This window comes from Saccostrea cucullata, unplaced genomic scaffold (assembly GCF_032062105.1).
Source record: "Saccostrea cucullata isolate Sc308-1 unplaced genomic scaffold, CSIRO_AGI_Scuc_v1 ctg1620, whole genome shotgun sequence".
Taxonomy (NCBI): Eukaryota; Metazoa; Mollusca; class Bivalvia; order Ostreida; family Ostreidae; genus Saccostrea; species Saccostrea cuccullata.
Genome location: NW_026922889.1, coordinates 47867 through 192045, shown reverse-complemented (window position 1 = coordinate 192045; position 144179 = coordinate 47867). Strand labels below are relative to the sequence as shown.

General features: G+C 32.5%; 4 protein-coding genes, 2 long non-coding RNA genes and 1 pseudogene across 6 annotated transcripts; 1 reads left to right on the top strand and 6 right to left on the bottom strand.

Moving 5' to 3' along the window:
* Positions 1 to 34407: 34407 nt before the first annotated feature.
* LOC134262695 (uncharacterized) lies at positions 34408 to 37775 on the top strand. Its single transcript, XR_009991069.1, has 2 exons — positions 34408 to 34488; positions 37129 to 37775. It is a non-coding gene; the product is annotated as an uncharacterized LOC134262695 (long non-coding RNA).
* An 8961-nt stretch (positions 37776 to 46736) lies between these two features.
* LOC134262694 (uncharacterized) lies at positions 46737 to 49309 on the bottom strand. Its single transcript, XR_009991068.1, has 3 exons — positions 49218 to 49309; positions 47604 to 47734; positions 46737 to 46830 (listed from the first exon to the last, which is right to left on the bottom strand). It is a non-coding gene; the product is annotated as an uncharacterized LOC134262694 (long non-coding RNA).
* A 14733-nt stretch (positions 49310 to 64042) lies between these two features.
* Positions 64043 to 69345, bottom strand: LOC134262693 (uncharacterized). The gene is made up of 5 exons (XM_062745063.1): positions 69200 to 69345; positions 68587 to 68634; positions 67281 to 67369; positions 64994 to 65123; positions 64043 to 64306 (listed from the first exon to the last, which is right to left on the bottom strand). Exons 1-5 carry the CDS (start codon positions 69258 to 69260, stop codon positions 64203 to 64205), a joined length of 432 nt encoding a protein of 143 aa, XP_062601047.1. The 5' UTR covers positions 69261 to 69345; the 3' UTR covers positions 64043 to 64202.
* Positions 69346 to 70258: 913 nt separating this feature from the next.
* On the bottom strand, positions 70259 to 75894 carry LOC134262692 (uncharacterized). The gene is made up of 2 exons (XM_062745062.1): positions 75408 to 75894; positions 70259 to 70724 (listed from the first exon to the last, which is right to left on the bottom strand). Exons 1-2 carry the CDS (start codon positions 75565 to 75567, stop codon positions 70390 to 70392), a joined length of 495 nt encoding a protein of 164 aa, XP_062601046.1. The 5' UTR covers positions 75568 to 75894; the 3' UTR covers positions 70259 to 70389.
* Positions 75895 to 82864: 6970 nt separating this feature from the next.
* Positions 82865 to 93657, bottom strand: LOC134262691 (uncharacterized). The gene is made up of 2 exons (XM_062745060.1): positions 93389 to 93657; positions 82865 to 84124 (listed from the first exon to the last, which is right to left on the bottom strand). The coding sequence occupies exon 2, from the start codon at positions 84105 to 84107 to the stop codon at positions 83157 to 83159; it is 951 nt and encodes a 316-aa protein (XP_062601044.1). The 5' UTR covers positions 84108 to 84124; positions 93389 to 93657; the 3' UTR covers positions 82865 to 83156.
* A 17330-nt stretch (positions 93658 to 110987) lies between these two features.
* Positions 110988 to 112721, bottom strand: LOC134262690 (uncharacterized; annotated as a pseudogene).
* An 11695-nt stretch (positions 112722 to 124416) lies between these two features.
* On the bottom strand, positions 124417 to 128443 carry LOC134262698 (uncharacterized). The gene is made up of 5 exons (XM_062745066.1): positions 128431 to 128443; positions 128023 to 128081; positions 127237 to 127344; positions 125926 to 126136; positions 124417 to 125540 (listed from the first exon to the last, which is right to left on the bottom strand). Exons 1-5 carry the CDS (start codon positions 128441 to 128443, stop codon positions 124417 to 124419), a joined length of 1515 nt encoding a protein of 504 aa, XP_062601050.1.
* Between the last annotated feature and the right edge of the window lie 15736 nt (positions 128444 to 144179).

Genomic DNA, 144179 nt, shown 5'->3' with positions numbered 1-144179 from the left:
ATGAAAGATTCAATAATGAGAGAACGTCAAGTTTAATGTCATATGATATCTGTAATGCATGTCATATAGTTCAGGACATTATTTATTGAACAGCCCTCGTATCTGTTTGTCAATTTTGAGGACAAATGGCCAACCGGTGAAGAGCAAATGAGTTGTCATGATGGAGAGCCAATAAGATACAAACCAACGTTGGCCCAAAAATGTTTTCCTAATATTGAAAGAAGAATAAGTGGCCCAACAACAGCTCAATTATATCCGTTCGTTGGTCCGACAATAAGCCAACAAGTTGGTCTGATTAAGGGCCGATGAGCAAATTACCGTTGGCCCAACATTAATTGCTTACAATGGCCCAATTGTACAAAAATGACGTTTGCCCAATATTGAAATAATACATTGGCCCGACAGTGGCCAATTATTAACTGTTATATTGGCCCAACAATAAGCCAACAAGTTGGTTTGATTAAGGGCCTATGAGCAAATTACCGATGGCCCAATGCTGAATGGAAACGGTGGCCCAACATAAGGGGCATTGTTGGCCCAACAAAGGTCCAATATCATCTTGCTATTTGGGGCATCCCTTGAGTAATTTAAAGTAAAAAGAAAAGAAATTAAGGTATGTGTACCCATATATCTTTTCTGCTTAAAAATTAGGTAATGGGCTCAGTGATTACTCCAGATTCGGAGGGATTCTGTTTTTTGAGAAATAAGGAAAATCAATAGGGGGCCTGTCGGCCCAGAGCCTGTAGAGGTCGAATGTCTTTGCCTGAAAATGAATTTAAACATTTCATGTTTCACCCTACATCCACTTCTGTAAAACCCAATAAGGTCAGAGTTACTCTGGTAGTCGCTCTGGCGAGAGTTAGCGAGACTACAGCGAGATAGGGCTTTTGATTCACGGAAATGTGGCTCGGTAGTGACTAGCACATAGGGACAAGGTAAACAGAAAATATATGTTGCGTTCATGTTTTCATTACCCTAATATCAAGATTTTTTAGCTTCTTCTCTGCAACCACTCTGCAACCACTCAACCAATTCAACCAAATTTAATGTGAAGGAAAACACTGATTGTGAATTTATTAGTCCCTGCTATGTTATTTTAAATAAGACTGCCTCTTCCAAAATCATGAATTTCATGGCTCATTTTAGGATCAGGGGTCCTTAGGTGCTAATGCGGGGTCATATTGACTTTAAAGTGAAAATGCATTATTTCTTTTAAAATCCAACATTGTGAATTTCATGGCCCCGGGGACAGGGGTTTTGGTTTTGGGGCGGGGCTCTAATAATTATTTAGTGCAAATGCATAAATTGTTGGAAAATATTCTTCTCTGCTCCTGGGTATTAAACAAACTAACCAGGTACATAGTTAAGTTGAATAAGAGTGTCTCTTCCAAAATTGTGAATTTCCGGGCCCTTAGATTGGGTTCTGGTGTTAGGGTGGGGCTCCATTGATAATACATGAATTCTTTAAAAATCTTCTTGTGGGGTGCACGTTTGGTTATACAGTGGAAACGCATTTTCTCTTTGTTACTCTGATCTACCTCCGGGTATTAAATAACCTAAGTAGGCAAGCTAAGTGTATAATTATTATAAGCAATACTGCCTCTTTCAAATTTTGAATTTCATGGCCTTTGATTTAAAATACAAACCAATTTAATTGTTGGAAAGTTTTTACATGATACTTAGGTGACCTATGAAGCCCGTAAGCCTCTCGTTAATAAAGATTCTACCGATGACTCTGCATAAAACTTTTATTGTCATCGTCATGATTCTAAACAATTATTAACTCACTTGTTTCTGCATCACAATATGTCGTGTTCCTATGCAGGATGTAAATATGAACTCTTGGACTTGACTCTGTGCTCCGCATTGGTTCCATGCGTGTGGTGGCATGTGACACTGTGCTCCGCATTGGCTCCCTGCGTGTGGTGGCATGTGAAACTGTGCTCCGCATTGGCTGCCTGCGTGTGGCGGCCCTTTTATATAACAAAATTATAAGAAATTAAATGCTTAAGAATATTCTTCAAATTAAATAATTAAATTTTTGTTAATCCAACATGAGGCCTACGTTGCTTTTATAATGACCTAAGCACGTATACATGCTTACGTTCCTTATGTATATTTCCTGATCTGACCAACATTGCCCAACACAATAAGTAAAAATCAATTAAATTATCATCACTATGAAGAAACATTTTCAGAAAAAAATAAGAATAAGAGAAATTGTCTTGTGAAATTGATGGGATATCCACCAAGTTCAACATGAGAGATATTGTGGTGTATTTCTGAATCCTGTTATGCAATAGACGAAGTATGTTTTTTAAAAAGCAGCTGATATATCTCCCTAAGTATTTTATGATTGACAACATATACTAATCTCTCTAATTAGCAAAGTTCACTGTAGAAACCGAGTTTGCTTGCATGCTATGCTAGGTGAACAATAAATTGATTTCTTCATTTTACAGAAAAAACAGAATTTTAAGATTGATAAAACATTTGGATTGCTATTTTTTCGCGCATCCAATTTTCTAATTGAACATTTATTCATAGTTTTCCTAAAGTAATTAATACAACTTATCAATATGTTTTTTGTAATCAAATCTTCTGACAATGTTCAACATCGAAGTCAACAAGTGTTAGCAAAGAAAATTTATAAGAACTTTTTAAGATGCATCAGTCCTCTGCTTCAATGTATACCTCTTTTCCAAAATGCTAATGCTTATCCAAAAGAAATCTAATTTACATGTGTTATTCCCAAATCCACACAAGTTTAGCATACTTTGCTGATCAAAATGTTTTGACATGGTTGGCTTATCATAGTGATGATATAAACGTAATTTGTACTAGTTGGAGTTATCCCTCTGAGCGTATCAAAGACCCTTAATAAAGATAAAAGAAAAGGCGTTGTTCTTGATGTCAATAAGATGATAAATCAATCGAAGGAGTTATTTTTTTGAATTTGACCAGCAGCAATTGTTAATAATGAATGAAAAATTAATTTATAAAATGAAGATTGTTACCAAATAAAAAATGCTTACCGTAATGGAATGAGACAACAGCAGAATATCAATATGAACGCTGTTATCAAAAATGCTTTCAAAATTGTGTAGTCCTTATCTAAAAAAAAAAGTTCTTATTTAGTGTTCTCTCCCAAAAATCACAACTTTTCTAATGTGCTTCTTTTAAAAAAAAAATCATTACAACAAAGGATACTTTATCGGGTTCCAGTAAATATTCAAACAAGTTTCTTGATTGACATTCACTAGGATGTTAACAGTAGTCAAGTAGAAACTTTAAGATTACTATACAATTACATATTTAAGAAGTGGTCTAAATCAGATGTGGATACCTTAAAATAATAAGGAACTTCGGAAAACTTTATATAACATGATTGTACCAATATCAACAGCTAAAAAACTAATGAATTTTCAATTGTATACAGAATCATTCGACAGGAAAAAAATTAAAGTCCATGCTTCATGTTCTCAAAGACATCTGCTTAATTTTACTTACCTTCTCATTGCTCATTAGCAAAATATTTTGTAAGGAGAAGGTAACAAGTGTTTTGACAAAGTCTGCTTCATATGAATACAAAGTTAAGTTTACTAATAACGGAGCGCACTTGGGACCCATGAAAATTCCAATAATTTTTTGGCAGACTTTGTCAGAAGAAGGTCAGGCACCTCGGTACATTGATATTTCCGCAAAATGACGCCTCGGCTCCTACAGGTCGGCCCATTTATAAGACTCTTCTGCCCAAGCATTTAATTGTTGATTGATTGTATACTGTTTAACGTCCCTCTCCAGAATATTTCACTGATATGGAGACGTCACCATTGCCGGTGAATGGCATCAAATTTAGGCCTATGCTCGGCACTTACGGCCTTTGAGCAGGGAGGGATCTTTATCATGCCACACCTGCTGTGACACGGGGCCTCAGTTTATACGGTCTCATCCGAAGGACCGCCCCATTTAGTCGCCTTTTACGAAAAGCAAGGGCGTAGTGAGGACCTATTCTAACCCGGATCCCACGGACCATTTAATTGTAAAATATATTATTAATTTTCGATTTCAGAATTTGCTGCGACTTTTAAAATAAAACATTTAATTAAAAAGTAAGCAAAAAGGATAATTTTTATAAAGTATGAAATAAACTATCCCAGGTACACATATTAAAACTATATTTAAGAAATGAGATGAAGGTACTTTTTGATAAACAAACACGAAGCCGCAGTACATTCTTTCAGGTTGGGGTATCAAGTGCAAGCGAGTCATATTGGTGACGATGAGAAGGTAAGCGCCATTGAATATTGTCTCGAACGTTTCTTATAAACGCATTTAATGGATTCAACCATATTGTACATTAAGAATATTCTGTTTGTTTTGTTTTTTTAATTCTCACATCAACCTCCCATGCAAAAAAAAAAAATGAAAAAAAAATGGATGTATTTCATTCCATATATACCTATCCCACATGTTTCAAATTGTCGAAGAAACAAAGCAAAATGATACAATAAAATACAATTTATAGAAAATATATTTATTAAATCGTTAGAAAGATTTGATATTTAAGGAAGAAAACTGTTTAATTGTCAGAAAAAATAATTTTATAAAAATGTCAATTCAGTCTGTGACACTAGATGAAATTTTTTCTATCATAAAATTCCCTTGCAGGGCCGTAACTACCACTGAGGCAACGGAGGCAATTGCCTTTCATTTTCATTTTTTTTTTTGGAAATGAGAAACACAACACAAGCAGCTGGATCAAGATTGATCATTTATTTGTTTGATTATAGCCACCTGAGCAATTTTTTCAGCTATCCAGTGAGTGTCACCATTACCTATGCTCGGCGTTCAGGGCCTTTGAGCAGAGAGGGATCTTTATCGTGCCACAGCTGTGACATTGGGCTTCGGTTAACTTTATGCGGTCTCATCCGAAGGACCAGTCCCCATGTCCCAAAGCGAAATTCGGACTACGGCGATCGATCATTTTAGAACTGCAGTTAGTAAAGTGAAAACTATTCAGAATGAATCGACGGGAACGATCTTTCCCGATACCCCTATTGACTTAAATAATTTTATCTTTTTCTGGGGAAAAGTCAGTTTCGTATTTATCATTGTTTATATTTACATTCAGAAGTTAAAATTCAACTGAAGCATCAGATGAGTATTGTGAGTTAACGTTAGTTGGTTGGTTATTGATTGTTAATATAATAAAGTGGTAAGCATTTTCAAAATCAAGGAAATGGTCCAAAATTGAGCCGTTTGAAGCAATTTTTTTACGGCCCTGCCTTGGGCCAAGGTGTCATTTACTGCAAACCAACTATTATTCGCGTCAAGTATTATTTGGCAGTTTGAAATATCTCTGCGACGATTAATGTCGGCGACTAAGGAAGCATTTTCTACAAAATAGTAAGCAAAATGATTAGTTCGCGACGATTTATATACGCGAGTTAAAGTAGGTCGCGGAACTCGCGAATATTTCTCGCACGCGAATAAAAGTTGGCTTACAGTATATGGGCATACACACACATATTGCCAATCAGAAACTCAGGCATCTTTTTGGTGTCGACTTTAGAGTAGTTGTGTGTACAATCAGAATGTTTTTAACAAAATAATTTTGCAGATGACCAATGACAAGATAAGTAAATTTACGTGTTCCATTTTTATTGAAAAAGCAGCTGTCAATAATATCGAAAAGCCTGGACTGTAATTTATCATGGGGAATGGGTGTGTATAAAGTTGAAAAGTCGTAAGTTTTTAAGCTGCTGATTTTTGATTGATTAATTGTATACTGTTTAACATCCCTCTCCAGAATATTTCACTGGTATGGAAACGTCACCATTACCGTAGAAGGGCTGCACATTTAGGCCTATGCTCGGCACTTACGGCCCTTGAGCAGTGAGGGATCTTTATCATGCCACACCTGCTCTGACACGAGGCCTAGGTTTATACAGTCTCATCCGAAGGACCGCTCCGTATAGTCGCCTTTTACGACAAGCAAGAGGGTACTGAGGACCTATTCTAACCGGATCCCCATGGAGATGTTGATTTTTGTAAAATCTTGTGATTTCAAATCGTCCAAAAATTGTGTTTGTTATCTCCATATATTTCATATGTCACTTCTTGCCATTCGGAAGTTATTCCCGCCTTTGCAATTTTAAATAAATTTTAAACTTGGTAATAGTTTTTGAATGATTTGATATCAGGCTCTTATACTTGATTTGAGCATTTATTGTGGTAACAAATCCTGAGTATACAATATAATGTTTTTTGATTTTGACTTTGCCCAAGTTAGATTATGGTCCAACTAAAAAAAATACATTGACAATAAATTTGAATGAATGGTGCTCTGGTTTTCATCTTTTATCTGTGAAAGACGTTTCCTTGGGTATCCACCATTCTGACTTTTCCATTGACCTCTGAGCTTGACCCACTTTTGAATGATTGCCAAGGTTTGCATATTTTGAAGAACTTTATCCTCAGTCATAACATATAAACAGTTGGTATTAAGGGATTCTTGTATCATGGATGAGGTTTTTTCTTTTGAAGACCATTGTGCATTAAATTTTGATATCATTGCGCAGGCAGAGCTTATACATGTAATATTAATGTTTTAAAGAAGATTGATATATGTTTAAAGAACTACAAACATTTCATCCGATTAAAAATTATATACCCGGTACATTGTATATTTAAACTATGTTTGATTTGTTGCACAAGCACCGTGAAAGGTCCTATTTATCTCTCTTTCTGATCACCATCAATGTACAGTGTATTATATTTTAAACGATAAGATTTTATCCTTGTCCTTATTTTATCTTTATCTGATGTGATGATTCAAATTTGTCAAAACCCAAAACCTAATTGCTTTCCATTTTAGATGCAGTGTGTAAGATAAACACTCGTATAATGTATTGTAATCCTAAAAGAGTTTGTGTATAAACCAGAAATAAAACACTTACGAAAATGAAAATAATAATAAAAAAAAAAAAACATAAGACCAAGTTAAAAGCTAATTTCATTGTCTTTCCTCTTAACTGTAGATCAGTGTACCCGGTAAATAAAAAACAACTCGCTATCAATACGTGATACATACGTACGGAGACCTTGACTTAGTGGATAGCAACAGTGGACGTTGTGGTGGATGAAAAGCTCTTGTCTTCAAGAAGGAAATATGACTGTTCTGAACACAAGCTAGGTTAAAGTCATTCAATTCGAACATCTAAAAGATTCAGTCCGAATAGAATACATGAGAATAAATCTATGTAACATTTACAGACCACCACCTTCAACTCTTAATGGTTAAATTACCAGTCAGTTCTTTACAGAATGAGAGGGACACCTATATTGATTAGAATACTATATTTCCTCAAGAGCTAGTAATCACAGGTGATTTCAATTTTCACGTTGTCATTCGTAGTGATTCTAAATGATTAATATTTTATTGTTTAACGCCGATCCTCGATCTCAGCCATATTTCGGTGGCTAAAATTTGAATTCGGAATGAGCCTGCTCCTGATCAAAAACAAGAGAAACTATCTCTTACGTCTGAAGGGGGGGGGGTGAAATTCTTGACACGGGGCATCGTTTAACGTCCCATCCGACGGACACACAAGCAGGTTGGTACAATCCCTTAACGATTAGAACTATATACAACACGTGGACGAGCCGATCCATGTCGACAGAAATATTCTTCACTTTTTTTTACATTACGATTTAGTGAAATACTACATTAATGTCCTCAAATCAAAAATCCTATGTTGAGTGATGTGCAAGGAAACTTGTGATGTGACCACTGTGATATACATGCAACTTTTAACTGCAGAATGTCCCAACGACAATGAAAAGAGGTTACATTTAGAAGGCTTAAGAAAATCAACATAAATGAAATGAATAGAAATACAATGTATCAAAAACAATAACAAGAGGCATATGCACGAAATGGGAATCCGTCTGTTGACCATTTAGAAAAGAGGCACAACGAATGAATCTCTGATATTTTGGACACTCATGCGCCTTTTGTTAGCAAATCCATTCTTATAAGAGCTAACACACAGCGGTACACAGACGAGCTTAGGACAACAAAACAACAGAAGCTAATAGCGGAGGGACTTTTGCGTAGAACTATACCGGACATACACCTCCAGTTTTTCAAAACGGAATGTAAGCATTCGGGCCACTTACTTCACAATACCAAAGAGGAAAAGAAGATTTTATTCTTATAAAATTCAGGAATGTACATATGATCTGAAAAACGTCTTTCAAGTGACGGATTTATTGATGGACAAGAATCAGGAAAGTCCCCTCCTAACATCATCATCAGGTGAAGATCTTGCAAATGAACATTCAACATTCTTCATACAAAAAATGACGTTCAATAGAGAGACACTTAAACATTAAACAGGAAAAGACAGATTTTAAGACTCAGACATATATTATAATGAACCTATATTAAATGATTTTGAACGTTCCGCAGAAGATGCAGTAAGATACCAAATAATGAAGGCACCCAGTAAATCATGTGAACTTGATCTTACCGACAAAGACACTGAAAAGGTGCATGGATCCAATAATACCACTTGTCACAGGCATTGTTAATTCATCTCTCGATCAGGGATATTTCCCGTCTGCTTTGAAGGAAGCCATAGTTTGTCCACTTCTTGAAATTTGAACTAGATAAGACAGTGTTGAAAAACTATCGACCTGTTTCAAACTTGACTTCAATCTTATATATATTGGAGAAAGTTGTGGCTCGTAGAATTTATGTCCACTTAGATGCGATTCTTCGCGATCCTCTTCAGATCAGTAGGCATATCGTCTCAGGTACATGTACTCTTCGGAAACATTTCTCATCAAGATCCATAATAATATTGTAAACTCGCTGTACCAGCAATCTTCAGCAGTCCTTGTCCTTTGGATTTATCCACTGACTTTTTATGTCATTGATCATGAATCTGTTCCACTAACGCGGTGCTTTTAAGTGGATCAAGTCTTACCTCAAGAACAGAAAACAATGTGTCACCATTGGAATCGTCTGATCAGATTCATAACAGTTGCCTTTTGGGTGTCCCAAAGGATCTGTACTCAGACAAAACTGCCTCTTTTCCTAACCCATTGGAACCATATGCCATCGACATGGTATGATAAATGACTGCTATGCAGATGATACACAAATCTACATGATTATAAGGCTTCTGAAAATTGAAACAATTGTTTTTCTCGACTTGAAGCGTACCTTTGCGAAATTTGTTTATGAATGACATCAAAAGTACTCAAACTGAACCAAGATAAGACCGGGTTAATAATTTTCACCACAAGGGCAGCACCAGAAACATCTGTTAAAATTTTAAATAAAAGTTGGTGATATTAACATTGCAAGCGTGCAATGTGTGAAAAACTTATGCGTCATTTTCTATCTACAGCTTAATATGGAAAAACAGGTATCTCCGGTCATCATTTCATGCTATTTCCAAATATGCAATATTTGAGGTACATGTATACGGCGTTTTTTTCATATTTTAAGAAACCTGTAAAACCATGATGAACGCCGTACTCATTGCCGTATTGGACTATGGTAACTGCCTTCTATATGGAGTTTCAAATAAAAGAGAACATTAGAATGGATTCAAAAGTCCAGTATACTGCAGCTCGTCTAGTTACAAGATCATCGAAACGGGAGCACATAACTCCTATTCTAGCTGATCTTCATTTGCTTCCCGTTTATTACCGTCAACAGCATAAAATCCTGCCATATGTATACCAATATATCCAGTGAAATACTGTAATCTATACATTGAATAAAAATGATATCCTCTCACAGAGTGAAAAGATATCAAAATGATATCAATTCACAGTGTGACAAATATCAGAAGTGCGGTAAAACTCTCGATTTTTCCTTCCCATACCGAGTGTTGTAAAAAAAGTGTTTCTTACCTGCTATAAGATAGAAAGAAGTAAATAAACCATTTTGAAAGAGAACAAAACTGCCAAAATTACCCAAAACATGTTGCTAAATCTGTGTTTACAATGTTTTCACCTCATCTAGCTATGACGTCCCTTCGTGTAGCCCATGACTGTATTACAAAAAAGACTGAGGCAAAGGAAAAAATCAAAGAATTTTTTTAAATGTAATAAACAGAAAATTCAATGTTTTGTGGTTGAATATGGAATTTATTCACTCATGTAACAAGATTTTTTGCAAAATATCCTGTCCCACTCGTGAAATGAATTCCATATTCAACAACAAAACATTGAATATCCTCTATATATTTACCTGGTTCATATGGGTTCCGTAAGTTCTCATCTGTTAAAAAAAAAAAAACATTTCATTTAAAACAGACAGGCAGTTAAATAGACCAATAAAGTAATAGAAGTATAATATAAGTATAAAACCTTCGAATTTGTCTTTTTGGAATTAACGAGTGATACTTCACAATTGATATTGGCTGGACTCTGCTCCTTCAGTTAGCAGGAGTATTATTCCTTGTGATGTTGATATCTACAGACTTTGCTGCGATATGAATATGAATGAAGTTGGAATTTATTTCTAAATTAGATTCCATCTATATCAATTTTAGCGAAGATTTCTTAGAAGTTATCTTCAAAAATGATTATATTTCGTGTTATGGATCAAATCACTGAATATGTACTTAATAATTAAATGCTGAATTATTGCATAATTTACACATAGCTAATAACGTTTAATTATATGTTTATCTTCATTTAAAATAAAACCTTTTGTTTATAGGAGTGTACATTTTATTAGTTGCTTAATAAAATGTAACAAACGTAAAAGTAGTTTCTTTTCCAAGGTCACCGGAAAACTTATTGATTGCAGGTTTTTAATCATAACAAAAGAAAGTGGCAGTATTTGTCAGTCCGACATCACACTTACATGTACACACCAAGTAGCTTCTCTAAATATTATCAAGAACTAGTTTTTACAGTTTTATAGCTAGATAACGAGAAATTTATACTTAGGCTAATACATGAAATATGAAAGGCAGAGAGAAGTCCCTAATCAGTGAAGTAAAAAACTTTCATATTTCTTTGGTAGAAAGCAAGACATTAGCTTAAACCTGCAAAAAGCGAAGGAATTGCTAAATTCGAAAGAGATATATACTAGAAGAAGTTAATTATTATAGTTCTTAGCACTAACGAAAACCTCATTCAAAGAAGTACTTGAATACGTATAGAATTACTTGTTTGTGTTAATGAAAATGTTTCAGTTATGCACTGCTCTCTGCAACTGTACGTAATTGTATCTCGTGTTTGCTACAAATATGATACTATAGGGTTATTGAACTTATGTTGGTGAACATTGGCACTCCTTGGCTATACAAATGCACGAGCTTGCGAGTGAATTTGCGCAGCCAACGAGTGCCAATATTCACCAATATATATTCAATAATTCCTTCATTATATAGCTAAATATTTTCTCATAATTCATAAAAATTATTCCAACTAAAAAACTCAAATCAATGATTTTTTTAGTATCGGTATTCAAATTAACGCCTGTTCAATATCACATCATTCCGATAACCCCATCGAACCTTCGTTATGATTTGTTAATTTAAATTTTAATGGGTCTAAAACGTACTTAATTTTTAATATATAATTTTAGTTTATGTAAAGAATAAAGACATCTTACCTAGATGCCACTTCCTTTCTTTAGTTAAGCTCGAAGAATTTGACCAAACGACTTTTTTGCTTACAAGGGGGCGTTCGATGTTGATGCTCGTATTTGGAATGTTTCAGGCACACTTGTATACGTTATACAAACGCAGCGTTCAATAAATCGTCAAGATAATTAACGCTAAAATTCTCTAGATTTTTGGTAGTATTTTATAAGAGACTTTTTATTTGCTATATAATAATTGGACTTTAACGCATGCCCATTGTACATTTACCTGAAATTCATTCTAGCTATAGTTTGAATATATATTGAATCGAAATTTGAAGAATTTTTAAAATTTGTGACAAATAAAAATGAAAATCCTTATATTTTGAAAGTCATGGGGGCCGTTTAAAGAATAGCCGGCATTTGAATGGCCAACGATATTTCCTATTGATTGACGTGGTAGACATTTTGGAGGGGGATTATGCAGTCCATTTTAACGTTTGATAGAAGCTTGATTTATGAAAACTAAGGACCTCCAGTTTGTACTATATGCCCGTTGCACTATCTAATGTGTCGATATTGAATTTTAATGTTTTTCTTGGAAAACGATAAACTCATGATACAGCAGTCAAACGTCGCACCTTATGAAACAGAACAGAAGCCAAACGTTGACATTTTTTGCCTCATTGATGTTAACCAATACTAGCGGGTGTCTGAAACCAAGATTTCTCTATTCGCACTTTACCAGCAGTGACATTTAACAATTTTACATCGACAATGAACTCTTATTTCTATTATTGGCCCCATGAACTTTCAAAAGAGTGTTATCATTGGAAAAAAAAAATACCTGCAGGGTACCAGCGATCTGCATCTGAAAATTAACAACACCCTGTTATGTACTAGAACATACAACATCACTATTTTCATTAAGTTTTAGAAGATTGCAATGGGGACAGTATGCCAAAATACTACGCACACTAACTTTTGATTCCAGCCTACATTTTACATGTACACCCCTCTTTTGAATAAAAATGACACTTTTTTGAATTACCAACAAGAGTTACCTAGTGAATGAATTCTAATATCAATACCAGTGTCAAGTTGTTAATTGCTTACTCTTGCAACTCTTTGTATATCAATTGTAATCAGGTTTTAAAACATAAAAAGATTTACAAATATTTTTCAGATTTCAAAATTCTCATAGATATGCATTATGGCTAAATGATCCTTCTTTTTTTCACTTTTCACTTAAGTTAACTCATATTAAATAACATTTTTATCTGTAAACATACCCAAAGCTGTTGGTTGTCTACTTACACCTGATTTTAATCTGATTGATCAATATAGTTAATTGCAATCGGTAGCGTATCGTATAACAAATTGTAATTTTTGGCATCGTGATTAAAATGAAAAGACGTACAGTATTTATAAAAGTTTAAATGACTTTGGAACTTTTTTACTGGTCTACAAATGAAATGAAAAAGGTAAAAACAACGAACAGTTGTCTTTATATATATATAAATTATATTATATTATATATATTATATATAATTATATATATATAACGTCATAACGTCATAATATGTTACGTTTGTATGTAATGTTCTGCATATTATGACGTTATGACGTTATGTTGCTATGTTACGTATTATAAAGCTTCTGAAGATTTGAAATGAAAGCGCTTAAGCTAAACTAAAGGTTTTCGTGTTTCTTTTTTAAAAAGATTTACCTATATATATATACATATATACATATATATATATATATATATATATATATATATATATATATATATATATATATATATATATATATATATATATATATATATATATATATATATATATATATATATATATATATATATATATATATATACACACACACAAATTTGTGAACAGGTCAAATAAACACGGAACTCTGGAAATTCAAGAGATGGAAACAGGTGCCTTAGAGTAGTAAGTATTCCCTGTTAAATATCAGTGCAGGGACACACCTATCAATTTGACCCCATTTACTTTTAATAGAGTGTTATCATTGAATAAAATTACCTGCATGGTTCCAGCGATCTGCATCTGAAAATTGTCATTGTTAAAATCAAAGCCTGTTTAAGGATATAAAACAAACATATGAAGAATTTCGCTCCCAAAATAATAAGAAAATTATATAGTTTTAATACAAAATAAATTGCCCATCACGGAAGTTAATTTTTTTAGAGAGACAATTGTTTTTTCTCCAATTCATATTGTTATTTAAAAAAAAAGTAATCGTCCTAAATAGCTAACTTGCAAATAGAATTCATGGTATAAAGTTCTTTGGTCCCTTTCAGTTCTTTTTGAAATCTGTATTCTGTACGTGATATTTATAGCAAAATCGTTAGGAAGTTAATCGATTTTAGCGATACGCTATGATTATTTATGAAAGAAGATCCATGCATTTCTTTTTCGAGAAGTGGTTTGATTTCCTTTTATTGAGATAAAAAACTTTTTTTTAACATTCATCGCAATCTGTTTGGAACTCTTTCACAGCTGAGAATTCCATTTTGAAATTTGTAAATAAATGAAGCGACATTAAGATTTGCAGTGGAATACGTTTTACAACTTTACATGATTCATATCTAAACGTTAACTGCCTAAATATCGGTAAATATCGGTGAATATCTACAAAACCATGTGTGTATGTTATATCTTAGAGTTGAAATCGATCTTGAAATTTATAGTTAAGATATTATAACAGCAAATTTGTAAGTGACATGAAACAATGTTGATTGGCCATGTTTTTGTAGAATGAATGTTCCGTGCTCTAAAGATCTGTCCCTGTGTACATAACAACAATGATAACAAAAAAGGAAATAATACAAAAGAAACTTTCCAGATTTTTTAAAATTAAATATTACAATGTATTTTTATTATTCATTTTTATTAAGGAAGAACTGTCTTATTTTTCGATTTCATGATGTGATCAATCGATTGGTTTGCCTGATAATTTGCATAAAATGCCGAAGGCGTTTATGCATAAAATTTTAACACAAGCCAATCGATTGGTCATCGTTTTAGAATTATTTCATACTATAAAAAAAAAACAAAGGAGAAATAGACCTTGACAAAATCCTTTTTGGGAACCCAAACTTGGGTCAACAAAATAATATCAATATTGTTAAAGCCGTAGATAAGTGTATTAGAAATTCGAAAAGATTTTTTAAAAAAAACAGCGTAATCATTCTGGATCCTTTACATCCTTTTCCTTCTTTCATCTCTCCCTGCACTCCTATACCCTTCCTTTCTTATCTCTCTGCACCCTTTCCTTCTTTTTTGCATTGTAGATTTGTTTGTTGTTTATCAAGTGTATATAAATTTGTTTTTTTGTGTTGGAGAGGACATTCTAAGTTGGAATAACTTGTGTCCTATCCCATTGATTATGTTTCAATAAAATATGTTTAATTCAAATGAAATCGATCATCGTCATAAAATTGAAGAAAAACTGACAGTTATTCCTTATAATTACATGCTTTTGATTCCGCCAATTCACGTGCTCTAAGCCCAGCGTCTGTCTACATTTGTCCCGCCCCGCACGTGATTTTTCTTAACTGCGCCTATCGATGAACCAGTGCATTCATGAAGAAATAAAGTACAAGATAAAAGATTTTATTAGTCCAATTTGGGGCCCCGGAGGAGCAGAAAAGATTTACAAACAAAAGAATGAGGAGGATCCAAATGATAGAACAAACATGATATTATATATAATGAGAGCAATTGATAAAAACGTATACTGAATGTATATACATGTACATCTATTGTATATATGTTATAATATTATAGTCGAAGGCAAGAAACTGGGAAAAAAGTACATTATTTCATGTATTTCCTGAACAGAAAAATTGAGAGTAGCAAAAATGTTTAGGTTTTTTTTCTCTAGTTTTAGAAAATATCAATTAATTTGTTGTATCCCAATTATTTAGAAAATGCCAACAGTTGAAAAACTGTAATGCTGAAAATGCATCAAAAGATGCACATGGCCATTAAGGGGTTAACAAACGATACAAACAATCTGACTCAGTTATATATACATTTGGGATATCTTTCCATTATATAAACATACAGAGAGCAAAAATTTTGAATTCTGTATGAAGTTTGTCATAGGTTAAGGTCAAAACATTGTCGAATCACACGGCACAGTGATATCCGTCGGTTCATAAATATAGAATGGCGTGCTCTACTTGCTTTCCATGTATAAAATATGAACAAAATAAGCAAGTTGAATAATTGTTTTATTTACAACGTACAAATATTTCATACATGTTTTGGCGATCTATTTAACCTGTGTACACAGAGAATATACCGATAGGCCTAGTCTTTGTTTACAAGTTTTAGCCTCTGTCACTTTTGTCAGCTGCAAATAGTTTTTTACGTTTACATGTAACCTTTTTTTGGTAGACCTTAACTTAAATCTTCATGATATCGACTAAAACTATAATTTTTTCATTAAATTCTACTCACGAGAAAGGAGTAAATCTGTTAGAAAATATCAAGCATTGCAATCACGCCACGAAAAGCTGACAAACACCTCGATCGGCGCTTTTGTAGTTCAATGTAAGTTGTCACCAGTGTTTCCGTGGTTTTATTTACATCATAAATATGCCTTTAGTTACTGAAATCGTAGATTGGATGTTTTGATCAAATTTAATTCTTGATTGCGAATTAACTGGCTCGGACAAGTGTCTCCATCCATCGGATCAAATCTTCGGAGAAGACCATCACAGGATTTCATCAAGTGACTGACCCACTTCAATTCCCATTGAAGTTTATTAAATTGTTATTAATTTCTTAAGTAATCATCACTATCGCCGCATGACGTCAAAATCCTGAAACACGATGTGAAACGAAACAAAACGAAAGTATTGTTGCAGGGCAAACAAGACGGTAAATGACTCTCTCGGTCAATCGGGTTTTTTTAAAAAAAACAAAATTATTTGATGAATATCAAATAGTACAAAATTAATTTAGGTTGGATCATTCTGCAGACGCTTCATTAATTCTACCGGTACCATTGGCATCAAATAACACCACAAAATCAGAATAACTCAAATTATCAAACCTGACCTACCAGTTTGGAGAACTTTTTTGAAAGACTACAATGGAGTATCAGTTATTAACACCCGTTTGGTTGACAGCCACACATGTCAATTGTTCACAGACAGTGCTGGGGGAGAGCAGGGTGGATTTGGGATATATTTTGGTGGCAAGTGGGCTTGGGGTCTATGGCCACAACACTGGGGCTCAGTGGGCATTCTTAGAGACATGACATTCCTATAGCTGTTCCCTGTGCTAGTGGCTCTTACAAATTTATAACAAGTTAAATACCTACGAAACACCAGACTTCTTTTTCACATTGACAACATGTCAGTGGTACACATTATTAACAACTCCACATTGTCCAGAAACTTTACTTATTACAGTGCTATACAACATTTGAATTAATGCTTCAATTATCCGTACTAAAGCAAATTCAATTATCCTGATGCAATATCTCGTTCACAGTGGGCCCGTTTCTGACAACTTGCACCAGAAGCAGATTTCTCCCCCCCCCCCCCTCAGTTCCAGACCATGTATGGGATAATTAGAGAGAAGAGGCATCAAGGCTTTTAAATGGCCCTCTATCTGTCAACACACAAAAAGAATACAACGCAGCAATTGAAGGATTGCAAAGTTTTCGAACACAATACGGGTTAAATCAATCCTGGCAAGTCTCGGTAGACCAGCTTTCACACTATATAGCCCTTTTCTCCCTGTATGAGAATTTATACCGATAAGCCTGTTTGTACTTAAAAACCATTTCTCATCATCATTCAATCAATGGTCACAACGAGATAACTAAAGTATATGTAGTACCAAAAACACTTTCAAGAAGGCTTACGTAGATTAGCCGGTGTAAACAAAGATTTACGAATTCCCATCTCTCTAAACATTTCATGAAAATTATTCAGACCCTTCCAGTTGTGTGTCGATCTCCTTATGAAGCTTCACTTTTTGCTGCATCCTCCTGTTTAGCTTATTTTTGTTTATTGACAGTAAGCGAAGTTCTGTGCATTCAACTCTCTTATCTACATTTTGTTTCAACAGATCATCTCATAGTTAAAATTCAAAAGTCCAAACTGATCAGATAGGTCACTCAGATTTAGTCAAATTAACCAATCAACCTGAATTTAAGATCTACCTTGTTAATCAGATCAGAGAATATATCAAATCTAGGTTAAGCAACTGCAACATACTGCATGTGCATGTGAACAACTAATCCATCACACGTTTTCAATTTCAATAAGTCTTGCAAAAAGCACTCAATTTCTTGTAAGCCCCGCGTCATTATAGGTCACATAGCTTTTGCATAGGTATGGCCGCTGAATTGGCAAAACAAGGGGTATCAATCAACCAGATAAAATCACAAATGAGATGGAATTCAAATGCTTATCTAACCTACATTAGCACGGATTTTCAAGGTCTCATTTTGGAACAACTTAAAAATCATTAATTAACAATTGTATTATATTTCAGAATGTTACAATTTTTCATTATGCCTTTAACATGTTTAACACTTAAAACATTTAGTCTTTAATAATTTCAACAAAGCTTTCCAGGTGTGTCCATCTGGATTATTCGATCCTCAACACCATTAGCAGAAGTGGCAGCAGAACATAGGCCTGGGGTACTAACTTGAACTTGCCAGCTTCAATTACTTGGAAATCAATGTTGTAAGGGGAGTTCAGTGGCATAAGATTGAAAAAACCATTGCAATGATGTCTGTTAAATTTTCTCCCCCTGATTGGTTAATTTTTCATGTCGGATCAAATGATCTGAAATCTGGTGATATTACCTCAGTATCAGAATAAACAAGCTAATGAAAAAAGTTATGGTTCAGGAAGTACAGGGATCCGTTATTGATCATGATCATAATATTAACGCAACAGAAATTGACCTCTACCGTACTGATGACACACACTTATCTAAACTAGGCAAGCAAATATTTATTAATAATCTCCAAGCAGCAATGCAGTTGTTCTTGCTGAATAACCAAAGTATTTTTCCCGCAACAACCCAGTAAAACAGAATCATTTTCCTTTCCTATGTGCAAACAGTAGTAAAAACAAACATAGGATGGTTAAAGCATAGACATTTGTAAATAGTTACAAGTACATAATTTACCTATGTGTTAAACACAGAAAATTATTCATAATTTTGTGGGGGACATTGTTCAATGTCTGTGGCCGGGCTGGGGAGTGCGTTGCGGTAGCTGATCACAAATCTGCTCCAAAACCTGTTGTCTCTTCCCACCTGCTACTTAATGTTAACAATAAAGTTGGCCAAGAAGGCTCAGTACTTAAAGGTTGATAGTAATAGTGAGTGTTACAGCTAGGCCATTGCTGGTGCCAAATCCACCTCCCTACATGTACAAAGGGAGGGGATGCTACGGGTTGGGGCATGTTCTTTGGGAGGCAACTGCAGGGCAGTCTACTGGGTCCTCCCTTTCATGCAGTATACAAAGTACCTTTCAAGAGACGGGCGAGAAGGGCATGTATCACTACCCTCCTCAGAACGCGGTGGCTCTGGGCACCTATATTCACATCAGGTTCCCAGTGGGTCCCCTACGTTGGGTAATTAAATTGGAACACTGGCCGCCTCCCCAGTTCACCACAAATTTTTTACGCAATCTTTTCCACCTTATTTTGATTTATTTTCTGTGTCTAAACTCTTTGTCTATAAATTAAAATGTGATAAATGTGCAAGCTTTGTCATGTTGTGAATTCGGCTAAAAGGCAGTTCCACGGAGTCATTGTGCATTATTTCAATTAATACAGTTTTGTATTTTTACAGTAATTTTTTGGTGGTTTGAAAGACTGTAGCTAAAGGAGTAATGTTTATTTTGAAAGAGATTGAACAGCTTTTTAATGTCCTAACATTACATGTGTAGTACAAGATAAACGAGAATCCAAGCACACGGATGAGACCATGTCTCAATCATGGTCAATGCTTCAGATTTAATTGCACAATAGTCATCTAGTAAGGTCAAGTTAAAAAGTAGCCAAGTATATAATTAACTAGTGATTATTTATATGAGGTATAATAATCACTATAAAAAGCTTAAAGGTACTCAGAAGAGTGCCTTCCCATAAGAAATAAACATGTGGAAAATTCAAAACGTTGTTAATTTTCGGTACTGTTAAGGTTAAGTTTTTTCAGAAATACTTTACCGTAAAACTTGATCTCTTAGATCAAGACTAAAGGTCATGTACATAATGTATATTCATATAATTTTAGAAAATGGGGTCACACTCCTAGGTCAAGTGGTCAAATAAAGAACAAAATACACTTTGTATATAAATTTGGCCTAAGAAAATTAAGAAAAATGAAGTAGCAGCTAATCTGTCATTACCCCGCGAAGTCATTTTGAATCAACCCCCTTACTTGAAACATGCATAGGAAATAGCGCCAAAACGTCACATATCAGAATTATAAATTCCAAACTTTACCCGGATTTCAGTTTTTGGCAAAAAACTAAGAATTTTAATGCACATTTGTTAATATTTTTATATGAGCACATGCAACTCGATGAATAATATTTGTATATATCAGTGCAATTACTATGACTAGTCGAAAAAAAACTTATTTCGTCAATCGCGTTGCGTGTGCTCATAGTTAAATTTAAACACTTTACATTTCCGGAATATTCCCATGGCCTATACTTTTAATGAAAAATCACTTAAATATGTAACAAAGATACCTGCACGTTGTCTTATATCCAAAAGTACATATGTAACAATAATTTAAATTCTAAAAAAATATATTTAAATATATAATTCGGATTTTTAAATTTCGTTCGGCGGTTTCTGGACAAAAAGTTCTAGCTTGACGAGAACCCAAGGCCAAGTTCGACAAGTGTTGTTCAAAATGTGAATGTAGACTACAAATGATGTGATTGGGTGACTGTGTAACATTGTAAAGACTGTCGGTAAACTCAGCTCGACTACTGCTCTCCGGCTATCAATATGTGATTGTATTAGGTAAGGATGGATTGACAATACAATATCTCGATATCATATGCCTACATGTTGATCTACTAGTCCTAGTCCGAGATTCCTCTGACTCAAACCCATCCTTTTATCTGTTGATGTTTTGGCATGTGAGGGGTTTCATTAAAAGAAAACAATTAAAAAATATGAATTATCATTGCATCAGCTTATTACTTAACTCTGGCAGTCAAATATCTAAACACATGAAGCGCTAAGTGCATTCTGTGCTATGTCAAGCATGTGTCGATTTGTAAACATCGATGTATTTAGCAAAATGCCCTCGAGAATCAGTTATCGGAAAGTAAATGTATATAAAAATGATAATTGTCAAATGTCATTCAAGTCTGTGAGCTTTATTAATCCCGAGTACGGGCGATTGATTGGGGGGAGAGGTGGGTTAGGGTACTTTATGAAGATTTGTCAGTATGTCCCCTTAAAGTGAAACATTCTGAACCAAAGAGAGTTTATGTATTTGGCAATATTATGGAAATATCTGTCCAGTGATGTATTTTTTATAAAAATTTCTCACAATCCTGCAAAGTTAAACTATGACATCAGCCAGGTAGGTACAAACAAACACTCAGTATTTAAGGCATATGTGGCATGTTTCTGCTAGGTATGAGGGGTTAGGAAGATTCCACATTTTCAAGAGCAGGACTACTAGTATTTCTCGAGATGCATCCAATTAAAGGAAATAGTCCTGGTCATGGAGAACTCCGATCTTTATAATATTTCCTCGATATACTTTTTAACTTTTTTATTATTCCAAAATCAATTACAATTTTGTATTCCAATGCAAAAGTGAAAAGAAATCCAGAAGGATTAAGGATATTATAAAGGCCTAACTCAGATTTAGTTTTTGAAGCAAGGATTAGCTCCTAACATTAAATGTGTAGTACAGTTTTGGTCACGTGACGGTCAGGTAGATGGACGCTCTTTTTACCTGCTCCGGGTTTTTGACAATTCTGTAGTTATTTGTGGGACTTTAAAACCTTATTTTGTGTACTAAACAACATAAGAGGTATTGATAAACAAATTCAGCCAATTTCTATGCGATTTTCCGATGTGATTGTAAAATTTTGCATTTTGTATGTGTGTATACAATTGTTTACCGTGTCGTGGAGTTCACGAGTGAGAACTTCTCGGGTAAGCCTTTTGTTAACAATCATGACTTCAGACGTTCCAAACATAATGCTCAAGCCAATTTATCTGAAGAACAAGGATCTTCAATCTGATCAGAATAACAGGGTTACTGATTTTGATCTCTATGAGGCGATTCACGATAAGATCGGAGATAACATCCACTGTATTCAGCGAGATAGAGACCTTTGGCGTGTGTATCTTAAGTGTACAGAGAGTAGGACAAAATTGACAATTGAAGGATTCGAGCTTCGTAACCTTTCTATACAGGTATATGACTCAAATCCCTATACTACAGGGGCAAATAGCCCGAATGATCCAGTTCTTAAGGTCACAATCAGCGGCTTGCCATTATCTGTTGATGACAGCGCTATTATGGAAATGCTTGACAGCTTCCAAGTAGAATTGAAAAGTGACATTAAGTACGAAAAAATCAGACATCCTACGACACACCGCATGACAAGCGTGCTTAACGGCAACCGTTTTCTTCACATTAAGCCTCTGGAACCAGGAAAATCCTTGCCCAGATTTGTAAAATGTGGAGATATCAAGTGTAGATTGTATCATTATGGTCAGGAAAAGGGTGAATCTCGGGTGCAATGCTACAATTGTTGGGACACAGGACACAGGGCCAAAGACTGTACAAAAGAAATCGCATGTCGTGTATGCAAACAAACTGGACATAAGCCGGGATCAAAAGATTGTGAGCACTATAGCGAACCTGCTGATGGATTAGTGGTGTTTCAAGTAAAAGAAAACCCCCTATCCAATTTCTTTCCCTGTGATGTTAAGGTCTTCGGGGAAACCCACAAATCAGCTGAGCACGCCTACCAGCTTACGAAAGCTATTCGATCTGGAGACTTCAACGCTACCGAAAACATCCGCGTTGCTCCCACAGCTCTTGAGGCTAAGAGAATAGGAGATAAAGTGAAGATCCCAGAAAAGTGGCAAGATCAAAAAGAAACGGTAATGGAGGAGATCATACATGCTAAAGCTACTCAGGTACCGGAACTTCGCGAGAAACTGGAAAATTCAGATGCTAAAACACTATTCGCCGAAGCAACTAACGATATATTCTGGGGAACCGGGCTATATCCAGATGCTACCCTCCATACGAATCCGGAAAAATGGCCGGGCGAAAACCGGCTAGGACAGATTCTGGGTAGGATAACATCAAAACTTACAAAAAGACTCAGAAGTACCTCACTTCCGAAAAATAAGAACCCAGACGAAAATCAGACAAATCTGGACGGCTTCATTCGGGAGGCCAGGAGAAACTCAAACAGGAAGAGAAATGTAAAGGACCAGGGGTAATTTAGCAAATATAGCTTTATGTAAATGAGTACAAACTTACTAACATTCTATTCTATAAACGCTCGTGGTTTAAATACTTATAGTAAAAGGATTTTGTTGTTTGAATGGATTAAAGATGCAAAATTTGATATAATTTTCTTGCAAGAAACACATTTTATTGAAGCAAATGAAGTAATTTATAATTCACGTTGGTTTGGGTATAAAATTCATAGTTTTTCTGATTCAGTGTATAGTAGAGGTGTATCTATTTTGTTTAAAGAGAATCTTGATATCGAAATACTAGATAAACATTCTTCGATTGACGGTAGAAAATTAATGGTAAATGTTAAATTATCTGAACAAATTTTAACTTTGGCCAATTTTTATGTGCCAAATAAAGAAAATGACAAAATTATATTTTTAAATAGAATGTTGAAATGGGTCAATAAATATGCTAAAAGTTTGGATAACTTAATAGTTTGTGGAGATTTTAACTGTCAGATAGATATCATCGAAAATAATAGAAATGTAAAGGCTCTTAGAAACTTTGTGAAATCATTAAATTTGATCGACTGTTGGTCCTTTAGTGATAAAAATAACGAACAGGGGTACACGTGGTGTGATGGGGAATATAATCCAAAATCTAGAATTGACTACGTATTTACGTCAGAAAGTTTCTGCTATAGATTTGATCAAATTTTATTAAGAAAAGCTCCTAATTATGACGGGACAAGATTTAGTGACCATTTAGGTTTATACTTTGATTTTTGTACCGCAGAAAATATTAGAGGGAGTGGTTATTGGAAAATGAATACGTCACTTCTCAACAAAGAAAAATTTTGCAATGAAATGAGAAACTTTATTAAACAAGAAATATCTAGAATTCATGATCCTGATCCGGTTTCTTAATGGGAATGCTTGAAAAAATCAATTAAAAATTTCACAATAGGCTATTCTAAAGAAAATGCTGTATCCAAAAGAAAGCGAATTGATTTCATTGAGAATCAAATCAAAATATTGGAAAATAAACCCTACTCGCATATAAATATGAGATATAAAAGACAGCTTGAAAATGAAATTGATGAATTATATGCACAAAAATGTAAAGGGGCTTACATAAGATCAAGAGCTATCTGGATGGAAAAGGGCGAAAAAAGTACTGCATATTTCTTAAATTTAGAAAAAAAGCAACAGGGCGACAATACGATCAATAAAGTTACTAATGACGACGATATTGTCTTTATGGAAAATGGAGATATTATGAAAGCTTTAGTCGATTTTTATAATGCATTATATGAGAGTAGAAAAATCTGTGATCAAGATATTGAAAAATACCTTGAAAATATTGAATGTCCTAAAGTTAGTGAAAATGATAGAAATAACTGCGATAAATTACCGACCATGTCTGAGTGTAAGGAAGCCATTCATCATATGAAAAATAACAAATCTCCTGGTTCTGATGGACTTCCAGCAGAATTTTATAAAATATTTTGGAATGATATTAAAGATATATATTTCTCATGTTTAATCAAAAGTATTGAGATCGGAATTCTACCATTCTCACAACGAGACGCAATACTCTCCCTTATTTAAAAAAAAGGTGAAAAAGATAAATTAAAAAATTACAGACCTATAAGTCTCACAAATGTGGACTATAAAATTTTTGCACAGATTTTAGCTTTAGGATTACAGCCTGTTGCTAAAAAAATCATAGGAAAAGAACAAAGTGCATATATCAAAGGAAGATACATGGGAGAAAATGCGAGACTGATACTTGATAGATACGAGCACTGTATGAATCACGATCTTGATGGCATATTGTTATTCTTAGATTTCGAAAAAGCATTTGACTCTGTTGAGTATAACTTCATGTTTAAAACATTACGAAAATTCAACTTTGGAGAAGACTTTATTGATATGATCAAAACTCTTTATAATAATCCTACGTTCAAAATTAAAAATAACGGCTGGATTTCAAAATCTTGCTCAATGAAAAGGGGAATACGTCAAGGATGCCCGGTGTCTGCGCTTCTCTTTATTTTCGTATTAGAAATACTTGCTATCCAAATTAGAAATAATGAAAATATACATGGCCTATCAATTAATGAGAATGCCTCAAAAAATATTAAGATAGTCCAACATGCTGATGACTGCACAAATGCCTTAAAAGACACTAATTCATTGGCAACTACTCTTAATATTATTCACCATTTTAGTAAAGTTGTTGGTCCGAAACTTAACTTATCTAAAACTGAATGTATCTTAACTGGTTCCTTAATTGATGAGTATTGCAATAATAACGACCTATACGGTGTAAAAATTGCAACTGAAAGTGTTAAATCTCTTGGAATATATTTAGGTCATAATAAAGACGTGTGTTATGAAAAAAATTGGCTAAGTAAACTTGAAAAACTTGAAAAAATCTTAAGTGTTTGGCGAAAACGCAACTTAACAATATTTGGAAAATGTACAATAATAAATACTTTAGCGGTATCAAAGCTTGTTTACAATGCGTTTATTTTACCTAATCCAGATAAAGAATTCTTTAAAAGAACTTCAAAAATCATTTTTAACTTTCTGTGGAAAAAGAGAGAGAGGATTAAACGAAATACATTGATTGGTAAAATTGAACAAGGAGGAATAGGAATCGTTGATATTGAAAGTAAATTTTCTGCTGCAAAAGCTTCGTGGGTAAGAAGAATATTGGATAAAGATACAATCACACACTTTACTTTAAATAGTTTATTGGAAAATAGTAATTTATCTATAAATGATATCATTAAAACAACGAGTTGCAATTTGAATGAAAAAAAATTCTGGGAATTGACTAATTTCCCACAGTTTTATGTGGAAGTATTTTCAATGTTTAACAAGTGCAAAAAAATCAAACAAAACAACAAAATTCTGAAGGAAGAATTTTTATCCCAATTTATCTGGCACAATAATTTATTCCGATATGATTCTAAAACATTATGTTTTGAACAATGGATCAAGAGTGGTATATTATATGTAAAAGATCTTTTTGATGAAAACGGTGAAATGCATGCAATAGATTACTTTTGGGATAAATTAAAATGTAAAAACAATATTTACTGTGAATATATTATGCTAAAAAAGACATTAAGACCTTTTAAATCAAGGCTTGATTGTTCCTATGCCAATTATATTAACATTCATAATAATGACTCGTTTTTGTTTAGAAACAATTGTTTTAAATCGATCAAATCTCTAAAAAGTGATTTTTATTATTCGGTCTTAGTTCAATCCAAATTTCAGAATTCAATATATGAGAATAAGTGGAATAAGTATTTCAACATAGAAGATAAATCATTATGGAAGAATATATACATTTCAAAAATTTGTAATATGTATGACAAAAAGATTGCAGAATTCAATTACAAACTGATTAACTGTCTGTTAAATACTAATATAAGTGTAAGTAAATGGAATAAAGATGTATCACCAATGTGTGAGTTATGTAATGTATCAGAAGATAGTGAACATCTTTTATTATACCCGCACTTTCTAAAGAAAGTTCGGGTATATTGTTGTTACTCATGTCCGTCCGTCCGTCTGTCACACTTTTCTTCCCTAAACTCCTCCTACATTTTACACAGTAGCTTAATCATCTTTTGGGAGATGGTTGGTGGGGTCATGTAGATGTGCAGTAAGGTTTTGGAATTTTGATTTTGCCCCGGGGGGTCAAATGGGGGTCGAAAAATGACGTTTTTTATGCAAAAAGCCCCGTCTTCCCTGAACTCCTTCTACATTTTACTCAGCAGCATAACCAGCTTTTGGGAGATGGTTGGTGGTGTCATGTAGATGTGCAATAAGGTTTTGGAATTTTGATTTTGCCCGTGGGGGTCAAATGGGGGTCGAAAAATGACGTTTTTTAAGCAAAAAGCTCCGTCTTCCCTGAACTCCTCTTACATTTTATTCAGCAGCCTAATCATCTTTTGGAAGATGGTTGGTGGGGTCATGTAGATGTGCAGTAAGGTTTTGGAATTTTGATTTTGCCCCGGGGGGTCAAATGGGGGTCAAAAAATGACGTTTTTTAATGCAAAAAGACCCTTCTTCCCTGAACTCCTCTTACATTTTACTCAGCAGCCTAATCATCTTTTGGGAGATGGTTGGTGGGGTCATGCAGATTTGTAGTAAGGTTTCTGAATTTTGATTTTGCCCCAGGGGGTCAAATGGGGGTCGAAAAATGACGTTTTTTATGCTAAAGCCCCATTTTTCCCTGAACTCCTCTTATATTTTATTCAGCAGCCTAATCATCTTTTGGGAGATGGTTGGTGGGATCATGTAGATGTGCAGTTAGGTTTCGGAATTTTGATTTTGCCCGGGGGGTCAAATGAGGGTCGAAAAATGACGTTTTTTATGGAAAAAGCCCAGTCTTCCCTAAACTCCTTTTTCGTTTTAAACAGTGGTCTTATCCTCTTTTGGGAGAGTTCACTCTTTTGAAATTTTGTTAAAACATCAAGGTCAAGGGGTAAAAAATCATAGCATGTTGGGAAACATCTTGTTATGGGTAATGTTCACTTGAAATGTGAAAGTCGAATCTCTTCTCAATGAAAAGGAAATACAACATTATACATTTGGAAAGGTCTTATCACAGGTAATATGAATGCCCTTTCATTTATCTTTCAAAATGATTAATTCAAAGCAATTAATTTGTTAATGAAATTAGGTCAAACTTCAAGGTCATTGGTAATAAAAATCATAGTGTATTTAGAATGGTATTGTCCCATTTAATACTAATACACATGTTTAATATAAAAGTCCTGTCTCTTCTCATTCAAAATATACGACCATGATGACCAATTGCAAGGTTAAATTTATTGTGACAGATGGGCAGATTGACAAACAAATGAGATTTAATGTACCCTACCTTAGCGAAAATGGGGGACAATAAATGTCTTTGCTGTTCTTGAGAAGAAGATTTATGTTGGAAAAAGTCCCCTGCATATTTAAATGTAAATTGGTTGAAATTGGCCCAGTGGTTCTTAAGAAGTTAATGTGAAAAGTTTGCAGACAAACAGATGGACAACAGAAATCAGCACATTTCAGAAAACAGTATGCTTATAAATAGTTAATCAAGGTGCTTTGGGTAGCAAAATTAAGCTAAACTGGTATATCTAAACTGGTATATCTAATTCATCCGCAGAGCTTAGTATATTTTAATATGCACAACCTTTTCAACTCTTATCATAATTATTTTTTAAAATTTATATCACCATGTCTCATTCAAGGGAGAACTAGAGATGTGACCAGATGTATATCTGTTGAATATAAAATAATTAATATGTACATGTATACTGTGTTTTTTTAGTAATTTGTTTGTTTGTTGTGACAGCAACTGTTATGGCAGCTTTTGGCAAAGGTTGAAGTTTCTCAAATGTAAGTCAAACTCCAAGGTCAAGGTCAAAGGGTCAAAATTGTTGGTATCAAAGGGAAAGTCTTGTCACAAGGAATACACATGTGAAAAAAGAGAGAAATCCCTAGAACTTCCTCACCTGTTCAAAAGTTATTGCCAAGGTTAAAGTTAAATTGGGTTCAACTCTAAGGTCTAGGTCAAAAATAATTATACCTGTTGAAAGTTCACAATGATTACACATGTTAGAGCATGAAAGTCCTAGCACCACCTGTTCAAAACTTAGGCCAAGTTTAAGGTATTTTTCTTGTAAAAGTGGGTCAAACTCCAAGGTCAAGAGATTAAGAGGTCAAAATTGGTGGTACCCATTAAAAGGTTTTGCCAAAAGAAATTTACCTATGAAATATTGAAGCCATGTGTATAGCCCAATCCACTTAAAACTTATGGGCAAGGTTAAAGTTTCTGTGGACAGACAAACATACATAAACATAGGAAACAAAATATGTATATATAGTTAAATGAAAAAATTTTCTACTATTATGGAGTCATAAGATCAATTGTCATTTCAGGTACAGGGAGTCAGTGGCTAGGGAGATCAGACCCCCCCCCCTGGAATTAGCTGTTATTTAAATAAGACTATGTACTGCAGAGAATAAAAATGACTTTGGACATCCTTCCCCTTAGAAAACAGGGACTCCACCATCATTGTTTTTATTATTATTTTTTATTTGCTTCTCAGGAAATCTTGGGCTGATTTTTTTGACTGAGGTGTGACACCCCCCCCCCCTTTCTGAAAAAAAAATTCTGGATCTGCGCCTGTATATACTGAATGTCCGCAACGGGAGATAACTTGACAATGTGAAATTTGTCGACTGTGGCATGCGATGATCTTTGACCCTTTTTGAACTTCAACCTAACCATGTGCATTTATTTATTTTTATGCAATCTATACTAAATCTTGTACTTACCGAATGTCATAGGTCGTGACAACGAATTCATGAAATATAATCCATATTATCCAATTAAAACACAAATGATTTTAACTGACCACACTGCATCGTCAGCATACATGTGCTAAATAATCTCATTCGACAAAGCTTTGCTGATTCCGTTGCCAGTATGAATCGGCCGAGGTGTGCCGAGAGGTGATATCTATAAATATGATAATGGGTGACGCAAACCCAATGTGAATGTAGAAAATAAGATGTTCACAAGTAAAACTGTTTAGTACAAGAACAAATTTCAAACTATTATAATAAACTATGTTTTAACATAACTTTGCCATCTAGGTCTATTTTTTAAAAATGTGAGAGTGAGAGAGAGTGTGTGTGTGTGGGGGAGAGAGAGAGAGAGAGAGAGAGAGAGAGAGAGAGAGAGAGATAGGCATTGACAAATTAATCGGGTTGTATTTTCAATGGGTTTTTTACCCGACCAAGTACTAAAATCAGTTTGCACATTTTGATAAATTCATCAAAAACGCTTTGTACTAAAATAATATGTCGTTGAGAAAGTAAATTTAAAAAGTTCCAAATTATGGGCAAAATATTTATCTGAATCTAATTAAGTAATTTACTTCAATCATTAATTAAATTCTGTTATTTCAGACTGGTAATGAATTAAGTATTCAAAATACATATGTGAGGCTCATAGATCATATGGTCACCTGAAAATTTTATGTTCAAGAAGAAGGTATGATTTTAGCTTTATTGCGCCCTAAAAATGTAATGACATCAAAATGTTTTGAAACTGGCTTAAATTTTAGTTAAATAAATGACTCTGATAACTCAGGAAAGAATCTGGCATGAAGGTTTACCATCCTGCAAATATGACGTCATAAATGTGAAGCATTTCTCTATTTTCAACAGAAAAAGCCTCAAAATGGCACATTTCAAGGGTGATTTTCCTTTAGAAAACAGTGTCCACAGCCGTCGCCCACGTTAATTTTTTGATATTTTGTGCAAAATTCAATAACAAATCACATATCTCAAGATCTTTGTGGGCGATGCCTGTGGACAATGTTATCTGAAAGGAAATTCCATTGAAAATTGGTGTCTTCTGCAACTTTTTAAGAAAATACGGGAAAATGCACATGTTTATGACGTCATAATAAGCATTTAAAAACACATGTGAGAAAAACGACTTGTATGAATTTTCTGCATTGAATTTCAATTATTTAAAAAAGCATGAGTTTTCAACTTTCACACCAGTTTCATTTTTTAGAAAATCACAGGGCAAAATTTGTATGGAAACCATACCTTCTTCTTTGACGAATACATGTACGGTGATAATTATGGAATTATTTTGACTTCTTCCTTGGAAAGTCCAATATGAAGGAGTGTGTATTTAGAGGCAAACACCATAGTGCGGGTATTACTGTCTCATGATAGCATCTAGTTTTCTTGTACAATTACAACATATTTGTGGAGGAAAATCAGTATATTTCTAAAATTTAATGTTTCATGGAAACGTATTATGTTGGGATTTTTTAGTGATTTATCAGAGAAAACATGTATTTTGAATAATCTTATCTCATTTATTTGTTTTACAATCTATAAATATAAAATGAAGAGTCGATTCAATAATGAAAGAATGTCAGAAGTAAATTTGAAATCTTATGTTAAAAATTGGCTTTTTTTACAAAATTCTATTGTGAAAAAACTGGTAAAATAAGAAACAATATGTACACTGACGTAGCAAATTGTTTATGAAAAAAAAATTATGGTGTAGACATACCCAACACATGAAGAAACCAGTCTTCATGTGTGGTAGCTAGGGGTTCTCATTATGGACAGTGCTGGTGTTGAATAGGACTCCTTTTGCTACCTGGATTCAATATTTATTTATTTCTCCCTATGTATTATACATTCTATGTTTATACACTCTTAGAATAATTGCATTAAATTGAACAGATAAATTTGTGAATGTTATAAAAGAAAACAAAATGCTTGTTATATACCTATGATACGTATGATATATTTATATATTTTTCTTTCCTTCTCTATAAAAGTAATATAACTACTGAAGAGATAAATTTGTGAATGTTATAAAAGAAAACAAAATGCTTGTTATATACCTATGACACGTATGATATATTTATATATTTTTCTTTTCTTCTCTATAGAAGTAATATAACTACTCTGATATGAACATAAAAAACATTAATTGTGATGTATGTTACAATTTATATCCACTATGTTGTATATTGCATATGCTTTTAATAAAAAAAAATAATAAAATAAATGTGTAGTACAAGATAAACGAGAATCCAAGCACACGGATGAGACCAAGTCTCAATCATGGTCAATGCTTCAGATTTAAGTGCACAATAGTCATCTAGTAAGGTCAAGTTAAAAAGTAACCAAGTATATAATTAACTAGTGATTATTTATATGAGGTATAATAATCACTATAAAAAGCTTAAAGGTACTCAGAAGAGTGCCTTCCCGCAAGAAAGAAACATGTGGAAAATTCAAAACGTTGTTAATGTTCGGTACTGTTAAGGTTAAGTTTTTTCAGAAATACTTTACCGTAAAACTTGATCTCTTAGATCAAGACTAAAGGTCATGTATTTAATGTATATTTATATAATTTTAGAAAATGGGGTCACACTCCTAGGTCAAGTGGTCAAATAAAGAACAAAATACACTTTGTATATACATTTGGCCTAAGAAAATTAAGAAAAATGAAGTAGCAGCTAATCTGTCATTACCCCGCGAAGTTATTTTGAGTCAACCCCCTTACTTGAAACATGCAAAGGAAATAGCGCCAAAACGTCACATATCAGAATTATAGATTCCAAACTTTACCCGGATTTCAGTTTTTGGCAAAAAACTAAGAATTTTAATGCACATTTGTTAATATTTTTATATGAGCACATGCAACTCGATGAATAATATTTGTATATATCAGTGCAATTACTATGACTAGTCGAAAAAAAACCTATTTCGTCAATCGCGTTGCGTGTGCTCATAGTTAAATTTAAACACTTTACATTTCCGGAATATTCCCATGGCCTATACTTTTAATGAAAAATCACTAAAATATGTAACAAAGATACCTGCACGTTGTCTTATATCCAAAAGTACATATGTAACAATAATTTAAATTCTAAAAAATATATTTAGATGTATATTTAATTTTTATAATTCGGATTTTTTAACTTCGTTCGGCGGTTTCTGGACAAAAAGTTCTAGCTTGACGAGAACCCAAGGCCAAGTTCGACAAGTGTTGTTCAAAATGTGAATGTAGACTACAAATGATGTGATTAGGTGACTGTGTAACATTGTAAAGACTGTCGGTAAACTCAGCTCGACTACTGCTCTCCGGCTATCAATATGTGATTGTATTAGGTAAGGATGGATTGACATTACAATATCTCGATATCATATGCCTACATGTTGATCTACTAGTCCTAGTCCGAGATTCCTCTGACTCAAACCCATCCTTTTATCTGTTGATGTTTTGGCATGTGAGGGGTTTCATTAAAAGAAAACAATTAAAAAATATGAATTATCATTGCATCAGCTTATTACTTAACTCTGGCAGTCAAATATCTAAACGCATGAAGCGCTAAGTGCATTCTGTGCTATGTCAAGCATGTGTCGATTTGTAAACATCGATGTATTTAGCAAAATGCCCTCGAGAATCAGTTATCGGAAATTAAATGTATATAAAAATGATAATTGTCAAATGTCATTCAAGTCTGTGAGCTTTATTAATCCCGAGTACGGGCGATTGATTGGGGGAGGGGTGGGTTAGGGTACTTTATGAAGATTTGTCAGTATGTCCCCTTAAATTGAAACATTCTGAACCAAAGAGAGTTTATGTATTTGGAAATATTATGGAAATATTTGTCCAGTGATGTATTTTTTATAAAAATTTCTCACAATCCTGCAAAGTTAAACTATGACATCAGCCAGGTAGGTACAAACAAACACTCAGTATTTAAGGCATATGTGGCATGTTTCTGCTAGGTATGAGGGGTTAGGAAGATTCCACATCTTCAAGAGCAGGACTACTAGTATTTCTCGAGATGCATCCAATTAAAGGAAATAGTCCTGGTCATGGAGAACTCCGATCTTTATAATATTTCCTCGATATACTTTTTAACTTTTTTATTATTCCAAAATCAATTACAATTTTGTATTCCAATACAAAAGTGAAAAGAAATCCAGGAGGATTAAGGATATTATAAAGGCCTAACTCAGATTTAGTTTTGAAGCAAGGATTAGCTCACTGGACTAACACACAAGATATAGTCCTGGTCGAGGGGGAAATGGAATCTTGCTAACTCCCTCAGTGATATACTTTTTTAACTGTTTTATTATTCCGATACAAAAGTAAAAAAAAAAAAAATAAAGGGTTACAATTGACGAGGAATGGGCTTTCGGTGTGGGGATAAGCTCACATGACTAACGTACGGGGATTAGTCCATTTACGTATTATACTGATACAAAAGTAAAATGTAGAGGATTACGAATAACCAGTAATTAGCTTCTGAATAAGGGATTAGTTCATATGATAAATGCATGGGGAATTAGTCCATTCACAGTGATTTCTAGGGAATTATTCACATTTTACTATCTAATTTTTATATAGGGAAAAATCAGTATAGAGGTACATTAATCACATTTACATGTAACAATCTTATTTTTATATATGCAGTGAAAAATCAGTAGAGTTTTTGATAAACAATGTTAAATTGTTATTACACCAGATAATTTGTGATACATGTTTTAGTTCACCTGAACAAAAGAATGAAGTGAGATTTTCTAGTCATTTGTTTTTTTTTCTTATGTTTGTCTGATTGTCTGTTTTACCCTCCCGTTAATTTTTCACATTTTTGTTGGGCTCCACTTTTTAGCCCTTTTTATAAGTGGACAATTAATAAAATCAAATATATTATTTTTTACAGAAATCATGTTCCTGTGTTACCATGAAATGTTTAGAGGTTGGGATTTTATTTCCATGGTGATCATGATGAAATTGCAGCAAACACAGGTATGATAAAAAAAAATTCATAAGAAAATGGAATCATACATGCCAACATTTGAAAATTCCCATGGGGGATTTAGCGCGTGACGACAATTTTCAAAGCTTTAAATTCGCGACATTTTGTCGTGAAATTAAATGATTATGAAATGATCTTTTTTTTAAATTTATAATATTGATATTATTTATCAATACAACTTAAGAATTAATTTAACACAAAAAATAATGTTTTTCTTTCCAAAATTTAAATATTTCTACTAAAATAGGTGCCTCTTTCATTTAAGAAGGGGTATTTAGTTACATATGTAAACAACATTTTTTTTACCAGAACACATAATTTAGTGAAAAATTGAAAATTTTACAACTTTTAACTCATTTTTTCAAAGGCTAAAAAATATGAGGTTTTGATACTGTAAAGTCCTGTTTCTGCTGTTTCTGGACATATTTTTGAGATTTTTTTTATATATAATAGAAATTCTAATTAGATATTATCGCAAATCTTGCTTCAAAGTAAACACTTGGACCGATAAACTATTGCGTTAAGTGACGACACTGATGAATCTGACTGAAATACAATTTCGAAATCCAACAAAGAATCTGATGGGTGCTTTTCTATAGGCCCATGGAAACAGCTGTAAACAAGTGGTAGGCCTCTACTTACTGAGCGAAGTATATAGTGGCCCTATGTAATACCTTATTAAATTATTGTGAGTACGGGTAACCTGTATAATGATCTTGATTTCTTCAAATAAAATCCGATACAGGACTGGCAGAAGTTAACTTAAAATGATACACGATGCACCACGGGCATATTTTTGCAATTGAAAAACAGGGCCATTTTCCTGTTTTTTCTTCAGTACATCAATGAAATTAAACGTACTTAAATTTGGAAAATGTATTAGTGATATTAATTATTTTTTAGTGAACATATGAATAATATTAGCCATAATACAGTAAAAAGTGCACTGCATGAAAAAAAAACACACAAGGATTTTGACTTTTTTCTGATGACATGTTTTGATATTGCCATGACGACCATTAAAATAACAGTAGCACACACACATTTGTAACATTGTATTTTTGACAGTCGTGACATCAAAACAGACTTAACAGTAAACTTTTGAATAAATCTGATGGTTTACCACATATGAATATATATATATATTCATCAGGTGCTCCGGGTATTACATATAGCTGGGTATATGCTTACGTTTAGTACGCGGTGCAACACCGAAAATGAAAAATGCAGTGAATAGAAAATCGACAGAATTACATGTACAATAAAATGAAAATAGGTGTGTCATTGAAACGCTTTAAACATGTACAGTCTGTGAAAGGAATATATCACATGCTAAAAAAGTGATTTCATAGTTTGTTTGTGTTTTTGGTTCAAAAAGTCACCATCTGTTTTCGACAATCACAAGGCCGTTGGACGCTTTCCAACTTAAATAGGCAAAGGATACTGCACGAGACTGGGCGGGTCCTAATAAACCAATTAAGACGCTTGTTTTATAGAATGAAACCGGCATGATTCAAATTGTTCAATTGTCAGATCCAATAGTGTCAATACTCAAGGCAATGCTATTTCTGTCGCAGTGTAATACTTTCAGGCAAGATTTGCGATAAATTTACAGAAATTTATACCACCTATCTAAAAGAGAATTATTTTTTTTTTACAGTCATGAAATTTGTCAGGGTTGATGGTGCCATGTGCATGGTATTTCCTTAAGTCATGCACATTACTTTTGGGAGAAGGGAGGGAAAAGAAATTATAATTGAAATACACTTGATTGTTTCATCTTAATTTTTGCATAATATTTTAATTGGCAACTTAGAAATATTTTTCATTATAGGTAGATAAAATCATCAGCTATGCTTTGTAGTTTTCTACTTTCGTTTTCAAAAAACGATCTCTTTGGATTCCGATTTTATGGTTTAATTAGTATTTTATTGTCTTTAATTTATGTTTTTAATAAAACGACTAACAGTTATCACGTTAATCTATGTGTTTCACCTTGCATACCCCTTAAAACTGACAAGATAATCCCCTAATTGCCCCAAGCTATAAGCTACTCTTATCTGGACAACTGCGTGCGTTCATGCGTGAAGTGATTTCCTGTGGCTATTTAGTAATGAACACCTGGTTAGATAAACAATGAAACTTATCTGTGTGCATTGAATATACAATTCTGACATTGTTATCCCGATTGTCAAAATTCAGCGGTAGGGAAACTTTTAAAATCTGAAATTTTAAAGTGATTTTTTTTTTCAAATCGGGAAATTAGGGCAATTTTTGTCTCCCGATCGGGAAGGCGGGATGAAAGGGTAAAATCGGGAGGATCCCGCCTAAATCAGGAAAGTTGGCATGAATTCCAGGAATTATCTTATGTATGCAGCACTTGGAAGATTTGATTTGGATGTTTGAATTGAATACTCAAGTCATTATGCATGTAATTAACTATTTAAATATTATATAACTGATAAAGTGGTTGACTGACTGAAAATTTTCTAAATAAGATCTTTCATTAGTACATATAGTGTTCATATGTCATTTTACATTTTCATACTTGTACAATATTCATTGTTTGTATTTATTAATGACCTTATATATATATTTATGTATACCCCAATATATATTTATACTTCTAGAATGCCTAAGTTTTAAAAGAACAACACAACAAGACAGATATAAGATAAAAAGGAGCAAGCAGATTTTGTCATGAGGGAAGTGGTGCCGGTGGTGTGCGTGATTGGTGTGGTTTTGTTGAAGATGCTTCTGCACTTCCGATTGATGAATCAGAGAGTGAAGAGGAAAATGACGAAAGATGTTTCTTAACAGAAGAGGAGTGAAAATGAATCACAGGCTGTTATTCAGTCAACACTGCATAATAAATTTCAAAATTTTTAAGGCCTAAAAATTATTATTTTACATTCTATTCTCTATACACACATTTTCCAGTACATATATTATGATAATATGAAGGATCAGCCTCTCTGTTCTTTTTATGATTCACATGTATCTAAAATGTATTGGTCTGTTAATGAAAGTTTTATTTAATCAGTGCTTAATTTGAATTATATACAGTAACACAGTAACTCCAGATATTAAATACACTGTATTTATCTGTACACTTACCTGTTTTAAAAATGATTTTTCCTGAAATCTAATCAATGTATACAAGATATTTTGTTTAGGCTTTACATGTGAAGATGGATATTCAATTGTAATGTTCACCATGTATTGGGTAGTGTTATCATATACATGTGGCTGGTAAAAAATAAAAGAAATAAGTGAATTTGCATTGTCTTCAATATACCAGTGTATTAATTGATTTTTACAATATTTCTAGCCCACCAAGTGAGTTTTTCTTATCAAAATGTGTCCATCGTTGTTGTTGTAAACTTGTACATTTTCATCTTCTCAAGAATCACTTGGTCAATTTCAACCAAACTTACCATGTATGGAATTCAAGTTTGTTCAGTTGAAGTGTCACATCCTCTTTCAAGGGGAGATAATTATGATTTAGTGAACAATGAATGATGTCTCAAGAACCACTGGACCAGAAGAGATGAAGGATTGTTTGGTACGGAAGTCACTGTTTGTATGCTTGTATATCTTGTTCATTAAAAAGACCGATTTCATTTAACTATCTCATTAACTCATGATAGAATGATCGCTAGCTATCCGAATGAACTAACAATATATTGAAAACTTCCAGATGGTATGATTGGGTGTTTGATAACATCCTGGGGTGCGTTTTACAAAAGAACTTCCAACTAAGACCAAAATGTTATGCAAAAACTTTCTTTTTTCTATATATGAGGAAAGGTTTTAGTCTTTTTAAAAAGAATTTAGAAAGATGTATTTATGCAGGCAATTAGAAATACAATCAATAATATTTTGCAATCACCTAAAGTTTTTAAACTTAGTTGCAAGTTCTTTTGTAAAACGTATCCCTGCACCTCTAACTGGGTTGGTGAGAACTTCAGCAGACATTAGACAACCAAAAAAGATGACACGATTTGCAAACAATATAGTTTATAATCATTGAACCACATGAAAAACAATGCTGCGAGCTTTTCTTTAGTCAAAATGATGTTTGACAACTTTTGATATGATAACAATATTTACCTCGTACTTTGGGCTCGGTGAACATTAAACACCCCGGGAAGCCAAATAATGATCATATTGTTTCAAAAACTGCATAATTGTATATTGTCAGCTCAGATATCAATTTTAAAAAGAAGTTTTGCATTACTTTGTTGGATGAATATTGGAGAACAAAAGCTTTCATTGTAATCTAGAATGACGGCGTCAGAATTGTGCATGCTAACTTTCTTACCTCATATCTCAAAAACTATCAGTGATACAAAGATAATATTACTATACTAGTATATAAAAAGCCCATGTCCTAGAGAGTATTGGTGCAAAAAATTCAAACCTCTGAAAATAGGCCTCATGAGAAGCTAATTGTACCTTTCTTTATGTTGGTACCCAAAGACATGTCTTGTCACAAGGAAATATGAAAACTACTTTCAAACCTCTTATGATTAAAATTTATTGTAAAGTTTTTAGTTTTTGCGGACGACCGGACAGACAAATGGACGGGCCAGAAATATATATATATATATATATATATATATATATATATATATATATATATATATATATATATATATATATATATATATATATATATATATATATATATATATATATACACCCCGAATCCTCTATTGAATGCATCAACTTAATGAGGAAATAACAGGAAAATAGATACAATCTTTAGTATTATTGTTACCATAATTTTACTATTTTCATTATTTATAACAATGTTGAGATTCTTAGAAACAAAATCACATTCACTTAAGCAAAATATTTTTGATAATTCATTTCAAAAGGTCTGTTTACTTTTCATCAGAATCTCTCTCTCTCTCTCTCTCTCTCTCTCTCTCTCTCTCTCTCTCTCTCTCTCTCTCTCGCGTTTTAATACATAATGGAAAGTAGTTTTTCAGTTTTAAATGTAAACTTTTAAAAAGTGAAAAAGTAAAAAAAAAAATAAAATCTGTAACAAACCTGCTTTGGTTAGTAGGATTAGATATAAGAATAACAATGGTCCATTAAGAGTGTGATTTTTGGTTCCGATAAAAGTCATGATGCTCTTGAGAACAGTTAGTGAATGTATAAAGTTCCCCCTTTCCTTAGTTTATCAAATATTAAATATACGTAAAATATCAGTTCAGGTAGAAAAATCGATAGCACTATGTAATTACAGGTATAAAGGGTGCACGACGTCGACACAAAACTGCACTTTGAATGTCTTATCTGTTTATTCAAAGCAACAAATACATAATGCACGTAGCATCGTTTTCTAAAAACAGATAGTGGGAAACCAGAGAAAATTTTTTTTTGAAACTTTGACATGCAAAAAAGGAGGAATTGAATGTAGCTTTATGGTGTCATTTACGTGCGTTATAGTAGCTTCTAGATGAATATTAAGTCACTATTAGACACCATTAAGCCAAACGTATAGGTACGTAATGTCCGAGTTTTATTAAACTGCCACCAACTCGCCATTAAGTCACTATACGCAGTCAGTACAACTTTTTAATGTTAAAAAAATTATAATGGTTATTTCTCAAAAGTACGAGGGTTGATCCAAAAGTAATGTCACAACTTCGATAAAATCGCTATCCGTCGACGTAAAACAACAAAATTAATAATGACGAAATCTACATTTATTTCAAATCAGACCTGTAAATTTCAATTCAACCATGATTTTTACTTTTCAAAATATATTGGATTTTACACAACGTGCGATTATGTTAGTCGCCGCACCTAAATAACGTCATATGACGGATACGCGCCGTCATATATTTAAACGATTCCCTTCGTTTCATTAAAAAAAATGTTTGAGATTTCAGATCCACGAACACGTTCACAAATTTCACTTTCTTACCCTTAGTACCCATCGTACACTCACTCTTTTCATAATTAATTCTGTCAAAATTCATTGAACAGTAGTAAAAGACCAACTTAAAATTTCACATATCGCTCTATCCGTCTGTTTTTTTGGACAACAACGTCACGCACCATTGAACATTTCCGTCCGCCCTCCCATCTTTCGGTTTTCTTGTCTGCTGAGCATTTAATGACCCATCACCCACCGAAAATCGCTGAAACCATCTAAACAAGTCTCTTATTTACATTCTTTCCTCCGAAAGTCTGGTGAATCAACGTAACTGTCTCTACTGGCGATTTCTCCAGTTTGAAGCAAAAATGCATTACAGTTTGTTTTGGCTTTTTTGTCCATTTTGATATTTCTTTTTTCAATGCACCGGAATAAATCAACGATGTTTTTCATAAAAAAAATAGCAGTGATGTCATATAATTTTCAATTTAAGACTTGAAAATGATGTAAATTTTTGTCTTTTAAAGTATTTTACGTTTAGGCGCTTTTAAAAGATGCCTTTTAAGTGTTTGTCTTTTTTATACTTAAAAAAAGTACACTTTAATTTGTGACGTTTGGTTTTGACGCGGCGACACCCCCTATCTTATATGTTTTAAACATCTATAAAATAAATTCAGTTAAACATTATTGAATGAAAAATCAAAGTTTAATTAGATTTATATTTGTGCATCTTTTGGTATATAATATTTGATGATATGACGCCAAATATAAAAGATATGGACACTGTGACATTACTTTTGGATCAACCCTCGTAATTTATTTCGAGTTCACATATTTGTTGATTTTGGCAAAAATAATGTTAAGAAAGAAAATTGTAACTAAATAATACGTTCCCGACAGGAGTCGAACCCACAAGAGCGAACCTTTTATTTGCTAGGCTGTTGATATATGAGAGAAAAAAACATTTATTTCTCACAAAATCTGTTTAGACTTGGAAAAGTATTTAAATGAATATACGTTTCTTTATTCCTATATTGATTTATTAGTCAAAAACATAAATGATTGTATTTTTAGATTCTAAAAAAAGTTTTTATATAGTGTAAGTAATTTGGTATGAAACATCTTTTTGATTTTTGGAATGATTTCTCACTCCGTTATTCGCAGATTTATACGCATGAATTGATTGAAAATCAATATATATATAACACAAAAATATCCCCGTAAAAGAAAGATAGAAAAAGTAGATTGTAGTTATCTTCAATTAACTGCATATTTTTATGTCTTTTTGTCTAAATTAGTGACAATCGCTGCGAAACAGTTCCAATTTCAGTGTACGCTTACATTTGTTTTAGAACATCCTCAATTTAAATTATTTTTTATCATAGTGAGTATCAAAATAATTGTCTTTGTGCCTACTGTCATTATTTTTAATTTGGCATTTGCTTGAGTTAAATTTTCAGTTTTGAAGATATATTGTACATTGCATATAGTTTCCTGCTAGTTGTCCCGGGACTAGTGGGGACGCCGAATACGTAAGGTCTAAATGTCTAACAAGTCAGAATACTGTACACTGTTAATCTTACCCTGAGTCCAGTGGGTATTAATCTGGTCAAATATCATGTTTAATCTGATCAGCTGTTCCTCTTAAAATTGATTTTGAAAGAGACAATCATTGACCGACCAATTTTGAAAAATACTTATGCATAATCTTAAAAAAAAAAAAAAAGAAAAAAAAAAGTTATTTCAAATTTATATTATTTGTGATGAAATATTCAATGATTGACAATATATTCCATACCTATTCATTATTATTACATTTTTTAATCTTAAATATTTTTATATACAATGAAAAATTCAAAAATCATTGAACAATATATTTGCAATTATTTCGTTAAAACATATTCTGATTTTAAATACAAGCACTCTGACGTTGACCATGTTGACATAAAAAAGATGCTTGAGTTTCTGATTGACGATATCTAAGGGGTTTTTGGAGAACTGGTCTTATAACAACCGAATAGAATTCCCATGGTGTTAAATGCGCCCCGTTATTAGCATATTTATTTCCGTATTTATATGAAGCAGAATATATCCAAAATCTTACACATGAAAAGACGAAAACACTTGCTGTGGCCTTCAACTCGACACTAAGATATATCAACGACGGATTTTCCATTCTTATGTCGTTAAAATGCATTCAGGTTAAAATGAGATAAGAGATACCAAAAAATGTGACACATCTATTGGATATTTAAGTTGAAACAGGCGTTAATGGTAACCTAACAACCAAGCTCTATGATAGACGTGATAACAAACTTTTCAATCGTCAACATGCCGAAAGCATCAGTCTCATTATCTAGCGATGGGGTATACAATGAGAAACCAATGCGTTTTTTTTAAATAAAATTGCGTGGTTGCCGGCGGAACATCTATAGTAACCGGGCGGTGACTGAGGCCATTTGGCGAATCGGGGGGGGGGGGGGGGGGGGGGGGGTCGGTGGAAAATAAATTATAGTTACAAATCAGCGGTGTATCCCCCGATGTCTAAAATAATTCCTACTCGTGTATGGTGAATAGAAAGACAAATAAGTGCATCCACTTTCAAAAGAGTTTAAGACGAACATCATTTTATCATTTTTGCTTCACTCTATATTATAAATTCTCTGATACAGTGTTAACACCGAACATTATCATATATGCTTTGCTTCTGACAATAATTAATGATATTTTCTAGGAACTATTCAGCCGTATAAATCACTGGGAGAGAGGGGAATAATTGCATTTTTATTACCTGATGATAAAAAGGCCAGGTTTATGTGTCATTAAAGGAGTGATTTCCTATGCTTGACTCAGTGTTCCAGACGCCTGGTGTCGCGGGCCTTTCTGATGATTGTTTTCGCCTTGTCCAGTTAACGATAGGCTGAAAAAAGAGAAAAATCCTTTAAGAATTTTACTAAGAAACTAAAAACGTTCATCCATATTTTATTATTTTTAATGTAAGATTTAAAAAGCTAAGGATAGCGGTTAAGATATGAACTACCACACTGACAAAAAAAAAACAAACAAACAAAAAACGCATGAACATACGCTAAATATAGTATTTATTACATGTGTACACATTTACATTCAAGTTTTAGCATATGCGACATTCATGACTTCATATATCAGCTTCCATAGCTGATTTAGATCTGCATGAACTGATACAAATTTAAATCAATTTGGTAGATTATAAAATTTAAAAATAAAACGTACTTACGACGATGTACCTACTTTTCATTTGCATTTTCTTAACTTTAAAGAACGAACCTTTCATATAAAAAGCTTGCTTGTCAGTGATTGTCTATTTGTATGTACCTATCTATGGCGGTGAATTTACTCATTGCTCCTTTGTATTCTTAGCTTTTAATATATGTAATTCAACATCTCCTTTTTCACGCCATAAAATTCAGAACAAATAAATATGACGTCAGTATCTTTTAAATTTTAGCTTGTGTTTCCGATCCCAGCAAGAATTTGAGACATACCCAGCCGTTTTTGGACATTTTGCTAGAGAGGGACGCAACGTAACATTTTCAAGGGAAACAGTATGTATGATATCAAACAAAATATGATTAGATAAAAGGGATTCGGTTTGTTCAAATGAAGTGCAATTGGCTCTTCAAGGTTAAATGATGACGATTAAGTTAAGTATTATGTCATTTAAAAAAATCATTTTCTTAAGAACAACTGGACCATGCAGAAAAGTTGAAACGTATGCTTCGTTACAAAGTTTAGATGTAGGTTTTTTCAAATCATGATCCCCAGTGGTACGCTATGGGTGATCAAAATTTACACAGAAATATATATGAATAATAGAAAACTATAAGACTCCTTTAAAATCCTCTTCTCAAGAAACTATGAACTCCGAATCGTCTATTACTGGGGCATGGAAAAAAATTAGTCATATTTATATGGAAGACTCTTCATATAGATTAGATTCTAGTTCGCTCAAATATGACCAACATGGTCCGAAGGCACTACAATGGGCATGTAGTCAATTTATTTTTACATTGAGGTACAAAGGATAAAAACAAAGATTTTTCGTGAATAAAAACAGTATGATGGTACCTGATCCCACCTCTGATGTTTTGGAGGTCCGTGTTTGCTCTGCTCCTGTTTTGTATGGTTTTATGGACTTTGATATTGAATATTGTTCGTTATCTCCATATCCTTTATGATAAGTCATGCTAATGTAGAACCATCCTCGGATAGAATAGATTTTGATTTGTTTAAATCCTGACCCGAAAGAAAGGCCGGGACCATAGTAGACAAGCAAAGTTTTGTGCAAGTTTTTTTTTTAAATACATGTATATAGAGTCAATTGCAAAAAAAAAAAACCCATGGAATTGGCTAGAACCACAGTAGTTGATCAAATCCGTACAAAGGAATATAGAGTGAATAAATCTTTGGACGAGAATCCGCTAGATCAAAATTTGACTTTAGTTAGATCAGCATTGTGGTGTCTATATGCATCTTGTTTATATAAGGGTACACAGTTAGCAAGGCGATTCGGTGATCTTTATGGCCCATGGGCTATTTGTTTAAAAGCTACCAGTCGATATATGAACTGAGAAAAACATTAATTAAAAAAATCATCAAAATATTCTTTGCATTTTTGCGGGGATCAAATTTAAATGGTCGGGTGATTCAACAACCAACAATTGTTGATTGATTGATAGAATATTGTTTAACGTCGAGTCGGCAATTTTTCAGCCATCAATTGTAATAATAACCAAAAAATCTTCTGCATTTCTGATGGGATTCCCTGGAAACCAATCTGACTTGATCCAAAGGCAAATTCAGGATTTTCTGGTAAAGAATTGTGGCAGCACAGACAAATCATATGGGATTTTCTGAACAAAATGACAGCATCTCTGAGAAAAAAGTAAAGGGTATGATGAAAAGAATTCATGATGCACAGACCAAAAAATAATAATATTACCTTTTCTTATACAGTTCTTTATCTGGAAAACCATTATTGATGTTGTATCAACAAAAGATTTCCAGGGCCTATTGCTATCTGAAAAATTATCAGAAAAAGTCCTTACCAGTCCTGGAATTAAGGTAAAGTTTGTCCTCTTTTCCAGCTGTGGACCTACTGTATTCTTGACACACACGGAAGCAACACCAGAATCCATCACTAGCATCTATCCTACTTCATTCACTTGTCGGTCAGCAGCAATCATCAGTAGTATTCCTTCATCATTATCAAGCAAACCATTACCATATTTCAATCTTTGTATATCGCTTGGTAATCCCTAGTGTCTTCAAACCATGTTTTAGCATTATTGTATATACAGGCGTCTTCCCATCATGTTGCTTGCATATTTTAGTCTGTTTTATACCAACAGCTTAGAACTACAAATCCATTGCTGTCTCATGGACGAAGATCAACAACTCACAATTTCCCTTCCATCAGTGGACAACATATTTATAAACAATGTTACATGTAGTTTGAATGTAACTGTATTTTTTAGAGATTTAATTAGAATATTTTGACAAATTGTTGTGGTGTAATGTCGTACAAAGTTCATACTGGGCACTGTTATATGTCCTACCGTGTTGTCTCTTGCGGACTAAGATCTATAAGCAGTTATAATTAACAATTCTTTCTTTTTTGCCAAATGTTTCATGGGAATATTTTACATAAATACACCTACATATGTCACATTTCTTAATCATGTCCCCTTGAAAGAGGGTGAAGCTTTTCATCTGAATAAAATTTAAATTGAACCTTTTTTCGGGAAACACTGTTCCTATTTTGCAAATTAAAGAAATATGATGGGGAAAATCGAAAATGTTTAATTTATCAAATGATAATTGATGTTTATGACATTTCAAGGAAATGACATGCATATTCACGTGGAAAGATTGGCAAGGAGATAATTTTTAAGAAGTTCATGTTTAACCTTTTTGTTTTTATATTATCTGCATTACACTAAAACATCTCAATCAAAAACAAAACTAAAAAGCATTTGTTATTTTAGATTTATTGACTGGTAGAAATTTTGTATAAACATAAACATGTATTCTTTAATAAAAAGTCTATGAGATCAATATATGAAATGGATGCATACTCCAATTCACTGCATCAGTCTCTAGTTTAGCTCCTTACTATTGATTTAATCAAAACGAATACATGCACCTTGTTGTTCAAACATAATTTTTCTTTTAACAATATGTCAATTTCAAACGCTATTCATTGTTGAACAATTTGTATACCCTGAGTATTTCACAATCTACTGATTATCTGATGACTTCTGTATATTGCAGGCTTTGGGAATACCAATGTTATCCCTAGACATTATAGATTCGTACGATGGCGGTGGTTCGGAAAATGGTGCACTTCCAGAATGAGGATCAAATGGGGAAGATTGAACATTGTGGCTGTGCATCATATCTGGAAAAGACGATTTTAAAAACCAATACTTTCTGTTCAATTATTTAGGTAATATTTCAAACTGAATATAATTTTACAGGTTTATTCTCTTTAAGAGAGTCTTGAAGATATATAACGAACCATTATTTAGTAAGTTGCATCGGGTATGCCAGGGACATCAACGATAGTTGGAAACGTGGAATAATTTATGAATAACAGACTCCTTTTTTCTAAGTTTCTTATGTAACCTTTCCCTTTGGAACTTCATATCATAGTTTAACACTATATCCAACTTAAAGCTGATCATGACTCGTAAATAAGCATACACTCTGCAGGTCATTTTCTATATTATTATTATTTACCTGCTTACCTGCTTATCAACACAAGGGTGTACTCTTCGCATTGCATTTGTTACACCAGCTTTCTTGTCAGGGGTATCGGCGTAAAATGGTTTCTTATGTTTGTGCTGGATATATTGCATTACCTTTGTTTACTTTTTATTTTGTTTGTATACTGCACTGACCTGTACAACTGTTGCATGTATCTATGGTATTTTACTTTCCAGCATTAGATGTATTACAGTCATTTTTTCGCTACCAAGTGCTGTATAGCATACATATACATGTGCATCCGTCTACACCGGTGTCGACCGATTCATTGAAGATTGACTAAGTCAGGCCCTTTATAAAGGGGTCCTCAGATATAGCGAGAGTCCGATCGAAAATGGCGGACACATTCTTTTTACGAATCGTATTCAGCTTTAAGTGAACTCATTAGCACCAGCGTAACCTTACCTGTATCAGAGACTGAGTATGCTATGTTCCTATTGAGGTTGTAAGTTTGACTACCACCACTTGACTCCGTGCTCCACATAGGATCTCTACGAGTAGCTGGTGTCTGGGATGTTTCTTGTCGATTCTTATATCTTGTTAAAGGAAATCTCAAGATAAATTCAAATACTTTTCATAATATAACCTTCAAAAATGAAACTCATTTGTAATGTTTGTTCCCAATCTCTTTTTGGTCCAATGGATACAAATTTAAATATTGCAACTTTAATATGATGATAATTGTAATTTGTTTTCAAGACCTACATCTTTGGAAATTATAAAACGATATTTGAGGAGGTAAAATGGGTCAAAATATTTCCCAAATAATTCTATCAAGTTAATATGCGTGTTGATTTTTTTCAAGTACTATAGAACCCCTACATGTTTGCACTAGTTTCTTCCTTTTTTGTAAATAAAAGGGTATAAAAAGTCTTAAAGGGTCCGAATGGGGTTTCCACTGCGCAATATTACGCCATTGTAAAATGAAGCTTATTTACTTTTTAAAAGCATTTTTTTCACTCAGTTAAAAAAATTTAACAAAATTAATAAACTACAGGTTGAAAAAATTAGTTTCAAATTTTTCAAATTTATAACACTGATTTTTAAAAACGATTTTTCAACTGATATGTAGATTGACGTCGTAATGATGTATTTATGACGTTAAGATAACGATAAACTTTTAAAGAAGGGGCAATAAAAATGTTATAAAAGAAAAAAGTAATCAATATATGCTCTTAAAATTTAAAACGTAAAAAATTGATAATATCTTCATCATTTTTATTATTTTTTTTGTATAAATCCTTTGTATTTGTCATATCTCATAGTACTCTGTAAAAACTAGAACATTTGTTAGTTTTGTTTTTTTTTTTTTGAGATTTTATCCCCTCTGGAAACAATACGGTATAATTTTTTGTTTTTTACATATAATGTGCAATATAGTATTATTCATCATATATGATGGTTTTAGTATAAAGCCAATTGTAGTATTTGTATAACTTGCTTTAAAGTGCGAAAAATTGTCACTTTCCTATATAACCCACAGGCCTTTGGATCGCTTCAAAAAAATTGTGTGTATAAAAAAAAGATATTTTTACTTTACACCTCAATTTTTTTTCTTAATGATCTCAAGGCCTGTGATATAACCCTATGGTAAATTTACCTGTATTTTGAGACTGTCTCCTAAAAAAACCCTTGACGGTAGATTTTCCTCAAACTTGACATGTACACTGAAGTCTATATGTAAGTTATATATAGTATGGAAATAAAGAATTTTTCTCACGTAGTTTTCACACAATAAAACCCCAGTCGGTCCCCTTAAATTAATGACTACAATTGTTGAACCCTTACAAGGTATACTTCATTTTGTATTTAATTTTCTAAATCTTGGATAGAATTCGGGTACGACAATAATTTAATTATATATTCAATGGGGAAAATGACAAAATCATTTTTGATGAAAAAAAATTAAAAAGGTGTATAAAATTTACTTTCGTCAAAGTTAGCCTTCAATTTTTTCCTTATGAGGAAAGGAACTCTTTTTGTAATAAAAGTATTTTTTCTGTTACGTCAAATACTTACTTTACTCCTGTGCAAAGGCAGCAACAAACTATAATAAATATCACTATTCCTATCAGGGCGTATCCAAAAACATCCCACGAATTCCACTGAGAATCGTGATCATCTAGTTAAACAATTAAATAATAGATGAAGAAAATAATTAAAACTTAGACTAATATAAAAGCTTTCAAAATAACAAATTTATCAGTCGGTTGGTTTAATACATTGTAGCGAAAACGTGTATTGAGACAAATTACAATATTTCTTATTCTTATGATAAACCAATACCAGTCTGAATACAATCATAATTTGTTTTGTATACTGTTTTACCCGAACTATTTTTAATTTACATAGTAGGAATCAATATTATCTTTATCAAAGGAAACTAGAGGTACAAATAGCACTAGTCTCACTCAATGATAGCCCCTGCCTCCCATATTGTTACAGTGGCATAATGTATGTTTTGCTCTGGGAGACACTAAAAAGTGTCAAATCAAAAAGTAAAATAAAAGGTGCACAATGGCACCATGTAGCAAGAATCTGTAAAGTTTAATTAAATTTCAATTAGTTGTATAAGAGGAGTTAAAAATAAAAATGGGTACCACAAAGCGTGAACGAACTACGTTCAGATAGACGTACAGACATCCCGATTAAAATATACCCCCTGCTTTTCAAGCGGGAGTATAATGACCATCCTTATGCTATTAATGCACATATACAGAAATTAAGAATATCACTTGAAGAGAGTTCATTATACTTACGTGAATTTCCAGTGTTTCTGTCTATAGTGTATGTTCTTTTCTTATCTACGTACAGAATAGAAATAATAAAAAGTAAAGGACCAGAAAGGAAACAAAAGTAATTGGCGACTTTTAAAGATATTGTATAACTGAATTGCAAAATCATTTTGCTTAAACATTATTATTGAATGCGTATTTAATTTCAACATCAAAACCTAAAGTATTATTTTCAAAAAGAGAGATTAGTTAGCTACTATGTACAATTCTAGTGAATTCTAGTGGTTTTAAAAACGAACAAGGGATGGTTCTCATAAAAAAAAAATATATATAAATCCGTAAAAAGGTTATAAACAATTCAAGAGGTGGGTTCAGGTGCCTAGGAGGAGTGAGCATCCCCTGTTGATACCCGTCACACTTACTGTAATTCTGTTTGAGTTATAAAGTACAGTGAGCATCCTGTAGTCAAATACAGAACAGCAAAGATCAAACAATTTGTGCAATATAATTCTTGACTTGATCAACCAAGAAAAAGTCATAGTGATGGGTTATAGTTGCTAATAAAATCATAATAATGGCCATTAAATTAACAAATTGTTGGCTTTGGACGAGATTGATTGAATTCCTAAAATGAATTTGGGAGTAGCCTGCCTCAGTTTTAAAATCAATCTTACTGAGAGCATACTCTTGATAAGCATGTTAGTTATGACACATTAACACATTATGCAGGTGATAGCGGTAGGTATAACATTCCCTGTACATAAGTAAGGAAACTTGACATTGGCGATCTGATTTCATTTTGTTTGTCCTGCAGTCGGAATATTAGTTACAGTTGGCAGTTGTCGTCGTAAGTCAGTGAAAGAAGGATATGAGAAAATGAACAGTATTCAATATCAAAGTCCATAAAACAATACAAAATAGGAGCATAGTAAACACGGACCTCCAAAACATCAGAGGTGGGATCAGGTGTCATGGAGGAGTGAGCATCCCCTGCTGACCGGTCACACCCGCCGTGTGCTCCTTCTTATGAACGGGCTGTCTGGCTGAGGACTTCTTTTTACTTTTTGAAAGAAGTGCGAACAATAGTATTCTTCTCTCGCCTACCTCCAAATCAATTTTGAAAAGTTAGCATATTCTAATAACTTTTAAAACGAATTCTCTGTAAGCATCAACAAATTTACTATAGGGCTTGGAAACGACATGTCTCGGATTTTGATGAAATTTTCACCATAGGTGTGTCTTGGTACAAAACTAGTTAATATGGTGTCGGAAGTTCCACACGTGCACTCGGTTGCCATGGAGACGGATCCATTGAATTTGGCCATTTTTGGCCCCTTTTGACTAAATGAAAACATGAAAATGGAGGAAATGTAAATGAATATTTATCGGTATCTAATACACTCTAACAAAAATCGTTGGATCATATGATAACATGAAATTTTAAGGTTCACAGGGCATATAATCGTTTATTCTAGAAATATTCCTCCTAAAAGAAAGAGGTCATGAAAACTGACATGGTTTCTGAAAAATTGAAAAATGGGGAAATTGGCATTTTTTGAGATCTTTAAGGTTTAATAAGTAAAATTGTCCGCTTAAAATTTCCAAATCTCATGTCTGTTATCATACATGAGATTAAGTAGTGTCATCTCATGAAAAAATATTGGTGGGCTTTTGATCCTATTTTTAGTAACATGTATCTATAAATAGATATTTTTTAGAAAATGTGAAAAATCAAATTTTGGCAGAGTTTTAATTGTCATTGCTGCATAATTAGGAAGTTTAAATGAGATTTTAATGACAAGAACTGGATAACACTAGCTGGTGTGGACAATGGTTGAGGGGGATTCCCATTTTTACTTTTAGCATCAGGTGGCTAAATATAGATATGTCCCTGAATATTAGGAAAAATGGCAATTTTATGCTAATTGGAAGCTTAAAAGAAAGCATCTTAACAAATATAAAGCTTTCTACAACATGCCTTCAAAATGAACACATGTTTTTATAATAATTGCTAAAATATTGAGGATGTACTCTTGTTTCTTTTTAAAGCAACAATGGTCTAAAAATAGATTCCTGGAATAATCGAGAAAATGTAGATTTTTGCACTTTTCAGGCACTTTGTAGATGTCAAAGCTGCATAATTAGGAAGTATATTGTAAAATTTGAGATAGCAATGACAGTAACTGGACACCACTAGCTAGTTTGGACAATAGTTGGATTCCCATTTCTATTTTTAGTATCAAGTGCCTAAATATAAATATTTAGTCCATTTATAGAAAAAAAAACCCTTTAAAAATCTTCTCAATTGTTCTGTTAAGTAATTCCTGATTGTCTTAATTCTTGTCTCTGAGCAATGTACATGTATTCATGTATTTTCATCTACAAGTTTATTTTGTCCAAAGATTTTTGATTTTTTGAGACAAAGACCCAAAGAGCGTATTCTATGGCAGTTTCTGTGGTCTGCATATATTTTTATATTCACCATATTTCAAGAACCATTTTTTCATTTTTTGTCAAAGAAAAAAGTATGGTTTTAGCTTTATTGCGCCCTAAAAATGTAATGACATCAACAAGTTTTTGAACTGGCTTAAATATTAGTTTAGTATATGACTGTGATAAATCAGGAAAGAATATGGCATGAAGAATTACCATTCTGCAAATATGACGTCATTAATAAGAAGCATTTCTCTATTTTCAACAGAAAAAGCCTCAAAATGGCCCATTTCAAGGGTGATTTTCCTTTAGAAAACAGTGTCCACATATAGGGTTATTCTCAGATGACTGTTGAAGCCCTCTGGCCTCTTGTATAATTTTGTTTCTATAAATAGAACTGGAAATCCTCGTTGATCTCGCATATCTCAAATATAAGTAGAACTGAAAATCATTTTCATGCTTGTCAGTTAATGGAAACTAGTACATATACTTGTCAGTCACATGATTATTTTACTAGGAAAACTTTATTATACACATGATGACTGCAAATTTTCAATTGTCAACTTCCAATACTTATATAGCAATATACATGTACATACACTTATCACCTGCATATGGGGTTTTTATTTTACAATTCGATATGCAAGAACATGTTCTACCTTTAATATTTTTTTTAAAACGAGGCAAACAATTGACAAACAAGATGATGAAACAAGCATATGTTCAGTCTTATTTGAAGTTATCATTTCACAAGTCAAATGGTCGATACAATGACCTTGTCGGCAAATACAACTTATCATTATAATTAAGTCAAATGCTGACTGACTTTTTTATACAAATTGTTAGGCCATTATTTACACGCAGAATTGTCTACGGATTTTTCCGGGTTATTTCATGACAAGGAGCACACGGCGGATGTGACTAGTCGGCAGGGAATTCTCATTCCTACATGATACTTGATCCCACCGCTGATGTTTTGGGAGGTCTATGTTTGCTCTGCCCCCAATTTGCATTGTCTAAATGGACTTTGAGCTTGAATATTATTTTTTATCACTATATTCCATTCCGTTTTCACCATTCGCTTAGTCTACAAATTTTCAATCAATGATATCTCAAATAGTGAAAATTTACATAAAACAAAATCAATTTCTAGACAATTGTTGGTAAAATAAAAGAATCATGAGCCTATATTCAATGATATGTAAAGTGTTGTCCAAACACTTGTTCCTGTTATATATTGTAGATAGCAATATGTTTGTAAAAAAAATTAAATGAAGCTTCCTTTATACGAAAATGGACAAGATAAAGTAACAGCCACATCTGGTTCCTTATTTCATGTATTTGATGAAAAAATCAGAACACTCGTAAAATTGTAATAGTTTGTAATTAAGAACTTAAAATGGTGCTTGCTTTAATTAAAACCAGCACTTATTTGCATTCAATGCTTACAATTACAATAGGATGCAGAAGTAGGACATTTTCCTAAATTTTCCCAGTTCTGGTGCAATTTCGTCAAATTTGAGATACTTATCTCTTCGGAAAACATAGAGCACAACTTTGTCTCTCTGAGATTTTTACACAAAATCTGCATCTGATACCGGTGTATAAAATGTGTAAATTTGATAGATATTCAAGCTTTTGTATGGCAAGCCCTTTTGCTATTTATTCGGAAAATAAAATTTAACTTATAATTACAGAGATATCTCTCATTTTAGAGAGATATCTCTTTAAAAATAGAGATATCTCTCAACTTAAAGAGATATCTCTATGAGAAAGAGATATCTCTTAAACTTAGAGAGATATCTCTGATACTTAGAGAGATATCTCTGATACTTAGAGAGATATCTCTTCCACTTGGACAGATATCTTTTTTCTCCTTGAGAGATATCTCTTTCGTGAAAAGAGATATCTATAAACGTTAAAGAGATATCTCTTTCACCTAGAGAGATATTTCTTTTACTTTTGGAGATATCTCTCAAGGACAAAGAAATATCTCTTAAAGTAAAAGAGATATCTCTTTTAGTTTATCTTAAGAGATAGCTCTTAAAGTGAAAGAGATATCTTTCAAAAGTGTCTAAAAGAGATATCTCTTTCACTGTAAGAGATATCTCTTTGTCGCAAAGAGATATCTCTATGCATATTTTTTATTTAAATTCCATTCCAAATGACTTCTCCCTTTACCAGAAGTAAACTTTTTATTGACGGAAGTATAGTTTATTATTTCATAAGCTGAGAAAATTCGGTCCATTGCATATGCTTACTTTCGTTTTCGTGAATATTAAACTTTACGCATTTTTATCAACGAAGTTGCCATTATTATTTGTTGTTTCATGTAAGGGATCTATAGCATTTTTGTCTACACAGTACATGTATTATTCAGGGTAATTCCTTGCTCAGTCTTTTTTTCTTATAACATAGAAACTATTCCAGAGACTTTACTTCCTGTTTCACTTTCGTTTTAAGGTGGAGAATTAATTATTCTATTCTAAGTATCACTGGAAAATAGATATCTCTTTCATTAAAAGAGATATCTCTTAAGCTCATATAGATATCTCTTTTTAAAAATCTAAAGAGATATCTCTCTAACTAAGAAAGATATCTCTTCTAACCTTGTTAAAGAGATATCTCTCTAACTTGAAGAGATATCTCTCTCGCTTAAAGAGATATCTCTCTAGCTTATAAAGATATCTCTCTAAGTAAAAGAGATATCTCTCTTACAAAAAGAGATATCTCTTTTGTTTAAAGAGATATCTCTCTAAGGTATAAAGATATCTCTTTTAGATAAAGAGATATCTCTATAAACTAAAGAGATATCTCTCTATGTTAGAGAGATATCTCTCTTATTAAAAGAAAATTTTTATTTCACGAATAAATAGTAAAAGGGCTTGCCATACTTTTGCTCTGTGTTTTCCGAAACAAAATGTGCTTTAAAAAAGTGATGAAAATTTGCATAAAAAATGAGAAATTTCGAAAATCGGCTTATTTATGACTTCTTTGTTACCTCTGTGTATTTCAAAACTTAAACATGTTAAATTCAATGCTCATTTAATGGCAAGGGTGATAAGAGGTTTTTATGGATAAACTTTTGCAACATTCTGGAAGACATCCAAATTCAGGACCAAAAAGTGTCTTATCCTATCGTGTCCTTTTTATATATTAGCTCATGTATTAAGACGAATCAAAGGTTTCTTGTGCTAAAAATAGAAATGGGAGTTCCCTCGAGAAATTTCAAATTTAATCATTTCTTTCTCATGCTTGACAGTCAAATTTTGTTTCTAATAAAGAGTACTCAAAATGTCTATCCATAATGTCTAAAACAGTGCAAAATCTATATTTTCCTAAAACCCGAATGAATCTATTTTTAGACAACTGTTGCTATAAAAGTAAAAGAGAGTCCATCTTCAATAATGTGTCAAATATTAATTGCCCAGATGTTCTTGTTCATAACATATTGTATACAGCAGTATATTTCGTAAATACTTTTATCAGTGAAGCTCCTTTAATGGGAAATTGTCATTTTTCTTCATATGCTAAGATGTTTCTATATATGGGCGGATGTGCTATAAATAGAAAAGGGAACCCCGTTCACATAGTGTGCATTTCACTAAATAGTTTGGAAGTATTTGTCAGACATACATCGTCTATAACAGTCTGTATTTTTTCTTTCCAACATTGTCTGAAAAGGTGCAATAACCTACATTTTCTCGATTTTTCGAGTAAATCATTTTTAGAACCATTGTTGCTATAAAAAGAAACAAAAGTCTATTCTCAATATTGTATCAATTGTTGTACATATAAACATATGTTCATTTTTAAGGCATATTGTAGAGAGCTTTTCATTTGTAAGACTTTTTCTATGAAGTTCCAGTTAGCATAAAACTGCAATTTTTCCTAATATTCAGAAACATATCCATATTTAGGTACTTGATACTAAAAATAGACATTGGAATCCCCTCAACTTTTGTCCACACTAGCTAGTAGTGTCCAGCTACTGTCATTAACATCTCAAATTATACAATATACCTCCTAGTTATGCAGCAATGACATCTAAAAATGTGCAATAATTTACATTTTATCGATTATTCCAGGAATCTATTTTTAGACCATTGTTGCTATAAAAAGAAACAAAAATCCATCCTCAATATTGTAGCAATTATTATACAAACATGTGTTCATTTTGAAGCCATATTGTAGAAAGCTTTGTATTTGTTATGGCGTTTTCTATTTAGCTTCCAATTAGCATAAAAGCGCCATTTTTCCTAATATTCCGAGAAATATCTATATTTAGGCACTTGATACTAAAAATGGAAATTGGAATCTCCTCAACTATTGTCCACACTACTAGTGGTGTCCAGCTATTCTCATTAACATCTCAAATTTTACAATATACTTCCTAATTATACAGCAATGACATTTAAGAAGTGTCTGAAAAAGTGCAATAACCTACATTTTCTTAATTTTCCGGGAATCTATTTTTAGACCATTGTTGCTATAAAAAGAAACAAGAGTACATCCCCGATATTGTATTAATTGTTGTAAAAATATGTGTTCATTTTGAAGGCATGTTGTAGAAATCTTTATATTTGTTAAAACTCTTTCTATGAAGCTTCCAATTACCACAAAACAGCCATTTTCCCTAATATTCAGAGACATTTCTATATTTAGCCACCTGATGCTAAAAACAGAAATGGGAATCCCCCTCAACCACACCAGCTAGTGTTGTCCAGTTCTTGTCATTAAAATCTCAAATTTTACAATATACTTCCTAATTATGCAGCAATGACATTTAAAACTTTGCCAAAATTTGATTTTTCACATTTTTCTAAAATATATCTATTTATAGATACGTTACTAAAAATAGGATCAAAAGCCCACCAATATTTTTTCATGAGATGACACTACTTAATCTCAAGTATAATAACACACATAAGATTTGGAAATTTTAAGCGGACAATTTTTCTTATTAAGTCTAAAGATCTCAAAAAATGCCAATTTCCCCATTTTTCAAATTTTAAGAAACCATATCAGATTGCATGGCCTTTTTCTTTCAGGAGGAATATTTCTAGAATAAATGCCCTGTGTACCTTAAAAGTTCATGTTATCATATAGTCCAATGATTTTTGTTATAGTGTATTAGATACCGATAAATATTCATTTACATTTCCTCCATTTTCATGTTTTCATTTAGTAAAAAGGGGCTAAAAATGTCCTAATTTAATGGATCCTTCTCCATGACAACCGAGTGCACGTGTGGAACTTCCGACACCATATTTACTAGTTTTGTACCAAGACACACCTATGGTGAAAATTTCATCAAAATCCGAGACATGTCGTTTCAAGATTTTTTGTTGCTAACAGAGAATGATGTTAACGTCTTATTAGATATTTGTATGGATTTTCATTAAACTTAATTATTTGGGATAACTCTATGATTTTGGTAAAACTTGTTTTTTTTTTTACTATAGAAGTCAACGGAAAACGGAAAATATTTTAAAATCATCCAACCGTAAAACAAATATTCATTTTTACAAGCAATATAAACTGTCATTTTACAAAGAGGTAGGTTCACTAACTCCATAAAATGGCGCTGTCAATATACCAATTAACCGACCAAGTCCTATCCCATTTCAAACATCAACATAAAGTAGAGAGTTACTGCTTTCATTTCCTATAAAAGAAATCCCCTGAGAGTCCAAGTTTGGAAACTCAGGCTGTGTGAAACTACAATGTTCTTGATTTTTAAAGAAAATTGGGGAAATTACCCCGCGATCCAAATATTTTTCCATGGATTAGAATTTTCTGAAAGAGGTCTTTCATTTTATAATTAGAAATTTTAGATCAGAGCGTTGGGGCTACGCAAAATAAAAAAAAATTGGTCATTTTCAAAGAAATTTTGAAGATTTGAGGAAAATGACGAAATTCATGACGTCATAATACATGGACAAGAGAAAAAATACGTCATTTTTATATGATATGAAGTCACCAGGGGTCCAAGTGAAATTTAACATATTTTCAACTAAAACTGAGTAGTTCTGATTTTTCAGAAATTAACAGGGCCAAAATTGGACCAATGTGAACTTTGCTCTTTATGCCAAAGCTTTTTTATGTTTCACCGGGAGGGGGGTTTATATATTTATCTATATATATATATATATAAACAAAAAACGACAAAAATACTTATTTTTCACCAATTGCAAAACGATTTACAACTAAATAGTTGTATTCTATTTATTTATAGGTGTTTTATTTATTTGCATAAGACATAAGAAAAGATATAATATACATTTTATCATATTTAAGACTACATCAAAATATGATGATGTTTGAAAGTTCGATATCAGTAGAAAATATCGTCTACCCCCTTTTTTTTCAAGAGCTGGAATAAATTATAATTTACTAACTAGCCCTGAAATTAAATTGATCAATCAATTACCATTGAACTGTTCTTTGTATTAAACAAAGATTTTATGACCAAATTGCCATTAAAATTGAATTAAATTGGTGCAAAATGTAGGCGGAAATCAGTAGATAGTTCGTAGTTCTTTTTAAGTATGAAGCAGGTGTGGCAGAACTGTTTTAGTTGAATTATAATTTCTGAATGGCTTATTAACTTATTGATAATCTATAATACAAAACTTTTCGTTGAAAATGAAATCAGAAACCTAATTTAATTATAAAACTACAAAAAAAATACCCATTTATTACATAATCCAACAATTTGATTCTGTGAATAAAGCCATTTTGCTTTTTTTAGTTCTTTTATATGTCTGGTTAGAATCTTACCACAACGCAAGCCATACCACCCGTGTTCACAACTTGTACATTGAGATAACTGACAGTCAAGTTTACTGGAACAATGGCATGGAGTATTTTGGATACGATCTAAAATGGACAAGATACATCAAAAATATGCAACAAAGAGATGAATTAAATATATTAAAGCTATGCACATGCGGGGAAAAAAGACATGAATAAAATGCTTTAGAATTATTACTTAAATCTCCTAAAACATTGTTTTGTCGTTTTAACAAAAATCCGACTTTTCGGTTGTTCTAATATATCATAATGAAAGTTTATCACAAATGTCTAGAAAATGCTAGAGAGAGAGAGAGAGAGAGAGGGAAAGAAGAGAGATTGATTGATTGATTGTATACTGTTTAACGTCCCTCTCCAGAATATTTCACTGATATGGAGACGTCACCATTGCCGGTGAAGGGCTGCAAATTTAGGCCTATGCTCGGCACTTACGGCCTTTGAGCAGGGAGGGAATCTTTATCGTGCTACACCTGCTGTGACACGGGGCCTCGGTTTATACGGTCTCATCCGAAGGACCGCCCCATTTAGTCGCCTTTTACGACAAGCAAGGGGGTACTGAGGACCTATTCTAACCCGAATCACCACGGGACGAAAAGAAGAAAAGAAAAGAGAAAGACACAGAATACATACCACAATTTAATCCTTTCCAACCAGGCTCACATCCCCCAAAACAATAATCTTTCAAAAAATCCCAATCACCGTTGGTCAATTTAGAAAAGCATTCGCTCTTATCCAGGCAATTGCATTTTTCTGAAAAAAAAAATAATTGCACTCTTTACTAATATAAAGATCTTTTGGTGACTTCATATGTCCATATCGAATACAGCCGATCTGTATTTCAGTATACATTGTAATACTAAGTCGATAAATTACTTATCTATTAATCAATAACTTTATGTATGGAAAATTGATAATATTTCTCAAGGAATTTTGCGAACAATGTATATCAGGTTATTTTTTTATATTTGTCGTGATAATTAATGCAGCTTTTTTTAACCGAGACGTCTTTCTATTGTTGTATATGTACATTCATATTTCTGTTTCCTTGAAATCGATCTAGTTTTACATACCGGGGCTTAAATCCGATTAAAATTTGTGTAATTAATTGTTCTACATCATTAAAAATGGCTTTTAATATGCTTATAATAATTTATATTGATTCAATTTTTTTTTAAAGTTTAAAAAATATATATAATGTATTTTATAATATTTGATTTCCTTAAGTTCCTCCGTAAAAAATAAAGATAAAAACTGTAATAGAGAACACCAAACACGCAACGAACGAACGTATCTCGACCATATTTACCGTATTACTAGTTTATAAATACCATCACTAGCTTTATATTTACATGTGTTTTGTTTATTTGTTTTATTTATTTCAAAGGCGGATCCAGCGCCGGGCGTGTGCTCCTCCCCCATTTGATTTTTAATTTTGTATTATCTTAAAACCAACAGGAAAATACCTCTAATTTGTTATAGAGTTCTCAGTTTCCATGGGCGTTGTCTCTGAATCCCCAACAAAGCTTTGTCTTGGACCCACTGGGGGCAATTATCATAACTTCCCAGTTTTATTGTTTTGAAATTCTTGGATCCGCCGCTGTATAAATATTTAGACAGTTGAACTGCAAGGGCATATTTCTACACTTCCTAGTTAGATATGAACGACCAATATCGGGTTATTATATTTATGTCGGGTTCCTTATATGGACACCCTAGATGGGAACTTGCATCTATTGTTAAATTGTGCTCAGCTCTTGCAAAGTGTGTTTTGATAATTGTTACAACCTATAAGTATGGCACGCCACATTCACAAAAATGAGCTAAACCTATTTCACAATTGATAAACTAGATTTATCAACTGTAAACTATAGTTTACAAACCGTAAACTATAGTTAACAATTTGTTGACTATATTTTTCATCTGTAAAACTAAATGTAAGAGTTGTTAAACTATATTCATCAGATTAAGAGTTGTAAACCATAGTTTACAAATTTGAAACTGTATTTATTAGATAATCTATGTTTTGCAACCGCAAATGATTGTTTTCAGTGTTAAGTATAGTTTACAGTTCTGAAACATAGATTATCGCGTTAACTATGGTTTACAGATGTAAAATATAGATTAAGTAAACGTTCAACTTGTTAACTATAGTTTACAGTTCGTAAAAAAAGCTCCAAAACGGAGGTCGGATGAGGTGCCATGGAGGAGTGAGCGTCCCCTGCCGACTGATCATACCCGCCGTATGATCCTAGTAGTGATCGGGAAATAACGGGAAAATCCGTCGTCAATTCAGTGTGTAAATAATGGAATAACAATTAAAATGAAAAAAAAGTCAGTCAGTATTTGACTCAATGATAAATTGTATTTGCTGACAAGGTCATTGTATCGACCATAGAACTTATAAAACGATGACTTTAAACGAGACTGCTGATATTCTTCTTTCATGAAGTTGTTTGTAAATAATTTACCTCGTTTTGGAAATTGTTCATACGTAAAACATGCTTTTTTTCGTATCGAAATAAACTGAGATATTTTAACTCCGTATGCAGGTGATGAAGGTATATTGCTGGATTAGTACGGGAAGTTGAGGGTAGAAAAGTTAAAGTCATCACGTTTATCATAGAGCTTGTTTTTTAGTTACCATTTATTTATTTATACAAAATTTTATTCACATAAGTGAATGGGATTGGGCAGCAGGCAAAGCCTATTTATGTCTTTTTCAAGAAAAAAATCTAAGTAGAAAACAGATGTGTCAGACTCTGTGGTATCTTTTATCTCAAGCTCACTAGGATATATCTCATCGACATAGGATTGGAAAATACTATTGTAATTAACAGTACGTCGTCGATATATCTAAATGTCGAGTTGAAACCTACAGCAAGTGTTTCTTTTTTCTTTTTACATACTAGTATATGATTTTGCACAAATTCTCTTTCATGTGAATACAAAAATAGATCTGCTGTAAGTTTAAAGTATTTCATTGACCTCATATTAAGATATTGAAATAATTATGTTAACATAGCCATTGAGGATGTTATGAGCATATTACATTTGTAAGGAGTTCTTGTAAAATCATTTAGAGCAATTATATTTGTCATTTTTTTTCACAAAATCCATAAAAAAAATGAACGAAATATTTTTACGTAATAATGTACAAGTTAACATAATTATATCAGTTTATTACAATAATGAAAGACTTTAGTTATTTTCAAACATGATACAGGTTTGAAACGTAATGATGATTCTTAAATAGGTTATACTGAAATCATAGGTAGTAAAGGCAATTAATGAACCCATGTACGACAAGTCCAGTCAAAGTAACGTGATAACATTTCGTACATAATACTCGTAAATTACAAAAACGAAACTGAGTAAATAAGAAAAAGTACGTCCTTAAATGACATAGGTTATACTTAGTGGTATTTACAAAGGTAATAATAACCTGCAAAACGTGTTTTGTTAATTGGTAATTAATCATAAAAGAGACTACTTACAGAATATCAGATTTTTAGATTCAAAGTCTCAAAATTTTTGGGCTGCAAAGGACAGACAAAAAACAAATAGTTAGACACCTTCCAAGGTGCTTACCAATTAACGTGCCATCTGATTTGAACTCAGTATGCAGTTTAAAGAACAAACAAACTGCGTAGTTATTATATGTGATTACTGTAACATGACTTGACAGAAAAGTATTACGTGATGCTGGTCAAAAATCTATTAAATGTTAATCAACAAACCTGCTTTGGTGAATATGATAAAATCAAAAAGAACCAAAAGAGCGGAACTCAGTAAATTCATTTGTTTTCTTTTCTCCTTCTCCAAATTTATTTCATAATCAAATACCTCTGTTGTTATGTGACACACATTGACAGGTACACTGATTGTATACACAAACGACGTGACTCCGATATCTACACACTCCTATCAGAAAATGTAAATACACTGCACAACAAGGGTATTAATATATCTCTGAAGCAAGTACTGATTATTCATAAAATCTAATTTCAAATTTTTATTTTCTGTTGTTTTGGAATATAAATAGAAATATTCATGTAAAGTAAAAAAGTTTCTAATTGTCCAAAAAGAGCATTGCCTTGAGATTATAGATACCACAGTGTCTGACACATCTATTTCATATTTGGATATCTTATTTGAAAAAAACGTTAATGGAAATCTAACAACGAAGCTATATGAAAAACGTGAGGACTTAAACTTTTCAATCGTCACCTTCCCTTATTTATGCAGCAAAACACGTTCATCACCTGCATATGCAATTTATATCTCTCGGTTGATTCGATACATAACATCATGCTCTAAATATGTTCAATTTTTTAAAGAAAGTAATTTATTGACAAACAATTAGATGAAACAAAAATATCAACAGTCTTGCTTAACGTCACTGAATTGAACTGAAACACTGAACTGACAACAGCATTTTCCGAAATTTCCCGATCATGACAAGGAGCACACGGCGGGTGTGACCGGTCTGGAGGGGATGCTCACTTCTCCATGGCACCTGATCCGACCTCTGATGTTTTGGAGGCCCGTGTTTGTTTTGCTCCTTCTAATACTTTGGTGTTTTGCTTGATCAATGAGATAGCTTCAGGAATTTGCTAGTGAACACAAGAAAAGGTACTGAATATTTTAGTGATTAATATTTTAGCAGGATATCATCAAACGGTAAAACAAGGCAAAATTACCATCCCGCTACAATAACCTGCAATACGGCATTTTGTATTGTTTAATAGTTTTTGAGCTTGAATACTGTTCGTTCTTTCCATTCCATTTATATTTCATTTATGCTTACACAATATGTTTACAGAATATTTTTTAAGGAAATTTATTTAAAAAAATCATATTTACAATTATATAAAATATTATACGAATAACACATAGCATACATGTACATTTGAAAATACAACTAACTGAGCAGTGAAGTGATTATTATTCGATCAGTCTTCAATCAATATTCGGACACTTTTCAATCTTCGACATGGTCGATTGACAATTTCTGTCTTTTTTAATTCTGTTTGTTAATTTGTTCCATGACAGATTCGTAAGATGGTGGCAAATCAATAGCTGTATACAATGGTGCGGATGGAACTTGGCTCCTGTTAATGGTATCTGAAATTATATTTAAAAGTTATCACTCTTTGTATGAAGGATTATTCTACAGGTTTGCTTTAAAACGTGGATGAAACTGCTGATAGCACATGCATATATCTTCTGGTAAGTGGAAATTTTATAAGGAATATATGTTATATTTATGGCTTTCTCTACTTGAGTCTTTTTTTTTTTTTTTTTTTTTTTTTTTTTTTTTTTAAAAAAATTACTTTGCCAAAGTGTTAGCAAATCTTAAGAGCTCTTTATTATTCACTTTCTAATGAATATTTGCAAATTTTACACTCCAAGTTATAAATATTACTTGGATATTGGCAAACACTATTAAATTTTATTTTACATTTTCTTTGAAAGCCACTGAGAACACATCTTTAATGCTAAAGTAAACAACGTTAGCTAAGATTAACGTAAGGTTTTGATGGAATATGTTTAGATATGGACCATATGGAATTAAAAATAATTCGTACTTCTATAGTAATAAGCAACACAAATAAGCGCGTCCATAGCGAGTTTATCATGCACATCATTTTCTCATTTTTGTTCCATAGTGATTACAAATTCTCTGATACCTTGTTAATTCCAAACATTTTAATATCCTTTGCTTTGGACAATAATTATAGAATATATTTCAAAGAAAATATCAAGCCATATAGATTATTGGGAGAGAGGGGAATAATTGTATTTTATTACCTGATGATGAGAAGGCCGGGTTTATGTGTCCATTAAAGGAGTGATTTCCTATGCTTGACTCAATGTTCCAGACGTCTGGTGTCGCGGGACTTTCTGAAGATTGTTTCCGCCTTTTCCAGTTAACGAAATGCTAAAAGAGTAGAAAAGTCCTATTACAATTTGATTAAGAAACTAAAACGGACATCCATATTTTATTTTTTAATAAAATGATTAAAACGGTAGAGGTAGTGGTTAAAATATAAACAAACACATTGAAATAAAAAAACAGGAAAATACACTGTAATATATATTGTATTTATTTCATGTTTTTGCAATTACAATTCAGGTTTTAGCATAAGTATGTGACATGTCTCACGTCAATATTTAAGTTTTCATACCAGATTTGGATCTACAGGAACTGATACAGATTAAGATTCTATATAAATCTAAATTCAAATTAAATACATTGAACTTTAATGCTAATAAACGCTATAAAAATCTCCAATATTATGGAAAAGATATAGCTTTATCCAAGTCGTTATGTTAATTTTTATCCCCTCTCTGGCGCTGTCGGAAAATTAAAAAAAACGCAGAAATCTTTGGATAACAATTTAATTCATTAACAATGAGCTCGGTTCTCATCCGGACTATAAAGAAAATTTCTATATACATATATGAATAAATCAATGTTTGTTGTCTTTAATCAGTGATAATGTATATTTTTTGATGGCAGGCAGCAGTTTAGGGCAATTTTTAAATGTTTTTAAATGTTATGTTTTTAAGGGGGTCAACTTAAAATAGATTTATACAGTAACTGTACCTAGTGAAAGACTAAAGGGTTGGAATTCTTATTTCAGTCTGAGTGACCCCCTCTTTTCCTATGGACATCATTTTACAATTCTATTATTGTGCTGGGTGTCAAATTGTGCAATATTTTTCTTAATGTGTAAAACTCTTTATTTGAGTCATTTTTCTTCTGACCCCCCATTTTTTTTAAAAATGCATTTTATGTCTTGCGTCATTCACGTTAATAAATGACACTTCTACATGATCTTATTTGTTTTTGACTGGAAAATAAAGGAACATAAATGATTTACAGCATACGTTTCTTGCAATTTAGCGATATATGTATATGCATATGCAGCTTAACAAATGCATTGAATAACTAAAAAGTTTTCAAATAGTAAATTGCAATATTAATCAACTTATATGTAACTATACGTATATATTTTGAGAAGACTGAGAACTGATATTTTCCATGTTTTAAGAATTGTCTTTTTTCATTTTCTTAAGGTAGGACAAAACACCTGTCGATTATATTTTAACTCATTTCTTAAAAAGTACTAGAGAAAAAAAGAATAATAATACTATATTGACAACAATGAATGATCCCTGTAAGAAAAATATTAAGTTTCATCATGTTTGCGTCATATTTTGTGAAAAAATCAGAGAATCCTATATATTGGTCACTTGGGAGCTTACATTTTGGAATGTGTTTACGCTATCTAAGTGCAATAAACAAGCATGTAACAGTCTGTTATAAAATGCAGTGTAACTTTTGTTCCATAAATAGTAGAGGGCTGATATTTGGACACATATATAAGGAGTCTCCATTCTTTATGTACTACAAAGGTCAAGGTCATATCAAGAGGTCAAAGATCAAATATTGTGACGTCATCTACTGAATCTTTTAGTTTTTTTGCCATTGAAATTTTTTAATAAATCGCCAAAACATCTGAAACCACCGATTCAATTTTCTTTATTTTTACACATTTTATTCTAAGATCCATTTGAATCATTCTGTTGATTTTTTGTAAAAAAAAAATGAATTACACATTTTTTCTTAAGAAAACTTAAACTGTCGGATATTAACATGTGAATTTTCAATTCCGACGCTATGTATGTTCTATTTTTACTTAATGTTTTTGCTCAAATTTCCCAGTATCGATATGACTTACTGATTTAAAGTAACAAAAAAGTTATCTTTATTAAAATTATTACACAAATTTGCAATTGATCAATTGATAATTATAAAATAAGGCTAATTCTCAAGTCGAATGTCTGATTTCACAATCTTCTTACAGGGGTCTGATAGGCATTATTTCAGACAATGTGGGCAAAAAATGTGTGGTTGAATTTCTTTCATATCATCTACAAAGAGAGATACTGTATCCTAGAAAAAGATACCAAAGTTTCAGAAAAATTGAATTTGAGGAAAAATTTGGCCTATCTATTGTGTCCTACCTTAATTCTGCAAGGTAGATCATATTTTTATAGCAGTCAATCATTATTTTTACAGCATACTTACTGCGCAAAAGCAGCAACAGAATGCGAAAAATACAACTCCTCCTATTAGAATATAGATGACTAGATTCCAAACTTCCCATTTCGAGTAATCTGCGAATAAAAGAACAAAAAAGGTTCTAATTTACAGGTAAGGCCCAAGTAAGTATTTATTTTGAAATATGTGGATGTTTTAAATTTGTAAGCGCCTGTGAATAGCTATATCGACTTTATAATGTAAATGAATTCGTTTTCTTGTTGTATTATATACATATATTATAAACACCATATGTACATGAAATCTACAATCAAAAGTCCCATTTGTTTAAAAAAAAGTTTAATAGCAAAGTCCGATTCTCTTTATTATGAAATAATCGAACAAGGGTCCTTTCGGCATGGGACAGCTAATATACGTATAAATGAAAAAAAAAGAGATTTGTTCAAATCATGACCTCTAAGGTTAGCAAGCTGGAATAAAGAGTTAGGTTTTTGGCCTAGTCATATTGTTTTGCAGACTTCCTTGTCAGAGTTAATCAAATCATGACATAAGATAAAGTAAGGCATCACCTGAGTGTCCGTTTTTATAAACAAGTTTCAGTTGATATGACAGGTCTTTTCAAAACTCTCTCATCAAAATCGACAGGACTAGATCAGTATATGAGTCTATTTACTATCACCAAGTACCGGTCAAATGCAAGGCTGTCGTAAACTTCTCAATGAATCTATTTTATCAGAAAAAATATGAAACAATGATCTTAAAAACCAAGGAACTTTAACATATTTGCACTTTTCAAGGTTATAGTACCAAACTTCATATTGATATACTGTAAAATCATATATTTTCGTGGGGTAAAAATTTCATGGTTTGAGGAAAAAATATTGGTAAGAGGGGATTTGATTTCGTAGATGAAGAATTGTTTAGTAGTTGTGCATATGTAAATTTACATTTCGTGATGGACATGAATTTGTGGGTCTCTCCACACCTCGAAAACAACAAAATTAAACCCCCCAAAAATAAGTGTTTCACAGCATACTAATGAGGAATTGTTAGAATAATGGATCGTAATTTTGTGATCACAAAAAGTGATGAATTTTAATTTATCGACGTGTACGTGTACTTTGAGAAGAAGGGTAACTCTAATGAGTCTTTGTTATAGTTGTCTTCATACTCGTCCCTTAGCCCTCTAGATAATCAGCTATAATTCCTACAAATGCTTATTCTAAGAACCGATGCGCAATTTAAAACAAACTTAAATTTACGTATAAATACATGTACATAGGGTGTTCCGGTAGAAAACGTACATGAAGATTAGTAGCAAACATTTACGTACCCGTTTTATCTGAATCTTGTTGACACGTGTCAGGTGTGCTTATCGTGTCTAGATTAATATAAATAAGAAACATAAGTATATATATAATTATATGCATACAATTTACTTATATGATTTTTTTTAAGTATAAATTTAAGTATAAATCATATTATCGAAAAACTGAATTGCTAGGTCTATTAGCAAAGCTATTAAGAAGAATATTAACAATTAAATTTTTTAAAAAATCAGTGCAACGAAGTATTTTCAAGGCATTTTTTGTCAAGCGTACACATAAAACAGCTTTGTACAATACAGAAGAGAGTTATTTTTGGCAATTAAAAAAACATAGATTTAATGACAACTTCGGGAAAAGAGGGATTGGTTATTTTCAAGCTCCTCTGTATATACAAACGTAAACAATTAATAACAACAATCTAGCAGATAAGGATGAAAAAAACTTTTAATTTTACTTTCAGTTCCTTTTTCCTTAGTAAATTTAAATTCCTTGACCGTATGCCGTAGAACGCAAAGTATACAATGGAGAAGTGAAATGACCTTTATATTTGATTAGATCTAGATAGGCTAGAACTGAAACATGTCGATCTACGAGTAATATTACTATTATAATACAAACCTGCTCTGACCAAGAGGATCAAGTCATAACACACAACAAGAAATATCCGCCATTTGTCCATAAGATCTTTTCTTCATGTCTTATTTCTCGTGAAAATTTCCATTAAATCTACACATACCTGTACTAGATGACTAATCGTATGAAAAATATACAGGTGATGTAAACAATCTTATCTGTCAATTTAAACACGGCAAAACGAATGGGTCTAGGTAAATATGCATGATTTCAGTGAACGTGAACTATTTTTGTTGAAAAATATCAAGTTATCATTATTAGATTAATATTGAATAAAAACTAAAAAACATAAGATATCGTCAAACTTTTTGTAAGACCGTCATGGTTGAAATACCTTGTGTTATGTGTGACGACCAAATATTTAAACGGAAAAAGAATCAAATAGTGAAAATCTTACCTCCCTTTAATTGTGCCAATTTGTGAATTTAATGCTATCTAAAAAAAATAGTATTTTTGAAGCAAATTAAGGCTTTCTTGGAAAATATAGTTATTACGGTTTTTTTGTTTTAATTAGGGAAAAATAACTCTGATGTATTGTAAAATATTTGCAAAAATACTTTAAGCAAATATTTTAGATATAAAAAAGATGTGGAAATATCATATCAAAAGTTTGCATAGTAAAATCAGACATTCCTTGGAAATAAGCTGTAAATCTTATTCATAAATGACAAATTTGGGCATCAAAACAAACTTTCTTTTAATATCGATTGTATTCACAGCATATATAAATGCGAGTAATATAGTACATTTATTTCTGCTGTGCAAAGCAACAGTAACAGATTTTATACTGAAACATTAAATTCATCTTATTGCTGTGCATGCATCATTACATCGTCTTTTATTATCAATACTTAAAAATAGTTCGAAACTCACTAATACATGTGCCTGACTGTTCATATAGTATAAATAACAAGTTGCAAAAAATAGATTTTAAAACATGTAAAATGTTTCCTTCAGATATTCACAAAATACAAAATATTTTGAGTCAACAATCATGTACTAGTTATTCTTTCAAACAATTTCATTCTGGTAAAAAGCGCTACATCAATCTTGTTTCATGACGTGCTCAGTTTGTCACACTCATATGAGAATACATGCATTAAATGTCTCCTGTCTCTCAGGAAAAAAAAGACGTTATCATGCTTAATTGTAATCCATTATGTAGTGAACACGTTCTACTTGAAATCTTTCATTCGGATTCTTCTGTTTTCTTTGTGCGCAGCACTGACAATCACTGCAAGTTCCCATTTGTTTATTCCGCGTAAGACATTTAAAAGTTGATCCACCATTTTCTTTGTTGACTTCCGGCCCCGCCAGGCCCAGAGTATCTGAAAATTCTGAACTACGATTGGTTCATGTAGCCCCACGACCTCATCTACCACGTGATTCTTTATTCTATTTATAACATGTTTGGGAACGCCAAGTTTGAGCCCAATCTGTTCAATTGTTTGTTGGTTCACAAAGGAGCTAAAGATCATAAGGCTGGAATGACTGAGAACCGAAACATCCTCTGGAAAAAAGTACCAGTCTGTTACTATGTGTTCCACTAAATGAATTCTTGCGGCATTTGTTTAAGTTGTATCTTTATTTGAAAGGTATATGGATGTCCAAATATATGTAGTACCCTGTCTTTTTAAATGTGATTAGGTTTCGTCCTCTACTTATATAATCTATCCTTTAGGTGATGCAAAAAATACTAGGTAAGTATGCATAACTCTTCTATGTATGATCAAAAAGAAAGCAAAGTGCGTGTTTATGATACAGATGCTTTAGAATTGTGCACGAGTAACAAAAATAACTCTATAAAAAAATTTCGTTTGTATAACTCTGATACATTCGATGTCAGGAAAGACGTGTATGCTGTCATCTGGAACAAGTTCAACTCCAAGATCAAGGTCAAAAGATCGTTACTGTTGGAATAAAGTTCTCCTCAGTCAAAGCATATGTAATATCAATACACTAGCACCAAGCATTGAAAAGTTATGACCATAGTTAAAGATTTTTTAAAAAGGTCAAATTACAAAGTCATGGACAAAACAGTTAGTAGCCAAGAAGCTTTAACCCAACGATCATAAATGTGAAATAGGAAAGCCGAAGCTTCAACCGTTTGCATTCTTGTGGCCAATGTTAAAATTTTTAAAAGTGAGAAAATTCTTGAAGTAAAGGTCAAAATTCATAATTCTGAAGATTTTTGTTATCAGAGGAAACACGTGAAATATAGAAATAAAAGTAAACTAGAAACTCTTGTTGCTATAGCAACAAAAAAGGTCTTCCGTTCTCCTCTATTTATCTGTATGAATGAGCTTTTATCTATGTTAAAAAGGCAGATAATATTTACAATGATTACAGGAAAACAAACGGCCGGAGGTATAACTCACTAAAATTCTTGACGTTACTTTAGACAGTTTTAGTCTTAATAACATTTATTAAAAATCATTTTCAATTTTTTAGCACTTCCTGTAATGACTGGAAGTGACAGAGGACGCATTTTACCCTATATCTGTTACCCAATCTTCACATGTTTAGTGCCTTGGTCTGTTACATTTTAAGAAATCTCGTAATGTTAACTTCTCGTTTTGAGGACAAGAAATCACGTGACCGCGAGTAGATTTTAAAAAAGATATTTTTCGTTACTTTAGACTTTTGCAGTCTGAATAACATGTCCTAAAATCATTTCAAATACTCTTTTTATAAAAGATATTTCTGGGATAGTATGATACTCAATTTATGCAGTTTTTTCTCTCATAACTGGAAGTTGTCGTTTTCGTTTCTACTGGGACTGACATATTTCGAAATAACAAATAAGATGCTGTAATATAATATTAAGAAAGATTCCACAAAGAAAAGTTGAATTTTTTGATATATTTGATCACTTCATGTGACAACCGGAAGTGACTGCGGACGATGTTAACTCAAATCGATTTCTCTACTCAGCATAATCTACCATTCCTATTCCTTTGGTGTCTTAATCTCTTACCGTTTACGAAATCTAGCCATGATAACTTCTTAGTTTTAGGACAGAAAATCACGCGACCGGAAGTGAATTTTATAGAGATATTTGAGGTAACTGTAGATATATTGAATCTGAATAACATACCCAAAAACCGTTACACACTTTACATATAAATAATATATATTTGAAAGAAAAATACTCAAATTATGTATTTTTTCTCTTATAACCGGAAGTTGTCGTTTTTGTTTCCGGTGGGTCTGATATATTTTGAAACTAGAAATAAGTTGTTATCAGGTGATGCAATAAACTTTCCATAAAAGAAAAGTTGAAATTTTCGATTTCTTTGACTACTTCCTGTGACGACCGGAAGTGACGGCGGACAATCTTAACCCACACAGTTTTGCCTACTCAGCAAGATCTACCATTTCTATAAGTTTGGTGTCTTCATCTCTTACCATTTACGAGATCTCTTTATGATAAGTTCTCATTTTGAGGACAGGAAATCACGTGACCGAAAGTGAATTTTAAAAAGATATTTGAAGTTACTGTAGACATTGGCAGTCTGAATAACATATCCAAAAATCATTTCAAATACTTTATCTATAAAAAATATTTATGGGAAAGAAAAATACTCAAATTATGTAGTTTTTCTCTTATATCCGGAAGTTGCCGTTTTTGTTTCCGGTGGAACTGACATATTTCAATACTACAAGTAAGATGCTACAATGTGATGCAAAAAAAAATTCAAAAAAGAAAAGTTGAAATTTTCGATATTTATGAACACTTCCTGTGACGACCGGAAGTGACGGCGGACAATCTTAACCCAAATGGATTTGCCTACTTATCAAGATCTATCATCCCTGTAAGTTTGGTGCCTTAATCCCTTACCGTTTCTGAGATCTCACTCGGATTAAATATTTTTGAAAAAAGCGGAAATCGGACATATCTGACGACCGGAAGTGAATTTTCAAAAAATGAAAAAAACTTCTCGGGGTATTTTCATTTTCTATCATCCCTGAAAATTTCAGGAAAATCCGTCCAGCCATCTCTGAGAAATCCTGCCGACAAGATTTGGGGAAAAAAATAATAATAAGAACTAGAGCAAAGCTCGTTGCAAAGCAACGAGGAGGTCTTCCGTCCGGTTTTGACTGGAAGTGCCGGAAGTGACGGAACAAAAGAAAGCAATGAGCTAAGTAGTCTCCGGTGACTTTATAATTTCAATTTTGCATCAAAACCTTTAAAATAAGCCATTTTTTGCTACTTCCGTTTGACCGGAAGTGAGGACGACGGACGGAAAAATTACTTTTTATGCTCCCAGAGACATATGTAACCCAAAAACTTATCAAGAACGGCAAAAAAAAGCGTTTTCCGACTACTTCCAGTTAGGCCGGAAGTGACGATGACGGACGTATTTTGACGACTCCAATAGATTTAGCTTGACATTTTGAACATTTTTGCTTCTTTGATGTATTACAAATTCTAAATACTTTTTGAGATATAAAGGAAAAACATTCGGCCCTTCTCGGCCCCTGATTTAAGGGTCCAGCCCTTTTTTCGAGGTATCATTTGAAAGATCGTGAAATTCTACACCATTTTCGTTCTACATGTTTTAACAAAATTTTCTAGGTTAAAAGTTATCGTTGAAAAGGTGCTTAAAATTTTGAAGTTCTTGATAGGACTTTTTTCGGGCCATAGCGAGCGTCGGCGCTTCGTACTTCCGGTAGTTGTGATATACTTAGTGCACTTCTCCAAAAGTTGCTCTAAGCATCGCTGAAAATTTCAAGCTTCTGTGTTAAGTGCTTTTTGAGAAAACTGCCGGACAAAGTGACCCTCTAAAAATCACTAAATCGCAGAAAACTCCGAACCGGAAGTGACGTCATCAAAATAAAAAAATATATATCTAGATTTTTTGATGTTCTATCAGACCTGAAAGTTTCATGAAAATCGATCGAGCCGTTCTCGAGAAATCGCGCGTACAAAATCGGTAAGAAAAAAAAACAATAATAATAAAAATAGTGGAAAAGAAACCTAAGAAAAACAATAAGGTCTTCCGCTGAAGACGGAAGACCTTAATAAGAAAAAACAGTAGAATCACTATAAGGTCTTCCGTCTGAAACGGAAGACCTTAATAAGATCATGTACTTTTTTCAAAAGTATGACAAACTTAAAGGTCAAAAGTATGACAAACTTTAAGGTCAAGTAATAAACAAATCAAAATAGTCAGTACCCAAGAAATGTTTTTGCTACAAAAAAAAAATTATGTGAAATATGAAAGCCCTACATGTAGAATCAAGATTTCTGATCAATTTATTTTTTTTAAAAGAAGGTTGTACTCCAAGGTTCAAAGATATGAATATTTGTACTGCAAGAAAGGAAAGTTTTTTCACAAGGAACTCATCTGTTAAGTATACGAAAGCTCTTTCTCAATCCGAATAAATCGGCAGAAAGACGGACGGATTGAGAAAGAAATCAACTGATCACGAATACTCCTTTAACTTCGATTACGAGGGCATAGAATTTGTAAGTGTTTGATGCTTGTTGCATGTATTGAAGCAATTAGATTAACTATTGATTTGACAGTCTATTTTATGTATTAACAAGAAGTTCATGAATTTCATGAATTTAAATTGCTAAATAAATTGATTTTATTCCTCGCATGTATTGCTTTAAGAGGTTTTTTTTTTTTGCATCTGTAGAATCACTTCACGGACATCCTTCAAATCCTAGTCCTAACACTATTACATTTTACAGTTTAACAATCTAAGTTTCCGAATTTTATCTCTCTCTACGCAGTACTTCAATATTCACAATGAATATAATGTTATCGGTACCTATTGGTTCAATTATTTCAATGCCGTCAGCTGTGGTTTCATTTATCGCTAATATTCGTGATTTCTTTTAAAGCCCCATCCAAGCAACAAAGTTATTTCGGAATTATGCCCTGTTATGAATTATAGGAGTCTATTACATTTGTTCTGTGAAGAATTTCATTGAAATAAACTTGATTTTTTATGTTTAAAATCTAAAACCTTTCTATATATGTAAATATCACTTACAGCAAATTCAGTAAATAATATAGCATTATAAAAATAAATAATCAATACCTTTATATCAAAACAACTGTAGATAATTGTAAATTGTCTGTATTTCTAAGAGAGTAAAATCCAAGAGAAATAATAAATAAATCTAATTCAGAGAGAGAGAGAGAGAAGAAAGAGAGAGAGAAGGAGGAAGAGAGACCTTTTTTGGCACTGCTAGCTCTAGTTGATGAGACACTCTTGGGCCTGACTCCGTAGAGCTTCGTATTCATCACAGACCTGGCCCGAGCCCTCGGCGAATCCGCCTCAACAATTCCACGGTCCGCTCCCGGGTTATCACCATCATCCATCACAGAATCCATAACAGCCTCAGTATTGCACGGAATACAACATAGTCAAAAAATAACAGGATCTTAAACTATTTTGTTTACATATTCATCGTTGCAAACATCATAGACGAGGTATTTCATTTGTAGTGTATAGGGGAGCGTTGTATTAATTAATCCTCTTATTAATTTAACCAAACTAAACGACATTATCCCGAGTTTTGGCTGCCATCAATTGCACAGATTTAATGTAAACATGCAACAATGTAAACGGATCTGCAGTACTTAGTGTACTTATATACTAGACGTTCATGCTCTGTCGGACAATCTATTAACATTACAAATCCTCTTGAGCGCGTTTAAAAATTTTTACCTACAATAATCATCGGAAGTGGAGAGAAATCATTTAAATTCAGACCCATTGATAGTCTATAAGGAATGATTACGTAAATTAATTAAATGTTGTATTTGTAATGACTTCGATGTTTTCAATATGAGAATTACAAAAGTTTAAATGTCCTTAAACTAATAGCCGTCAATGACTCTCAGTGCGTTATACTGCATTGGTTGTACAAAACTAAAATTAGGGTCTTAATAACGTTTCTTTTATTCGGAGTAATCGACGGAAAGGTGATTTATGAAGTATTATATTATTTACAGTATAGCTCGAAACTACGTACATATTCCGTAGTATAAACTTTAGTTACCATTTTTTTCTCAGAGTTCTTTGACTCGAGCTTAGAGGAAGGGAAGGTAGATTAAGAGAGATCTTTTCATAGTAAAACAGAAACAAACAAAATTTTAAAACGCAAACGATTGCAACATGTCTTCATGTTTAAGATTGACTGTTTATGATATCTGTTGAATGAAAGTAACAATTTATTACACATATACCTGTATAGCCTTTTCATCTTAACATTTTTCAATTTAAACCCTTTACCCTTCCTTTCATTTGTTGAACACCCTACACTTGTGTTCCGAACTTTGATTTGTGGGTTCAGTTTATTTGTTGTTGTTGTTATTAAACGTCATTCTCGAGAATATTTTTCACTCATTTGGAGACACCCCCATTTACAGGTGGACAGCTGCAAATTTTGTCTTATACCTAGGGCCATTAAGCAGTGAGGGATTTTTTTTTCTTCCAAGGACTTTTGCGACATGACAACTCGATTTATGCATGCGGTCTTAATAGAAGGACCGCTCTCCACGTCCCACAGTGGTATTCGAACCCACGATGTAAGGATTGCCTTCTTACTCCGAGACTCTAAAGCAGACTTCTTACCTCTATGTCACGCAGGCGACTTTTTATAATACCAAAAAAAGTTCTCGATACTTTAGGCGAAAGCGAGAATTCAGAAAGACCATTGGACCTATTAAATAAACGAAAAATGACTGCAAAATACGTATTTGTTGAAATGCCTATCACGATGATACATGATGATTGTAAATGCCGTAAAAAGGTTTTAACTTTCACTATAAATTATTGTACGAAGTTTGGCCCATAAAAAAGCAAACTTTGGGATATTTCAAATACTATTCAAACAAAACTAATAATTTTTCTATGCTTTTGGAAAATAATCTTTTAGATATTTTGACAAAATGTGATAGGCATATGCATATAAAAACAGCATTGATGTTTAATATCGATTGTCGGCGCACGACAATTTTTGGACTTTTAAAATTACATTGTAAATGAAGATTTCGCTGTTATCAGGCTATAAGGCAATATTAAAAATTTTATCCACATAAATACTCTATAAATTGGTGTACTCGTGTTATAAATTTCATTTATTTGACGTCATTAATGACAAATAAATGACGATATATGCCAAAGCGCTGTAAATTACACATTGTAAAAAATGGTGACGTTAAGCGGTAATGTGGAGCAGCAAATTATATCAAGTAACACTATGTTGAGCGGGATATGAATCCTGAGTTTAGAGGAAAGAGATGTTAACGATGGAAAAACACAAACATTACGAAATACGTCTTGACGTCAGTGTTGCGCTTACGACTGATTTGTTAGATTCGTTTACCTGAGAGGGAATTTTTTTATGGAGATAATTTACGGAAAATTTTAAGTATCATTCAAAAAATCCTGCTCATGATGTATGCCAATTTTTAACTTTATAGTCGTAATGAAATAAAAAATATTGAAAATGTTCGTGTTGTTCTGGGACATCCCTCGCCTAGGGAAGTATTAAACTGAATTCATTCCCCAAGCTCTATTGTTATATAATATGTTGATCAATTACTATGGTTCTAGTTTCATTTAGCGATTGTTTATAGAAGAATAATTATCATATTTTTAATAAAAACGAAATTAATGTATGCATACATGTAGATATAATGTAATTTGTAATGGAAAAAAAAACAACAACATTGTATTACTACAAACACTTTGGCAAAATTCCGTTACTATAGAAAATCATTGTCCCACAACCTGAAACCTTTGAATAGATTTTTCAAAAAATAATGTTATTTTTTCAAATGACAATCTGAACTTGAATAACTGTATTTACTGTCATTATGTACATGTATTAACTTTTTTTTCAGGTAATGTACACATGTGTCTATAGTTAAAGAAAGAGAAAAAGAGGATCGTTATACATTAAATATATATAAAATCGACCAAGATGTTTCACATATGAATCCTGAAGGTTTAAACTTACTATACTTGAAAACTCAGTTAAAATGAACATGCTTATTTCGTTGTTTTTAATTTGAATTCTTTTGTTAAAATAGCATCTCATCAAATGACAAAGGATAGCAACTCTTCATCCAGTCAGCAATTATAGGACTGTTTTTGAGAAACCTCATCAATCTAATTCCTTATAGCATTAAAGTATATCACGAAAAGCGATTATATTACAAGCGATAAATTTTAATTTTCTCATGGGTATGACGTACCGACCTGAAAACAGCTCGATTTTCCCGTTCGTGTATCATTTTAAGAGGCTTGCAGTCCTCATGTAATTGCAAAACTTTCGTGTGAATTCCATCTAGAAAACGAGGACTTATCATGTATTTGTCTCCGAGTGCTAAGCCTCCGTTTTAAATTGAATATGATGTAATGTGTTAAGATTGGAAAATTATTCTGCGATGCAGTTATAAATCATTCTATTGTGTGGGCTGTGTTGTACATCATATCAGGATTCGTGATGCCAATTCCGATATCTGACTGGGGACCAGACAATATTTATAACCAGGGCGGGACCGGTGCGAAGTAGAACTACTTGCATCTTACAACGGAACCTAATATTGATATTTTCAAAATTATATAGCTAAATTTATATTAAAATGGACTTACACTTTGCAGTCATATATGAAGAATCATCAAAATGAAATAACTTTTATTTCATCAATGGTTCCTCAAGCTGCTCAAGGTTTTTTGACTGCGCATGCGTCTTGGTAATCTGTCTTTTACTGCACTTTCTTTCTGGTAATTGACATTTTTCAGATTAAAAATTCAAAAGAACATCCTATTGCAAGAAAATAACTTATTTCAATTTTCTCATATTACATTGGAATTTAAAAAGATGTTGTGATCAACAAAACTCACCAATTTTCTCATTTGTATAATGTACGGGTCAAATAAAGGTCTACTTTCCCGTTTGTATACTAGTATCATTTAAAAAGTTATGCAATTCTGATGTACTTGCAAACTTTTCGTGTGAATTTTTCATTGAACGACGCATCATATATTTGTCCCCGCTTTCTTTACGAAACATTACACAATGTTGATTTGTGTTTTTTATTTATAAAAGTAGCTGTCTCCTTACAATGTCAAGAGTGAATGTAATTTTTTTTAATCTTACATTTAATAAATAAACGTATAAATGGTTAAGAAACTGAAACTCATTTAACACTATAGCAATAGCAAATAATTTAGACATCAATAAAGCAATAGCAAATAATTTAGACATTTGCCATAGTAACACACGACATAAACAAATCTTTATTACTAATTGTATCCATGCGCAACGTCAACTATCACTAAACAATTTAAAAGCACTTTGAAATAATCATTGTAAATAACATATGAGGAAAATGTAAAGTGAAAAAAAACCTGATTTTATCTAAGATATACGAGGGGTGATCAAAAAGTTCGCGAACAAGTTGAATAACTTCCACAAAAGAAATAATATTTGATTTTAATGTTGATTATATTTTAAACTAATCCTCCCCGATTCTAATGCACATCAACCACCGTTCTGCGCATGCGCGAATCACGTGATATTGGCGGTCACGTGACCCCCTCCGTAGCGTTCTGTCACAATAGTTGAAAGATTTTTCTGAGTTTTATATTTCTTTTCATGTGAGTTAATTTTTATGACAAGAACAGTTCATTTGTCAGAAATGGTCATATCTCGGCAACAGAACGGATGGATAAGAATGTTCTTTCCAAAAATAAGCATGGCGACCATTAAAACAAATCTTCTGTCTCGGGAGAGACCTTTATTCAAGGTGGATAGAGAATGGGTGCCTCCTTTTTATCATATCTAATATGTTTAAAATCTAAAGTAAACGATATCTTAGGTATTTAATACTTATATTATTGTTCAAATATTCAACTATTTTTCAAAGTATTGATTGGAGGTCTTTGATAGCAAATTGCTAAATTAAAATTACATATCTTTTCAAACTTGCTTTCACTGACAAGTATCATTTTTAACCATCTGCTTTCTTTCACTAAAACGATCAATCCAATCATTAATTGAATTTATAGGAACTCATTTATCTCAATAAACTGTGTACAAATTATTATATGATAATGCAGAGGGATTTCTAAGATATACAATAAATTGTACAGTCGTTTGTTGAACGGGTTCGACTGAGACAACCATTTTTCGTCACAGGTGACCTACGTAGTGACGTCATTTTCACATTGTGACGTCACAAACAAATAGAAAAACTTTATTCAGCATATGTTATTTATAGACCTTGTGTATGGCTATGTGTGTACCGAATTTCATTCTAATCTGAGTTGTGGTCTTGTAGATATAGAGATAGTTCGCGAACTTTTTGATCACACCTCGTACAAATTATGAGCAGAGCAGGCACGGACTTCTAAAACATTAGATGAAGGATCATGTGCCATGGAGGAGTGAATATCCCCCGCTGACCGGTCACACCCGACTTGTGCTCCTTACCATGCATGTTCGGGACATTTGCTGATATTGCCATTGTGTCGTATTATTTCATGTTCTGATCCAAAAGATATTTGGCGGTTTCGTTGAGCAGACTTTGTCTTCGCAATATTCTCAGAGAAAAGCCGTGAAGAGGTTTTTTTCTTCAGAGTTTATAAGTGTGGTGCACACAAACCCCATAATTTGCGTTATGAAAGTAAAAAAAATGCTCATCGAATGGTGATTAATATTGTTTTGATCGGACAAAACCTCAAAATGCAATGGATTTTTTTTTTTGTTAGACCAAAAACCCCCAGTTTTTATGAAAATGACAGTCTCGAAAGAGGAGTTGTCGAGAAAAACAAGTCGAGCAAACAGTTTTCAGACGGAATGCAATTATGTCTGTATTAAAACCCATCGATAATGTGATATCGTAGAGACATTAACTGCAAGGAAAAAGAAATGACATTGATAGAAAAGTGAATGATATGTATATATATTTTAATGGTTTTGCGTTCGCACCTATAACTATGGTATTACTTTAAGCTGTCTTCACAAATCATTTATTTTTTTCAATCATTTATTTTTTCACAACTGGATCCCAAAGAATTGCCTTTTCGGACAGAATACATGTGTAACGAATTGCATGAATAATACTGGAGAATATAACCTGGTTAAATATATTGACCGGTCTTCGTCTGTTCCAGTTTTATATCAAAATAATTAAATAATGACAGACAAGTTTCGGCGTGGGCGTTGTAAAAAATAGGATGGAAATTTTAGTCAAAGTAACTTCTGGGAATAAGATGAAAAGTACCTATCAGTTTTGTTTGAATACATTGATGGCATTCTATTGATCATGAAGGATTTTTTCCCCTCTTTTCTTTAATCTGACTATAAGTGCGTCGTCAATATGTATAATCATCTAAACCGCAAGTCAATTAAAATAACTGTAGGCTGGATTTTATTTGTTATTTTTGCATATACAATAGTATGTCTAGGTTACTATGAAAAGCAATATGAGGTTCTACATGTAACACTTGCATCAAGATTTTGAATCTTAAAGATACCTTAAGACATGGTTTTAAAATTATCTCCCCCTATATTGTATGAGGCTTATCATTTGCCTAGAAGACTAAAAGCTAAAGGCAAACTGTAAATTCAACAAAAAAAGTTCCATGATAATCTTTTTCAGTCTTTTTTAGAGGGTTTTGATTAAAATCAAACATGTCCTTTGTTGCAAAGAGAAAAGTGAAGTTTATAGAGAAATTCCAAAAAATTGGTCAAGGATGGCATGATTGAAATAAGAAGTTCCTGGTCGAGGGCTGATTATGTAGGTCATTCAAAAAATTCGTAGACTTTTGTCATAATATTTAACGTCATATTGCAACCAATTTAGTAAACAATTATTATCACTTTACAATGTGTATAGCAACACCTTCAATATATGGCTCTTAAACGAAAAAACAATTAAATGTGTTAAGTATTGCTTTTTTACTTCATATGCTAAAAGGTAACGAAATACATGGCTCCCTTCAAAAAAGTACTTATTTTTTAAGACAGATATACTTGATTAAAAAAGGAAAACAAAAATAAACATCAACAAATAAAGAACAAGAAAACATGATATCAAAGATTGAATGTGATGTTGAAATGGGTATGTTTTTCTTTGTTAATTGCCTTCGCTATCAAAGGGTTTCTGATACGCTTAACTCTCCTAATTAACCCTTAACATATGGTGCTATAAAAAGACGGGATTGTTTTCGTCACGTGAACTCGAATTTTGAACAGGTACACACAGATTGCGTCATCAACAAAAATAAATAACGTATATATTTAAATCGTGAAAGTTTTTAAAAGAATGATTAATAAGAAGGCATTGCAGGATACCATATCTATGAATACAAACGCATATGATCGCTGTTTACATGCGTTTTTCATTCCCGAGGATTAAAAGTCAAAATATGTCCCATATGAAGATATCTTCATGTACAAAAACAATATCTAATTGGTCGATCAATGTCAATCCAGTTCGATCAAAACTGGTGAAAAAAATCTTTTTTAATACCGTATGCCAAGAGTTCATGAGGAGAGTAGCATATCAGAAAGCCCCGGAAAGTGAAAGTGTATGCATGTTAATAAGAATTGCAGATCACTAACTTACTCAGCCAGGTAAGAATACCCAATCTCAACTAGACAAAAAAATTTCAAACTTCTGCTGTATACCTTTTATTTCAAATATTTTATCAGAATAAAAAATGAAGCACACAAGAAGTGAAGTGTATGAACCGTGATACTATTACATTATACAATACTACTATAGAAAAAACACACGAATTCGGCTAGAGGATTTCGTATATGGTATGGTAAAAAAAACCAAAAAAAAAAAACTCGCACCATACTTCATGAATGATTGTCTAGATGGGATTTTTAATGATATTCGCCAAATGAGGTAGAAGTATCGATACTGCGTTCTGGATTAATACGCTGAATACATCACAGTTTGGTTGAGATCATCGGTGAGGGTGGGATTTGTGTACTGATCAAATCCCTCCTGGAATGCCTATGTCTTCTCACATGTACAAGTTTCCTATATAATGTTCGAAATAGCACTCGGGCTTTGCTTGTGTAGATAAAGTAAATTATAGGATTGGCTGTAACATTCACGAGCCACATAATTCTTGCAATGATTAAAATATGTTTGCAATCTCGTTCGTCTTCACACACCTTGTTGTAATTGAGTATAAAACAGATGGGAAAGAGCAATGCTGATAAAATGTAAATGAAAACAATCACGGAAAGCATGCGCGACATTCGCCGGATGTGACGATTAAGGCCAGGTAAGTTGATGGCATGATGCAACTCGTTCACTTTTTGAACGTGAAAAAATACCATGAAGCACACCGGTACTATTAACAAATATCCTCGAAAACTAAGAACTACAACTTGTATGTCAATTGTAGGAATGCTAAATCGAAACACGTGATAAAGAGCACCAAACACTGCACTGAATATCCACAACGCGATGGACCACCTGATGATAGCACCGGTTTGTATAAGACGTGCTTTGATTGGATTTCGAATGTAAAAGTATCGAAGCCCAAGAAACAAAATCACGTGAGCAGCAGACGCATGCGTTGTCGTGTATGTCATTGCCATGAAGTATTCTCCATACTCATTTCCTATATTCTTGTTAATGTTTTCAACTGCAGCATGGACAATGTATTGAATCAAACAAATAAAATCAGCCAAAACCAGGGTAGCCAAAACAATATATGTAGGCTTATGAAAGGAAGCATCGCACACAATCTTCAGCATGGCTATGATATTTCCAAGTAACCCCATAGTTGTCAAGATGACAACGACTACTGCATACTCCAATTCTTCCAACTCCAGGTACACCGGTATGATATGCTCTGGTCGATTGATGTCCGAAGTGTTCATCATCACACTAAATCAACTGTCTGTTTTATCAGAAATAAAAAAAAAATATATTATGACATGTCAAAATTAGTAAGGCAGACAATGACAACTTAGATTCAAATAAATTATGCAAAATTAAACAGTTATTGACTGGGTATTGGAGCAACATATGATTTTTTGGACCTGTAGGTGAAAATAGTACCCTGGGTTGCAGCCCAAGGGCAACATATTTACCTTTAGATCAAGCAAATCATGTTGCCCGAAATCCAAACCCAATACTTTTTTTTATATCTTCCACCATATTACCAATAAAGCACTCAAATGAAAATCTTTCAACAGATATACCCAATATACATGCATAAACATTTACTTGAGTGATATTTTGGCTTTATCAGTTAAAATGATTAAAAAAAAAAACAAAGAATGAACAAAATCATTACAATATGAAATCACATAATCACAACAGAATTTTTCACATGACACGATCTAACATATAACATACAGTTGCTTTTGAAACTTTTAGTAACCCTTATTTCTGTGTCGCCAATATTAAAAGACGATTAGTTACTAGTGACGTAGCATTGACGTTCTTGTCTAACAATTCGTATATGGGACAAATAGACTGGTAAACGATGAAATTGTTAGACCGATGCATTTTTTTTGTTGCAGTTTTTATTTTTAATAACTATATGAGACTTTTGAAAAGGGTTTAATAAAATGAATTTATAAAAATGGCTCGAGAGCAACAAATGCATTTGGTTTGATGCCTGAACAAATCGCCTACAGTGCCTTAGAAGACTGTCAATAAATACGTTTTGTTTAATGTTTTGTCAATAAACATGTGGAGATAACGAGCAGTATTCAGCTAAAAAGTCCATAAAACAATAAAATCGGAGCAGAGCAAACACGGACCTTCAAATTATTAGAGATGGGATCATGTGCCATGGAGGTATCAGCATCCCGTGCCGGCCGGTCCCACTCGTCGTTTGCTATTTGTCATGATCGGAAATAACGAAAAAGCCCGTCGTCAATTCAGTGTATAAATTATGGACTAACAATTGCTATGAAAAACATCAATCAGCATTTGACTCAATGATAAATTTTAAAATCATACGTTTTAATTTTCATTTGACATTTTACACTGGACTCCATCTTAGCAATAATTGTAAGGAAATAGCTCATTCTCCCTACAGTGTGTCTTATCATTCAAAAAAGTCATAAAGGTCCAATGTCTCATCGAATAATTCCCATAATTCACTCTTTGGTCTTACATCGATTTCTTTTTTTGACTTTTTTGACCTGCTCACAGACATTGTAAAATTCATATAGTTTTTAGCTCACCTGAGCGGAAGGCTCAAGTGAGCTTTTCTGATCACATTTTGTCCGGCGTCTATCTGTATGTCTGTCCGTCTGTCCGTCTCAGGTAGTGTAGATTCAAGTTTGTTTAAATCATGACCCCCGGGGGTAGGGCGGGGCTAAAATGGCCGACCAAAGTTTTACATAGAAATATATAGGAAAATTGTTTAAAAATCTTCTTCTCAAGAATGACAAAGACATAATTCATCATATTTGTATGGAAGCATCCTCGGGTAGTGTAGATTCAAGTTTGTTCAAATCATGACCCCCGGGGGTAGGGCGGGGCCAAAATGGCCGACCAAAGTTTTACATAGAAATATATAAAATCTTCTTCTCAAGAATGTCAAAGCCATATTTCATCATATTTATATGGAAGCATCCCCAGGTAGTGTAGATTCAAGTTTGTTCAAATCATGACCCCAGGGGGTAGGGCGGGGTCAAAATGGCCGACCAAAGTTTTACATATTAGAAATATATAGGAAAATTCTTCAAAAATCATCTTCTCAAGAATAGCAAATCCATGATTGGTCATGGGACTACTTTTAGATTTAAACTTTCAATAATAGACCAATTTCTGTTTTTCCTAGCCATAATGCTCAGGTGAGCGATGTGGCCCATGGGCCTCTTGTTGTTTGTATTCGCTTCCTGCTGAATGCACGTCTACATAATATGTTAATGCTACATTTTATTGGAGGATTGTGGGTGATACCAATATACGTTTCGGGATGATGTCCCTGAAAAGCTGTAACATTGTGTTTGATACTCGTAAGTTAGGAGACAGCCTTGTAGTCCGTAATTGAATCATTTGTATAAAATTTGACTGATTTGGTCGTATTCATTTACATTGACACATTTTTTTCTGTGGTGAATATTCTTCATATAGGATGGTAATGCTGGATTATGGAGGATAATGAAATTAAATCGTGATATCTAAAAGGAAGGAAATTGTATTATCGTCAAAAATAATGTAACTAAGCAACTGATATGAATCGGATTGTGAATAACGTGATATCCAGGTCACAAGACTATAATTTCACTGTAAATCAACGTCATATATATAAATAAACTCCTGATGATACAATTGAAACCGGTAGAGTTTTAATCGGCGTTCTGTTATTTTTTACTAAATAATTATATATATATCTGTTATGAACTAGTTCCGTTGTTAGAGAAATAACGTCTATCATGTCGTGTCACATCTGGCGTGGTTTTACACATTCGCCAACCAAAAACATAATTCTACTCAGAAAAAAATGATTTGATGAATCATTTAGAAATCTGTTGCTGTAAATACAATTGTTAAATAATATTTTTTTTCTAATAAACAAATGGAAGTCTATCATTAAATATTTCATTAATAACATAATACGTTTTACTCATCGTGTATTTTTGGGCCATGTGAACTTCTTAAAAAACCCATAGCAAAAAATCTCTTTAGTAACATAATACATTTTATTAATCATGTATTTTTTTTTTTGGCCATGTGAATTTCTCAAAAATCGAAATACTTAGTTCTTATCTACAATTTAATGCTTTTCTAGGATATTCACAATTGCAAAGGTTTCAAAAACCCTTATTTAATTTTTTAATATCGCAAATTTATTCTGTTAAATACAAAAAGTGTTAATTATGATTTTAGAAATATCTAATTCATAACATTATTATGTAATGAAACATATGGAAATAATTAATAGTATTCGAGCCCAGAAGTCCATCAAACAATACAAAACAGGAGCAGAGCAAACACTGACCTCCAAAACATCAGAGGTGGAATCAGGTGCCATGAAGGAGTAAGCATCCCATGCCGACCGGTCACACCCGCTGTGTATTCCTTGTCATGATCGGGAAATAGCGGGAAAATCCGTTGTCAATTCAATTTGTAAATAACGGACTAACAATTTGTATGAAAATCGTCAGTCAGCATCTGACTCAATAATAAATTGTATTTGCTGACAAGGTCATTGTATCGATCTTAGAAGTTATGGAATGATGACTTAATGGAGACTGCTTATATTCTTGTTTCAACAAATTGTTTTTCAGTTTTTTACCTCGATTTAGAAATTTTTCACACGTAGAGAATACTCTTGTTTATCGAATTAACTGAGAGATATAAACCCAATACGCAGGTGATGCAAGGTATATTGCTGTAAAAGATAAGGGAGTTGAGAATTGAAAATTTAAAGTCATCATGTTTGTCATAAAGCTTGGTACCTAGATTACCATTAACGTATTTCAAGTAAAATATTCAAATATGAAACATATGTGTCAGATTCTGTGGTATGTTTTATCTCAAGCTTACCAGGATATATCGTTTTTTCGTGTAAAAATTAGCATCCAAACCAATGACCTAGAAATTGTTTTTAAATAGGTCAGCCAAAAGGCACCCAATAGATCAGTTATATTTACTTAAAAACTAATAATGACCATCATAGTATTTAGGAAACGATGCCCTTAAAAAGACCATTGAAACCCCTGTAATATCAACTTCTCTGTTCTCGACTTAAGAAAACAATAATCCACAGCATTTTGGTGAGTATCAAATAAGTTGGGAGGTGTTAACAATTTAAGCAGGTGATATTCGTGTATTACAAGATAAATTAGGAAATCCACGACAGAATGCTGAGATGTAAGTTGACCTTTACATGTATCGTCTTAGAAGAAAAAAATGACCAAACATTGATCAATAATGCAGGGTATATTCAATGTACCTCTTTTTTTCACTAGTTCACTAGTATATATCTAGTATACATAAGAATGAAAAGTTCTTCATTTAATTGATAATTTGTCTGATATATTTTTATGTCGAGTTGAAAGCCAAAGTAAGGTATTTTTCTTACTTATATAGAAGTTTCAGAGCAAATTCTGCTTCAGAAGAATATGAATACAGATCGGCTTAATGAGTAATAGCTATGAGCTAGTGTAATTAATAATCGGTATTTCAAGAGATAAGAATGACCTAGCCTCCAAAGCGTACATAATGGTGTCAAATGTCATAATGGAAGAACATTAAGATTTTTTAAATAACAATTAGAAAAGTTTCATTTAAAAAGGGAGTGATTTACATATTTTCGAAAAATATGTTCATCCTATCAACATGTACTATTTGAAATAATGTTGATATAAAAAGAAGGGTTCTTTAATTTTTCTTGGTAATGTGTGGGTCTTCTTGTTGGAAATCAGTGTAAAAACTGAATTGGCCAATTAACAAATATACATGCATGGAAATTTGCAAGAAAGTTATACAGTTTGCATTCAATGTCATTTCCATTTCTTGGCCATTTTAATATATCAGAAACACTATGGCTACCGCGCAAATGAAAGAGCTTTATCATTTTAACTTCTACATATCGTTTTTTATTTTTTGCCTTTTACTCCCCTTTTAAAAAAATGCTTACCAATAACACCACTGCATAAATTTTCTCGCACATTTTAGCAGACATTAATACATGTATAACATTCATTTGTTTTTACAGGTTTTTTATACACTCCATGTCCATTTTGCGTGCTGTTTCATATATGCATCCTTTGATTCCAAGATCATATCTGAAATGTGATGATTGTAAGCAAAGCCTTTCCATGTTTGTATCATTGTTACACAGGAATAGAAACCAGATGAAAATGCGTTTCTCTCTAGAGGAGTCCTTGTCGCATTGTCAATCTACGTACTGCAAAATCTTGCTTTATTGAAGTAGAATTTAATCATGATACAAATGAACATGGATTTGTGATATGTTTTTCAAAGCATGAAATTAACCCAAAAAATGAAGAGATTATCTATCATTGATAATTCCCATATTTTAATTAATCAGGTTTGTTTGTTTAATTATGTGTCTTGAGTGTTTTGCTTTTTTCTGTTCTTTTAATTTTTTTTTTACAAATCTTATTTACACTGAAGGATAAAATGCGAATGACAAGCCCAAACCAAAATGTTTAAGATTAAGATAATAGAAGATGTATTTAAAGAAATAAAAAAATTCATAACCTACAAGGTTTTTTTTCCTGATACCAGTCTTTTGTATATTCATTTAATTGCATGTCTATTTATTATTTTCTATATAACTATTTTCATATTTGAAATTAAACTTCAATTGACTTTGTAAAAATTCCTTGATTTTCTGGACCCCTGAGAAATTTTAAACAATATTGTACGGGTTGATTGCATCAAACGTATCTCTAGATCACTCACATAAACCGTCGCAGATTCGAATCCTACCGTGGGATGTGGAGAGCAGTCCTTCAGATGAGACCATATAAACCGAAGTCCCGTGTCGCAATAGGTGCTGGCACGAAAAAGATCTCCCTGCTCAATGGCTCTGAGTGCCGAGTATAGGACAAAATTTGCAGCTATCCATCGGCAAGCGATGGCATCTCCATATGAATAAAAAAATCTCGAGAGAGACGTAAAACAACATACAAACAATCAAACAAACTCATATAAACCATATAATGTGTACTTTTGGGTGTCAACTTCTTACTTTCTGCTCTCTTACATGAATTATGTCAACTAAAGAAGGGTCCGAGTTGATATGTGCTTCTTAAAAAGAGTTTCGACAGTGCGTTGACTTATGACCCTAAAAGTTTCTGGCATCTAACAATTTGAGAGACAAACAAGCGCACACATCAAAAATTATTATTAACTTAGTGGACAATACTACGTGCATGAGTAATAATGTCAAATAATGTGAAACTTTAATGCCAAACTAAATCGAAAATAACTACCTAACGACGTGCTTACAATTTTATAAAGAAAAGTAGCCCAGTGGTTCCCATTAATGTTAATTTTTTTTATAAATTGAGAGCCATTTCATATTAATGGTTAAAATGATGAGTAATAATGATAATGGTGTAATTTTATGACATCTGCGCACGGAGAGGGTTGTTTCATGACAATACATCTGCCAAACACACATTTATAATTTGTGTATTGAGTATCCCCTCATATATATGTATAACCGTGGACAAGACACAATTTCAATACGAATCTGACCCTGTATCATTCTAAAATTAAGAAAAAGTGTTATAAATTAAAATCCTACGCAGTAAGAACATACACAAATATTTTTCAAATAATCTCCTAAACGCTAGTTGTGACGTCATGAACATGTGCATTATCCCCTTATTACTTGAAATGTTGTAGAGGACATCATTTTTATGTTATTTGAAGCAATGAAATCCCACGTGGTAAGAAAATACAAATAATACTTTTTATCTTACTCCTAATTACTAATTATGACGTCATGAATATCCAAAAATTGAAGTGGGCTACAGCTGTGGACACTATTTTGTGAAAGAAAATTCTCACAGAAATAAGTCATTATGTTGCTTTTCTGCTTAGAACTTGAAATTAACCAAATTAAAAAAAGTCATATGTCAAGAATGGTCGTCCTTCATGACATATGCTTTCATGATTTGTTATGTTCACCTACTATATTTAATCCAATTTCGTAACTTTTTAAGAACTTTTATTTTTTTAGGACACAATAAATCCAAAACAATACCCACAGAAGCAAATTATTCTCACATTTTTATATTCTTAAGATTGAAATCTCAAAAAACTGATTTATAAAACTTTTTTACCGAGAAATAAATACCTTGTTATTTAAGCTTTACAAGATGTCAAAAATCTCTGTCAAATACACAGGAAGTGTGTTCGGTAATCAGGGTCAACATTACGTGTTTTGTGTCTAGTTTTGAGTGAAACTACGTAAAATAATCATTTTAATATGAACTTTATTTTGTAATTTGTCATTTTGAAGGAAAAAAATATAAAGATATATCGTTTTATAAATGTTTTCGATAAATTAAAGAAAAAATCACGAGTAAAAACAACAAAGAAATAACATTTATTTTTTTAAATCTTCAATAAAAGAAATCACCATAATAAAAAAGTCTGAATATTGAAATAAAAATAATTAATCCCTTTATCCGTCGTGCATGTGAACATTTACCATGATCGGATTTTTTTTAAATACAATTTTCTGGCCAACAATTTCCAAAATATTCAATATTTTCGATTGTTCGTGTGTTAACAAATTTTTATCGTTAGAGAGATTTCTCTCTTCACTATTAATATTATCTCCAATTACAATATAGATGACAAATTTAATACATTAATTCTGACATAAATTTCTGTACTACATCGTGCAGACTGTATAGCTTTTACAAATCTTTTGATTTCAAATTGAATGTTTTTCTTATATCCTATTTCTTAAAAAATAATTTTAATATTTTCTTACAAATTGATTCTGCTAAAGGTCTTTTTTCGGTAAAAAATTACAAGTAACAAACAACAGTGAAGATATAAAAGAAATATTTTATGATGTCAATGTTTTAATAATATACGTACTTTCACTTATTTTTTGAAATAAAATTCAAACGTATGGAGTTTTCCAACCCGCGTGTATATACAAGGCGGGTACAGAAGCAAATTAATTGTCTTCAAAACATTTTTATATTCTGTCAATCAAATCAGAAGCTATTGAATGATCTGACAAAAAATTGAAACAGGTAGATTTTGGGGGCGTTAACATAAAATTGGGTGTTTAAGTTAAATTTCCTTCTGTGACTAAATATGTTTTTAGGCAGCAGCTTTTGGATTGAGAGCATATCTTGTGTTTCATAGTAGGCTTTTACCTTTAGCATCTCGTTGTAGTTAAAAATAGATATCTCGATCTTTCCCGCTTCTTTTAATTTTTTTCTCTCTTTCTCTTTTCCAACGATCTTTTTAAACGCTCATGGATAGTTAATTATTGTTCCAAATTCATGTAAATGTTATCAGCTCTATTTTGCATACATACAAACTTAATATTCTTAAATTTTAATGGGAGTAGAAAATCATTTCTGAGTCCTTGACTCAACATTTTAATACTACATGTAGAATAACCAAAAAATTTGTTTAAGCAAGAAATATTTCCATTCCTATGTAATTTTGACAATTCCATTGAACTCGAAATAACAAGAACACATTCAGACAAACCTATTTCATATTGTGATGTTTGATTTCGGGAAACAAATCGATGACAAGCTTTCAACTTAACTTAAACATGGTTGACTTCAACTTATCTATCATCCTACATTACATGTAATGCGATATACCTTCATCATCTGCATATGAAAATTGTATCCATGTTTTGTGCATATTTTTTTTTAAACTAGATAAACGATTACTAAATAAGTTAATGATACAAGGATGTCGACAATCTTGTAAAACAAATCATTCCAAAAGCTACGTGGTTCATACAGTGTCCTGGCATGCAAATACAATCTGCCGTTAGGTAGAAGGTTTACTGTATGTCCGGTATGCAGGGGATGCTTGCTTCTCCGTGACACATGATCCCATCTTTTTTTTCAGAGGCATGCATGTTGACGCTACACCTAAATGTTATTGTTTTTGCAGACATTTGTGAATTATCACTGCTCGTTATCTTATTTCTTCTAATACTAATAATATAAGTCCTTAAAAATTATTTCATTTCAAAGTTTAATTTCCCCCAACTTGTCTGAAAAATATAGGTTATTGAACAAGAACCCAAGAATTAAACGATATTTCAAAGAACGTAAACCCATACAGAAATTGTTAGAGACCGCGTAGTTAAAACCTTTTTTTATGAAGGGGGGGGGGGGGGCTTTCGTAGAATAAAATGTAAAATAAACCTGACTTCAAAGATTCTTTCAAAACAATTAGACATTTTATACGATGAATGAGACAATTCGAAAATCATAAATTTGAATGAATTTTTCACAAGTTCAACTCCAATAATATATAACCAGGAAAAGCATATTACAATTATATCCCGACGTGACTCAAACCTAAATAATTAAGATAAATATGGTATAAAGAAATAAGTGCAAACATGTGCTATTCCAGGAAGTTATTAAAAAATCCAATAAATGGAGGGAAACATGTTTTTTCTATATTATAAATGAAAGAAGTTACATCAAAATCTTACCTTCGTAATCTAAATTACACAATGTCCAGCATTGCTTCGTTCTGCAATAGAGATAACAAATGCTGCTTGAAGCACATTTACGCAGGCCTTTATACATTAATCGATCACACAGTGTGATTTTGCAACAGAGCAACAAATGAAAGCAGGAAAGTTTAACTGCAGCTGTAAACGCAGTCGATATTTTACTGTCATTTTGACTAAAATTATGAAATTTAAGGACTGAGATTTGTCCCGGATGTTTTGGAGACAATGAGATATCCTGATGGACGATCTGTGTCACGAAATAAAAAGACCAATAAATGATTGGACGCCATATTTATTGTCATGTGTACTACAGACATACGTCAGAAACGGATGTTCAGAGTGTTCTATGTGCACCCGGATCTAAGATACTAGTAGTTTTCTCAAAGTATTTAATATATATTGCAGTTATATGGTACTTTAACCCACACATGGGAAATCATTAAAATATTCACAAACTTGTTCAATCGAAAGTATTAACTTGAAAGAAAGTTATATACCTTTGTTTTGCATGGTATATTCCTCAAGCCAAAAGGGATGATGATATTTGACTGGCCACCAAAAAGCAAACAAAACATTGATGCCAAAAATAAAAATATGTAATGAATAAATAAATACATAACATAAAGTGACATATAAACATAAAAATATATAACAAATAGAACAAAATTACAAAAGTATATATTCTGTGACATGTATCTTTCAACGTAAAAATACACAAATCATAGAAGAACATGAACAGAAAAAAATACCTTCTAAACCATGTAAACCATGGATCTATATATAAAAAACGACTTTCGGTAGCTTGTTTAAAACAAACTTTTGAGTCATATCGTACATACGGTGCACTGTTGATAATGATAATCATGAAAAACAGTTTCATACTTTAATAGGAAACTGTTAATTCGTTAAACCATTCATCCAGCTCATGGGACCTATTCCTAACTTTTTTTTTGCAGAATTTTAACATTACTTACTTAAATCTTATCATATCATTTAAAGGGATGAAGCTTAGGTCTACACATTTCATCTGTGTATTTTTTATATACTGTATGTGAGATTGCAGAATGATAATTTAATAATCAAGCATGTCAAAAATAGATGTAAGAAATTACAAGACGTGTTCTATTACGACATGAAGATGTGTCAAATGACCTGTTTAAAATACGAGCAAGCGTTGCATGCTGGTTGCCTGCAGAATGCAACTTTGTCATCGATCATCGTCCTACAAGTCAAAAGATTTCTAAACTTTATCTTGTTCCTTCACCCAGTGATACAGACAGGGGCAAAGAAGGTGAGTTGGTGCACTTTGATCTAAATCTATAACACACAAGTTAAGCTTAATTAATGTAAAAATGAATCAAAATGATTCTGTGTCTATTACATATACTGAACATCTGTTACGATATTTTACTCTTCGTATCATTTATTTTATTTCAGGAACAACGAATTTCCTTCAAAATGTTCTCAGTTCTATTCTTCTGCCGGACTGGTTTCAGGTATATTGAATTTTTGCCCAGTTTTTCAACCTTTTTTTTCTGTAAGACTTGCTTCCAAAAATTTCAACCAATAATTTTTGGTAAGTTAGAAAAATGGATTTGATAATTCACTTAATATGTATTGCTTGTGAAAAGAGTTTCCTTTGAGGGTTTCAGCATACCGGTATTTGTCCTGCTTAACTTCACAGTTAAGTTTTACCATCTGTTGTTCCTAAACATCACAGATACGATCAGGTGCCATGGAGGAGGAAGAATAACCTGTAAACTGTTTACAAATGCCATGGACCTCTTGTCATGATCGGGAAATAACGGAGGTATGTCTAGTTCACAATGTTTTTTTCGATATTGTCGACATCGCTGTAAGAATAACTATCCTCTTAATACCATAACACATTCAACATAACAATGTTGGATAACACCTTTCTTTATCTCTCTTTATATTACACTGATTAACGATATTGAGTCCACGTCTTGTTAACATTGCCTTCTCCTTCTCTGTTGTTGACATCGTTCACATCGTCGACATCGCAGTGTTGGTCGATATCAAGTCGACATCTTGATAACATTGCCCTCTTATTTTTTCTTGTTTACATCGTGCACATCGTCGACATCGCAATGCTGGTCGATATCGAGTCAAAATTCTGTCAACATTGTCTTCCCCTTTTCTGTTGTTCCTTCTTATTTTTCTTATTTACATCGTTCACATCGAGTCGACAATGTATCAACATTGCCTTCTTTTTATCTTGTTTACATCGTTCACATCGTCGACTTCGCAATGTTTGTTGATATCGAGTCGACATCGTTTCAACATTGCCTTTTTTAAAATCTTGTTTACATCGTTCACATCGCCATGTTGGTCGATATTGAGTCGATATTGTGTGAACATCAAATTCTTTTCTTTCTTGTTTACATATTTGTGTTGTCCTATATGGAGTCGATCGACCTCATGTCAACATTACGTTTCCCTTTATGTCTATCTATTTTAGTAAAATTATTGACAACTCATTAAACGCATAAAATTAAGTAGACTTCATATTGATAAGGCAAATAGACGATATAAACGCAAAATCTTTTCAACATTGTTTACAATGCGATGTCGACATACAATGTAGAAAAAATAACAATGAAGACTATGTAGACGCGATATCGCATCAACATTGTTTACATTGCAATGTCGACGTCGACGATGTCGACATGTATAAACAACACCAATGCAGACGATGTAAACGCGATATCACATCAACATTGTTTACATTGCGAAGTCGACAATGTCAGCATACAATGAGAAAATTATAACAATGTAGACGTTGTAAAAGCGATTTCGCATCAACATCGTCTACATGATATGTCTTCATAATGAATGAAAACAATGAAGACTATCTAATCAAAATGTCGTGTCAACATTGTCGTCGTTTCGATGTCGACATTGTCGAATTGATAAAGTGAACTGGACATGCATGAAATAAAGTGAAAATCCGTCGATTTTCCTCGTTTTAGAAATTGTTCCTACATAGAACATCCTCTTGTGTTTCAAGTCAAATGAGAGATATAAACCCCTTATGCAGGTGATGAAAGGTATATTGCTGTGTAAGTAAAGGTTCGAAAAACTTGGTTACTAGATTAATATTAACGTCCTTTTCAAGTAAAACATTCAAAAATGTAACAAAAGATATCGGACCCTGTGGTATCTTTTATCTCAAGCTCACTGGGATATATCGACACAAGAATGGATATAACCATTTGCAATTGACAATTCGTCGTCGATATATCTACACGTAAAGTTGAAAGTCAAAGCATGCGTTTTCTTCTTTTCACGTATAAGATTTTGGACAAATTCTGCTTCATATGAATAAAAAGATTGATTTTCTAAAAAAGTAAAAATATCTAACAAATTCTAACATAGAAAATGCAATCTGGGGTGTTTGTATTGCTGTTCCTTCCCTCTATACAAAAGATTAATAAAACTTGGCACTCGAAAAAAAATAAATAAATGGAAGTGTGGGGAAAACTGAAGAAAGCAAAACGTTTCGAGGTGTGTTGTTTAGCATGCACTCTAATGATTATTTTATCTGGAATCATCGTTTCTTCATATAAACTCGGTCAGTTGGTCTCCTTCATCAAAAGCATGATACGTGTGTCCTCTGAATGTCAAACAGCCATTAAAGGACGAGCTCTAAATTTGCAGAACCTAGCAGACAATGTTTGACCAGTAATCAATGAACAGGAGTTCAACACTCCCGCTAACGAGTGGAAATCGTTTACAGATCGTTAAGTGAACATGCAGACAGTCAAAGGAAATAATCGGGTTTCTTGATAACTCATTGTGCAATCATGCTTTATCATTGCGTAATATATTACTTAATTATTTTGATTTTAATTACAAAAACGTGACAATGCTGGTTATTTTTACTTTTTCACTCCCAGGACGAAGTTTATAGTCTAACTTAATGCGTATTTACAATGCAATGATGGACTGGGTACAAAATTATATAATTACCAACAGAGGCATTCATGGTATCCTCCATTTACAACCGTATTTAGGTATCTGGGGGTCGTAACATAAAGCATGCTAAGTTTTTGACTTAAGTACTGTCTTAAGTACGCGTTAAGCACATTTTTAGGACCTAAATAAGTATTACTTATGTATGTCTTATACCTTAACATAAAGCGAACTAACCTCGGTCTTAGCTAAGTCATACTTATGCATTGAATTAAAATATTACATGTACACAGTGTGAAAGTTCATAATGTAGCGTTGGTTATTACATGTAAGTGTGATATTTACTCACAGACTGAATATTTTTTACTTCTTTAATCACGCCTGGCTATTGTCACAATTGTCCTTAGGGACTTTTAGTCTTTAAAAATTCCGTAACGTTTTTTTTTTTCACTGGGATTTACTGAAAAAAAAACTACCAGTAGCGTAAAATCTCAAGGCAGTTAATACCTGTGATGAAACACTGATAGCTTCATTTCTCTCTGTTGGTCTTTCCAAACCACCTCTTACCAATTCACACACATTTTAAATTAGATTTCTGTCTAAACGATACCGCTCTATCAAATATTGGTCGTCATAATCATGTAGATTTTCTCTTGTTTTAAAACTTCTTCTTTTCCTCCCACTTTGTAGAAATATTTAAGCCTACGCCATTCGTGTAATAATTGTGTATTCGAACCTAACGTCTAATTTCTATTTTGAATATTGTTTAATTATGTCTTTATTTACATACCTCTGAATACTTAACTCTCAGTTTCTCTGTGATTACCGGCCAAGTTAATCTGTCATTGATTTCTAATCATAATCAATGTACACACATGTATATCCTATAGGGTTATCTTGCTTAATGTACATGTTTAAATTGCTGTATACACATACACAAGACATAATTGCTATTTACTGACTTAAAGAGGTATTAGAGTATCTTATTAATTAATAACAAATGAAATACTTACAATATTCATCGTTAAATTTTAACAGTTTTACATATAATCTGTTCATGTTATGTATAACACGTCACATATCTTGATCTTTTAAGTTTTGCTAAGATTTGTATTTCTTGAACCCCGTGGGGATCCGGGTAAGAATAGGTCCTCAGTACCCCTTTGCTTGTCGTTAAAGGCGACTAAACGGGGCCTGCTCAAAGGCCGTACGTGCCGAGCATAGGTCTAAATTTGCAGCCCTTCACCGGCAATGGTGACGTCTCCATATCAGTGAAATATTCTGGAGAGGGACGTTAAACAGTAAACAATCAATCTTAGCATCCTTTATGATACGGACTTAAGACACATAATGTACTTATGTCTTACTTAAGTAGGGTCTTAGACTTAAGTACTTTTTATGTTACGACCCCCTGGATTCTAACTTTAAATTCTCTCATTTGAGGGATATATCTGTTGCAGTTGCTGTCGTTTCTTCTCAATAATTATTTAACCAAACTAAGACCATTCCACAACAGTTAACATGTAGATGCATGTATATATTAAGTATACCGATTTCCAATTCTGTTTGTGGTGTCCTGCCCATTGGAGCCGTTTGTGTTTCCTTTTATCTGAAAACAACTGCTTTTGCAGGAACATTTCTTTAAATATTTCATATATTATATAACTTATAAAGATTTGCTGATTAATTTTCTTACGAATGCCATGTTTTATTTTAACAATTCTCTTCAATTTTCAGAAGAATTTGCCTTTAGTTCTGTAGATTTCTCTCTTGACAATACATGGAGGCGACTCTTTTCTTTCTCGCCTCTACGCGGCACCTCTTGTATTCCCTGTTCATTAAAATAAATCTTAGGAGCGAGAAATAATATTGTAGTAAATCTTTCCATATAAAAATAAATTTGCAGAGAAAGGAAACAATCTGATTTATAAATTCACAAGAAATCTGACTCACTGAACAATTACAGAGTTTCAAATTATAAAATTTTTAAAAATTGAAACGATTCCAATTTGGAATCAAGTAGTGGTTTTTTCACCTACCTTATATGACATTGCTTTCATCTTCAGACGAGTTTCTTTTTTGTGCAATATTTTGATATCAAAGTACTCAGAAGTACTGAAAGCCGGGCTCATTTGTAGGGTAAATGAACTATGACCGCGATGACAGTATAAAAACATGCCGATTCAGACATTGAGAAGTCAATTATATATCTCTATGTCATATATAGCATTAAAAAGTCTTAAAAATTAATTAAAATGTAGCTGGAATTTAACAGCGTAAAATATTTGTCACGTGTATCGTTTCGGGGTTTTATATACCAACAGAAGTTAATAAACACTGATGCAGCAAGATTATTTAAGGTCAAACGATTAACACTGATGCAGCAAGATTATTTAAGGTCAAACGATTATGCACAGATGTGTCCCAAGCGGGGAGTTATGCATCAAAGCGTACATCAAGTCATTAATGATGTTCCCCCGCATTTGTGATAACCTGATAGTACAACCTTTTTTTTATATGTAATATGACGCAGACAGGGATACCTGGGGCTCGTAACGTAAAGCTTGCTAAGTTTTTGACTTAAGTAGGGTCGTAAGTACGTTTTAGGCACAATCTTAGGACCTGTGTAAGTACTATTTAAGTATGTCTTAAACCGTAACATAAAGCGAACTAACCTCGGTCTTAGCCAAGTCAAACTTATGTTAAAAATATTTCATATGAGTCAACCTATGGTTTTTTATTTTATATAGATATATTGCTAAAAGTGATTCAGTGAAATTTATTACATATTGAAGTTGACGTCTTTACCTATTGGTTTTAGTTATGATAGAATATATTTCGTATTAAAATTATCATTGTGTTATAAATTAATCGGAATGTTTGGAAACAAATACAGCACGGTCAGAAAGTGGCGATTTGTGGTTCATTGTAAATGTACGACAATTGTTTTATCACCTGAGATGTTTTCAGTTTACCTTTTGTAACTCTTTTGTTTTGACAAATGTTCACTTACCCTGTCATTATCGCAAAGAAGAAAAGATAATCGACCACCTGAGATGTTTTCAGTTTACCTTTTGTAACTCTTTTGTTTTGACAAATGTTCACTTATCCTGTCATTATCGCAGACAAGAAAAGATATTCGACCGTCTATCTACTTAAAATTGAAACTCTCCACTTATCAGCAATTCTCTCTCTCTCTCTCTCTCTCTCTCTCTCTCTCTCTCTCTCTAACGAACTGTAGTGAGCTTTGTCTAAATCCACCCTTGTCACGTTCTACAGATATTTTTTATAATATTATTGTTACTGTCATCATCCTCTTTCTTTTCTGTTTTAAACAAATCATTTCAACTCATTTTTTCAAAGTGAAAATACAGATCCATGGTTTATTACTGTGTTCAATTTATTTCTATAGCCAAGGTCCCACTAATTTCAGACATATCCCTAAAATAAAATTTTGTATTTACATGTATGCTGTGTTGGGAGTGATATTGGAATCAGTGATCAGCACCCCCCCCCCCCCCCCCCCCCAACGAAAAAATAAAATTCTTCAATCAGCGTCAAATAGAGATAATTATTTTCTTTAATGCATAATATGAATAGAGGAATATTTTAACATCGAAAGTCAACATTAAAGAATTCTAAATTTAGTACAAGAAAGTTAAGATATACTTAAGTCACCTCTACCGGCCGCCTAAGTTTTGCTAAGATTACCAAATCTTAGCACGCTTCTAGTTATGGTCTTAAGTTTTAGACTGTACTTAAGTCCTACTTAAGCACGGTCTTAGACTTAAGTTGCCTTTATGTTACGACCCCCTGATGAATAACCTTCGCATATTTTAAGCAAATAATTAATATTAAAAAAAATCAAGACTTGTATGCTCATTGAGTAAAATACGTTGAAGAATAAATGAACTGTAAAAAAGATGAAAGGTGCAAACGGCGGTTTGACTGGTCGACGGGGTTGCTTTCTTCATGACTCTAGATCTAACCTCTCATCGATGTTTTAGGTGTCCGTTTTTTCTCTGTCTAAGCTCTGTATTCTTTCAATTTTTTTTTAACTATCATTCTATTAGTTATCTCTTATTTGTTCAATAATGTATGCCTTATTTTATCTTAATTGAATGCCTTATTTAGATTCAAATTTAAATCTCATTTAAATTTGACTTCTTGTTAAGCAGTTCTTCAATGGGAAAAAAAGTTAAGTGTCAGATTCTGTTACTCTACAAATAAGTCTTCTTTTTTATGAAACTCGTGAGTACTTAACATATATTATGGTTGTGCATTTAAAAATAAAGGGCTTTTACTAAGTCAAACAAGAAAATATTGCTTTGAATTAAAAGATGAAAACATAAATACTTTTGTTAGATAAAGAACATAATGAGAATGTGAACATTTTAAAAATGATGAAAGATAATCATGGAAAAATATAACAATGTTTTTGATACCTTACAGGCATCTGATATGTACCATATGCATGGTGGTTCAAAGGAGAGAAGTATTTTTTTTTCATTTATCTTCATGAAATCCATCTTATTCTATCAACAAACAGTACAATTCATTTCTGTAATAAGCTAAATGAAAAGGACGTACGAATAATGTTAACATTTCTCTTTCAATAAAGCACTCTCATCAATTTAGGTTTTCAGTACAGGGATGTACCTAACCACAGTTAATAACTCTCTCAAGTGATTACTAGTTACCAATTGAAAGCAGATTGCAGATTGCTCGTCACAATGAAATATAAAGATAAACAAGAGGCCCACGGGCCTTTTAGGTCACCTGAGTATTGTGCAACAACTTTCAAACAATTAAATTTGGTTCGTGTTTTAAACCAGAGGCCATGAAATTCGCAACTCACAATTTTGAAAGAGGCACCATTGCTTATCATAATTATAGACTTAGCATGCTTACTCTATTTACTTGATACTCAGAGGTAGATCAGAGTAACGTTAAGAGAAAATGCACTTCCACTTTATAACCAGTTATGCACCTCATCCCAAAGGAACCACTGATCCTGGGGGCAAATATTCAAAAATTTTGCAAATTTTATCATAAAATGGTTGCTTAATACCAAAGAGCAGATTTCAAAGCATTTATTTATTTTCAGACTTTGAAAGTCTAATTCAATGTTTGTATTGCCTCAAAGGTGATCACTCAAACGTACTATATTCTTACTCGTAAATTTACTGTAGATTCCTTATTTTTCACGAGTGCTTTTTTCCGTGAACTGGCTCTTTAACGTCAAATCGCGAGAATTATAATTCGCGACTGGACGGTTGATCAACACAATTTACACAGATTTCAGCACCATAAAAATAAAAGCGAGTATTATTTTTTTGAGAGTGATGCTTCTCGTGAAATTACGCGGAAATTAATTCCTCGCGTGTAATTAGGAATCTACAGTAATTTGGCGGTGATGAAGCAGCATTTCCGGTTGAACACCGTGGCAAAAGCCAGGCATTGCTCTACGAACAATGAGCCCGGCTAAAAATCAAGACTTGTTTGATCATTAAGTAAAATGCGTTGAAGAATAATTGAACTGTAAATAAGATGAAAGGTGCAAACGGCGGTTTGACTGGTCAACGGGGTTGCTTTCTCCATGGCTCTGGATCTAACCTCTGATCGATGTTTTAGATGTCCGTTTTTTTCTCTGTCTAAGCTCTGTATTCTTTCAATTTTTTTTTAAAACTATGATTCTTTTCGTTATCTTTTTTTGTTCAATAATGTATGCCTTATTTTATCTTATTTGATTGATTGATTGATTGTATATATTGTTTAACGTCCCTCTCGAGAATTTTTCACTCATATGGAGACGTCACCGTATGCCGGTGAAGGGCTTCAAATTTTGACCTTAATTTACTCGGCACTCAGGGCCATTGAGCAGTGAGGGATCTTTATCGAGCTGACACGGGGCCTCGGTTTTTAAGGTCTCATCCGAAGGACCCGCAACTTTCACTTCAAAGTGCCGAGCGCATGGCGAAGGAACAGTTGCTACCCATTTTATCGACTAGGTCATCGCGGCTGAGATACGAACTCACGACCTCCCGATCACGGAGCGAGCGATCTACCGACTGAGCTACCGTGAACGGTTTATCTTATTTGAATGCCTTATTTAAATTCAAATTGAGATTTAAATCTCATTTAAATTTGACTTCTTGTTTATCTGTTCTGCAATGGAAAAAAAGTAAATGTCAGATCTTGTTACTCTTCAAATAAGTCTTCTTCTTTTTTATGAATCTCGTGAGTACTTGACATATATCATGGTTGTGCCTTTAAAATAAAAAGCTTTTACTCAGTCAAACAAGAAAACATTTCTTTGAATTAATTAAAAGATGAAAACATGAATACTTCTGATAGATAAAGAACATAATGAGAATCTGAACATTTTAAAAATGATTAAAGATAATCATGGAAAAATATTACAATGTTTTTGATACCTTACAGGCGTCTAATATGCCATATGCATGGTGGTTCAAAGGAGAGAAGTATTTTTTTTTTCAATCATCTTCATGAAATCCATCTAATTCTATCAACAAACAGTGCAATGCATTTCTGTAATAAGCTTAATGAAAAGGACGTACAAACAATATTAATATTTTTCTTTCTATGAAGCACTCTCGTCAATTTAGGTTTTCAATACAGGAATGTACCTAACCACAGTTAATAACTCTCTCAAGTGATTACTAGTGACCAATTGAAAGCAGATTAAAGATTGAAATATACGAGGGACGTTCAATAAATAATGTCATTAGCTCGATGACATACAACATAGAAATCATATAACATTAAGCTAGATTTTCTCTCATTATTGAATCTTTAATGAATTGATAACAATTTATGTGACCACTTTTCATCACATAGTCTCATCGTGAGAAGCTGGGAAACAAGGGCTATTCGAGACGCTGCATTATAAATGAATGGTAAAGAATCAGTAAACTATAGAGTGAAAATAAAAGCTTCATTAAAGCTGCTGTAAGACGTGTTAAAATCACAAAGAAATTTTGACTGAAAAATGTGACATTTACATCAACCAATGCCTGTTTTATAGACAAATAAGCAAGTGGATTTCATGTACTATTTGCCCAATTTCAACAAATAATAGCTGATGATGTATGACTGACTTTAAGACACATAGCAAAGGATGATGTGTCATAACTGCTATCTGGGGCCCCTTTTTCCACGACGAATTATATTTAATCTACAACGACGTTGGTAGTTTTCAAACATGAGTGAAAAAATATGACGCCTTTTGAATAGTTTCAATAGTTCAGACCCATTTTAATTATAAGGAATTCTGCATTATCTTTAATTTTTTAGATCATATTACAGCTAAATTCGGTCAGGTTTGTGCGAATATTTTCTTTTATGGCAAGATAATGGGCGGATCTTAGTACAATAGAGGGATAGCGTGTCCTAGAAGACCTTATATGGCTATTGTTATTATTTCGCACTTAAATATTGTCCAATCCGATGACAGAACATTAAAACATGCTGGTTTACTACGTTTACAATTTATCGCAGACACGTGGTTTTGGTCAATTTACCTGTTGTCCTTTTCTACATTTCAAACTTTTATAATGGTCAGCCAATGCTGTTTATACTTTATAATACGCAAGGATTTTCAGCATTTACGGTTTTGAGGACAAGAAATGCACATGAAACTTGTATTCACCGATACTCAGGAATACGTGTAGACCTAGCGAATTGCTCACCAAACACGCTACAAAACTTTAAACTAGTGTATATCATGTATATTCTATCAATTGTTTGTAACTGTATATAAATTTTACTGTGGTCTCGGAAATGGTACATATGTAGATCCTTGTCTCATCTGTGACTAAAATGCATAAAAAATATCGGAAAGCAGTAAAACTCCAAGCATGTTTTCATAGTATTTTTGTGGTACTCACTCGTAACGAATTTCATTTAGCTGATTGGTCAGCTAGAAAGTATCGCCTGTGCCTCGATTAGCATATGAATTCATTCTTACTTCAGAAAATCTAGTTCCGTCGATCTGTTTATAATGGGAAAGGTCAACTCCATTTTACATTTTTTTAAAAATAGCATGCGAGCGCAGTTAGGTACAATTTTCTCCTTTCACATATCGGTAGATTTGAATAAAATACAGTGACCAGCCAAAGGAGAAAATTGTACCTACCTGCGCTCGTATATTTTAAGGGCTTCAAAGAGTGGGGCGGGGTTAAAATGCAATGGGAATTGAATGTAAACATGAAACCCCTACCACAATAACAGATCTATATCTTTCAAATCACGTTTCTATTTTTGTTAAAAATAGTATTCTATAAAAGTACACGTATCAGTGATTAGTTACATACAAAAAATTGAGTAAAATTTAGACATTTAATTTTTTGTCAGTATAAGAGGGGGCGCAAGTCACCTCATCCAAATTTGATATACATCATATCGGGAGTAGTTTACAATGTTTTTAAGAAACGTTTGACGGTAAAAAAGCTTGGTACTCAAAGATCACCCTATATTTTGAAAAAATGAGTGAAAACGACAGCGTGTAGGAATGTCTTAACAATTATTTAAAAATATCAGTAACTGTAGTTATACAAGTTTGTTTCATATTCAAACAGATAATGGAACATGAAACTATTGCTTAAAACACTCAATACAAAATTTACCATAAGATGTACTTGATAAAAACAGCAATGGTCCGACAAGAGCAAAGGTATGCAAGAACACAAAGACAGATTTATATGCAATTTTCTTAAATATTAGTGGTACTGTTGTTCAATTTCGTATTCGGGGAGACAGTTTAATTTTTGGAGGAGTCTAGAAAGCATTTTTTTGCAAAAAAAAAATCGAAAGGTTTATTAGAGGAAGGACCTAGAATCAGGAATCCACTACATTAGATTTCTTCATGAAAGCGTCCAAACCCTGCACCCCTGAAGAGTAAAGGGGTTTGCGGGATAAAAAGAAAGTTAATATTAATATTTTTTTTTCACATTAACAATATTCAATAGATCTTTTACCTTTTGACTTGTTTCTATTTCCAAACTTGAAAAACCACCTTTCAAAAAGAAAAAAGAACAAGTCCATGAAATCACTGGATCTGCTACTTTCCAGTATATTTAGGGTCATACACAAAAATGTGTTCTAAACACAGTCAGAAATTAAACAAAATCAATAACGGAGATCTATTTTAATCAAAAGAGATTAATAAGTAAAATCATGAAGACTAAATCATTAAAAAGCGTCTTTTGCTTCTTTCCGAGCCCCGATGACGTTATTTATTGAACGTCCCTCGTAAAGATAAAAAAAAACAGTATTCAAGCCAAAAGGTCCCTAAAACAATACTCAATGATAGATTGAATTTGCTGACAAGGACATTGTATCGATAATATTTTCTGTATATGCCCAATAAATAACTTCTAAAAGAAGGGCTCTGTCTTTCTAACCATCTTTACGAATCGCTGCCTTATCCACTTTAGTCAGGGATATGAGAGTTGTCTATCTTTGAGTGTAAGTAGTTACAAATAATATTTATACTGTATAAATCATATTCCCTTCCCCCATTCAAAAAAGAAGTGCAATTTCAGACTCTTTTTCTGTAGATCGAACTTTATCATGATTTTTCATTATTAACATGCTGATTTCATTTTTTGTCTTCAACTTCCATGAGAAAGGCAAGTTTCTTAAGGTGAAAATAATTGAAAACTTTCTTACATGTATTTCCTATGGAGAAAAATGATAACTTAATGATGAGAAAATGGTAAATGAAAAAGGATATTTGATATCTACGAGCAACTCTAGGTACTACTGTACATGTCATGAATGCTATAAGAACATATTACACAAGGGTATCTATTACAAGTAAAATAATGTCCAAACATCATTACATTATGATTATTTTTTTTTTTTACATCAAAATAATTTAGATTTTTAAAGTTACACTAACGCGTGCTAGTCCTACATATATAGCCACCAATGCGTTCGTGTGACCTTCTCGCTGCAACTGGACAGATTGACTGTATATCAAATACCCCGTGTCTAAATATGGAAATAACATCAAAGGTGATCTGGAATCTGGATCTGGATCTCTTGATCCCGGGGTCGATGTGCAGACCTTGGAGTTTTTATATCAACTGGTCGCTTTACTGTTGTTTTTTCATAGATACTTTCTCGAGGAGTGAATGTCCACTAGTAGATCTCTATCAATGTTCCCTTGTTCAAAAGACCACGATACTATTTGCTTCCGAAGTTATCTGGCGAATATTCATCCATTGCCATCTTCAAATTGCGATTAGCCAGTACTATTTCTGCATCCGATCCAGATTTTGATTTCTCTGCGCAAATCCGTCAAACATTCTCTAAATAAATCTTGTCAGATTCTGCCTTTCCAACTGTATTTCTAGATAATTTGACTTTATACTTACAACTCTGTTTCAGTTTTCTTGTATGTCCCGGACAATGGATATTATTTTGTCGCCCTGAGCATCAATCCTTGCCAACTGGTCGCTTATATCATTGGTAGCCCTTTTGGTATTGGAAATACTTGCCGACAATAGGCGAAGGTGATCTCTCTGAATTTGTTGCAAATTTTCGGAGAGTTCGTATTTTTTTTGTGGCAACAATATCGCTTACTTTACACCAATCGTGTGATTTGTGAAGATTTAAAATACAGTCCATATACACTAATACATCACAAGATTTACAAAAAACAGTTCAAGATCAAGGGTTTATGAACTTCACATTTTATATCCCCAGCACTTTGGGTGTCTTGAAAAATTCTTTTTACGTATGCCATGTTCTTCTTACAAACAAGTTAGCAAAAGTTTACCTATGTCTTTAAGAGAAAGCAATGTGAATTGAAAAGGGAACATACATATACGAATTAAAACAATGGTAATACATGTATTGGTAATTTATCTATCACAATGGATGGTCCCTTTGTAACCCGAGCGTGTGCAAGTAAGTGTTAAAAGAATTCATATTAAACATAGAAATTTAAAAATATCACATTCATTTATAAAAAGAACAATAAATCTCTACTGAACAATCTTTCAAAAAATAGAAACAACTCGTGCAATGGACTTTATTAAACACGTTTCAGCATGTTTAAAGCCCGTGTCACACTGTCACGATTTTTGGCTACGATAGAGTACGAGTTAAAAAATCGCAGTAATTCGGCGTTCATCGTAGAGATAGTCGTAGGATATCTTCTTAACTCGTGTTTCATCGTAGCAAATCGCCAAACGCGGCGATTGTTTTGAGCATGTTCAAAACAATCGTGGCCACGGTACGATTTTTAATTATCCGTAAGCGATCGTACAGAAATCGCAATACACTCGTACACATAATCGTTGTAAATCTTCAACGTTCGTGGGACACTCGTAGAAATTCGTAGAATTTCCGACTCTGCGAGTTTCCTACGATTTATCGCGAGTGTCCCACGAGTTTCTTCGAGTGTTTCTCGACTCAAAAGGAATGTCCTACGATTTCATGCGAATATGATACGAACACATGCGATTGACGGCGAGTGCAATACAAGTACCGTGCGAGTGAACTGCAAAAAAGAACGATTGTACGCGTTGACTGATTGCTGATTGCTCCTTATTCACGGTATGGATTATTTTAAGTTATGATTGGTGTTTTATGTTATTTTTATTTTCTTTACAAAGTACATTGTACTGTAATGATTATCATTAAAGTTACTGATCTACATGTAAATGTACATGTAATTCAGTTGTTGATTGTCAGGCTTTACACATATGTAATTACGAGTGTTTGCATTTTAAGTTTGTGTTTTATTTCTTATTTGTTCAGAGAATGAGTATTAACATTGTTCAATGCTTCACGTTTATTGATATACAATAAATTTAAAACAATATCCTGATTCATTTATTCATTTACAATATGGTACATTTAAATAAAACGGCCGTCAGCAGAATCATCAGAACACACATACAAATCTTAAAAATCATAATCATTATATCATGTCATTCTGCCAGGGAACCGCCCTAGCAGGTGAATTGTAGTAGTGCTTCAGGTACAGCCTCTGGGTCTTCGCTGCTATAGTTGCTCGATTACATCCACCAACGTTATTCAAGTCTGTAAGGTTTGCACAGTCTCTCCAAGCTCGCGGAACCACGTGATGATTTTCGTTTTGGAGATTTGGAAATCTCATTCGCATGAAATTATGAAGACAGCAACATGCTAATACAATAGATGAAAAAGTTTCTGGTTCTTGACGCATTGGAGCTAAGAGGCATTGCCATCTGTTGGCAAGTATTCCAAATGCATTTTCTACAACGCGCCTTGCTCTGCTGAGTTACGCTCCTCATTGGTCAATGTCTTTCTTGCGAAAGGTTTCATAAGCCATGTCCTGATAAGGAAGGCGTCATCACCCACGATGAAATTCTGTTATCATTTGGTAGAGGGGCATCTTCTGGAAATCCAATATTATGATTTTCGACATCTTTTAATTCTGAGTTGTTAAACACTGTAGCATCTGATGTAGAACCATTTGCACCTACGTCAACCCAGATGAACTTATAATCAGCATCAACAAGCCCCATAAGAATGAGGAGGTGGAACCCTTTGTAGTTGTAATAAAGTGATCCTCCGTTTCGAGGGCATTTTATAGCAATATGTTTCCCATCCAAAGCACCAAGGACACGGTCCAGGTTCCTTCTATTTCTGAACTGCTCAGCTATTTGTTGCCACTCATCTGTAGTTGTTGGACATTTAATTACTCCATCAGCATATTCCGCTACTATACTTTCAAAACTTCACGAACCAGCAAGGAAATCGTATTATGTGGAACTCGAAATCCGTACATCAGACTTGTGTAAGACTCTCCTGTTGCTAAATACCGAAGTGTAATGGCCAACTTTAATCCAGGTTTCAAAGCCTTTCTGAACCATGTGTCTTGTTTTTGTTATCTAGGACTCAATCTGTCTACAAGCTCTCTAAACATACCTGGCTCTACTCTGAGAAAGTCTGGCTCTACTGTGAGAAAGTTTTTGAATGACAATACCTCCTCCGTTTCAAGTTCTTTCATCAAGCGATCGAAATATCCATACTGAGTCCGTCTGGTGATCCATGGTCTTATCCAGTATCTTCTTCTTTGCCTCTGTGGACGCCCGTTATGTAATAAATGGCAATTGCCTCGTCATTTTCTGCAATATTCTGATCAAGTTCGCCCAAATATTGCAGCAGTTGAAGCCTCCGCACGGTAGCTACTGCCATAATCATACTACTTCGAAATTAAGCAACCCTTTCCCTCTATATATATATACTCAAATCAAGTATAGTCGTAAGAACTCGTCACTGTTCGTGGGAATATCGTGTGTGCATCGTACAGACTAGTAGGTATTCGTAAGAGCTTCGTTTAAAATCGTGTCTTATCGTACAAATTCGTGTAAAGATCGTATTGCGTTCGCTATGTGATCGTCCTTGTTCGTACATAACTCGCCAAAACTCGTTCTGTTATCGTATAAGCCTCGTACATTGTTGAGCGGACATCGTAGTCGTATCGTGACACACTGAAAAAAAATCATCCTCTGTCAAAAAATGCTAGGCTAGCGTGGCGATTGTCGGCGATTTATGGTTTTTTGTAAGTCGTCTGGAATCGTAGCAAAAATCGTGACAGTGTGACACGGCCTTAAATAACATTAAAAGAAGAAAAGTGCATACGCAAAACAGTACATGGAGAGGTAGAAATCGCAAAGCATCAAAACTGATCAATCCAGTTTAGTTGGTCAGGAACAGTAAGTTGATAAATTTCCTTTTCTATGATCGAATCGCAGCCAGAATCATGCAGCCGAAATTGACCGCATTCAGAACAGTTCTAAAGAGATGTCTACTACTCCATCGCTCTACCGCGTCTTCCAACCACTTCTCACCTGAAAAATAAAAAAAAAACTAAATGTTTGGAAGATTCCATCGTTGATAACCTCTTTGTGTGCACAGTGTGCGGTCATATTGCACTATTCAAATGGAGAATATTTAATCCCAGCCCCAGGGATGTCACTTGTAGAAACGCATTTACGTTCTATATTCTGGACTTTTTACACTTTAGGGTTATATAAAAATGATTGAATAAATAATTATTAATAATTTTTAAATACCCAGTAATCAAACATTTTTGACGCTTGCAATTGATTAATTATTAAAAGTACACTGTTACATACAGAGTATGGATTCACTTAGACAAAAATAAATGATACAAAATCTTTGCAAGATGCAGATTTAACCCCTTAATTGTTCATGATTCAGATATAGAAGGAAAGTTGCATAAAGCCTGTCAACACATTTGAATTTATGACCCAAAGTTTTTAAACAGGTTTTTATTCATCTGAAGGAAATGCACATAGATAATTGTTTATTTATGATTTTATAAGCTTAAGCTGAAAACAAACAAACCAGTTAAAAATACACCTCCCCAAAACTCAATTTACGTTACCCCTAACACACAATTGAAAATATATTTTCTTTATATAAAGTGCAAGTTTCCACAATTAAGCAAACGTCTTGCCGTTGCCATGGTTCAAACAAAATTATACAGATCATCAGACATACAATAAAAAAAAAACGACTGATATGCAACACTATGAAGTATACTAACCGTCCACTTTTTTAAACAAAGAAAACCTTCTCTATGTTCCATTGTATTTCGACATTTAACATCTTTTCTAAAAGAAATTAAAATTGTTGTGCCAAAAGCTTGGATAAAATGAGTAGTTACGATAGTGGTAAAAGAAATCAAAACCTTTCTTCTCTATAACGTTCTCGTCCAAAATAACGTTGACCTCTGGGATGATAATCGTGAAGGTATAGATGGACAAAATGAGAAAACAGGCAGGGGACACCAACCACAAGTTCCGGGATGGCGACCTCTCAAGGGCGAAATTAAGGTATAGGTAGGGGCGGCGGCCGTGAAAAGGGTGGAAGCCAGCTGAAAGAGATTGAACAGATATATTGTATAAATGTTTCATATGGATTAGCATATTTAGCTAATTGTATAAATCAGAAATATCCAATTAAATGATATAAAATACATCAGTATCAACAATGATCAATACCTATTGTTTTCATACGCAGTTGAATTAAATAAAGTTCTAGATAACCAAATATTGCATACTTTTATAAATATCGAACTCGGTATACTCTTTTTAAAAGGCGTAAATGCATTTAGCGTAACTTGAATACCATTGAATTGGCCGCAATTTTAAAACTTCTTGTAAACTGCTGCCACAATGCTTTGGCTGGCAAAGATCGTCTGCTTTGAACTTCCATCAAGGAAACGTAAATTCCAGCTCCGGCCATATATCCAGTGGAAAAAATAGCCGCTATCTTACATCCCTCTATCAGATCTAAAGGTGCCATCCTTAATCTTTAATAAGATTTTGAAAAAAAATAAGGTTGACTTCGATGTGCACACCTTCCTACACCTGGTTTTCAGCTGATCTGCCCTACTTTACAATGAGTTACACTTTGCTGCGATTATTATGATTGAAACCTCCAATACAAAAAATGAAATTCGAGGATTGCAAAACTAACGCTTACTTCTTTATTTCCTTTTCAACGTTTATTTAAACTTTATTTCATTTAGATAAAGAAAGAACATTTGCCCTTGTTAAATGACAGTTATAATAGGAACAATAAATGAAAAAAGAATGATGAAACGAAAGCAAAAAAAAAAACAAACAAACAAACAAAAAAAAAAAAAAAACAAAACAAAAAAAAACAAAAAAAAAAAAACCGGTGTCTTTGTGGGTGAGATGTCATTTTTTATGTAATATTGTGTCTAATATGAATACCCTATCATATGTCATTTATTGAAAAATTATCACTAAACTGATTAAAAAGAAAATAAGGTCAATAGTGAAGGTCAAGTTTTCAATTTTTGAAAGGTATGTCAAACTCCAAGGTGAAAGGGTCTGTCAGGGAGTTGTTGATTTCTTAAGAAAGGTCACAAGTAATACATGTATATGTAAAGGATGAAAACCCTAACCCTAACCGTTCAATAGTTATGGCCAAGGTAAAAGCTTTTGAAAAGTAGGTCTTACTCCAAGGTCAAGGTCAAAGGGTCAAAGTTCTTGGTATCCAATGAAAGGTCTTTTCACAAGAATTAAATATGTGAAGTATAAAAGCCCTAGCCCTTACCATTCAAGTTATGATCAAGGTTAAAGTGTTTTCATAAGTGCGTAAATCTCCAAGGTCAATGTCAAACTGTCGAAGTTGTTGGCATCCAATGAAAGGTCTTGCCACAAAGAATATATATGTGAAAGTCCTCGTATCTACCGCTCTAAAGTTGTTACCAAGGTAAAAAATTTTTAGAAGAAGGTCTTACTTCAAGGTCAAGGACAAAGGTCAAAGTGCTTGGTATCCAATGAAAGTTCTTTGTACAAGGATTACACATGTGAAGCATGAAAGCCCTAGCCCTTACCGTTCAAATGTTATAGTCAAGGTTAAAGTTTTTACATAAGCATAGAAATCTCCAAGGTCAATAAGTCAAAGTTGTTGGTATCTAATGAAAGGTCTTGCCAAAAAATACATATGTGAAATATGAAAGTCCTAGTTTCTACCATTCGAAAGATATGGCTAAAGTAAAAGTTTTGAATTTTTGTGAAAAGTGGGTCAAAGGTCAAAAGGTCAAACTAGGTGGTACCAAAAGAAAGGTCTTGTCACAAGGAATACACATGTGAAATATGAATGTCATAGCTCAACTAAGTCAAAAGTTATAGGCAAGGTTAAAGTTTTTGTGACGGACAGATAGCTAGATAGACAGACGGACAGACAAACTAGAGGTACTGTGTGCAATGAGCTCACTAAATGATACCCCCCTCCCTCCCAAAAAACCAGTGTGTTGCTATATATTGTTTTACGGTAATGTTACGCTTTATCTCTTATCCGGTGGTGGTATCATTTAGTGAGCTCATTGCTCACAGTACCTCTAGTTTTATCAACATCTAATAAAAAAAATAGATATGAATTTTATTTTCAGAATGTCACTTTTCCAAATATCAGTGTAACATTTATTGTTTAGAGAAGCCGAGGAATCAAACTATTTATCAATCAGTGACGAAATAGAATAATTCGCTTAAAGGTAAGATCGTGCAGTCAAAATACAGCTCTAATACCTCTATCAGTCTGACGTGTCTACCAACCTCTTTCATCTGGAAATCGTTTAAAGTTTCTTAAGTAAATAATGTAAAAATCCACTGTTGATATTAGTTTTATTTCCACAGCTGAGTCATAATTGCTGGACTGAAAAGATTCAATATTGTATGCACTGCTGAAACCTGAATCCAAATTAGAAATGGATTTTGAGAACAAATATTCTCCTTTTCGAAAGAAGAAATTTAATATTGAGTAAAGAATTGTAACTATAAACAATCTTCTGGAAAGAGCATTTTTGCAGTTAAGTTAAGAAAAAACATTGAATATAAGATTGTAACTAATAGGAAAACACATTAAATAAAACCATGCAACCACCATGTGATTGGATATTATACGAGGGTCGTTCAATACGTAATACACAGTATATCATAATACAATGTAAATGAGGCATTTGAAAATATTTTTTTCATATTTGAAAAGTTTTATTAAAGAGCTCATACAGCACAAAAAATCCAACGAATTTTCAAGTTGTCTTCGCGAATAATTCTTTTTTAAGTAAGCTTGGTCACTACACGGAGCTGAAAACTGTTTATAAATGATCCCTGCCAAGAAAATGAAAATAAGAGTTTACTTGAAAATTGCGCTTTTTACATAAATCGCAGAAAATCTCAGACTAGTATTGAAGATACGATTTTTTCATGTGTAGAAAAATTATCTTTAACGTTGTATACTTTTAAGATTTATTCAATAATTTGGAAGAAAAAAAAAACGAGAGTTATAATATAACAGTTAATGTGGTCAATTGAAATTTGTTGGGACACCAAAAATTATCGACTTTATGTGCCACATGAAATTTAAAAATGTTATATTTAACATTTCAATCAGATAGGTGCCCTATTTGCTCACAAATGACCAAGAGAGAAAATTCGTTAAATGTGGCAACGTTTATTTAAAAACAAATGTTTAAACGAAATAGAAGATTTGATAAACTTGCTTTTTGTATGGCGAAACATTGGAAACACTTTTTATAGCCGTAAAATAAGATTAATGGTAAAAAATATGGAATCAAAGAAAACGGTGTCATTCAATTATGATAAAGAGAAGCAATGGCCCCAGACATGTTTTATTAGTTTTCATGTGTTTAAAGACGTCCATTAAAATATGTTTATATATACACCCAAATGAATGACTAGCAATGGTAAGTTTTATCTTCAAATTGCACAAAGGAAAGTTGAACAGATTTCCTGCAAAGGAAGACTTAGTCCATAATTCGGTGACCAGGGTATTTTTCTTATCCCTGACAACGCAGCTGCACATACGCTTAGAGAAGTAAATAAGATTTTGAAAAAAAGAAAGTGACGTCGCGCAAGGTGTTGGTGTCAAAAAGGTGAAAATTACTATTTCAGTGGCATTTGCGCTATTTTCATAATTTTAAAACAATTCAATATATGAAAACTATATATCATTCGGTCGGTAATTGTATATTTAATACATTTTAACAAAAATTTTGATAAAAAAATTCCATTTGTCAAAGATATTAATTTGAATATTCCGTCAATTACGTGAAAAACGCATGTAGATCGGTAACAGGGGCGTCGCACACGCATTAATAAAAGGTTGATAATTTCCGTAAAACAAACAATACAAACATAAAATTTGGCAGAAAAATTCAGAATTTGATGTAAATGATGTAAATTCTTAAAATTTTAATGTCATTCAATCTGTATGCTCTGAACGCGTCGCTCAAAATCCAAGACAGAGGTGTAGACGCGCGTTAATCGATGGAATATGGGATACACCAAAAAGTCTTCATTTACTTAGAATATTAATTACATGAGCTAAATCTATTTTTGAATTACATATCAATAATCCTTTTTGTGTGTTAAGAAATATATTTTATAAACGACTGATATTTTGGGTCGATATGTATGTTGGATTTCTGATATTAAGCCGATTTATTGCGAGGATGTTGAATAAGATGGTATGTCACAAAGTTTGGAGTTTCAATGTCACACAGTTTTTAAGATTCGTAAAATGGTTAAATTTGTAATGCTGGGTGAAAATTTAATGTCGAAAATTATTTTAATTTCTACAAAATGTTGCAATGTTTTTAAGGAAAAGATCTCTAGACAGAAATTTAACTTGCGGTGACTTAAAATTTAATAATAATTGCTGTTTAACATATATGTACTACATGTAGCTATATGGACAGAACATAATTGAATTTGACGGCAAAAACGTCACATTTAAATGCCAAACTCCAGAAATTACCTTCATTTTAAGAATCATTTTTCTAATTTGGCACCAAACGACATTAAATACAAAATGTGCAAAATCAGTACTTTATTTAGATATGAAACTGAGTTGAGTCTATAAAGCAGTGTTTGTTTTACAGGCTTTTTACAATCTCAACATAAATGTCACACATTGTCCAAAAGTAATAAATATAACTATAATATAACTATAATTGTATAAATGTGGAAAAATAAATCATATGTATATTCATTAAAAATAGATATATTGAAAATTAGAAGATTTTTATGAAATATGCATCTTTTCAAAAAGTTATTAGTATATTCCAAAATAATTTTCAATGGAATGGTGACGAAATCATAACAAAATATAAATGTCAACATAAATGTCACACACTTAAAAAAAAATTTAAAAAATTTATTGCGTTCAATGCATAAAACTTAATATAACCCAAAGCGTCCCAAATAAACTTACTTAGAGAGAGAGAGAGAGAGAGAGAGAGAGAGAGAGAGTTTATACCTAAAATATCTGCATCAAAGTACGGCTACGTATAATATGTATTTCCCTTTTGGATTTTTCTGAAACTAAGAGCCCTTTTCTCGCAGATTGAAACAGACACATTTTAATCATTTTTTATGTAGACTATATGAGGAGAAACATTAGTGAAATACATGCAGTTGATACTTTGTAAGACAGTCCATTATGTTACCCGACCGGAAGAGAATTTCATTTAATCCCGGGATCAAATTAAATCATAAACTCATAAATATTAAACAAAGCAACGTTTATAAAATCATGAAAACTATTTTTTTTCTTTACTCGAGACCCATCCAACAAATATTGAATAAATAACATAACAGAATAATTTATTTGCTGTATTATATATCTATGCATCTAAATACTCATGTAATTGGCGGCATTACTGGGTTTTTATTTTTTCTTCGTAGAAAAATGTTTGCGAAAAAAGCAACGTCAAATTAATATTATATAACTTCACGTAAAATCACGTCATTTTGACGTTACCGAAACTGACACCAACACCGTGCGCAACGTCAGTATACATGACTTTTCAATCACCCACGTGAGCTTGATCGCAGCCACTGTGAATTCTTTTCATTCCCAAAACAGATGAAAACAATCAAAGGAAGATTGTACAAGGTCATAGGAAATAATATTCATCAGTGTCGTTGGGGCATCCCTAAAGATGAGTATGCTGAGGATTTCTGTTTATGGATACAAAGACCTAAGACACGCGTAAAGGGCAACAGGAAATGCCTTCAGGGATTGAAACTATTAAAGAGGCTGGGTGGTCGTGGCCATTTTTAGACTACTTTGATCCTTAGGTGAAGAGCTCCATATAAAGATGTAATAAAATGATCAAATTTTAAAACTAAAATTTATGAAATTTTTCTTTGCCAAATGATAGTTGACAGCTCAAGATATCATATCTAAAAAAATAAGTCACATCTGGTGGTTCATAAAAAAATAATCTGTTGACCCCCTAGCCTCCTTAAGAAAATGTATTACGTTCAATGTACTTTTCTTACTTTAAGATGACAAGTTGCATTATTTATTGAACGACCTCGTATAATTATAATACAACAAGGATTTTAATAATTTCACACTTAACGATGGACCCCAACTGAAAAGTAACTTCTTTCTAAAGACAAGTAATACATTTGTTCATAGCCCCCTTTCTAACGAGGACATTCTTCAAAACCATGTCAGATGTAAGTATATTTAATATTCCCAACAACCAAAATGAAATTGAGTTATAACATTTATACAGGATTGTAAAACTCCGTAAAATGCCTTACAAACAAAGATATTATAGTACATAGCGGGTTCCAGCATTGTTCTACCAAGCCTCCAGAAAAAATATTCACAGCAGTGAAAGGGAAATTTCAGGAGTTGTATGCAACAATATATTTGATAAGATGTTGATACTTAATATCTCCAAAGAACTGTTGGAAAATTTGAAATCACAAAACTTTACGAAAATCAATACATGTCCATCAAACGATACGAATATTCGACACTTTATACGAATATTTCCCACGATAAATCCAAGTCCAGGCTTGATGAGATCATAGCTGCTTTTTCAACAAAAATGGATCTCGTAATTAAACTTACCTTGTCATTGATCACATAATTTAAAACAAAAATTGTTTCAAAACATTCTGATTATACATACAAATACCCTGACGTTGAATTTTAAAAGATGCCCGAGTTTCTGATTCAGTATCTCTGAAGTTTTTGGAGAAAAGGTCATCTATCAAACCTATTCTGTTGAAAACGCCTGTATACAGAGAAATTTTTCGCCCCTTTAGCCCTAACCTCGTTTGGGCGAATTCAAAGTAAACAGCATAATTTCTAAAAACAAAACTGTGACTGGGTGAATTCAAAACGGGGCAAAATTGTTTGCAAGTGTGAAGGGCGAAAATAAATTGGGGCGAAAATAACCCTGTATACAGTACTAGTATATACTCGATGTATCCCAGTGATCTTGAAATAAAAGATACAACAGAGTCTGATAATCTGTTTTTTATTTGTATATTTTATTAGAAAAAGACTTAAATGGTAATCCAACAACCAAGCTTTATATACGGTTTAATGCCAGATACAGGGAACTGGACCGGTTCTTTGGAGAAAAGTACACGATCCATTAGACAATGAAAATTTTAAATTTAAAAAAATAATATGCTTATTTGTTGATTGGACGTTCTTTTCCCTATCCAGTAGGTATTCAGTCAATATTAAGTCAAAATGTATTTTAAAAACTATATGAATAAGGAAGCTTTTTTTGTTTTAAAAAAAACACCATTCAAAATAAGTTACATGTATCACCATTTGCCCCTTGAATAATGCAAATTAAAATTAGTACTGGGTTCGACGTGTGACTATGCGTGTTATTCGAGCACGTGGAGTAAGAAACAACACCTTTTTTCAGCGACTCTACAGCAGATAGTCTAATCATTTCACACATAGGGGACAAAAAAATGAAGGAAGACAAAAAGAGCATCGAATATCTGTTTGATTTTGTGTATATACATCATGATGTAAATGTTTTGAAAATTTTTAAATTATTTTAGTTAAATGTAATTGATCGTTTATAATTTATGAGAAAATATAGAGATTAAAATTGAAATGCTTTGCTTTATCCCGACAAAAACTAGTTCTAGTAGAACTAAATTAGTACAAATAGAAAACAATATATTATTACAACAAAGAAGGAATTGACAATCAGGGTGTTTCCAGAATCCTGTCCCAAAATATGAGGTCCTTATTTTGCACAATGATAAATTATTGTCAAAATAACAACAATATGTTTTCACATACCTGGTATTCATTTTCGGGAATATATCATTGATATTAAAACATGATAGATGTTTAAGTCATTATTGTTTATGATTTTTAAATACACATTAAAAAGTTGGGATTCATTTTTTTTTTCAAAAATAAATCTTTATAGATATTTTTAAGTTACTCTGTACATCTACAAACGAAAAAGGAGGAAAAAAAACGTCTTAATAATTATGTGCATTGATTTAAAAAAAAAAGAAAGAAAAGAAAAGAATAGAAGACTAATGCTCAGATGACTATTTTTTCAAGGAAGATTTTTCAATTTATGTACTTATGTCATCAACATAGGTATTCAGAGACAAAAGGTTACCGGCCCCAAAACATCATGTTCAAATTGAATACATTTTAAATTGACAGTTAACATGTCTCTAATTATTATATCAATGGTTTGAAATGCATGTCTTAAGGTAAAGATCTAGTAATAACTTTAAACTATTTTGTGAATTGGATCCATTATGACGTCATGATCAATTGCAACTTTCTTTTTCTTTTACTTTACGACTTTATGTACAAAATAGGGTATTTCATGGCATTCAATTTGAAAGCATATGAAAAGTAATTCCGATACCTATATTAAAGGAGTGTATATGATAAGAGCCAATTTTGGCCCCCTAAAAATTAACATTTTAGAATGACATTCAAATATGTTTAATTGATATTTATTTTGTAGAAGAGAGTATATTTGAAATATTTCCAATAAATTTTTCACATTTATATGCACTCACTAGCTGTATATGACATGAGAAATAATTCTATTTTTGATATCTAACAAGAAAGCCAGAAATATGCCTTTTTCTTGATGTTTTTTCTGATGCGAAACATAGAGCGCAGTGTAGAACATACGTAATTTTTCTGTCACTAATTAGTATTTGATAGATACATCTTTGGTAGAAATATAAATCTTGTTCTAGGGCGCGCTCTATATTTTCTGGAAGAAAAACTGCTTGAAAATAAGCAGTTTTATACAAAATATGCAAAAATGGCGGGAAAACGTTATTTTTATGATGTCATATTTCTAAAATAACGGCAGTTTGATCAAAATGAAAATGACCAACAAAGGTCGCATATATAGCTATACAAATTAAAGCTATATATAAAGTACAATTAAGATATTCATTTTAAGGGGCCAATCGAGACACTTAGCATATATCGCTCTTTGATATTATTTTGAAGAAGAGGCCAAACCTACAAATTACCGTTTTCTGAGAGACTGAAGGCAATCAGGGTACATAAAAAGCACAGAGTCCGACACTTCTGTTTCATACTTGGATATTTTACTTGAAAAAGACACTAATGGTAATCTAACAACCAAGCTATATGATAAACGTGATGACTTTTAAACTTTTCTATCGTCAACCTCCCTTACTTATGCAGCAATATACCTTCATCACCTGCATACGGAGTATATATATCTCAGTTGATTCGATACGCAAGAGCATGCTCTACATACGAACAATTTCTAAAACGAGGTAAATTATTGACAAGCAAGTTAACGAAACAAGAATATCAACAGTCTCGTTTAAAGACATCATTGCGTAAGTTCTATGGTCGATACAATGACCTTGTCAGCAAATACAGTTTATCATTGAGTCAAATGCTGACTGACGTTTTCCATACCAATTGTTAGTCCATTATTTATACACTGAATTGATGACGGATTTTTTCCGTTATTTCCTGATGATGACAAGGAGCACAAGGCGGGTGTGACCGGTCGGCAGGGGATGCTCACTCCTCCATGGCACCTGATCCCACCTCTAATGTCTTCGGGGTCCGTGTTTGCTCTGCTCTTATTTTGTATTGTTTAATGGACTTTGAGATTGAATACTGTTCGTTATTTCCATATCCTTTTTTTGTCGAATTTGAAAAAAAGTCACATATTAATGACTGGTTTTCTTAATATTTCATCGAAATTGACAGTTTTAAATATGGTTTTTCATCTTTTCTACAAATTATGTATTGAAACACCTTTTTTGACCAAGCTAAAGTTGCAAAGAATCTTCAAGTTAATTTATCTTTGAAATTTTATAAATCTGTAATCTTCTTTCATTTACTAGATCTTGACCTTAAAAAGTTAATTATACAATTTCAATTAAACATTATTAGTGATAAAACTACATGATCTAGTTCATCAAATTAGCTTTCTTCCGCAAAATTTCCATAGGATGAATGACTTTTACTATAAAAAAAAAATATTTATTTAGTTTTACTGATTTTGGTATAATTATTGAGGCACCAAGACTTTTTAAAAAAAATATACATTTAACTATTCAACTTTTTAAGTCTTGTCATACCAACGCGTGTTTTGCTGAAGTCAGCATGTTTCGTTGACCTAAATGTATACACAAGATATGCATAAAATAACATCTATTTGGCTCGACACTATATAAACGTATATTCTGTCAAACAAGATAACCTCTTTGGACAGACGCTTGTCGTATTGTGACCACAACTGATTTCTGGTCATTTTATATACATAAAATAAGTGATACTTAATACATAAAAGCTGTATTATATCCTGAATTTTATTTCCATAATAATACGTTTGTGGTTAAACCACAATTAAGAATGATATTTTGATTCGGCTCATTTAACAGTGGTTAGTTGAGGAACATATTTGTATGTATGTATAATCAGTAAATGAATGAAATAAGCGTGAAATTGATCTGTTTTCTCATTCGAAATTTCTTTTAAAATATATATAAAGTGAGCTGTACATACTTTCCAAAATAATGGTATATTGAAATATTGTAGAGATTTGAAATATTCATCGCATTAAACAAAAGCAATTCCATCAATATACACGAATCAATAAACTCAATTCGTCGCTTAATTGTTTTATACTTCATCCTTAAAGAACAATTTACTACAAGAAAGGCATTATTTGCAAAATAAAGAATTATTAAAAAAGAAATGTACATAATCAAATTAAAGAATAAAAAAAATCAAATGCTTTCAAATGTAAGAAGGATATGGAGGTAACAATCAGTATTCAATATCAAAGTCTATCAAAAGTACAAGATAGGAGCAGAGCAAACACGGACCTCCAAAACATCAGAGGTGGAATCAGGTACCATGGAGGAGTGAGCATCCCCTGCCGACCGGTCACAGCCGCCGTGTGCTCCTTGTCATGATCGGGAAATAACGGGAAAAATCCGTCGTCAATTTAGTGTAAAAATAATGGACTAACAATAAGTATTAAACACGTCGGTCAGCATTTGACTCAATGATAAATTGTACTTGTTGACAAGGTCATTTTATCCTATGTTTAACCCTTTATCCCGTTGATATAGCTCATGTGATATCGTTTTCGTATCACACAGTTGTGACGTCACAATGGGTTTTGCGTTAGGTTTATGAAGTAAAATGAAGTGGAATCCTATATAAAAACAGTACTAAACATTATTTGTTGTGTAAAAAACATTTGTTAAAAAGGATCTCACATGATTTGTAGTTAGATATATTTTTATCCAACGAGTTGTGTGTGTTTTTATCCCTTCGCCAAGGCTCGGGAATAAAAACCACACAACTCGTTGGATAAAAATCATATCCAACTTCATAACATGTGAGATCCTATATGTATCGACCTTAGAACATAGCACAGCGTAAACTTATGGACATCACCATCATGTAGAAGGTACTGTCACTCTTTCAAGGTACTAGTAATCGAAAATAGAAAAAAAAATAAAACATCTGTTGCGTTTATGTGTGAAATGAAACAAAGTTATCTGTAGTTATGATATTCAAAGCAATAAACGTTGGAATCAAGAAAAACAGGATCCTTCAAAACCATCAGACGTTGTATGACGGATGAGTAAGCATGTCCTGTTGACCGATTACAACCGGTATATGCTCTTGTCATCATCAGGAAAATTGGACGGATTCTTAGAAAATTTGGTGTAGAAATATAGGTCTTACAAAATCGAAAAAACATTCAACTTAATAATTGACTATGCTTACAATGCCATCGTGTCTACCATTGTACTTGCGAAATTACTTTAAGCAAAACTGTTGATTCTTTTGTAGTGGTACATTGTAACGTACTTGTGTATAACATTTAATCTCAAGATATAAACACAATCATAAAATTGCGTATTCTGAAAGTTAGATAAATATTTAGAAAATATATATTCAATACTTTATATTCAAACAGAATGAAGACAATTGCAGACAAAAATCATGTTTATGAATATAGAAAATGGCGATCCCTTTGAGATATGATCAAAAAACATGCCCCTGCAAAATGAAATATAATTCTTATTTTAATGTACGTCACATTTTGTACAAATAATCTGCATGCTCTAACGAGTTCTTAATAGTAGAAACGCACGTCATAGGAAACTCTCAGAACGTTGTATTTGTTAAAGACCTGCTCTTCTTATCAACAGATAATTATATTCCACCACACTTTCCATGCTTTCAAAGCATACTGAGGATCCTATATACCACGTGTTAAACTGACCCTGCATATCTAATATATCCCAAAGATAGCCACGATCTGCATCTTTGGGTGGGAACCTGGGAAAATAATATCCCCATTTTATTTGTTCTAAAATATGCGCATTTGTTTTATCAAATAGTCGCAAATGCGCCTGTAATTTTGACTGGATGATAAAACCCATTTCCTTTGTAAAAGGATTTTCAAAGCCATACTGTTGGTACATGACGGCTTCCTGCGGTCTTCCATTTGGGCCATTCTCTCGAATTCCAAGACGATGGGCATCACCAGTGATATTTTTCCTAGCTTGATAAAAATTTATACCTCCTTCCACAGAATATGGCGGCTCAATGCTTGTAGTGAAGTCCATATGTGGATCTTGGCCACGTCTTCCGTTGTCGGACTCGACCAACGACGCAATAATGTAGGAATTCACCAACGTGCTAAATATATTACGTTCCCTCAAATTGAAATCTACGATATCAAGTAAGGAGTTCATTGCTGGGGAAAGAATCAAAAAATCAAAACTCTCCTTAAAAACACTCGGGTCATTCTGTGATGAATATGTTATGTGAATACCTGAAGGCCCTTTTCTTCTTTGAATGTTTTTAATGTTAACTCCAAAATGTATATTTAATTGGTTTCGTTTGACAATCTCGGAAACAAGTCTCTGGAACCCTCCCCTAAGAAGCCACAATCCATTTTCAGGTTTGAAAGCAGCGTTTACTGCCTCGGGAGGAATCCACTTTAGTCCGTATATGGCTGAAATTTGATTGAGATTTCCGTATCCATTTTTTGACAAAGCAGTTTCGAAAATCGGTTCCAACAATAATAAATCATTACGTCGTAAGAAATCCAAGAAACTCCCTCGAATTTCATGGAGAATTTCGGGAACTGGTCGAGGCATGAGTTCACTGGAATAGTTTCCAAACAAACAGCGGTGAATTCTACCGTACTTCGCCAGAGCGGCTTGGACACGGCGGAGAGCTGCTTCTGGGGAGGTTTCTCCTGACCTTCTAATCAGGATAATCCTCAAGTTGGTGTCTTCTGCATTATGAAAAGAAATACTTCAATTATTGACCACAATCTAAATATGCAGTAACAGCATGTATTATTAGGTCCATTTCTTTATATACTTAACAAGAACAAGACCACTGATTAACATAATGAATACGTAACTGATAAAGAATTTTGTTGTCATCTGATTTGTTCATACATGTGTCGTACTTCAGAATATTAGGGAAATCATTTCGATATGCTCAGTTTGTTCTTGAATTGCCTATAGACTTCTAAAAGATTTATTTAAAATCTCAGTTACCAATAGAATAGCACATTTTATAGCATATCTCCTTAAAGCCGTGGTCATAAGTGCACCTAATCAATCTAAAAAGATATATCTTGAAAAAATAAAAAAGTAAGATAAAGTACTCACCAAAATCATTCTGCCAAATTGAAATGGGATTCTTGGCTACAATTTTGAATCCAGCATTATATCTCCCCAAAAGACTAACAATTTTATCATAGATTTCAGTCATAAAGGCTGCGCCAAAATCCTGCCACACGCCTCTGTAAAAACGAGAATAAGCTTTTCCTCCAACTTCTTGTCTTTGTTCAAAAATTTTGATATTTTTATATCCACGTTCCTGTGAAACATATAATCCAATTATTTCAATAAATAAAATGAAAAACGATACGTGGATTAAAACTTAATTGCGATAATAATTCTTTGAAAATTTCTAAGAGGAAAGAAGATGTCGTTTACACAAGGATCTCGGAACGTTTCTCTCGGAAAGATTATACATGTATAATCATTAACGTTTTTCATGTTAAATACCCTGATGTGAAATAGATGTGTCAGATATCTCTCTTGAAATTTATTATACTCATACTGAGACACCAGAGCATACCGGTGAAAACTGAAAAATTTAGACCTGAGGGATTTTTTTTATTTCAACTTCTATTTCTACTAGCTATGGAGATTTATTGATTTGATTTGAACATATTTTATTGTAATATAATTATTTATTCACTATATATTATCCAAAGGACCGGTGTTTATGTCCCCAGAGGGATCCATACTCGAGACGAGGAATCATCTCATTATTTCTCGACACTTAAGCAAATGCAATAAACCACTATAAAACGCACGCAGTCGAATGCAACTCTTTTAAAACAAATGAAAATATAACGTGAAAACAAAAACAAACAACAAAAAAAAAAACAAACAAACAAACATTGAGTCACACTTTTAATTTTTTTTTTCACTTTGTTTTGGTTTCTCGACTCATGTTCAGCAATTTTTAAATTTTTCTCCCATTAATTTTATTTTCTATGCTGAATTCACATAAGATTTTCGAAGAAATCTGAAAATCTGTAAAATAAAAAAAAACCTTTTTCAAATGTTTCTGGTAGAAATTTCCGGTAGGTATGAAAAAGTAAATGTTATTTGCTTGAATGTATAAAAAAGTTGAAGCAGGGTCATTTGTCAGCTACAACATAATTTGTAGTACACACAGGCATGCATTTATTGAAGACAACCTTAACAGCGTTTTAAAGTAATATTTCTTACTTTAACTTTACTTATTATAAGAAAAATGACTTCGGAAAAACACTAGACAAAACTAAAATAAAGCCTTAGTTCAAAAACCTTGAAATCATGTTCAGAAACCTTATAACGATCCACCCAGACCCGATCAACTCCGCTCTCCCTTTCCAGAAACCTATTCAAGACATTTTTGCATACCTTCAGTAAAGAAGCCATATGTACACCACCCATTCCGGCGCCTATAATAGCGATCTTATCGTTAACGGATCTTGGACCCTTAATCACTGGATATCCCGAAGACAGCCTCTAAAATTGAAATACAGGTGACAATTTAGTCTGCAATTAAACATCTGTGCTGAACTTGGATTTTTCAATGCTTGCATTACTTTTTATTATTTCATGACTATTTGCAATAATAGTTTTTAAACCAGTCTCAATATTTCAAGCATTGGACAAAAAAGATCTCATATCATTAAAACAATAAAAGTTTTCTTAACTTGAAATGAAATTCTAGAGAAAATTTAAGCTCATCACTTACTTTACTTCTTGTCTTTTGAGAAGTTTTCAATTTGTTTTCAAATATATTAATCTTTACAAAAAAAGGCAAAAAATACTGATCATTTTGACATCAATGTATGATGATTCAATGAAGAAGTATTGCAGAAAGCAATGGAACTGAACTTTCCTGAAATTGTTTCCATGTGATTGAGGAAATCTCTTGTTTGACATTATTATCATGAATGATAATATTTCTAGCCGTTTGTTTTCTCGAGCAACTCGGTATTTTTTGTACAATTTTATGCACTTTTTTATGCTTTGCACGTATATTACTAGTTGTTTGACAGGTTTCTATTGTCTTTTGATATCGGCAACTTTTCCTTATTTTATATGTTCCCGAATGGGCTAAATAATATTCTAAACAAAAATGCATCTATTAAGTTCATTGTTTTCGTCTTTTATTCAAGAGTGTTATGACCCACTTACCCTATTTGTGTGACATTGAAACTTTCTTGGAAATTCTCCATACCCTTTAACTTTATAAGCTATTCCAAGTATACTTAAAACAGTTACAAAAGAAAACATCTCTTCTTGTCAACCATATGTTTAGCGACACTGCTGAAAGTACATGTAGTATGAGTCAAATCACACATTCTGTCATATCAAACATCGGGATCACTAAATGTCATTTATATCAAGGCCAAGGGATTCCCTCTATTTTGATGAGTTCCTCATCAAAATCCTTTTTTTATCAGAACGGCCAATTTTGTTCTGCTGTTATTTTCAAGCATTCGTTGAAAATAAAACGGCACCCACAACATTCGATCACAGAATATGTGTTATACAACAATGGCGACGTATCATCCTTATGCCATTAGCTTATTAAAAACCTACACTCTTGAACCATTTCGTTAAAGTCGCTTAATCCGAAACAGGCACATATTATCTTACGCAATAAAAGTTCGACATTACATAGAAAATATAGAGAAATAAATTATGAGATTGATTTAATAGATTATTACTACAATCCTTACAACGAAAAACTTAATCAAAAACCTTATTGACAAAACAGAAGTTCCTGACAGGAAGTTAAGGTCTGTTGTGAAGTCACCTTGGAAAAAAATAAATTCATCGGTTTTATCTTATTATGAAGTTAATTCAAACCCGAGTATTTTTTTTTCAATAGTAGAAGCCAGAATATATCTTTTAAAAATTAAGGAATTAATTGAATATAATCCATAGTAATTTTTATTTTAACAATAAAGGAAAATCAGATATTTATTTTAAAGGAGTTTAGTAACGCAGGCTAATATATTGTCCGTGTACAGGTATAAGTTCTTTTTGTGAAAATAAAATGCTCGGGTTTGTTCTTCATGAGATATACATGTAAGCGTTAATTTTAATTTTAGAAGGTGATTTCACGCAATATCAACAAAGGATTATTTATTGTGTGACCTAACAAAAATTATTTTTTTAACTTTTGAATTTTGATATCTTTTAAAAGAAAAAGACGTTGGGGATATAATTTGACAAAAGTTGAAACAATTTGTGGACAAATATTTTTCAAGAAGAAAAACGAATATATTTTTTTGTGATTAGAATCGGACCAAGCGGCTTTAATAAAACATATCAGGGCTAGTTTAAAAGTTATATTTAAAGATAAGGGTTTCGGTGATTTTTATAAACTTGTCTGTAAATATTAAGTATCGGAGTAAGCATGGTAAGGCCTGTCTCATAAGCAGACAAGCAAGGGGCTGCAAATTTATACCTTAATTTAGCACCTAAGGCCATTTAGCAGTGAGGGTTCTTTTTTGTGCCAACACCTTCTGCGACATGGGCCTGGGTTTACCATTCTCCACGCCCCGCAGTGGATCCGAATATGAGGCCTAGGTTAATACGGTCTCATCCGAAGGTCCCGCAGTGGATTCGAACCCGAGACGTAAGGATCAACTCCCTACTTCTCGACTCTAAAGCAGACGCTCTAACCACTGCGTCACCCTGGCGAACAGACGTCAAGTGTATTTTTCTTCAATTTGGCTCTTGAAGTTTTGTTGCTTCTTTAAATAGCTTAAACTTTTGAGAATTGTTGGGATGACAACATTGAATCATTTTCCAGGTGAGGGGCTCCAAACTTAGACTTACAAGAACTCTGCAGTATTTACATGTACCGCTGAGCAGTGAGGGATCTCTTTAGTGCCAACATATTTTTCGACAGTGGACCTAAGTTTTTACTTTACTTTATTTTGTTGTCCAAAGATCCCCGAAAGTCTTGATAATTTACTCTACTTGATTTCAATAAATCTACACTGGCGTGAGCTTCTTCGAATTCACAAGCTCAAATGAATAATATTTATGAATTTATTTATCTTAAATGTTGCTTTTTAACGGCATTGGTACACTGTATGATAAGCTGTTTACAAATGGTTTTAATGTACTTTTCTTATTTATAAAGGTATTATTCTATAAATTTCAGAATGTATTTTCAAGTTGCTGTCAGAAAAATAAAAGTCATTAACCTATCTACCTACCCAAATTAAGAATTTAGGGTCGGGTTATGAGAAACAAACATATTTTTAATAATGGCCTTAACCTGTTCTTTCTAAAGAGTACTTAGGCCGATATGTGATTCATCAATTTTCTTTGTTTGTAATATGTACATTGTAAATATTTTTTAAATACTGATGATTAGGAATTGAAATTTTTTTAAAAAGTTTTATCTTGTTTTTTTTTCTACTGTTACGAAACGTTTTTACATAGATTTTTAGAGCTAAAACTTTAAAAATACATGTAATGTCTAGAATTGTCCTATTTTCCAAGAGAATCTGTATTGCATTAGTGTAAGTCACCAACATTATGATACATTATGTACATTTAGCAGATTAGAGATTTCTGTAAATGTTCTAATTATAAGTATATATTTACATCCAATGAATATTTTTTTCCTTTATTTCTAAATAAAACCTTAGTCTTTTATCAATTTATGAACAACAATAGTAGTATGTTGATGGATTCTCAATTTCAAATTTAATGTAGTATTCATTTCCTTAAAATCAAACATCCAGTGGATAAACATGAGAAAAGAATGAGTTCACTTTTGTTCGTCATTCGGAATCTTTTGGGCTAAGTATCCATTTGAAGCTTTACATAGCAATATATCGCTAAATAAATCTTTGATTATTATGCAAGCATATGCTTGAATTTTTTGTCATATATATTTCTATAATCACAGACAATGTCATTGAAAAGAGCACGTATAAGCCTAAATTTTGGAAATTTGAACTGGACCACTTTTGAATTTAAGCTAAAAATAGGCGGAGACATTCAAATCACATGGATGTGGAATGTAAACATTAGCACATGTGATTTTTAAGCAATCAGAATTCTAAACATGGATTTAAATGAAGAGGAGAGATTGTGTAGTTTCAGGGTGCACAAATAATAAATGATTCTAGTGTTTAAGGATGGGGTAGATGTCTCTCCCCGCAGACTATAATACTGAGGCGACATTTGCTTGTACTTACTTATCACAAAGACAATACCAGAATTCTTTAAAAACACCCCGAACAAAAATTAATAAGTAAAATAATAGACATATGATCTTCAGACATTCAAACCCTATTAATTTTTTTGCGAAAGTCTTCAAAGATTGAGGTAGGTAGTACGATAGACACTATCACAATAGAAACTTCCAATGACAAACACAATGAAACCTTCCGTGAAAGAGTTCGCTTATCGAACAGTGGAATGTCACGTGAGTAAAGTGATTAAAATACTGAATATATCAATCTTGTACCATAGTGATTTCTTTTGTTAAAAGTGTGGGTTTTCTGTACATAACCCCACTTTTCTGTAACTCCGCCCATCGAGTCAGGACAACAGAACTTTAAAAGCATGCACATGTACATCTCGCAAGCCATGGGTTTTGCGTCCATTCTACATTGTATTTCCACAAAGTAGAATGGACACAAACCCGTGGTTTGTGACAATGGCACATGTACAAAATGAAACTATCATCCGGGCTTGTTATACCAAATTCAGGAGAGTAAAAAAGAATAAAAAATTATCAATTATAGACAGCATTCTATATGTAACCATTAACAATTAAAAACGGGCATTATGATTAATACCTTGACTTTCGTTAAAATATGAAGGAAAAAAATTCTAAATAGTGTATGACCAGGGTGAGATTCCAATATCTTTCTTTTGATTTCTTCGGATGAGGCATAAAAAAAAAAGTTTACATGTATACACTACTGTACTTAAATAAAGTTTTCGATTGCGAATCTAGCCGATAAAGATCTAATTTTCATGAAGTTGAAATATACACTATCCCTAACAAACATTTCAAACAACGTACCACTCTGGCACGACAACGTATGTATCGGGTTAAAAAAATTAACTAACTTCATAATAGCTTTAAATTATTTGATTTTGACGTTTGAAATTTACGAGAAAAAAAACGTATCAAATCAGCATTACAATCTGATTAAAATCAGATCCTCGATCCGCTCCTTTATTTTTTTTAGTCGCTACACGAGGATCAGATCCTCGTGTACCGACCATAAAAAAGGAACAGATCGAGGATCTACTTTAATTCAGATTGATCAACATAAATATCTAACTGAAACCAAATTCGTTAATTTTTCAATTACATAAATCAGACAAACTTTTAAAACGGACTTGGATATATCTAATTTTTATGATGCCTGCGTGTCCCATTGGTTACATGTAGAGCGCCTGTCCTAGAGTCGCCAAGTAAGGAGTCGAATTCCATTTTGGGACGTGGAGACGAGACCGGTCCTTCGGATGAGGCCGCATAATCTAAGGTCCCGTGTCGCAGAAGGTGTTGGCACGAAGAAGATCCACTGCTTAATGTCCTAATTAAGTGCCGAGTATAGGACAGAATTTGTAGCTCTCCACCGGCAAGAAGTGGCAAAATGAGTGAAAAATTCCCAAGAAGACCGTTAAACAACATACAATCAATATTTTAAAAGTACTGTATGTATAGTATATATATGTCACTTACCCGATGGACGTGGTGATAATGATAAGGACCCGAGGGAGCGTAAATCATTTAAAATCCAAATGTATCATTGAAACCATATTTTTATTCTTTCAATCACATGAACCAGTCCGACTAATTCCTAAGCTGACTTATGAATGATTTTGAAAACTATGATACAAGTTTTTTACCTCATATAATATTGTTGATTATGTGCAGATACCCTCGAAGCCATGTGATATATGAATGATATATTTCAAAGTAAAATCGCACATATAGAGGGTCCATTAAGTTTTGCATAAGTCCTTTTACTTTTAAAATATATATGCTTTCCAAAAAACTTCAGAACTGCATCTCTCTGCTTGAGAAAATTTGAACATTAAAGCAGAGAGCTATACAGATGTATGCATTCTTTAAAAAAAAATTCGATCTACGCCATCGATTTTTCGTCGCTCATTTCAGGTATTATTTCTGTCAATTTATGCTTTCCCTCACTTTTAGAATGGTATCAGATAATTACTCGTATATTTTATATACTTTTATCATTGATACCTTATCTACCTTTGAACGGTCCGAAATCGTCCTTTATGGTTCTGGAATTTCGGTTTTTAAAAAAAATCCCATTTTTTTATCTCTTACTAAAGACAGCTTTTTGGAACCGTTGATGGGTAAATAAAATATCAGGTTAGGAAACAATTATGGCCAATGATCGGATACCATATTTAAAGCTTAAGAGAGCATAAAATATCAGAAATAATACTCGAAGATAGCCAAAAAAATTGTCGGCGTAAATCGAAGGTTTTTACAATGCTTGGATCTGTATCTCTCTGATTTATCAGTCCGAATTTTCTCAAGCAGAGAGCTACAGTTCTGCAGCTACTAACCAACGGTATCAAATCTGAATTCGTGTTTAGAGGGGCTTTTCTGATCAAATGTGTATTGTGTATCGTGGTCGTTAACTTTTCGACTTGATCTGACTCAAAGTTCAGCTCAATTACTTTTTCAATATGTTATCGATAATTAAAATACAATTATTCTTATTTTAAATGTAACCAAACAAAAAAAAATTACTGCAATTTTTAAAATGTCACCAATCACAGTAAATTCTTATTCTTTAGGTCTTTGTGTTTTTTATAAAGCTGATTAACAAAATTTTCTGTACTTAATGCTTAGAACAAATTATACACCTTCCCTCAACAAACTTTGCCAAGAAATGAAGATATATCAACAAAATCAAAATGACGTTATCATAGTTTTTTTCCTGAGACTCGCATAATTTGACCAATATTTAAAAATTTACACCACTAATTCAAAATTTTTCTTTCATTATTTAACTACATAATTAATCACACGATTTGACCAATCAGTACGTAAGTCGTGAAAAGCTTGATACAAGAATATATTTTATTGCCTTGTTAAATTCTTAACCCTAAGTGTAATACATTTTAATACCAAAAGGTCAAACTACATGTAATTTGTATGATTTGTTCCATGATAAATATTATTAAAACTATTTTTCATAAAATAAGATTGATGTTATTTCCATTGTTATATCTGTTTAAATAACATAAAGATTAAAGTAAATAACGCAAGACTTACAATTTAGGTCAACTAAATAGAACCGTAGCTCAGAAAGAAGCACAATGCCACCCACCCTACCTATCTTTTTTGCGATTCTGAGTACTTATCCGAAATATATTTCTCAAAATTTTTAATCTACACGAGTGATATACCTTAAATGAGATTATATATATAAAGATTGATGAAATAACGTTTTACTTAAATAAAAGAATCAATTTTAGACTTGCATGCATTATCTGACATGAAGAAAACTCTTAATTTAATTCAATTATAGATCCAACCTTAACTTTTAATTAAATATTAAATTTTTTTAACAAAATAAACAATCTTAAATCCATCATTTTATTTATACTGCGTACTGTTGAAGATACTTCTTGCTTGTTTGTAATTTGATTATGTAAACGTGGTAAGCTTTCTACGTTGAATCTTATTTGGTGTCAGCAAACCCGCGATCTTCCTTAAAACCCATTCTTCCCTTATACGATTTTCTTTTAACTTGGAGCATGCATTGACAAACTAATCACTTTTTCTCAATATTTCAAAAATCAAATTGATAAGAAAAAATAAGAAAAGTCTATACAAAGAATACACAGTTCTCTTATTAAGAAAACAAAATTTTGAAATGGTTATCAATTTTGACAAACACGTCACATCTCAATACTTTAATGTGGTCCAGTTCTATTAATCTTGTACATTTATATTCTCTATATCTTCATCTGTATCCTGTTTATATCAAGCCTTCTTTTAATCCTCACTAGTCTTTTCCACATTTCTTTCCATTACAAACCTCTGTAATAAACATATCCAATGTATCTTGTTTTCTATGAATTATTGAAGAAACCATGTCTGTTTAAATGCATTTCCAAAAGTAATTTTTATGAACTGAAAGATGATTGACTGAATAATTGCAAATTGTTTAACACCCCATTAAAAAATAAATATTCAAACACACAGAAACGTCATCACGTACGGGTGAAGGGTTTAAGATTAAATATTTAAAGTCGATACTCCAGGCCATAAGAAGTGAAGGTTTCTGATCGTGTCTCCCGCTTTCATCTTGAATGCCCGATTACTATGCTCATTTGTTCGGCAAAGAAAAAGGGTTTGAAAGGGGGGATTTCGCACATGATTTTGAAAAAATAATTCAAGAAGCAGATACAATCTTAATAAATAAATATACGAAAAGTAAACAAGTAATAACTGTTATACCTTAATATTTTAATATTGGATTACATAAAAGATACATCATATTAAAGTATCCTTACTTTTACAGCAGAATCCTTTCCTCTTGTGAGGTTTTACTTTACAATAACTTCCGTCTCCACATTCTTTGTCATCAGAACATTTGTGGAAAGGGTTACAGCCATTTCCCTTCCCCCCCTTCCGGGAAGCTGAAATTGTAACCGTTTTAAAATTAAAAAAAAAAAATAAATCATATGACTAAAGTTTAAAAACATACAGAACATGACTTTTTTTTCCTGTAATTAAAATGTTTAAATGATGATCCGAAATATTTCCAAACTGTGGTTTTAATATTTGTTTATTATATACATGTATATAGTATAAATACTTTTTCTTGAAAAGATATGTTCAACGAGAACAAAAAATGAAGCTTCTTTTATCGTCCTTGTTAGTTAGAACAGTATCAATATTTTTTTTTTAAGGAAGGGCCTTGCAATATATCGATTTATTAAGACCCTGTATATTACCCTTCAATCATGAAACATCAGAGAAATTTAGAACGGCATCATTTGTCTAGGGAATGTATGGAAATTAAATTAATAAAATCATGAAATACACATCGCATTAAAATGAACGACCTTTAAGAATCTGCAAATACATCTTTTATCGAACAAAGCATGAATTCATCCGTCTCTCATTGCAAAAGCAAATGTAGCAAAAATAAGTGTTGATGTAGTTTAAATCTGTACAACAGTTTTAAAAAAATGTAACAATATCGAGGTAAAAACACAAACTAAATAATGTTTACATCCTCTCATATAGACAATTTTGAAAATGAATTCCTTTTCAAATGAGATTAAAAACATTTAATGTAATAAAGATAGAAAAGATCAAAGTCTAAATGGATCTAAATTGTTGTTTATTTATCTCTGTTTTTTTTTTTTTGGGGGGGGGGGGGCGCTTTTAACAGCTGCAAAGTGTAAGGGATAGTAATTTGAATAATCCTGTGGCACACTCTAAAAGTGAATAACCATTAAAAAAAATTATAAATTCGGATTATCATAAAATATATAATTGATTTTATCAAGCAGATTTTTTTTTATATTTGAAAAGAAAGCATTAAAAAAAATGCACTTTCCTTAACCAGAGAGAAACTTTGGAAAGCTTTGCTTATAATGTTTTTAGCAATTCTTAACTAGCTGAATTGTATATATAGAAGAATTGATTTAAATTAAAGAATATTCATTAAAAGAGAAGATATAAAAGAGAAAATATTAAGAAAAGAGTTAGAGAAAAAAGGAATATGTGAAAACAAGAGCCAGAAAGAGATGACAAAGGGAGAGACATGCAGAGAGAAGAAAAGAGAGAAATAACAAAGATCAGAAAGAAAGAAAAGTGAGGCTTACCAGTTGCTGCGATCACCAGACAAAGAAGAACCAACACTACGAGGTATTTTCTCATGTTGATGAAGTTCACTGCAGATTATCAGTTTTACAAGACTTGGACCTTTTATACCATCAAAATACATGTCTACACAAAATGCGTGATTGCAAAAATGTCAAAGCCTTGTAAAATATAAATTATGTCAATTTATAGTTTGAGAATAAGAACATTCGGAGAGAGAAAATGCGCAGTGGTTTTGACGGCTACCAAGCGTAAATGAGTTAATGGATTCAGTTGTATCAAATATATTCAACTTCATTCAATAATAATTATTAAATTATCGAAAAAAAAAGGTAGTAGAACATTTTAGATTTTATTATTATGTTAGTGTTGATTTCTGCTTAATCTTGATACCCCTTTTGTCAATTTTAGCTTATCTATAAGATAAAAAAATTAACTATATAAAACTAAATAATTGAGCATTAATGGATAGGTCTACATATAAACTTATTACTAACATAATTTGAAAATCTGACTTTGCTTACTACTCGAAGGTATCTGATAAAACTATGATGCTATTAAGGTCAGTGTTTCTCTGCTTTTGATTTGAATTGTTTAAAAGTATTTTAGGACTCAATATTTTTTTTCTTATTTAAAAATTTCATGAAGCTTTTTATCACATTCTGTTGAAGATCAATCCGGGGGAGACAAAGGTTGAGTAGTCAATACTTATTTGCGCGGGAAATTGAATCTTTATATACAATGTAGTTACCATTTCCAACAAAAATATACTGAAGTTGTAATTGTAGTTTTTACTGACAAACTACAGGCTTATAGAAGGAAGAAATACTTTGTTCAAAATCCCGCATGAAGTAGATGTAAGTCACCACCCCCCACCCACTCTTTGTGAAAACTCGAAAAATAAAAATTTCGTTAATTGAGGTTCATGTAAAACTTGTTTTACAATGTAAGGGATATTGTACTTTAAATGTTCCTATTCTATTTCCGTATAGAATTAAAGCAGTGAATTTACACAATTTACAAATGAATTGATTTTGGGGTGGGGAGAGGGGTAAAAATTCACAGGCAATTGGGTTTGATGTTTAAAAATATTTATTTATTTATTTTATTTTACATATCAATAAGTTACATACATGTATATATTCATAAAACCCAAATACCTGTGTAAAAATTAGTTTTGCCCCCCCCCCCCCCCCCCCCCTCTTTATCTGAATAGACCGAGTATTTGATACAAAAGACTGTTTTGAATTTTAAAAAAATGAACAAACTAGAATCTACAAAACTTTAGCTTTCATATATATTTCACTAATCATTGCTTTGCATACCTTAGAAGAAAATTTTTAAAGATTTCTCTTTCCTATGTAAAACTTTAATTGTGGCTCCACAAAGTACAAACTTGAATGTACCCTACCTGAGGATGATTAAACATGAGTTTCATCATTCCTTTCCCAATGGTTCTTGAGAAGATTTTTAAAGATTTTTCCTATATATTCCTATATAAAAATTTGATTGTCCATTGTGGCCCCAAAAACATACATGTTGACTACATATATATATTAAACATGTCTTTTCCTGTACCTATGGATAAATATATTTTTCCACTATATTCCCATGTAAAGTGTTTTCATCATGATTTAACAAACTTAAATTTTCACTACCTAAAGGTGATTCCACATGAATTTCACCTTTTCTGGCCCAGTGGTTTTTGAGAAGATTTTTTGAAAATGCCATCAATTTTTCACTTATTCTCACTTATTCATAATTATCTCTCTTTGGAAGAGGGCGTGGCCCTTCATTTAAACAAACTTGAATCCACTTTACCCAGGAATACTTTGTAGCAAGTTTGGTTAAAATTGGTCCAGTGGTTCTTGAGAAGAAGATGTAAACGTGAAAAGTTTACAACAACAACGATGACGACGACAACGAAGAAAGACAACGGACATATTTTGAACAGAAAAGCTCACTTGAGCCTTCGGCTCAGGTGAGCTAAGAAGGTAGTTGAAATCCATAAAATACATGTATCAACTTATATGTCAGTAGGCTCTTTTAATTAAAAAAGCATGCTTTTGGGTATATGTATAAATATACTGTATATAGGGTTATTTTCCCCCCGCTTTATTTTCGCCCTCCAAATCTTTCAAACAAATTTGTCCCGTCTTAAATTCACCCAGTCACACTTTTGTGTTAGAAATTACCATATATTATCTTCTTGGTTGTAATTTTAATAGTCAAAGCTCTACACTATATTGCTATTTTAATACGGTATTTGCATACACATTTTAAAAATAATGTTTTGTCATGATTTAGAAATTCTTTTTCAGCATATTCATGTAAATCCAAATTAACTGAATTAAATACAAATTTAAAGATTCTGATATTTTTTTTCCATTTGGCTTACAAAGGCATGAATTCGTAACATTTAAATGTAAATCATTTCACCATATACGTAGAAAACAATGTAAATGAAAACAAAATATCTTGCAGAGTTCATGATGTATAGGTTTTAATGGTTTAAAACGATTTTTATTATAACTGAGGACAATACATGTACATTTGACATACAGAAGTTTCACATAGTTATGTTAACATACTCTTTATTATGTTAAAGTTCATCGTGTATTAAACATTGTGAATAATTCTGTAAGTGCAAATCAATAGATAAATTGAATAGTGTAATTAGAAAAGATAACGAGTTTTTAGCATAAACAGGAATCAACATTTACAAACCGGATAGTTGAATTTGTATATTCTATATAGGATTGTACAAATGGGCTTGATGTGAAAAGAATATCAAGTGAAGGAAAAATATTTCAAATTATTTGATACTCCCTTTAATTACACATCCACTTCTATTTTCAGTACTAAGGAGTAAATTTATTTATTTTGCTTATTCCCTGAAAATCGCAATAAATAAATGATTTCCCGTTTTGCAAAATGTGTCAGTTAAATGTATTAATACATTATTCTGAACAAACTCAACAAAAATGTTGAGCACGTGAAAATTCCTTTCTATGGATTAATTTGCTATGTATGCAGTCATAAATTTTCTACAGAAATTTAACAGTTCACACAACAGCAGTAAAAGATACCCACGTAATATTCTACCGATTGTCAACAAATTTTCAATTTCTGAGAAAACAGTCCCATGAAAAATGGATGTTGTCAGTTTTGAATCAAGTATTTCATTCAATAACTTCATCATTTTTTAAACATAGTTTAAGAACATAAGTCTCACATACTTAGATATAACAATTGCAAATATTCCTCTCTGTTTCTTTCTTGTATAATTTGTATTTTACTTTATTGAATTCGACTACAAATATTAAATCCATGCATTCCCAATATTGCCAGGGCCGAGTCATGCATTTTTTTTATGTTTTGAAATCATAATAAGTGATTTAAAGGTATAAAACAACTTAGATCTGTTGTTTTAGAATTAACTTATCCTAGAGAAAATAAAACAATCCTAGGTTAGTGTAAATTCGATTTTAACATAGTTTAAATGGTATATGTATCTTTTTCATATAATTTTAATGTCAGCATTTTTGACAAACATGGATACCTTAGTAATTTTCCTTTTTTTCCTTTTTTTTTTTTGGACCATCGCAATTTTAATCTGAAAGTTAAAAAAATTTGTATGCACCCATGATAACTTGAATTAGAAGATTAATTAGTGGTAATCGTGTGAATTGTTTTTGTATTTTAAAAAACATAACAATATTGTTTTACATCTTCTTGATATGGTAAAATGAAGGGAAAAAGTATCAAATTTATACAGATTATTATTATAATTTATTGAATTTTGAAAAATAAATACTTTAGAAAGGAAGAACTTGTTTTATTTTTTTTAGTTTGATTAAATTAAAACAAACTGAATCCATTAACCCCTTTTTCCCTTGGTGGTCGTAAAATCATTCTGAATTTTTTCTCTCCAAATGTTCTGTTTCTCAGACTATATGTAGATATTGTTTTATATTATACACGACCTTTAATCGCAGTGTATAAACTTTGACATTTTTTAAATCACGCACTTGATGGAGACCTGTTCTTTGACGGTATAAAAGGCTCAAATCTTGTTAAACTGATAATCTGCAGTGCGTATCATCATCATGAGAAAATACATCGTAGTGTTGACTCTTCTTTGCCTGGTGATCGCAGCGACTGGTAAGTTTTAACTCTTTCTCTCTCTTCAACTAATTCTTCTTCTTCCCTGTGCTTTTTTCTTCCTCCTCTGTCTCTTTCTGGCCCTTGTTTCCACATATTCCTTTTTTCTGTAACCCTTTTCTGAATATTTTTCTTTCATCTCATCTCTCTTCGTATAATAACTTTTATTTTTCAAGCAATCTTATGGATAAAAGCTGAATAGGAATTCGAAAACTATATCAACAGTTTCTAGAGTACTCTGGTTACTGAAAACTGCAATTTTTTTAAAAAATCTTTGTCGAAAAATTTAATAGGGAAAGTTCCTTCTTTTCAATAAATAAGGTGAGGAAAAAGAATAGACACAATTGAACCGGGAAATGTTATTTGAAAGGCCATTTTTTTTTATAAAAATCTTTATTTGTTTTTTAAAATCGCTAAAATTACCTTTCGCTAGAGCAAAAATACCATTTTTAGGACAAATCGCTAAATTTGCATCTCGCTAAAATTTGCACTTACACGGTATTTTTTGATTGAAATCTGCTTCATATGAAAACAAAGCTACTCGTGGGAAATCTGGTGAAACAAAACGAGTTTTGGAAATACATTCCCATTACGTCCGTTGTTTGATAACGATGCAACACAGTTTAGATGAGGAAACAAGGGGGACTGGAAATGTTATCTATGACATCACACAAAAATATTAGTCCTTCAAGTTATCACAAAATGAATTGATTTGTTATTTAAACTGTTGTAAATTTTAACTAAATCAACAGTTATATTTTGAGTGATAGATGAATTGGTATTTTCATCGATGAAAAATGTATTTGTAATCAAACAAAGTATTATTTGCAGCTGTTTTAAAAAGCCATTTATTTTAATGTGATGTCTATTTTATAATTTTATTATTCATTATACTTTATATTATTTTGTTTCAAGTGATGGCTTCCTTAAATTTTTCTGCATTCATGAATAGTCATTTTTAATATAAAGGTCTGCATGACATTTTTTGATATCAAGTGTTGTATTATGACGTAACAAAGATATTAATGCTTTGTTCAGGTACATATGTAATGTAGTTCAAAAAATAAATTTTTTGTTTTGTAAAGAATCACAAAAATTTATTGGAAATATGAATATATAATTATAAAGAAATATTAACACCACATAACATACATTTCGAACTATTATTGAACCTCTTTAATTAAAGAAGAAAGAACGTTATGATCTTTAATTTCTTAAGAATTTGTCATGATATTTTTTTTTATTTTGAAACAATAATTACAATTTCAGCTTCCCCGAAGGCGGGAAAGGGAAAAGGTTGTAACCCTTTTCACAAATGTTCTGATGACAAAGAATGTGGAGACGGAAATTACTGTAAAGTGAAACCTTACAAGAGGAAGGGATTCTGCTGTAAAAGTAAGAATCTTTTAATTAAGAAATAAGGTATCGTTTTTTGACGTTTTATTGGAATATAAAACGGGTTAGTCACGTGATTAAATCCAATAAAACCCGAAGGGCTTTATGGAAGATTTGATCATGTTCCAACCCGTTTTCCCAATAAAACTCAAAAAATGATACCTTATTACTTATATCTACATTTGTGAGTGATTTATTACAAATAGTAAGGTATTAAGTAGAGTTTGAAATTCATAAATAAAAATTTCAAAACTCAACGGTATAAATTGAATGTGTTGATAACGTCGATCGCTTATGACGTCACTATGAAATTACGTAGATCGCTTATGACTAAACAATAAATTTATGGTCACATGACGAACGTGTTTTACTGAGATGTAAAAACGCTTTATTCAAATAATGTTATATAAGGGAAAACATTTGCAAATGTAAATATTATGATGTATCTGATATATATCGAATATAACAATGTTAAGGTATGGCAATTATTACCTGTTTATCTTTTAAACTTATTTATTAAGATTGGATCTGCTTGTTTGATTATATTTCAAATACATTCAAAATCTCGTATTGCATAGAAGTAGGGCGTTCACGATGTAAGCGGGAGACACGATAAAAACCTTCACTGCTCATGGCTTTGAGTATAGACCATAGGTCTTAACCCGTATATGATGACGTCTCTGTGTGTTCAGATAATAAATATGATTTCTTTCGTTTGAGGAACGAATTAGACAGAAATCAATTTCTACTTGGTGTGATAATGAATTACTTTTTCGGAATTACAAGGTTTTCATTCGAATACCTGGTGTATATCACGTGGTTCTTTAGAACCGGTCTCGTTAGCAAGGCTATATAAGAGGTGAATAGTGGTTTAAATACCAGTTTAGGACGACACGTAGAGCACGATAAAGTTTAAATCTCAGATGCAGAACGAAGCGGCGTAGGGCGTGGTTCATCGACATGTTTAGCCATTGTAGATGATACGAAATCACAGAAAATAGAGTTGGAGAGAGATTTGACAGTGTGGAAAACGAGGTCATCAAAGAAAAGCCATCTTAGATCTTGTTTTTATAAGATAAGTATTCATTTGAGATTACAATTGATCAATTTTTGAATAAGTAATAAATTAGTGATAACAAGGTTTGTAATAGAGAGAATTTGAAAACAAATACATGATTGTATTAAATTATGAGATTCGTTAATTCTAGTCAGTATATGATAATAGAAGTTATTTCCAGAAATAGATAATTTGTTTTGTAGAAAGATGGATTTGTTAAAGGAAGAAAACTGGTGTTTCTGAAATCAAAACAAATACGTTACTTTAATTTATTTTATTTTTCAATTAATACAAGTATAGAATTTATAAGATATTATATTTGCACTTATATCCAATTAAATATATTTGTTTATCATTTTAAAACGTACTAAATGCATCAGCATTATAACATGGACATTTCCTGAGTATAGAAAATATCGATAAATTAAAATTGTTTGAATTTATTTTTCAATTTCAGTTTCTTGCCATTTTGTCAAATGTGCTACTAAAATGAAAAGTTTTAGATATGTTGAAGAGAAAACAGTATATTCTTATGTTTCAGGTGGTTACATGTTGGGGTTGGTATCACGATGAGTATAATGAAGAAGGTGATTTTAAGATCTCCAGAGAAGTACGGTAGATTTTTTCTTTGCGTTTTATGCCAATTGAAAGTTAAATTTAATGCGGACTCCATCACAATGGAAAAGAGAAGCATTTCATATTCTGATCTTTGAGTATAATAATTCGTTTTTCGATTTATTTTAGTAGATCATTCAATCATGAATCCTTATAGTAGAGTATGGGGCATAGATAATTTTTGTTTGGTATCTATTAACCAAGTATATGTATTAATGACATATAAATTTTATAGAAGAAAAC

Excerpts from the sequence above, each read along its gene's own strand:
- LOC134262693 (XM_062745063.1), bottom strand. The coding sequence starts at position 69,260 with ATGGACAAATGGCGGATATTTCTTGTTGTGTGTTATGACTTGATCCTC. Across the intron at positions 65,124-67,280 it reads TCTGTTGCTGCTTTTGCGCA|CATTTCGTTAACTGGAAAAG; the intron begins GTAAGTATGCTG and ends CTACTCTTTTAG. Across the intron at positions 64,307-64,993 it reads CCCGGCCTTCTCATCATCAG|ATACCATTAACAGGAGCCAA; the intron begins GTAATAAAATAC and ends ATATAATTTCAG.
- LOC134262691 (XM_062745060.1), bottom strand. The coding sequence starts at position 84,107 with ATGATGAACACTTCGGACATCAATCGACCAGAGCATATCATACCGGTG.
- LOC134262698 (XM_062745066.1), bottom strand. Across the intron at positions 127,345-128,022 it reads TTCAATGTCACACAAATAGG|AGGCTGTCTTCGGGATATCC; the intron begins GTAAGTGGGTCA and ends TTTCAATTTTAG. Across the intron at positions 125,541-125,925 it reads AATTTGGCAGAATGATTTTG|AAGACACCAACTTGAGGATT; the intron begins GTGAGTACTTTA and ends TTCATAATGCAG.
- LOC134262692 (XM_062745062.1), bottom strand. The coding sequence starts at position 75,567 with ATGGATTCTGTGATGGATGATGGTGATAACCCGGGAGCGGACCGTGGA. Across the intron at positions 70,725-75,407 it reads AGCTAGCAGTGCCAAAAAAG|AGGATGTTTCGGTTCTCAGT; the intron begins GTCTCTCTTCCT and ends ACTTTTTTCCAG.